Source organism: Prionailurus viverrinus, chromosome E1 (genome assembly GCF_022837055.1).
Source record: "Prionailurus viverrinus isolate Anna chromosome E1, UM_Priviv_1.0, whole genome shotgun sequence".
NCBI lineage: Eukaryota > Metazoa > Chordata > Mammalia > Carnivora > Felidae > Prionailurus > Prionailurus viverrinus.
In genome coordinates, this window is record NC_062574.1 from 18,961,579 (window position 1) to 19,105,757 (window position 144,179).

Sequence of the window (144,179 nt, forward strand, 5' to 3'; positions counted from 1 at the left end):
CTTCTGGCAAATGGGAGAAAGCAGCATCATTCTGATAAAATAGCATCGCTAGAATCCGACCCAACCACATCTTCCCTACCTTCCTTGGGTCACTCAGTCTGAAGCAGTATCATCCTATTATCTCAGTCTCCACAGATAAATGGAAAATTTAAGTCTGTTTCTACTTGACTTATATTCCGCAATCTTCCATTCACCCTGGCGCTGTGATTTTCACATAAAGAGGTAGTAAGCAATCCGGCCTTCTCAGAGAATGCATCTTCCAAAAATGCGATTTTTACTTGATCACATACGTTGGTTGGAGAGCAAATCATTTAATGTTGTGAAGAATAAGTAATGGTATCTTATCATTTTCAAATTATAAAGCAGACACATTCTGAAGCAAAAAATCACAACAGGTTTAAAGATAAGATGCTTCTGTGCTTTTTATAAGATAGGTGATTCTCAAGAAGCAACTTGGGCACATTTTCAACTGGCTTTCAAATTTATAACTTCCACCCTTCACAGAGCCAACTGGAAGAACTTTCAAATAATTTCTCGGTGCAAACAAGTCTTCGAGAGCACACGTGGCTAATAAAAGTTTTGCTTATTTCACCTCCTCAAAAGGCCCACGTCACTAGACTTTCCTTTGGCTACTTGAACGAGATAGACTTACTATGAGGCTGTTGGTTCCCCCTAAAAGACTATAGTTTTCTTTTGCTCAATAGTGATTTTCCCTTGTTCTACAGCTTTTCTATATTATTTTTTAAATTGTATGTACGCACGTTATGTACTCTCTACCCCCAAAGTGGGGTTTGAACTCATGACCCTGAGAGATCAAGAGTCTCCCGCTCCACCGACTGAGCCAGCTGGGCGCCCCAAGCTTTTCTGTGCTTTTAAAGAAAGCATTAATAATCACAGCAGTTCTCCCAGAACACATCAACATAAAAGCTGCTGCGTCCACGAGGCATGAACTGGCACAGGGATGGTACCTGTACTATTTATTCATCAGCCTCCTTGCTTCATTTGCTGTGGTGCCTCATCAGTCTCACGACGGAGACAGACAAAAGCACTGAACCTTCCCACACACAGAAGAAACATTTGTGAGAGTGTTTTTTTTTACAAGTCTTTAATTTAAAAAACTCAAAAATATATAATCAAGCATTTTACATAATGCATACATTCTTAATATCTGCAGGTACGATAAATAACAGAAGGCAAAAGCAGATATACTGTATTGCTTCTCTTTGGCAAATCACCAATATCACCCCTGCAGAAACATATGATACATGTAAAAAAAAAAACAAAAAACAAAAAACAAACAAAAAAGCAATACCATGGTCTTAAAATTGTCCCTTAGTATAAACAACAAAATATTTAGCAATAATACAGTAGATGGACTTTTCAAATGGACTAAAATTTATAATACTTTACACCACGGGGTTAAAGTAGCAAGCTGCTTTCCAAAGTTAAGGCCCACAACAATAATTATGGGGGCGGGGCCACGACAGGACACACACATCGTTTTCCTAGTTATAACCCTGGCTATGTCACATTCAAATTCTACCTCTTGGATAACGTTCCTAAGGAAAACAAAATCGTTTCCCTAGGGGTTTTACTTGTAGGTCGGAGGTCTGACCTCCACCCCCCAACCAAATTTGCATTTTTTAATGAGGAAATTCAGCTTTCTTCAGCCAATATTTACCATCTAACTCAGTGGCCCAGAATTTAAAAAAAAAAAAAAAAAAAAAAAAAAATCCTTCCACTTTACAGCTAAGATATACATTGTGGATCTACTGAAGCAATATATACATGTTGGAACTAAAAGTTAAAAAAGCAAAGGGTCCATTCAACACATAGCAGCTTATATCTAAATATATACATGTATGTATATGTTTTCACAGTTAAACTTAAAAAAAAAAATTTACATTTGATATGTTTGGAAATACTTCTCCTATAGTCTATAAATAATATTTTAATATGATCAAATGACCAAAATGCACTACAAGAATGTATCAAATTAAATAAATCTTCTAAACCTTGAAAAACAGATACTTGAAGTCAGTCAAGCTTGCGGTTTGTGTCACGTGTGCTCAGTCAGTCCCTAGCACCAGGAAGAGAGCCCTCTAAATGCGGTAGGAGAGAAACTCCAACACTTTGGAAGGAACTGGCAGCTCCTGGACTTCTTGGGTGGGCATCACTCTCCTGATTGACATACGACATAAATGTTGAAGGCTAGGGACTTGCCTTGGAGTGGCCCAAAAATACACACTTCCATCATGTGTCCTAAACAGAAACAAAAGAAATCATTAGCTCAGTCACACATGTACGTGTATTTAAACATCCTACAACTCCAACAACTATCATTCAAAGCTGTGTATGAGAGTCATAAGCTACACATTAAAACCTAACTTAAAAAAATTTGATGTTTTTGTTAATTTTTGACGGGGGGGGGGGGGGGAGGAGAGAATGAATGCAAGCAGGGTAGGGGCAGAAAGAAAGGGAAACATGGAACCTGAAGCAGGCTCGAACTCACGAACCATGAGATCATGACCTGAGCCGAAGTCAGAAGTCTTAACAGACTGAGCCACCCAGGTGCCCCCATGTTAAAACCTAATTAAGAAGACCTAACCAATGATCCTCTATGACAAAGTAACAGTAGTACAAAGAGCCCTTCTGGAAGATTTAATGACAATAAAATACTGGCTGCTTTGACCAAAAGCCACCTTAAATTGCCTCTTAAAGAGAAGAGAAAATTCTATTTACCCAGCAGCTAAAACACTGCCATCAGTAGAAAAGGCACAGCAAAGACCATTGCTCAAAGGTGCAACTTGAACTGGATAATCTTCATCAATTCTCCAGAACCTCACCATTCTAGAAAGGAAATAAATTGTACAGTGAGTAACAGGAAATTTAAAGTAAAAGCAACTTCTATAATTCAGATAAAAATGGCACTCTGTTCCAAGTCACAAAATACACACAACATGCACATATCACATCACTGCAGCAAGCAATTACTGTAACTTGTTTTATCAAATATTTTCTAGCCTATACCAATTGGTAATTTGGACCAACTGACACTTAAGAGACTATAATGCATGGCTACCTCTCCTTCCCGGTATTCAGATCGAAAATGGTCACAACCGGAATCTTTCTCTTTACACTCAATTAATATCTGATCCGTTATACTCTCTTTCCAAGGCATTAAAAAAAGCCTTTTCACATAGGTAGAGTGTGTCTACAAACAGCAGAGACCGGACATTCAAAACCTGAACAAACAGAAAAAGTGACTGCTGGCCAAAAAAAAAAAAAAAAAAAAAAAAAAAAACACAACCCAAAAAACTCTCCCTGTACATTTGCTAATGTTCTGGAAAGATGATAATGAGTCACTTTCTGAATTTCTGAAACTGCTTACTGCTGCATCCTTGCACACTGCATGATAAAAGCATGAGAAAACGGAATGGCTGTATCTAGTTTCTGCTTTGTACCAATCAGCAGTGCATCTTGCTCGTGTGCCATCTCATCTTGTAGTAGCCTCAACTGCAGTGGACACAAATGACCATTTTTACCATTTATTCCACTTTGAAAACGTCCTTGTGCTTCAACCTTTACAAGGTATTACTGAAAAAAAATCTCTGTGGGCTCATTAAAAATCTCCCCAGTTTGCTTACACTGGTTAACAAACAAGGCGCACAGGGAAGGCGTGCATTACCTTTAGTGAACCTGGATACGCTTCAGGGCAATATTCTTTTTTTCTTTTTTAATGTTTTATTTATTTTGAGAGAGAGAGAGAGAGAGAGAGAGAGAGAGAGAAGGGGGGATGGAGAAAGACAGAGAGAGAGACAGAATCCCAAACAGGCTCTATGCTGCCAGCACAGAGCCTGACGTGGGGCTTGATCTCATCAACTGAGAGATCAAGAACTGAGTTCAGGCCAATGTTCTTTAAGACAGACAACATCTCCCCAAGTCTTGTTTAGAGAAAGAGACATTAAAACCCACACTGCAGAAAGGCTTTTTTTTTTCTTTTAAGCTTTGAAAATGTTTTCATTAAGTAGAAAGATAAAAGGAAATCTTTAAAAGACAATAATAAATAGGTCAAATTGTAATTCACACACTTACTTATCATCAGCAAGGCTTGCAACATGCAGTCCATCATGACTAAAAGACACAGATCGTACCCATCGGTCATTTGCTCCTCCAGCAAATATTGGAGTAGGCGGGGGAAACAGGTGCCTGAGGTCAAATACATGTATTCAGTGGAAATGAGGGTCACTTCAAGAAGCAAAACTATCCAGGTACAGAGTACATCTGTCTTTGAATGTTTAAAGTGGCCTCAACGAACACAACTGAGGAGCCTGGGGAGAGCTGATAGATTCATATTAAATGAAAGGAACCTTAAAAGAATTACTAATCTCCTTTTTACAATGCGGTTTAAATCACTAAGATTAACTCCAACTTCAGTTTCAACTATTTTCCCTGACATGAAACTCTAAATATAATTACCACTTCTACAGAGTCATATGCTGCTGTTACATGACAATAACACGATCTGTATCAAGACAGCCAAATTTATTTTTAGAATTTGTATCTACAGCTTTGCATTATTCAAGGACTTAAATAATAGTGCAACTTAAAAAATTATGGCAAAATGCAATTTTAGGTTCAACATGCTAGTGATTCCAATCATTCACGTAAGTAACTTCTTAAAAGCTATACGGACAGCCAGAGATGAATTACAGACTACAATTGATGCATGCTGCACCCACCCAAATTCCATCAGAATGTCTCCAGTATGTGGATCCCAGATATATACTCGAGTATCATAAGATGCAGTAGCCAGCAATGCTCCATCAGGAGAAAAGTCACAAGCTACAACATCATGGTGATGTCCTTCTAGTTTCCGTATCATGGTATATTTATCCATATTCCAAAGGAAAACCTGCAATAAAAAGGCAAATGTTATAGCTTCCTTCAGACACACAGAGGACAAAATGGCACAACTTAAACTACAACTGCTACGCTTAATTAACATTACATTAAATTAAACATTATAAATTATGAATAATTAAAAGAATATGCTCAGTGTCATAGTCAGATTAAAATCAGTCTTTAAGTTAATTAAAGTAGACATGCAAATTCTATTTCAAATGTTTCTGTTAAATGTTAATTTAAAAATAAGCCTAAACGTAAAAAAGGCAATGCAATTTAACCTTAACCACAAAGTTATACTGAAATCCATTTATTCCAAAAACTAATTAACTAAAATATACAGAAGTAAATAGGGTTAAGTACTACAAACCCCCTTCTTTTTTTTTTTTCCAGAAACTACCAAATTTTTAAAAAATATACAGACAGAAAATGTAATGTTAACAAATTGTTACTCCATTGGCATCTCCCTTTGAGATAATCACTTGTTTACAATAGGCTTGGGTCACCAACGTGAGCCTAGGAAGAGAAACAGATACTGCAAGCAAAGAGAATTTTCACAGCCAAATGAAATTTCTTTGGCAAACAACAAGGATGTTAAACCACATTATGAAATGAAAAAACTAATTTATGAAAATATTACAATTAACAACATGTCTGTGAATCAAGATTTGCCAATCTTATTTTTCCCAAACCGACCACAATCATTAGACATTTAAACTATAAAATTAAATTACTTTAGTACAAGTTTACATATACTTTTCAATTGTATAAGACCAGAACTTAGACTGTGCAGAATAGTTCTGAATAGGATTCGAACGTTTACTTCAGTCTAGTTACATTAAATGCGAGCTTGGAGGTTTAGAACGATCCTAGTAAGACAATCTCTCCTCTTGGAGTAAAGCAATCCTTTTTGCTACTTTTTTTTCTGCACAGACACAATACATTACTTCCAGAGAAAAATAAATACGAATTTTAAGTTGGATCAAAGACTTAAGGTATCTCTAACATCGCAAAGAATTCCAAAAAAATAGCACAGAGAAACCATCTGAACGCCAATGACATTACATTAAATTGGTTTCACATGTCAGACTCCCAATTCCTTGAAACCGGAAGATCAATTTACTTGGAGGAGTCAGTGGGTTTCACTGCAGGGGAAATTACTTTAAAAAAGAAAAAAAGAAAGAAAGAAAAGCAGAAAGTGGACATCGACCAGCACCTGTGTACGTACAGTACACCTTGCAGCCGAATGCAAGGTTACTTCATCCTACGGTAAAGGTCGCCCCCAGCCCGGTAGCCAGAGATGCCACTCTTTCTGCCCAGCTAACACCATTGTGCGCCTGTGTGCGAGTGGTGCCAGCATAACCTCAATCACACCAATATTGCTGCCACCACCTGTGACAGGGAAAGCAAGAAGCATATGGAAAACACACAGCCTAAAATAGCAATGTCAATATCTAGCTTTGTTCTTCTTATGATTTTTAAAGAACTGAATACTTTTTTTCTAAACTTCCAACATTTGCAACTATCATTTTAACATACTTCTTTGGCTAAATAAAATGCATTTATAACCAGCCTCCCACCCCCCATTAACTCAGTGTATTGTGAATATCACATGTATTTGGACTTCAACAATTTTCATAAACATCTGAAGCTAAATAAGATCTCCTGCACTATACTAAGTCAGAGCTGGTAGACAACTAAAAGAGAGTTCATCAATAAGCATAACCCTCTCAAGTCACTTCATACTTAATCTGTCTACAGGTATGCTATGCAAGATAGACATGTCAATTCATCTATAATTCAATCTAGACATATACGAGTGCTATTTTTATTATTAGATTTTTAAGTTACTTTTTTTCAGTTAAATGTCCAGGACCAGCTGGGACTCAAAACTTTTTAAACGGCAAACTGGACAAAAAAATAGAACAACAGAGAAGAAAATAATTAGCGGGAATGTCTTAACATTTGGACTAGATCTCTTCTATATCGCATAAGCTTTCCTAGATCTTAGAAAAAAATAAATTTGACATATCCCTTACTTTAAGAATATTATCTTTAACTAAAAGCAATCCAATTTCTCACTCCACAATCAGTAACTATATTTAATTTCCCTCATGCAAATTTTCCCCATCATGAAATAAAACATTTAAGATATTCATGACACCGAGCAGACTTAATAGGTTACTTAGATTTAAAGTGATTATGCACACATTATAATCCAATTCACAATGAATGTCCAAGAACTTTGATACATACTGCTTTACTGGCTCCCACTGAACACAGCATAGACGAGTCAGGAGAGAATGCACAGCTATACACCCAGTTCTGATGGCCCCTCAATACTTTCATCATGTTTCCTGAACAAAAAGAAATACTGGTGTTAACCCCAGAGTTCACTTCCAAAGAGTAGCATTTCAAAAATGGCAGAATCACAGAATCGCAAGCTTCTACAGTGGCAGTGATTTATCTGTAACAGGGGTTGGACACTACATCAGTTGCCTGTCTTTGTCAAGTTCTAGTGGAACACAATCATGCCCATTTGTTTATGTTGTACTACAACAGCAGACGGAACTACAGCAGAGATGGCATGGTCCACAAGCCCAAGAGATTTACCATCTGGCCCTTTAGGAAAAAGTCTCCTGACCCTTCATCTACGAAGATAGAATTCTTTTAGTCTAAGCCCCTTATTCTACAAATGAAAGAACTGCAACACTTCAAGGCTGAGACTTGAGAAACACCTTCAAAATACCTTTCATCCTTCTTCCTTTTTGATAACTACGTTCCGCTCCAAAGCCCCTGTGCATTATACCTAAAGCACACAACTATGTCTACGTAGATTTTAACTCTTAATTTTACAAATACCAACTGAATGCCTACTGTATGTCAGCCACTGAGGATAGAGCTGTGAATAAGACAAAGTCCCTACTCTCTTGAGCTTACGGTTAGTTTACTGAGTCTATGTTCTTAAAACATATGCACACACTGAAAATGTATTGAGAAAGCAAGCAGTATTTAATATGCAAAACAAAATAAAAATTTAATTACTGTTACAACTGTTGAGAAATCTCTTCATCTCTCAACAGCTGAGCAGTCAGCAAATGATGAAATGCAGAGGAGGTCCGTCATGGTTTGGTAACATTAGCATATGATTTTTATCAGGCAATGGTTATTACCCATTAGCCGGAATGAGTCTCCAAACCTGAGGGTTTTGTCTCCTACTACATTTAAGTTGCAACACCTCTGAGCAAGACCTTGACCTCCAGCTTGAGGTTGGTAGAGCCCTAAAACATATTATTTAAGTATAAGGTGTTAGCCAAAATTGTAATCTCTTTCATTAGCAGCTAAAAAGGGGGAAGAAATGCTCATCTCTGGTCCTCTCAAATAAGACAGAACTCTCCAACTCTGTAAGCACTGCAACTGACAAAGTTTCAGAAAAACTTGAGTAGTTAACACTAACATACCTTTTATTATATTGGAGAGCAAGTCTTTTACTTTTGATAATTTGTTACTTAACCTATCCAACTTACTATTATGCTTATTAGCATTTAGGTATTACAGATTCCAGTGTATAAATCATATTTTAATCTATACTTGATTTGATTACTAAATTATGTATCTGTAATTTCAAAATCTACTTAAATTTTTGCTAAGCAAATGAAGGAAGTTAATAACCTTCCCTAAGATGAAAGAAATAAACCAACACAGACCAGTTCATACAAAATCCTAAAACTGACCCAGACTGTGTCCTCAAATCGTTGATACAGATCTGTGTGGTTAGTTTCTGAATAATATGTTGTTCAGAGTAACTGCTGGCTCCTATTCTGGATTACATTTATGGTTTTGCTTGATCTACACAGAGAAAGGGACCAAATGATTAGAGAAAAGGAAACTTTGATCATATGCCACTTTGAAAGTCGAATGCCCTAGATGATCACCACCTCTCAAGAAACTCATTATGTTTCACAGGCTGGAAAAAAGACATACCATCATCTTTCAGGTCCCACACTCTCAGAGTTTTGTCTCTTGAAGCTGATACAAGGATCAAGCTCCCATCTGGAGCAAAAGTTAAATCTCTGACCACTTCAGTATGATCTACCAAGTTAAGGAGGAGTTTTCCTAAATGCAATGGAAAAGGGGAAAAAGACAATGTTAGTAATTTTATCAGCTTCTGTTTTTTTAAAATAGGGCTCTTCACCATTAAAAAAAAAAAATCTAAAGTAGAAATCCTTGGCACCTCCTTAGTTTATCAAGTGTAAGGTGACTTATTAGCACTTTTACTATCACCTTTAAAGAGTCTCTATTTTTGTACTGTTTTAAAATGGATTATTTCCAGGAAAGCAAAGCCTAAATTTTTTAGGGAAGTTTAAAGGGAATTCCTGAAGTGTAAACAAGTTAATTTACTATCAGGAAAGCTTAATTATCATTTTTAATCTTTGTATAGTATGATTTTAAATATAAAGTCAAAATTTCCTTTTTCTTTTCCTTGGCTTTGGATTACTAACAGAATGTCAAGCTCCCCAGAAAATAAATGTTATCAAATAACCATCTAAATTTTCAAAGACAATCAGTGAAAAAATGTACTTGAAAGAGTTTTGTTTTCTATGAAAATCTATGTGCTTTCCTTAAGTTTTTTTTTCAAGAATCCAATCAAATTTACTGACTCATTATCCTCACTCAATATTGGCATCACTTGCTGTGTTCTACCGTATCGTTTTAATGCTCATTTAAAAAAAAACCTTCAAATTTTTGAGTGCATACTATCAGTCAGAAACTGTGTTAGTCAGTTAACAATACGTTCACTTTTAATTGCCCAAAGAATTTAACTTCTCAACCTATCTAGTTAAACTTCAGATAAAATGTCACTAAAACCTTCCAAAGGTTAGACAATGATTGTTGAAACCAGATTTGCCTTGAAAGCCTCCAAGCTATCACTGAAAAAGTATATAAGAAAACACCCTGCTATTTGAGTCATAAACTAAATTACTAGTTTATAAATGATAATTAACTAAATGTTCCTTAGACATGCCCTTTTCTGCTGTAATATTCTCTGAAGAGTGATCAAGCAGTGAGAACTCTATTTTCTTAAATTAAAACCACGAGCTGAAGATGATATTCAGGCCAATTATAAAGACACACTCATAGCATCAATACTTGCTTTTCAGTAAGTTAAAATCCTCAAATCACATCTTCTAGTGCCTAGAGATGCCCTGCATCAAAAAACAATCAGGTTTGCTTTTAAAACTATGGCTCTGTACCTGTATATACATCCCATATTTTGATACGCCCATTGTTTAATCCTGTGGCAAGGAGTAGCTGATCTTGTCCAAATCTGAATCGATGCCATTCTATATTGACACAACGACTCTGTTTTTCTGGAACTGAAGATCCAAAAGCAAGACTCCAGACTATGTCACCACAGTCTATAATATGTTCACGAGGCTTATTTTTCTGAGCACCATCACTGTTTTGTCTTGACAATCTCAAACTGCTTGAATTGGTGATATTCTTGGTGCCATGCAAGAGACTGAGGGGAAAAAAAGGTCAGACTGAAATCTAGTTATTATTTACTCTGAACTTCTATAGATACTAAATACTGATAAATGTTTGCTAAAATAACTTCAGCATTATTTGTCACAGTGACATTGAATAACAATAGACTCCTATAGATGAGAAGGGGGAAAGCTGCTATTAGTCACAAGGGTGTGACCAAATAAAATCAGATCAAAAGAAATTCTCAGTTGCTAAAAAAGACTAAATTCAACAATAATCAATTTATAATTTATTTGTTTCGAAATTTTCCTCAAAACCACTATGTCTATTAGGACTCCTTTAGCTAACCTAAAACGAGTATAAACAAGCAAAACACAAAACAAAAACCTGATAATTATAAAACTGACACCAGAAAATTACCTTAAAAATAACCCATAATAATCAGTCGTTTCCCATACTTTCTAGACCTAAAGCAATATGTAACTATGACACTAATGAATATAACTATGAAGGTCAAGTAGACACAAAAAGCAGGGAGAGATTAAATTTAGTATATGATACATCTTAGAAAAACTTTTAACAAAAATACTGAAACTCAAATAAATCCAAGCAGAGGAATTTTAAGTACATAAGAAGTAATTACATGATCAATTACATGTACCACTGTTATCTAATAAAATGTGAAATCTGAAAAGTGTCATATAGCAAAGGTCACCTGCCCTAGCACAACACAAGGTATACACTACCAAGGAACCATGATTCTGCTTTTTAATACACATATTCTACCCTGTATAAGGTCAGATAATTCTTCCTACAAATTTTCCAAAACATATATTCAGCTTATGATTAAGACACATTTATAATAGTCTACCAAGGAAAAACTTACGTTATCAATATCTTTTTATTACTCCACACACAGATAATAGTAAATCCTACCAAGAGATACAAAATACAAAAAAGGAAAGAGTCTTACAAGTTCTTAAGGCACTGGGACCACGGAACAAGCTTTACTGTACGATGTCCTTGTGACCAAGCAAAGTATGAACCATCTGGAGCAAAAGCAACAGTCCAATTTTCACGACCACATTTCTTGTCAAAAGGAGCCGCTGGAGCTAAAAGTTCACCTATAGTACGTGATCTCACTAAAAGAAAAAAACATATATATAGGATGTCACATATAACCAACAATGGAGACTGCCTCCATATTAATTTGAGACTCTCCATTCCGTGGAGCTTCTATGCAGACAAGGTATAAGGAGCTCTGCTTTCTACCATCTGAAGGGAGACCCTTGGTGTGAAGACCCGTTAATGATAACAACTACCTTCAAGTTTTGATAAAATGATTTTCCAACGTTTCCTCACCCAAAAGCTTTTTTAGAAAGCTTCAATAAAAAAACTGGTTAAGTGATAATAATATAATATATCGGAGCTAACAATTACTAAGTCCTGACTTTTGCATTGCCTTAGGTTTTCAGCAAATTGCTAACATTTAAAATACAACAGACTAGGGGTGCCTGGGTGGCTCAGTTGGTTGAGCATCTGACTCTTGATTTCGGCTCAGGTTGTGGGATTGAGCCCCACATTGGGCTCTACACTGAGCATGGAGCCTGCTTAGGATTCTGTTCTCTGTCTCTGTCTCCCTCTGTCCCTCTCCACTGCTATTGGGCACGCTCCTTTCTAAAATAACAAATAAAAATAAAAATAAAATGCAACAGACTAAACAAACTTACCCAAAAGTTTGTAGCTTTCAAAAATCACAAACCACTATAAAATACAGTATTACATCATTACTCAAAGGAAAGCTCTATTAAATGGTCTACTTAAATGTGAATATTCTTTTTTTTCAGGACCACATCACAAAGATCACACAAAAAACCTCCAGAACTAGAAGGGACTTAAAGGTTTAGTATAACCTCCCAACTAGTGCTTTAAAATGCTTTAAATTCGTGGGGCGCCTGGGTGGCTCAGTCGGTCGGACGTACGACTTCAGCTCATGTGATGATCTCACAGTTCATCAGTTTGGGCCTCACACTGGGCTCTGCGAGGAAAGCTCAGAGCCTGGAGCCTGCTTTAGATTTTGTGCCCCTCTCTCTCCCTCCTCCCCAACTTGTGCTTGAAAGAAAGAAAGAAAGAAAGAAAGAAAGAAAGAAAGAAAGACAGAAAGAAAGAAAGAAAGAAAAAAAAATGCATTACATTTGTGATTCTCAAATAGTGGTCCTCAAGCATATTACTAGTGGTCACAAACTGACCCCAAATTGGAATTAATTCTTTTGATTTTCAAGGACAAATTTCATATATTTTAAGTTTAGTTAAGAGTATTTCAATTTAGCATTCGGAACAAAAACTGGCATATTACCAGAGTACACAGAGAATTTTTGTTCTGCATTTAACAAGAAGCATGATCAACAAGCTCTTCCTGTTCATGTGTGCATGCAAATTTGGCCAGAATTTCCTCAATTTGAGGAAAAGAATCTTTATCAGTGTATCACCAATGCTCTCTTGGATTGGTCTTGATTTCAAATTTTGCTACTCTCCCTTTTTAGGTATAAATTACTACCAGTTTTGTTTCCCTATTTTGTGATTGGTTGTCTGGTCAACACAGTGTATTTTTATGTTTTTGGTTTAAACTTCCCAGCAACTAAACTACATATATCCTTATAAAGGGGTGCCTGGGCAGCTCAGTAAGGTGAGTGTCTAACTCTTGATTTCAGCTCAGGTCATGATCTCACAGTTTGTGGGATGGAGCAATAGCACAGAGCCTGCTTGGGATTCTCTCTCTTCCTCTCAAAATAAATACACTTAGAAAGCAAAGCAAAACAAAACAAAAAACCCTACTTCCACTTATTGCTAGAGCAGACTTACACATACAACCCCCTCAAATGTATTCATTCAGGTGTCACTTCACGTCTCAATGCGTGCTCTGCCAATAGCCAGTGGAGCACCGGGTATATGACAGGTAACCAGTAAATATTCATTGAATGAATATGAAAGCATATGTAGAAGTTACCATTCTTACTGATTTCAATGTTTCCTTGCCCAAGTCTTTGATACATTTACCCACGAACTATGGTTTAAAAAGTAAAACAAAACTGAGACCAAATTTTCTAAGATATTCATAAATATGAATGCCTAAAAAGGCTTATTCTATTTTTGTGCAGCCGACATTACCAAAAATTTCCCTTTTAATAACTCAAAAACCTTCCTCTTTGCTACTCATCCACTCAGTCCTGACTGTGACCTAAGAGAGTAAGTTTAATCCTCTCTCACATGATAGTCATATATTGAAGACAGCCATGACATCAGCAACTAAATCTTTTCACCAGGCTAAACTCCACAGGCCTTTCAATCATTCCTTAGATTACATGGTTTCAAGTCCATTTCCCACCTTCACCTTCATCACTTTTCTGGATAAACTGCAGTTAGTTATGGTCCTCATAAAAGTGGCACCCAGAACTAAACACTATACTTTAGGTGTGGTTGACTCAAAGCAGCAGAACCCCCATCTACCCCTGCCTCGATTGTATCAATACAGCATAAGGTGACATTAATTTCACAGGCAGTTATATGACTTTCTTAATACAAAATCCACAAACCAGTGACCCTCATATGCCTGCACGATGATTTTTCTTTTCTCTTTTCTTTTCTTTCTTCTTCTTCTTCTTTTTTTTTTTTTTTGAAACATACAAGTGATATTTGAAAGGGCTTGCTGCTGCTTATATTCCTCCAAGCCCACAGTCATACTTGGACATCTCACCACAGTAGTTCATTGTGCCTGGCCCCTGAATTTGCAACTGCTGCCTAAATCCTTTTTTATAACTTAGGTTTCTGTTTAATCATACCTATCTTTAAAAAAATCCATAAATTTTAGGAGGAAAAATGAAAGTTCACAAATAAGGGAAGAAAATTTTATTTACTTTTTTTATTTAAAAAATTTTTTTCTCTATTTTTGAGAGAGAGACAGAGTGCAAGCAGGGGAGGGGCAGAGAGAGAGAAGGAAATACAGAATCCAAAGCAGGCTCCAGGCTCTGAGCTGTCAGCACAGAACCCAATATGGGGCGAGAACGCGTGAACTGCGAGATCATGACCGACTAAGCCACACAAGTGCCCCAAGAAACAAGTTTTAAAATTCAACTGGGGAAAAAAAAATTCAACCCAAAAATCCAAACATTATCGTAAAGAGAAAAGTCCCTGGCTAAATTCGATGAGTATACTCGTGTTAACTCAAACAATAGAGGACTGGCCCTTGCATTCGACTTCAAAAACATCTGGTTAATTAGACTATACCTCACCACTCCTTTGGCAAGCATAAGCAAGACTAACTTTCCCACAAAAGACTCATTTCTTCTTGTCTATATTTTAAGATCACTCTATTTTTCTTTTACCTTGCTGACAATCACAAAACTCCTCTTGTATAAAGGCTGGAAATTAACAACTAAAAAACTGGTTCAAATAACAAAGACCATGAAGTGATAAGTGAATTTATTCTTAAATATTCAGAAATTCAAGAAATGGGGTCACTATTTTTTTTTTAAGTTTATTTATTTAGAGAGCTTGTGAATATGTGCATGTGCGCAAGCAAGAGACAGAGAGAGGGAGAACGAGGATCCCAAGCAGGCTGTGCGCTGTCTGGAGAAGCCCAATGCGGGGATTCGATCCCACCAATCCTGAGATCATGACCTGAGCCGAAATCTAGAATGAGATGCTCAACCGACTGAGCTACCCAGGCGCCCCTGGGGTCACTATTTTAAAACTGCCAAATAAATAGCTGCCATAATGTCACGAGTATTATATGAATAATTACCTTGGTGTTTCCTTGCTTGTTAACAGGCATATTAAATGATCTTTGCATCGAATGATTCAAGCACTGGTTTAAATATTATCAAGTAGCACAAGGTTGTAATGAAGTGCTTTAAAAAGTGTTTTTAGGTTAAATCTTTATTATCTGCATCTGTTTAATGTTAGTATCCTAAGAAATCCATGATTTAATGACTTTATATAAGGGAAAAGCTGCCTGTCCCGGGAATTCAGCCATAAAATACAAGACTACATTATCTGTACAGTAGTAGTAACACACTGACACTGAGTCACTGCTGAACCAAGCGAACCAGATTTAGCTCCTTCTTCACATTCCTCCCTGCAATTTCAAAACCAGAAAGGGAGGATCTGTGGTAGTGCCTTGTGAAAGAGGGCAGTAGCTCCAGGCACTCGCTCCCTGTCACATCGCACTTCTTTAATCACTCAAGGAATCTTGCCTCTACTTTCAGTACTTGAGAAACCAAAGAGCTATAATTAATACCCAAGAAAAAAGGGGAAAAGTTAAGTCCTTACTGATGGATACAGAGCTACATAGAGATAGGAGTGTTTGTATCCAAACGGTACTTCAAAAGAAAGAAACAAAGAAACAAAGAAACAAAGAAACAAAAACTGGGTTTTTAAAAAAAGCTTAAGAAAAGGCCAAAGTTCTTTTAGATATTTGGCACTTAGCTAGTAATAGTATATTATATCCAGGAAATAACACTGGGACCTAACTAAATATGCAAAAATTTTAAGTGAAAAGGCTGCTTAGTGGATGGTTCTTCTACCTTATGCACGAATGCTCAGAAGCTCTATCCATCCCTTAGGAGAGGACTGGAAAGTTTTCAATATAGTTCATCAAGATCAAGTAAAACACAGATAAATGAAAGATAAATCTGTGATATTATGGGGGGGGGGTGCAGCCCACTGGACTAAGAATAAGAACTTCTGAGTTCTCTGTTCCACTTCAGGACCTACTTAATAGACTTAAAGCACAGTTAAAATAAAAATGGGGCATGGATTTTGTTTCCTCTGTATATCTAAAATAGTTATTAAAACCAGAGTTAAAGTCCCCTCCTAACCTGCCATTCGACCTTATCTCTAAGAGAACAAAAGTCCAGAATTCTAAGATAGCAGTCTCTAGATGTAAAAATTCAACCCACACACAGGACAGAGGGGCCTTTTGGCTATTTCAGCTTCTCCCTTTCTCTAGAAATACCTCCTCCATCTATTTTAAGGCATCCATTTAGCCGAAGAACGGAGAAATGCAAAGGCTCTCTGCTAAGTAGCCACCTCCAATTTTCATCTACTTTATTTTTTATAATTTTTTTTACTTATTTTTTTTTAAGTAATCTACAGACCCAGCATGGGGGCTCCAACTCATGACCCCAAGATCAAGTCACATGCTCCACCCACTGAGCCAGCCAGGCGCCCCACCAATTTTCACTTCATTAACACTGTAAGTTCAGTTCAGTTCGGTTTGTTTGTTTGTTTTTTTAAATAAAAACTGGACATATTTAAGGCGTATAACGTGACCTGGTACGTTCAGTGTTTACTAGGCATATCGATCAATGCACAGCACCAACTCCCCCCGTTAGTTGTTCCATTTTACCCCGAGAGAGAATTTAAACGTGAGGTGCTTTGAACCGAGCCGCCACACAACCTTCAGTGTCTACTGCGCAGACTTCAGTGCAGCAGGGCTGGTCTCCAGCCCCGTTCTGAGACAGCCTTTGCAGGCTGCTCTTTGATCCAACAGCTTTTCCTCGCTCACTCCACCCAACCATTCAGCTCCTCCCTGCTCCTCGGTGTAGGAAAGATAATTGAGTCTCCTCCCCTGAACCCGCCGCCTTTCTTAACGCCAGGCCATTTTTTTTTTTTTTTTTTTAAACACTGCTTTTTCCAGGCTGATAGCACCTCTTCGGTCGCATTTCTCCTTTAAGTGTGGTTGATACACATGAGGACCCCTCCCCTTCCATTACAGCTCAGAACACACAAGTTTACTTTTCCCGTCGTAAATTTCGAGTCCCCGAGACTCGCCCAGCACTCGCCTATCCTATCCACTCGACGCCCCAGTCGTCCGGCCTAGAGACAGGTTGATGGCAGTGCGGAGACCTCCTTAGAGGAAACTGGGTCCCCAGGGGTGGGTGCCGCCCCCGGCCACACGGTCACTAGGGCCCTCGGCGCCCAGGTTTCCCTGGACCCTAAGTTCTGCCCACTGCCTCCCGCCGAGCCATCAACGCTGACCCCATTTACCCCTCGGCGACACCCACCAGCGGGGCCGCTTCCTTCCTCTTCGCTCCAGGGCTTGGCCCCGGCTCACCCGACTTCCCTCAGACTCCGAGACTGTTCCTCCTCTAGGGACTCCCAGCCTCTCCACAACCCCCGCGGGCTCACCAGCACCCCTCACCCCCCCCCCCTGTCCCATTCCTCACCGATCTCTTTCTCGTTGACCCTCGGGGGAAAGCTGGCCATCTATGGGGCACCGTCTGATTCCGGGGGCGCGATGCGGACGCAACGACAGAGAAGGGATCCGCGAACGTTGAGGGGCGTGACGCGGGTTCGGTCCCTCCCGGACCGGGGGACGGAGGGGAGGGGCGGGGGCGGTGGCGGCAGCCTCTGCCGACTGCCCCGGGAAAGCTCCGGAAGGCTTCGGACCAAACTACGGAGTCAAACACAGACAATAGACCCCGGTCCCTGCCTCAAGCCTACGGACCAAGACACTTCCTCCGACGCCGCCAACTGCAAACCAGACACTGGAGACAAAATGGCGGGCGGCGCGGGAGATAGCAGGGCGGCGCGGGCGGGGTCTCGTGACGTCGCCACCCGAGGTCCCACCCCCCGACGCTCGGGACGTGACGGCCTGGTCTCGGCGCCCCCCCCTGTTTCTGTGAGGAGCCACCAACCAGGACAGGAAGAGGGGAGAGGCTGAGGCGGAGCAGGGGCTGCATCCCCAACTTAGGTGAGGCTGGATTGCCGAGGAGGAATTGTGCGTCCGGCTGGGTCTCGTTCCATCCCCACCCCCAGCCCCGGGACCGGAGCATTGTCTGTGTATCTAAGTTGAAGTACCTTGGAAAAGGCAAGCGGAGAAGTTTATCATACACGTTAGCCCGCCGCTTAAAGACGGCATGGAATTGGCGCGCCTGGCTGGCTCAGACCATGTGACTGGATCTCAGGGCCGATCTCAGGGCTGTGAGTTCAAGCCCCACGTCGGGTGTGGACCCTATTTAAAAAAAAAAAAAAAAGTGGAATTTACACTGACTGAACCGAAAAGAACAAAAAAGACGTTTAAGGTTTTAACCCGCTTCGGCCACCTCCCGAGTCCCCACGTGTTTGATGCAAAAAAAAAAAAAACAAAAAACAAAAACGACGAGAATGAACATCATCGCTGCGCCCCAGCCTTGCGGGGGCCGTCGTCCCGACGCGGGCAGCGGGTGTTTGCCCCGGCCGAGGTCCCACCCCGCCCCGGGGTCTCCCTGCGCTGCCTTTGTGTTGGCGGGTCAGGCACCCCCGCGGCTTCACCGGGCGGGTGGTCGGCGCGGTCCCGGCCTCAGCGGAGACAGACCCCGCCCTGTCAGCTCACCCCGAGGTCTGGGCCTTCTGGAGGCTGCTAGCTATTCACACAGCAGGGCTGATGAAAGTGTCGGTCTGCCAGAGCCACGTTGGTTCCCGATCACAAATGACACAATCGCATTGTGCTGGGCCCTTCTCTGGACTCTCTCAACCTTGTTCCAACGGAGGACATCTAAGCCTGGGAATTTCAAATATGTGGCAGATACTGATGGGAGAGAGGAGCTGCCTTAGTCAAACTCTTTTGAGAAATGTCAAGTGACAACAAAAGGCAAGACTACTTTTTCTTTGCGTGACAATTCTTCCAACAGTGAAATGTTGAATAGCAGGTAAAAGAAAGCACCCCCCCCCACACACACTTTTCTTTTCGGTTAACCTGCTTATGGACGGCTTACCCTGTGCCAGGCACGGCGGGGGGGGGGGGGGGGGGGGCTCGTTGTTGAGTATTTAGAGTAGGACAAAAGAAAAAAATTATTAAAAAAATTTTTTTAATGTTTAGTTCTTTTTGAGAGAGAGAGAGAGAGTGCAAGTTGGGGAAGGGCAGAGAGAGAGAGGGAGATACAGAATCCAAAGCAGGCTCCAGGTTCTGAGCTGTCAACACAGAGCCCCATTGTGGGGCTTGGACCCATGAACTGTGAGATCATGACCTGAGCTGAAGTCAGATGCTCAACCCACTGAGCGTCCCAGGTGCCCCCAATGTAATTATACCTCTTAAGGGTGTGATTTTTCTACGTATTTGCTTAGGCTGACAGGGGGGTACTTGAGTATAAAAGATGGGGAGCAATAATTATTATGTTCTTTTGTTCAAAGAGAATAAATATAACCATGCAGATGTAAATCATTAGAATTTAGGAGTAGATTACACTATAAAATTTTGTGTCTTGCCTTTTTTTCTTTCCTATTCTAAATTATTTTCCTATATTGATAAACACACACACACACACACACACACACACACACACAACTTTGTACCACATCATTGTAGGTAAACATAACTTCATTTGGAGTGGACTTTTCCCCTTCCTCCCCCAGAATACATACTATTTAATAGCATGGAAAGGTGGGCTTCTTCCGTAATTAACTTTTCATTACTCATATGGACATTGTAGGTGTATTTCCCTCGATGTCATGAATATGTCCAGTTCACAATTGTGGACTGTTTTTAGAGAATACGTACTCATCCCAGGTTAGAGTAATTCAAATGGCTGCAGCTATGTATCTACACTGGTCTCCAAAGTTACAGACAAACTTCTTTTTTTTTTTTTTTTTAAACTTTTTTTCAACGTTTATTTATTTTTGGGACAGAGAGAGACAGAGCATGAACGGGGGAGGGGCAGAGAGAGAGGGAGACACAGAATCAGAAACAGGCTCCAGGCTCTGAGCCATCAGCCCAGAGCCTGACGCGGGGCTCGAACTCACAGACCGCGAGATCGTGACCTGGCTGAAGTCGGACGCTTAACCGACTGCGCCACCCAGGCGCCCCCAGACAAACTTCTTAAATCAGCTTTAAATTGGGGAGGATTCCTACAGGATCTTATTTCAGAACCTGTATCTTGGTGAGACTAGAAGTATCCCCTTCCTACAACTAAAAGGAAGCAGTATTTACTTAAAGCAACAACCAAACATGACTAAGAGTTAAAAACAAACAAACAAAAAAACACCCAAAAAACAGGGGCCCCTGGGTGGCCTAGTTGGTTAAGCTTCCAACTCTTGATTTCAGCTCAGGTCACGATCTCATGGTTCATGGGTTTGAGACCTGCGGCAGGCTCTGCATTGACAGCTCAGAATCTGTCTGGGGTTCTCTCTCTCCCTCTCTCTCTCTGCCTCCCTCCCCAACTCCCAGCTCTCACGTGCCTGCTGTCTCTCTCAAAATAAATAAATAAACTTAAAAAAAAAAAAAAAACCCAAGAACTGATAAATTGTACAACAGGGGTTTGAAGCTTACCACCACCACCAGGAAAGGAAAAAACCAAAAAACCAACATCAAAATGCCAAATATTTTATTGTTCCCTAGTGTGGTTAAATGTCAGAGATGAAAAAGATTACCATAGTTTTTTGACTCTGTAATGGTCATGACCAAAAAAAAAAAAAAAGTTAATAGCAGTTTGGAAAGCCTGCATTGTTGAAGCAATGGGAGAGTTGCTCATTTGCTTGTTTGTTTTTGCTTTTTGGGCCTCTCAACTATTACTCCAGGCTAAGCCTGAGAATTCATCCAAGTTTATTCGGTGCTTGGGTGCTAGGTAAGGAGTTTCAAATCATGGGATTTGTGGAGTTGAATCTGGGATTCTAGACGGAGAATGTGGAATTTGCTCCGGATTTAGCTAGACAAGCATAATTTATACAAATCAACATGTGCATCAATAAGCAGAATAGTAATAGATACATCTAAAAATGTGAAGCATGCTGGGAAAATGATCGGAGCCAGAGGAAAATCCTGCAGGCAACTGCTTTTGGCCGTGATAGTCTTGCTGGGGACAAAATGTCTAATGGCATTCCCAGTTTTACCTTATCTTAGTTTTCACTCTTCCTTCTGATTTCACAGTGTGGTATGAGCAGAATGTTAGCAGCGAGTTTTCAAAGATGTATAATTTGATCTTAGTTTACAACTGTACCCAGAATGGCTCAAAGGTGTGGGAAATGGTACAGCCATATAGATGTTTCCACACCTGTGAGCCAGAATGCTCCTGGCAGCTTATAGGAAACTATTGTATTATATCTCAAAGAGTAAGCAGGAGGCCCCTTCTCTGGTGTTCTGCAGAGTTCCCTACTCTTGTTGCTGAGCCAGCCCAGCTCCATCTGCTACTTTCTCTTCTTACCCCCAAACTCCGGGCACTTACACGCAGGCTGTGTCCTTTAGCTCAGTCCTCGACCTTCAGGCGAAATCTGTGTAAAATGGAATATTCCATGCCATGATGGAGATTTTCCTCCTATCAATCATTTTTCTCTTCCTCTGATAGAACTTTGCATTTTTCTTTTTCTTTTTTTTTTAATTTTTTTTTTCCAACGTTTATTTATTTTTGGGACAGAGAGAGACAGAGCATGAACGGGGGAGGGGCAGAGAGAGGGAGACACAGAATCGGAAACAGGCTCCAGGCTCCGAGCCATCAGCCCAGAGCCCGACGCAGGGCTCAAACTCATGGACCGCGAGATCGTGACCTGGCTGAAGTCGGACGCTTAACCGACTGCGCCACCCAGGCACCCCACATTTTTATTTTTCTAAGTGTTTCTGCCTGTGACCATTCCAGACATTAGGAGGGGAAGAAAAGTACCCGTCACCAATTGCACAAAATGCAAGGATTTCTCTTCCTTGTCCCCCTCTCTATTCTCTTGTTTCTTGTTGGGGAAATTCTTCCTGAGTCCTCCTATTTCCAGTTGCCTGGCTTTGGGGACAGCCAGATTTTTAGTCTGCTGTTTCTCCCGTCTGGTGGAGGGCAATGACATCAGTTGGAATTTGAGACTTTTTCCATGGACCCCAGAGAGTCCTGCGGAGAGCTCCCAGGCTGTCTCCACTGCAGCCTCTGGCCCCTGTCTGACGGTCTTGCCCTTGTGTGATGGATTTGAATGCAGGATCTTCCTACGGATGCCTTGACTTGCTGGTTAACAGGTCAGGGCTTTTTTAGGTCAAGGAACTTCTGGCTGATCTTCAACACACTGCCACGTCCCTGATTTTATTCTCTTCCACGTCGTTTTACTTTCTGAATTTGTTTTTTCCTTTCTGTGAAATGAAAACTCTTGATATAATGGAAATGTTTCATTTTCTTGACTTGGATTTATAGGTTCCTTAGGGCCATGACCTCTCTATATCTTAGAAATATTTTTAGGACTTGGCACATGGTTGATATTCAGTAAATGTTTGTTGAACGGAATGAAATTGTATCTTTCATCTACCTTCCTCATAGGGTGTTGGAGATTAATTTAGAAAGCAGGTGTTCCTGTGAATGTCTTTAGAAAAATGAAGGGAAATCCAATTAGAAAGTTTGCTAGTAGGAAAGTTCAAAGGTTGAGGTAATTTTAGATGGAAACCAATAAAAAAACCTATTGTGTGAATTTGCTTATTAGTTTTACATGAGATAATAAGTGTAATGAAGAGATTGCCCCCAATACGTAGTTAGGAATCTTTAAGACTGAGCATTTATTTTTTGTTTGTTTTGTTTTTGTTTTTTTAATATTTATTTATTTATTTATTTATTTATTTATTTATTTTGAGAGAGAGAGAGAAAGAGTACACACACATGTGAGCAGGGGAGACGCAGAGAAAGAGGGGGAGAGAGAGTCTCAAGCAGGCTCTGTGCTGTCAGTGCAGAGCCCAAAGTGGGACTCGACCCCACAAACTGAGCAATTATGACCTCAGCTGAAATCAAGAGTCAGACGATTAACTGACCTGAGCCACCCAGCTGCCCAAAGACTAAGCATTTAAACAAATTTTCAGGGGCACAGAATCATTTTCAGACTCCCAGCTTCGAGGTGTATTGGTGATGAAACCGATGTCCAATTGTACAAATGACTCTCTCACATTCGGACAACTAGGTGGTGGGAAAATGGGGATGAGACCCAGTTCTGCCCATAAGAACCCAGCTCTTCTTCCAGGCGCCTCGGTGACTCCGTTGGTTGAGTGGAGTCCGACTCCTGATTTCAGCTCAGGTCATGATCTCAGGGTTGTGAGATCAATCCTGGAGTTGGGCTCTGCATTGAGTGTGGAACCTGCTTGGGATTCTCTCTCTCCCTCTCCCTCTCCCTCTGCCCCTCCCCTGCTCTCGAGCACTCTCTCTCTTTCTCTCAAAAAATAAAAATAAGTAAACTTTAAAAAATCTAAAAGAGCCCAGCACTTTTTCTCTTGCACTGTAGCTCTTTTAGCAGGGTGTAGTTATTGGTATACATTCCATCTCCCCCAAAAGTTAATGGAAGACAGAGGTCCTATCTTTTTTTCATGTTGCTCTTTTTTTTTTTTTCAACGTTTATTTATTTATTTATTTATTTATTTATTTATTTATTTATTTATGGTTCAGAGCATGAACGGGGGAGGGGCAGAGAGAGAGGGAGACACAGAATCGGAAACAGGCTCCAGGCTCTGAGCCATCAGCCCAGAGCCCGACGCAGGGCTCGAACTCACGGACCGCGAGATCGTGACCTGGCTGAAGTCGGACGCTTAACCGACTGTGCCACCCAGGTGCCCCTCATCTTGCTCTTTATAGAAGATAAAAGGTATAACACCTGGCAAATGTGGCTCCCAAATGGTAGATGCTCCGTGAACTCCCTTCAAATTAAATTCTTACCTGGTGAAATGTGATTCTTCTTGGCCGCATGTTCATTCTTTATGTATCTTTATTTATCGTTAAATATTTGTTTATTGTCTGGTATGTACCGAATACCATGCTAATATTTAAATGAGAGTTAAAATGAAGATCTCCATTTAGATTTGAGTCTATATTAAAATGTTACTGTGAGGTGTTAAATATCTCAGAAAGGAAAGGAAGTGAATTCTCAGCTGGTCTATTTCCTTTTTATAGGTTCATTTGCATTTCATAGAATTTTAGTGCTAAAGGGAACTTAAGGTTACTTAAGATCATGTTGTCAGGAAGTGACAAAGGACTAGAATGAATGTCATCGTCTCCCTCAAAATCCAATATTTTTTCTGTGACAAAGAATTCCTTTCTTTCTTTTGCATTTTGGTGGGTTTTCTTGTTTGTTTTGTTTTGTTTTTTGAGAGACAGTGCAGGGAGGGGGAGAGGGAAAGAGAGAATCTTAAGTAGGCTCCACACCCAGCTAGGAATGCAACACAGGGCTTGAACTCACAACCTTGAGATCAAGACCTCAGCGGATATCAAGAGTCAGATGCTTAGTGCTCGCTTCAGCAGCACACACACTTCTCTACAGAGAAGATAGCAAAAAAAAAAAAAAAAAAAAAAAAAAAATCAGAAGCTTAAGCATTGAGCCACCCAGGCATCTCTCTGTCTTGCATTTTTGGAATAACATAAGCATTAGTTGCACTTATGAGTGTTAATAAAACGGAGATCCACATTTCTTCTGCATTAGATGTCAAAATGCCTGAAGGAGGGGTATGGAGTGAATAGAAAAGGAACACAGAGCAATGGATTCTTAGCCAAAAGAACTCAAAATGCTGTAATTATGCCCTGCAAATTAGAGGATACAAGGATCCTTAGAACCCGCTTAAGCAAGCCCTGCTAGTTTCCAGGTGAAGATGCTGAGGCCCAGAGAGGTTAAAGAGACTTCATCAAAGTCATACAGTAATGTGCTACCAGAGGTAGTACTAGAATCCTGATATCCTAATTCCCAATCCACAAGGCCAGTATTTCCTAAATTTCAGTCATTTGCAAACTACATTTCAACTTGTCTGAATCCACCTACCATCTGTATTAGTACTTAATATTTTTGTCAATTTATTCTTTATAATTAAAATTTTTCTTGGGGAGCCTGGGTGGCTCAGTCGTTAAGCAACTGACTTCCGCTCAGATCATGATCTTGCAGTTCATAGGTTGGAGCCCCGCATCAGGCTCTGTGCTGACAGCTCAGGGCCTGGAGCCTGCTTTGGATTCTGTGTCTCTTTCTCTCTGTCTGTCCATCCCCTGCTCATGCTCTGTCTCTCTCTCTCTCTCTCTCTCTCTCAAAAATAAATAACAAAACATTGAACAAATTTTGAAAAATTCTAATATGAACTATGTTTTCATACTCCAATTTGTTTTAAAAAGAACATTTGTTTATTGCCTAAACTTATAGTAATCTGGATGTCAAAGATCAATCTTTTCTTGAGGTAAAATTAAATATGCCTCATGGAGTTGTTCCTATGGAAATTGGATGGCCAAAGGAAGATTTGAGGATTGAGAACCAAAAACTAATTCAAATGCTTAATTGTTCTAAGTGACACTATCACAAGATCCAAATAAATATGGAAGAGGGAGGAAAAGCTTTAGTTAAATTGAAAAAAAAAAAAAAAAGATGAACAGACAGGTCAGAGATTTTGGATGGCTACAATGCGTCTTTCCTTCCCATGGTATGACCTCCTCCCTAGGAGGCATTGCATTTGGAATATTAATACTTGTTGGTCTGATATTCTGTCTGTATGTCATTTGTAGAAGTCATTCATATGCCAGAAAAATAAGAAAATTTTGCTAGCCCAGATGTTCCAAATACCCTCCCTTTATTTGGGACCTCTGGATCAACCTCTGAACCTGTCGTGACTGCCGTACTTGTGACATCGTCCCCTTTCAGCAGGAAGCAGTAAAGATCGGTCATTGTCCCGATTCCTAATGGCAATTAGGAGTCACGTGTTCAAAGAGGGGAATATGATAAGAAAAGATGGGATTCAGTAGGCAAAGAGGGAAAGGTTAGTACCTGAGATCTCTGGGTGGAAAAACACACACACATATTTTGGAACAATGCTGGGAGCCTCTGACCACAGCAAACCCCCTTGGGCGTAAGACTCCTCTTAAGAAACAAATGTCTGTGCCTTGTGCCCAAAATAACCTATAAATGAAAATGGAATCAACTTAGAAGAGGAGGGATTGTGAGAATTGAGATGATTCATTTTCAGAAACACCAAATAAAAGCTATGCTGCCTCATTAAAATAGGTTTACAACCTATTGGAAATATGTACCACCACCCCCCCCCCCCCCCCACACACACACCATGGAGTCCCAAACCCTTAGACACTTCACTTCCTGGTTCTTCTTCCCCTCTCCGTTTCATGGGCTTATCTTTCCTAGGCTTTGCAATGAGCATGTGCCAAAGAACTGAAGTCTCTGTGTCACCTCAAGGAAGGTACATTTGTACCATTCAGACTACTTTGGGGCCTTACATGGGTGTAGGTGACTTCTGGGTAAGGCTGTAACTTCTGTAGTACTCAGCCAATGAGGAATCAGGGGAGGGACCTACACGCCAGGAGATACATTGTCTGCTGTACCTGCCCTGAGTGTGCCTATCCATCAGACACCTGCTCTTGCAAGAACATTGATTAAAGCCTCACTTCACTGGGGGGGGAAAAAAAGAAAGAAATTTTATTTGCCATTATCATAAATGGAAAGCCAGTATTGTTTGCTATAATTAGAAGATAAACATAAATATTAAAACTTTGGAAATATTTCTAAATTCTGCTTAATAACTCCTCTTGCTGAAGGTGCAGAACCTGAGGTTTATTCTCTTTTTATTTTCATTTCATATTTTCATTTTTTTTGTTATGCTTATTTATTTTTGAGAGAGACAGAATGGAACAGGGGAGGGTCAGAGAGAGAGGGAGACACAGAATCGAAGCAGGCTCTGAGCTGTCGGCACAGAGACCGACATGGGGCTTGAACTCACAAACCACAAGATCATGACCTGAGCTGAAGTTGGATGCTGAACCGACTGAGCCACCCAGGCACCCCTTTTTTTTTCTTATTTTTTTAAAGTTTATTTATTTAGTTTGAAAGGGAGAGAGTATGGGTGGGGAAGGGGCAGGGAGAGAGGGAGAATCCCAAGCAGGCTCCGCACTATTGGTACACAGCCTGATACTTACTGGGCTCCATCCCACAAACTGAGATCATTACCTGAACTGAATCAAGGAGCCAGAAGCTTAGCCGACTGAGCCATCCAGGTACCCCTATTCTCTTTTTAAAGAGAGGAATAAGCAAGTGTTAACGACCCAAGATGAGAATTATGTCTTGATATAATCAGAGACAATTAAAAGGGAATGACTTCCTCTCTATATATTTTGTCATTTTATTCCCACCTGAAATCATTTTGTGTACCACTGGCAATTCATAGCCACATTTTAGGAAACACCGCTTTATTCCATAGTAGCATCTACTGAAAAATGTGTTTTGATTCTGCGCTTTCATCCCTGGGTAACATGGTATTTTATAAATGTTAACTGGCTCTTACCTAATCTATGTCTTAAGGGCACAGACTGTTATTTCTTCATCCCACGGAAGAATGTTCTGAGTTCCAAAGAGGTTTTGAGAATTATCCCAGCATAGGGATAAGTATGGCTGAGCCAGGGGCAGATAAGTTAGGAGCTTAAATTCCTAATAGGATTTGGCCACTTTCCTCCCTGTAATGTGATCTGGGAACGTAAGGGTTGTGCAACCCAGGTTTGCTCCAGCTGTCAGACAAAGGACTAAGAAAGTGGGGAGAAGGCTAACTTTCATCAAACTCTGGCCCTTGCCAGGTTAGCTCACTTAATCCTCCTGACAAATGCATCCCCATTTCACAGAGAAACAGTTTCAAAGGTGCTAAATAACTTGGCAAATTCACATACAATAGGAGGCAGAGCTAGGATTCAAACGTCTATCTCTGACGTCATGAGATTATAAATTTGGAGACCTGGGTTCTAGGCTGATTTCACCACCAAATTGAAGCATTATACTGATCGACAGATCAAAGGATCCTGAGTCATTATCATCTCTACTTCCTTTTGTCTGGTCATGGGCTTCCTTTAGATTTCTTGTCACCTCACACAGAGGCACAAGTAGATTCATGTAGTAGGCCTCTCACTCCATCTCTTCTTTGCACAAGTACCTGCGGAAGTACCATTTGGCTCTTACTTTGTATTGTATCGTATGGTTACATTATTTGAGCAATGGCAAAATTTGAGAAATTGGTTTAAAAACTGAAATTCCGGGGGTGCCTGGGTGGCTCAGTCCAAATCTTTTTTTATTAAAAAAATTTTTTTAATGTTTATTTATTTTTGAGAGAGAGAGAGAGTGTGCATGCTAGTGGGGGAGGGGCAGAGAGAGAGAGAGAGAGAGAGAGGAGACACAGAATCCAAAGCAGGCTCCAAGCTGTCAGCACACAGCCCGATGCAGGGCTTGAACTCACCAACCACAAGACCATGACCTGAACCGAAGTCAGATGGTTAAGCAACTGAGCTACCCAGGCGCCCCCGCCCTTGTGTATTTCTTAGGGCTTCTCATGTTCTTTTCAGCTGGGAGTGCCCTCAGCCCGGTAGAGGACACAGCCGCATTGCTCAGTTTTGCTCCCTCGGGGCAGCAGCTCCTTCAGCAGCCTGGTGCCTTAGAGAGCAGCGGCATTTTCATTTTGCATTTCAGCAGGTCATTCATAGACACTGCCTTGTTCAGCCCCCATCCTGCAGTTCTCACACTGTCCAAGCTGTGGTCTGCCACCTCCATGGCCACTGGGTCATATTTTTTAACGTATAAGTTTTGTAGAGCATCTGGGGAATACTTTCTAATACTTTTGTAGAGCATCTGGGGAATACTTTCTAATACTTTCTAAGGGGCTCTGTCTTTCAATTTTATTTATTGAAACATAGCTAAAAGCTAATGGACTCATATCACATGAGGAACCAGCGAGTTGACATATCCCTCTTAGTTCTCAATGGCTTGTCTGATCCAATCATTGATTTGGTTGAGATTTCTTTTTCTTTGTTTTTGGAAAGAGAGAGAGTGAGAGCATAGGGGAGGGATAGAAGGAGAGAAGGAGAGAGAATCTCAAGCAGGCTCCATGCCCAGCACGGAACCCGACACGGGGCTTGATCTCACAACCCTGGGATCATGAACTGAGCCAGAATTAAGAATTGGATGTTCAACTGACTGAGCCACCCAGGCACCTCTCAATCATTGATTTTGGATAATTCACCTATCATTCATTTCACCCCCAACACAACCTATGTACACACACATACACACACACCTAATCATTTTCCTTTCTTTTCTTTTCTTTTCTTTTCTTTCCTTTTTTTTTTTTTTTTTTTTTGGTCAGTAAACATAAAGATAGTGGGTAGTAAAATTGCATTTAAGATGCGGGGACTCTCCCTCATATCGATGTCTTATAATATTTTAAAACTGGTAATTAGTCTGCCGTTGGAGAGATTCCAGTTTTATTGATATGGAATTTGAAAGCACAAAAATTATTTTCAAGTTAAAAAATATTTTAATGTTTATTTTGAGAGAGAGAAAGAGAGAGAGATGACAGAGCAGGAGCAGGGGATGGGCAGAGAGAGAAAGAGACACAGAATCCAAAGCAGGCTCCAGGCTCTGAGCTGTCTGCACAGAGCCCGACGCAGGGCCGAATTCATGAGCCGGGAGATCATGACCTAAGCTGAAGTCAGACGCCCAACTGATTGAGCCACCCAGGCGCCTCCGAAAGCACAAAAATTATTTCCAAGCCACAGAGCAAGGAATAATGGAAGTCCTTGAGTCAGCAACAGAGACAACAGTCAAAGTCTCTCATTGTTTGCCAAGCTCTTGACTTGCTCTCTTGGAAAAAGTGATTCCAAACCAAAAGTGGTTTCAAACAAACAACTCTAAAAGGGAGTGAAAGCTCAAGATACTCAGCCACAGAAAGGAATGAGATCTTGCCGTCTGCAACCACATGGATGGACCTAGAAGGTGTTATGCAAAGTGAAATAAGTCAGACGGAGAAAGACAAATACTGTAGGATTTCACTTATATGTGGAACCTAAAAAATAAACAAATGTATAAACAAACAATCAAAAAGCAGAAACAGTCCCATAGACAGAGAACAAACTGATGGTTGCCAGAAGGGAGGGTGGATACAGACAAAATAGGTGAAGGGGCATGAGAGATACAGACTTCCACTTATGGAATGAATGTCAACGGGATGAAAGGTACAGCATAGGGAATACAGTCAGTGCCAACATAACAGTGTTGTATGGTGACAGGTGGTAGTTACACTTGTGGTGAGCATAGCATAACATGTAGATTTGTTGAATCACTATGTTGTATACCTGAAACTAATGTAACATTGCATGTCAGCTATACTTAAAAAAAGAAAAAAGGGGAAAAAAGCTCAAGGTAAGTGAGAAGGAATTAACAGAGTATAGATAATGGGGCAACTGGGTGACTCAGTCAGTTGGGCGCCCGACTTCAGCTCAGGTCATGATCTCACATTTCTTGGTTTCAAGTCCCGCATAGGGCTCTGGGCTGACAGCTCAGAGCCTGGAGCTTGCTTTGGATTCTGTGTCTCCCTCTCTCTCTGCCCTTCCCCTGCTCACACTCTTCTCTCTCTCTCAAAAACAAATAAACGTTAAGAGAGAGAGAGAGAGAGGGAGAGAGAGAGAGCCTCCTGGGTGGCTCAGTTGGTTGAGTATCCGACTTCGGCTCAGGTTGTGATCTCACAGTTTGTGGGTTCGAGCCCTGCATCAGGCTCTGTGCTGACAGCTCAAAGCCTGGAGCCTGCGTCAGATTCTGTGTCTCCCTCTCCCTCTGCCCCTCCACTGCTCACACTTTGTCTTTTTCAAAAATAAATATTTTTAAAAGTTAAAAAAAAGAGAGAGCGTATATAGTTTCATAGAGGAACTTGTCTTCAGGCCCAGACAATTTCCAACCCAGGGTTCTAAAAGAATCTACAAATGTGATCATAAAGCCAGGGTAGAGACTCCTTGAGACGTCAGGAATAACAGGTGTTAACTGAATTTGTAATTGGTTGAGGAATTGTGCCCAAAGGGATTGACAAATGGAATGAAACCAAACTAGAGGAAACACTCTATGAGAGATTCCTTGAGGAATTAGAAATCAGGAAGATGAATGAATAGTCATCAGTCAGAAGGAAGTGCCATCTGGAACGTACATCATTAGGTCTGGAGAAGTGGCAGAGGTGAGGGCAAAAGATCAGAACTTGAAGTCTGAGGGCTGCCTGGGTGGCTCAGTGGGTTGAGCATCCAACTTCAGCTCAGGTCATGATCTCACGGTGCAGGAGTTCGAGCCCCGCGTCGGGCTCTCTGCTGACAGCTCAGAGCCTGGAGCCTGCTTGGAATTCTGCGTCCCCTTCTCTTTCTACTTCTTCCCCCTCATGCTCTGTCTCTTTCTCTCTCTCTCTCTCTCAAAAATAAACATTAAAAAAAAAAAAAAGAACTTGAAGTCTAGAATTTGTCTCTCTTGCTGACAATCTGCATGACTTAGGGTACAGAGCTTTCTGTGGCGGTCTTAGAGGTGCTTTGTGAATACAAGAGAAGATGTCTGTGAAATGCATTGTGTCTCTAAAAGGCAAAACTGTGTATGAAGGTAGGGGTAGTATTATATTTCTCATTTATCTCTCAGACTTCACTGAATTCATTAGATAGTTGCGTAGCTGAAATTACCAAATGATTTAAGGAATAAACTACAAATTATGGAGCAACAGGCAGTTCTAGAGTGGGTATGAGTGAATTGGGAAGATAACACCTAACTATTTCATTGCTTTGTAATAGGACTAGCAACACTGCGGGAATATATAATTTGTTTTCCTTCTGCCAAAATAGAACCACTCCCCCAGAACTTTTCCTTAGGTCTTTCTTGTTGTTTTCCTCCAAACCTTATCTTTTTTTTTTCCTTTTTGAAACCTCTCATCCGTCTACTTCTTTGGGGCAGGGCATTGTTTAAGGACTAACTACCTAACACTCTCTCGCCGTAGCCTTGCTTAAGTGAGTCAAAATATTCTCAAATCATATTGCTGTATAGGAACTTGGAAGGAAAATAACAAATGCTCACAGAAAGTAGGGGATGTAGAAGAACTGGACAGATTTGAAATCCAGATAGCTGAGTCACAGAAAAGAAATGAATGAGGCTAACATACAAATCAAGCCATGTGAGGAATCAGTTTTCCTTAAGTGAAAATCATGGTTTATGGCCATTCTATACCAGTCCCAGAACCCAAGACTCCTCCAGTCTGTGAAACATAGCCCTGAAAGGAGCTGCTTCAATGTGTTCTCTTGTTTCAATAACTTCTTAGGTTTGGATTCATTCAGGATATTACATACAGATAAGAGAAGACAGATGTAAGGAGGAGAGAGAAGCCCAAGAATATGTTGCTAAGATTTTCTTTTTTGTTGCAAGTGGCCCTTACTGATGGTAGAGCTCATTTTCTTATCTCTTTAAATTGTACTGTTTCATATTCCTCCCCAAACTTGACCTTCCTTTCAACTTGCATTGGAGTCCCTCCAGAACAAAATTCTATTGTCCAACTCAAAGGATAACTTTTCCTATTTCCTTTCTTCTTGCCTGCCCTATCATACATAGGTGGTATGGGTTTTGCTTTTTATTAAAACTTTCTTGTACCTGATATTTATTTTTATCAAAACAGTCCATGCAACTAGTTTAGGGAGGCAAATAATGCTTAAAAAAAAAATAAGCTTATGCCAAAAGCAACAGCTTCTAGATGCCTCAGCAGGTTAAATTGAACTCTTCTGGCTTCTGACATTTATCTCCATATGTCTAAGAAGTATGTGTATAGTATCTCTTTTCATTTTGTCACTTGGCAATTTTTATAAGTTAGGCAATTGTGAATAGCTTAGAGATGTGAACAAGCTGTTCATCTGATCAAGTTTATTGTTCTTCAGAATTCAGGTATTGAGTTTGGTTAGCCTTCAAAGCACAACGTTGACATAACCAAACTATGATACATTATCCTGAATGGTAAAGTTTTTGGAAGAACAAACCCAAAGAAGATAAGGCATTTACCCAACTATAAAATCCATGTAATACAGTCAGGATTCAATCACAGATGCAGAACCCACTAGGAGGTGTGTGTTTGTGTGTGTGTGTGTGTGTGTGTGTGTGTGTGTGGTGTATATCATATCCTATATATCATATCTAATATTACACAGTTGTGGGAACTGTTTAAGCTGCCTCTGTAAGGCTACTGTCTTCATACCTAATCCTGGAGCTTGAAGACTTCAGAGAAGGCAGTCTGGAAGGGAAGATATGTGTAAAGTACAGAAAAGCAGCTATAAACTGGAACCTACAGCTATGATCTAGAACTTGGGAGGATAGACTTGAAACCATGTCAATTCTCACTGCCTCTTACCTTGATGGTATAGATCCTACAGGAGAGGCTGTCCTCCTTCATCATATATCTAGCCCGGGAGTTGGAAAAGCTGGAGAAGGATTTAGGGGAAGGTGGAGCAGTGGTAGGTCCCTTGCCAGTGAAGTAAGGCAATAGATAAGCAATGATATGAGCTACAAAATGGCTGCTGGTTCCCTTCCAAGCCCCACTTGTGCATAAGAATGTTGTGGCCCACCTTAGGCGGAAACATGCAGGGAGGGAATTCTGGGAAATGTAGTTCAGTGCACATTATAAAGCAACCACAGTGGGCTCCATATCAATTTGGCACATGTATATATACATTTTTTTTTCTTCTGCAAATAAACAGTTAAGGATTCAAGTGCCCATTCTGCCCCCTTAGCAAGAGAACAATAGAAAGCACCTAATGTTTCTGGGGCCATGTGCCCTTCAGGAAGAATTATTTGTAAGAGAAAAAAAGAATAATGGCATTTAATCCCTGGAAATTACCTAGAAGTCCATCATCAAGGATATTTGGCCAGCTCCTTTTTCTACTGCCCAAATATAACTGCTGGATAAACCAAGGTTTCTGAAATTGTGTTCCCCAGAAAGCAACAAAACATGGCAGAGCTAGGCTTTTAACTCAGAGCCCTTTCGTTTCCAATCATCTTATTTTAAAGAAAACAAACAAAAAGCTTACAAATGAGTCATCTCTGTAGTCTTGGCACTTACTTGAATTTTGTTTTTACCTTTCTTTAAAGTAGGTAGGCTCAAGTTTCTCTCTCATCATCGCAGTGGAATCTAAAAATTGCTTTTTATATTGTTCAACAAGCAAGAACAATGCAGGCTGTTCAGCAGAGGGTAAATTTTTAGTACTAAGGAAAGTGCTGTCATGGAGCCAAATATTTTAAGGTTTTTACGTGAGCAAACCATTTCCATTTAGTATAACTCTTTTTTCATGGAGAGTTATATAAAAGGTCAGACACTATCTAAATTTTAGCCATAAATTATAAAAAATTATAATTTTTCCCCTAAGCTATCCATAGATGAAATTGATCGTTCTTGCCACTGTAATGACATGGCATATAAGCAACCGACCTAAAACAAACAAAAGAAAACATAACACCCACAACAACTGTCTGTTTCTCCCCAGCCTTCTCCATGTGATAGTCATAAAAAGCTCCACTAAGAGAAAACTCTTCAGAAATAAATTATGCCTTTGTAAAACAGAACTTAGCTGAAGTTGATCACATCAAACAAAGAATAAGCAAAACTGTAACCTGTATAATGTTTATTTCGTTTTTGAGAGAAAGAGGGAGACAGTGAGTGGGGGAGGAGCAGAGAAGACAGGATCGGAAGCAGGCTTCAGGTTCTGAGCTGTCAGCACAGAGCCCAATGCGGGGCTTGAACTCACGAACTGTGAGACCACAACCTGAGCTGAAGTCGGCATTTAACCAACTGAGCCACCCAGGCACCACAAAGCTGTAAACTGTATAAAGGAAATCCATCTAACTTATAAAATGGTTCTCTCCCAGTCTGGTACTTTGTATGAAAACTGGATAACAAAGAATTATAGTAATTGTGTCACAAAGGCAGAGACAGATGTTTAAATTTCAGGAAGTTTTAAAAATAGATTTCCAGTGTTTATGCTGTTGACAAACAGGATCTCACCGATCCTTTCTCTGGCTCCTAAGATGTGCCCCCATTTTTCTTGCCTTCCCGGTTTGTTTGGGTTGTTTTAGTGGGGGTGGGGGTGTTCTGGCAGGGCTCAGCCACATGGCTCAGTTTCTCAGTGAGTTCATCTTCCTGTGTTAATGTATTACTCGATCATTCTATGTCAGTGAACTCTGCTTCTGCAGACCCTTATCTCTGAGTCTTTCTACTTTTTGTAATGAATACCATTAGGGATTCATCAGTCCTGGGGGGCAGGGACAGATTCCTCACACCGTTTCTCTAACTGTCCTGTGTAGGTTTTCTAGCCTCAGCAATACCTTCCTCTAGAACCGGTGTCTTCAGTGATGACTGTCTGGCTCAATCAATGGAGTGCATGACTCTTGATCTCAGGATTGTGAGTTCGAGCCCCATGTGGGGGTGTGGAGATTACTTAAAGAATAAAATCTTTAGGGGTACCTGGGTGGTTCAGTCGGTTAAGTGTCTGACTTTGGCTCAGGTCATGATCTCGCAGTGTATGGATTCTAGTTTGCGTCGGGCTCTGTGCTGACAGCTCAGAGCCTGGAGCCTGCTTTGGATTCTGCATCTTCCTCTCTCTCTGCCCCTCCCCTGCTCATGCTCTGTCCCTCTCTTTCTCTCAAAAATAAATAAACATTAAAAAAAATTTTTTTTTTTTAAATTTTTTTTTCAACGTTTATTTATTTTTGGGACAGAGAGAGACAGAGCATGAACGGGGGAGGGGCAGAGAGAGAGGGAGACACAGAATGGGCAACAGGCTCCAGGCTCTGAGCCATCAGCCCAGAGCCCGACGCGGGGCTCGAACTCACGGACCGCGAGATCATGACCTGGCTGAAGTCGGACGCTTAACCGACTGCGCCACCCAGGCGCCCCCAAAAAAAATTTTTTTTAAACAAAATAAAATCTTAAAACAAAAAAAGGAACCAGTGTCTTCGATTATCCATGTACTGTTCACCTTATGGAACATGAGGAACGTTAACTGCATACCGATACTGGACTCCTAGATTTAAAGAGCTCACCCTTCTGGGGCACCTGGGGGGTTCAGTCGGTTAAGTGTCTGACTCTTGATTTCGGCTCAGGTCATGATCTCAGGGTTGTGGTATCGAGACCCACATCCAGCTCTGTGCTGAGTGTAGATTCTCTTAAGATTCTCTCTCTCTGTCTCTCTCTTTCTCTTTCTGCACCCCCCCACTCTCTCTCTCATTCTCTCTCTCTCTCTCTCTCCCTCCCTTTGCCCCTCCACCACTCTCTCATTCTCTCTCTCTCTCTCTCAAAAAAAAAAAAAAAAGTAGTCCCATTTATTTGGGGATGGGAAGAGAAAAGAACAGCAGCAGGTGCTTATGGAAAACCTCCAAATTCTATGATAGCCAGAATTTCCATTCATCCCTACTTGGGGTGGGGGTGGCGGGGAGAGGGGAGGCAAAAGAGTAGCAAACACTTTTATGCATACGTTCCTGAGTTGTTTCATTGTACTCACCAAAACCAACTCTGTTTAAAATTCTTATCCAGGATGCCATGAACCAGCACATTGTTTTCTTTTTAATATGTGGTACCTGCTTGCTTTCACATACGTGGTGCGTCGTATGCCTGCTGTGTTTCATCATGACACAGGGACATGTTTCTCTTTAGACTTTCTAAGCTGACCTGTCTTTTCTTTTTTTAATTTTTTCTTTTAATGTTTATTTATTTTTGAGAGACAGAGCATTAGTGGGGGAGGAGCAGAGAGAGAGAGACACACACACAGAATCAGAAGCAGGCTCCAGGCTCTGAGCCGTCAGCACAGAGCCCGACGCGGGGCTCGAACTCACGAACCGTGAGATCATGACCTGAGCTGAAGTCGGACGCTTAACCGACTGAGCCACCCAGGCGCCCCTGACCTGTCTTCAAATGCAAGACGTGCTTCTTTAGAAGAGCATGCTGTGTAATTGCGTTTAAATATTTACACTGGCACCCTTAAAATGTGGTACTGTCTTTAGGGGCTTTGTTAACAGAGGCTTAGAAAAACAAGGCAAGATGATAATAGTTCTCACTCCCTAGCGTTGCTCACTCCCTTGCTCTGATGAATGAAAGTTTCAATGTATGCAGCAAGGAGTAGTCACCAAGGTGAGCAAGCCTGGGTGTCGATTTTCGTAAATTATTTGGCTTTAGACAGTTGGAGGAGGAGGCCACTTTTCCCAACTCCATTACTGCTTTACTCACCAACCAGCTGAGTCCCCAAGCCAAGAAACTGCTGGCTAGAGACTGCCTCTATTTGCTACAGTCTTCCCGGTGGACACTGTTAGCAGCTAGGAATGAAGGTTTGGTTTTTTTTTTTAATTTGTATTAAAAAATTGTTTCTTCAATGTTTATTTATTTTAGAGGGGGGGGGCGCGGAGCACGAGTGGGGGTGGGGCAGAGAGAGAGGGAGACACAGAGTCTGAAGCAGGCTCCAGGCTCTGAGCTGTCAGAGTCAGATGCGGGGCTCAAATTCCCAAATCCTGAGATCATGACCTGAGCCGAAGTCAGACACTTAACCAACTGAGGCAAAAAGTATCCCTGAGGTTATCCTTATCCTTACCAACTGCCTCAAGTAGTGGCTAAAGGATAAGGCTAAAGAAATTAAAAAAAGGATGAAGCCACTAATTTGACACCCTCTCCTGAAAATTTAACAGCCCAGCTTCCTCAGCTGACAGCAGTTTAACCAGCAAGAGGATATTACTTTACAAAGTTGTTTGTGTTAGACCAGTGGGAATAGAAGTATCAGGTGATGCCTCTGTAGTTCTTTCTGAATGAGGTAATTAGTATTTTTCTTTTTGTTTCTTTCATGGCTCTGGTGAATCCTCAACATGTAATCCCAAGAGGTAAAGCCAGATAGGGCTGAAAGAAATGCTTCTGGGGTGCTTGGGTGGCTCAGTTAGTTAGGCATCTGACTCTTGGTCTCAGCTCAGGTCTTGATCTCAGGGTGGTGAGTTCAAGCCCTGTGCTGGTTTCTACTTAAGAAAACAAAAGAAAAGTTGGCTAACATTAACAACTCAGGCAACAACAGATGTTGGCAAGGATGCGGAGAAAGATCTCTTTTGCACTGCTGGTGGGAATGCAAGCTGTTTCAGCCACTCTGGAAAACAGTATGGAGGTTCCTCAAAAAACTAAAAATAGAACTACCCTACGACCCAGCAGTTGCACTACTAGGCATTTATCCAAGGGATACAGGTGTGCTGTTTCGAAGGGACACATGCCCCCCCCCATGTTTATAGCAGCACTATCAACAATAGCCAAAGTATGGAAAGAGCCCAAATGTCCATCGATGGATGAATGGATAAAGAAGATGTGGTGCGTATATATATATATACACAATGGAGTATTACTCAGCAATCAAAAAGAATGAAATCTTGCCATTTCCAACAATGTGGATGGAACTGGAGGGTATTATGCTAAGTGAAATTAGTCAGAGAAAGACAAAAATCCTATGACTTCACTCATATGAGGACTTTAAGAGACAAAACAGATGAACATAAGGGAAGGGAAATAAAAATAATATAAAAACAGGGAGGGGGACAAAACAGAAGAGATTCATAAATATGGAGAACAAACTGAGGGTTACGGGAGGGGTTGTGGGAGGGGGGATGGGCTAAATGGGGAAGGGGCACTAAGGAATCTACTCCTGAAATCATTGTTGCACCATATGCTAACTAATTTGGATGTAAATTAAAAAAAATAAAAAATAAAACAAGTTTAAAAAAAAAAAGGAGAAAAAAAAAAGATAGCTTCTCCGTGATCTCAATCAGAGTATCAGGAATCTTCCTAGTCCAGTGGGATCTTTTCTGGGTGTTCAGTTGGCCCTTTCTCCGCTTTGTGGTTTGAGTTTCAGCAGAATTCAAAATGGCTAATGGTAAAGTGGAGGAGAACCCTAGAAGGGCCAACGCAAAGGTGGATGCCTGTTGTGGAAGGTTGGCTAGCAGTTTCCAGGCCATGATGTTCACCGGTATCTGAAATTCCCTGATGACCAGCCTTGGGTGTGCAGAAACAGCTTCTGTCAAGCCAACCAGGAGTGCCTCAGCACAGAGACTCTTGAAGGGGCTGGAAACACATATCAAAACACTTCAGCTGAAAAAATGTGCTGTGCACAGAGAGTCAGGATTCTCATCAAGGCCATAACTGCCCATGGTGGTGTAATTTGACACAGATCTCTAACTGGGAAGAACAACAGGAAAACTGTCCAAAATATGCTTTGATTTCTTGTTACCTCATGATCAAGATGGTTCTTTTACTTACGTGTCTGGTACCCAGCTGGGATGGCTGGAACAGCTCGGGGCTGGGCAGTAGCACCATCTCCTTTGGGGGCCTAGCTTGGGCTTCCTCACCACATGGCTGTCTCAGGGGAGTTAAGTTGCTTACAGGGTGGCTGACTTTCCCTGGAGGGTGCCTTGCAAGAGAGCCAGGTGGAAATGCAAAGCTTCTTATACCTGTCCTTGAAAGTTTCAGAATTTCACTTCTGCCAAATTCTATTGTTCAAGAAGTCAGGAAGGCCAGCCCAGATTTAAGGGGAGGGGGAATTCGACAATACCTCTTGAAGGGGGAGGTCATGCCATCTTTGAAAAACCCAATCTGCCATACCTCAGAACTCTAAAATTTTCTAAGAACTTTTTTCTTTTCTTTTCTTTTCTTTTCTCTTTTCTTTTCTTTTCTTTTCTTTTCTCTTTTCTTTTCTTTTCTTTTCTCTCCTTATTCTCTTCTCTTCCTCTTCCCTTCCCTTCCTTTCTTTTCTCTTTAAAAAAAATTTTTTTAATGTTTATTTATTTCTGAGACAGAGAAAGACAGAGCATGAGTAGGGGAGGGGCAGAGAGAGAGAGACACACAGAATCCAAAACAGGCTCCAGGCTCTGAGCTGTCAGCACAGAGCCCAACGGGGGGCTTGAACTCACAAACCATGAGATCGTGACCTGAGCTGAAGTCGGTCGCTCAACCGACTGAGCCACCCAGGCGCCCTTCCTTTCTCTTCTCTTAAGTGGAGCCCCAACTCAGGGCTTGAACTCAACAATAAGATCAAGAACTGAGTTGTGATCAAGAGTCAGATGCTTAACTGACTGAGCCACCTGTAACAACTTTCTAGTATTGGTAATTCTAGTGTGCTGTATTTTTGTAGGAAAAAAACCTAAATTTTGCTCTTGGTAAGTTTATTTGGCAAGTTGGAAATTTATTACTTTGCAAAGAACAAAATGTCTATATTTGAGTTTTAGCCATATTTAAGTGTTACAGTGATTTTGAAGAAGCTAGTGACTCCAAAGTAGTAGACTTTGATTAAGTTGACTTTTATTTTATTTGAAAGAGAGAGAGAGGGAGGGTGCAAGTGATCAAAGGACAGAGAGATTGGGAGAGAGAGAGAGAGAGAGAGAGAGAGAGAGAGAATCCTATGAGGGCAGAGAAGTGGGAGGGAGAGAGAGAAGCGGGGCTTGTGCCCACCTGATGTAGGACTAGAACTCACGACTGTGCTATCATAACCTGAGCTGAAGTCAGATACTTAACCAACTGAGCCACGTAGGTGCCCTGATTGAGTTGATTTTTAAAACAAAACAAACACCTTTTGGATTTTCAATGTGACATAGACATTATAGTAATAAATGCTTTTCTACAGATTATTTTTATTCAAGAGGATAAATTCAATGAATGTAATAGTCAACATTTTATAAAGAGATGAAAACAGGATAAGTACAGATAAAACAATACCCAGAAAATCCCCTTCTTCTTTTCCTTCCTCTTCCTCTTCTTCTTTCTCCTCCTCCCCCCCTCCTCCTCCTCGTCCTCCTCCACCTTCTTCTTGCTCTTTTTCTTCTTCTTCCTCCTCTTCTTCCTCGTCTCCTTCTTCCAGAAAATCCTAATCTAAGACTAATTAGACACAACTGCAAGGTCTTAATGATAAGACCCAATGAATTCAACCTCCATTGTTGAACTTGGAGGAATCAGCCCAAGAGAAACCTAAGTCATTACAGCCAACCTCCTTCACATCATCTTTTGGGATCCAGTCAGCAGAATGGGACTTGCATCTAGAAATAAACCCAGTCACCAGCACAGAAAAAGTCCATGAGTAGGGGTGGACCAGTGGGAAAGAGGGGAAGACCTGCATAAGAGCACAGATAAAGAAGGTTTAGTCTGGAGGATAGTCATCATATTAGCAGAATCTCCAAGGAAGCAGGCAATGCAAGACAGTAGGACTCCTGGGTGGGACGTAATAGGGGAGGCATCAAGGAGTCTCCAGATAGCACAGACACCATGAAGGCCCAAGATTCAGGGGCAATGCTCAGATTGCCAAGAGAGACTAGACTTGCAAAAGCAAAGGACGTCTAGTTACTTGAAACAAAACAAGATTAATGCCAGTTACATATCAGTCATGTTCTCTCCTGTCTAAGGTTATGACCAGTCGTGGGAGCAGAGGTGGAGCTGAAGTGGAAATCAGCTGATCAGATGTGAGGGTCCCAGGAGGCCTGTCCAGGACAGGAACTAAGCATGTTTGGCCAGAAACAACACAGTGACTCCCAGGTGAGTATGTCCCAGAATCACCTAACCGGGTTGTTTAAAAGTCATATTGTGGGCTCTACCCCTAGTGACCCGGGGTCAGCATAGTGGGGTGTGCACCTCAGGATTCTGCATCTTTACAACCCTCCCAAGTGACTCCTTCAGGCCACATTTTCAGAACGACAGGAAGCACAATCCTTTCCACTTAGTTGCAGGCTCAGAGATGACGAGGGCAACTGCTTGAAGGTTTTAGCTCACAGATGGAACTTCTAGAATTTGAGAGGACTTCAGAGGCCCTTCGACATAATGGGGCTTCGTGAATAATTCGTCAGAAATGACCTGAGCTGAAGTCAGATAACCTGGGCCCCTGGGTGGCTCAGTCAGTTGGGCCTCCGACTCTGGCTCAAGTCATGATCTCGAAGTTTATGAATTCAAGCCCCATGTCGGGCTCTGTGCTGACAGCTCAGAGCTGGGAGCCTGCTTCATATTCTGTGTCTCCTTCTCTGTCTGCCCCTCCCCCACTCACACTGTCTCTCTCTCTCTCTCTCTCTCTCTCTCTCTCTCTCTCTCTGAAAAATAAATAGCCATTTAAAAAAAGAAAAAAAAAACGACCTTATCTCACAAATTTTGCGTTTCCACATCTGCAGCAGGGCTATAACTGCCACATCAGAGGTTTGAAATGTAACTGGGAACATTTTGCATCATTTAAAAATGTGAAGCATTTGAGAAGTTTCCCAGCCTGATTTCAAAAGCCACACATTTGAAAATAAAAATGCTTTTTCCCCCTTAAACTAACTCTTGTTGATGGCAGAAAGTTAAAAATTTAGATAAGGAAAAATAATATTTTTAAACATCCGTAGTCCCACTACCCAGAGATAACCACAATTAACCTCCTAGTGTATATATTTCCAGCCTTTGCCTAGACAAATATACTCGTATATGGGCTTGTTTTTCTCCCCTTTGTTTTTTTTTTTTTAATTTTTTTTTAACGTTTATTTCTTTTTGAGACAGAGAGAGACAGAGCATGAACGGGGGAGGGTCAGAGAGAGAGGGAGACACAGAATCTGAAACAGGCTCCAGGCTCTGAGCTGTCAGCACAGAGCCCGACGTGGGGCTCAAACTCACGGACCGCGAGATCATGACCTGAGCCGAAGTCGGCCGCTCAACCAACTGAGCCACCCGGGCGCCCCTAATTTTTTAAATGTTTATTTAGTTTTGAGCGAGCGAGAGAGAGAGAGACAGAGAGAGAGAGAGAGAGAGCATGCACATGAGCGAGTGGGGGAGGGGCAGACAGATGGAGACACAGAATCGGAAGCAGGCTCCAGGTTCTGAGCTGTCAGCACAGAGCCCGACGAGGGGCTCGAACTCACAAACCGTGAGATCATGACCTGAACCGAAGTCAGATTCTCAGGATGCTCAGGATGCTCAACCAACTGAGCCACCCAGGTGCCCCTCCCATAAATGGGATGATACTGTACACGCCTCAGTAGTGGTGGTTGTTTTTAAAGACTTTGTTTTAGGACCAGGCTCTGATGTCATTCTCTGTGCCTCCTAGACCCTCTGGTATTCCATTTCTACTTCCCTCAGCATTTCGGCTTTGTTCTTTTTTTTTTTTTAAGCTTATTTATTGGGGTGCTTAGGTGGCTCAGTTGGTTAAATATCTGACTCTTGATTTTGACTCAGGTCATGATCTCAGGGTTTGTGGGATTGAGTCTAGGGTTGGGCTCTGTGCTGACAACATGGGGCCTGCTTAGGATCCTCTCTCTCTCTTTCTCTCTCTCTCCCCCTCTGTTCCTCTCCTGCTCATGTTTATGCTCTCTCCCTCTCTCAAAATAAATAAATAAACTTAAAATGTAAGCTTCTTCTTAAAAAAAAAAAAAAGAATTGCCAGAAGGAAGTGTAAGTGAAGAGGGAAACTCCACAGCCCGAGGAGCAAAAATGCAGACACGCAGGCTTAGCATCCAGTGGGAAATAGACATAAGAGGGAGTTCACTGATTTGTGCTTTCAGTGCATATTTATTGACCACCTCTTGTGGCCCTGAAACTTATTCTAGGTACTGGCAATATAGCAGCAAATCTCTGCTGTCATGAAGTTTTCATTGTACTGGACAGAGATAGGAAATAAACGCGTGAGAAAGAGACACACGGAGATTCTAGATGGTGACACATTTAATGAAAAAATAAAACACGGTGAGGTGATAGAAAGTGGCTTCAGCAGGGAGCAGGCCGCTTTAGACAGGTCACAAGAGGCTTAACGATAGAAGTAGGATTTGAGTCGATATAAGGAGGAGTCTAGGCAGCTGGACTAGCTTCCACAAAGGCTCTGGGGCAGGAGGGAGCTCAGGGTATTTGAGGAAGAGAAGGAAAGCCCATTGTGGATGGAGTGAAGCCAGCAAGGAGAGCTAAAGCAGGTGATATGGGAGAGCTCGGCAGGGGCCTGACCACACGGGGCTTATAGACCAGGGTGAGGGCTTCAGTTCCTGCTAGGGATGACAGGAAGACAGGAAGACATTGGAATATTAAGGGGAGGTTTCCATTTTTATTTTTACTTTCATTTTTTTTTTATTTGAGAGAGAGAGAGGGCGTGAGTGGGGGAGAGGGAAGGAGGGAGGGAGAGAGAGAGAGAGGGGGAGAGAGAGAGAGAATCTTAAGCAGGCTCCATGCTCAGTGTAGATCCCGCAACCCTGGGATCATGAACTGAGCCGAATTCGAGAGTCAGATGCTCAACTGCCTGAGCCACCCAGGCACCCTGGGAGGTTTCCATTTTTAAAAGTTCCTGCTGGTTATTATTGTGAACATGGAGTGTAGGAGGGCATGAACGGCAGCAGGGAGGCTGATAGGAGATCACAGCAGTAAGTAGAGAAGTAACATTTTGGGATATGTGTGACAGTAGGAGCTGAAAAAAATAAAGAACAAGTTGGACAAGCATTTAGATGTGTAGACTGTGGACAAAGCGAGGTCACGTGACACAGAGGCTCGTGAACCAGCTTAAAACAACCCCGGGCAGCCCACGAGGCTTGAGGTACCCGAGGGATCCTGTTGCCCTCAGTGCCCAGAGGCCCACATGCTGTAGGGGGGGAACCCCTGCACAATTTTCTGTCTCCATTCATGTCACCTGAGCATCCAAACAATGGGCCTATGCCCTGATGTTTCAGACTTCTTAGGGGCAACAGCTCTTTCAGTATCTTCTAGAAGTCCCTCTCTCCCCAGCGCTCAGATCAACACTGCACTAAGGGGGTGGCTCAGTCAGTTAAGCATCCGACTCTTGATTTCTGCTCAGGTCATGATTTCACGGTTCGTGGGTTCGAGCCCCACATCAGGCTCTGCACTGCCTGAGGAGCCTGCTTGGGATCCTCTCTCTCGCTTGCTCTCTACTCCTCCCCTCCCCTGCTCACTCTCTCTCTCTCTCAAAATAAATAAACTGGAAAAAAAAAAAAAAACTCTCCGCTTCCAATACCCTGTCCTCTGGTAGGGGAGATGTTTGTGCAACAACTTTTATACTAATGGAGTCCCAGGGACAGACTCCTCTAGGTCCCCTACTCGAGCCTCCTCGCACTCCATGGCCAAACTTGTCTAACTAGCCCAGTGCTGCACACAGGTTCCAGCCAAGACGGCTTCAGCAGTGTTATTTTAAACCTCCCTAATTAATCTTCTCTAACATGTTAAAATATTAAGATCCTATTAGCAAAATTGATTTTGATAATCTAAACTTGAAATAAATACTTGGCTAGCAATACCTCTAATCTGAGTTTGCTGGATTTTTGAACGTTTTCCTCTGATTAAAAAAAAAAAAAACAGGGAAACAAACCAAAGAGTTAGAAATAAGGCACGCTATTATAATTTCTAGACTAAATTTGAGTGCTAAACCGAGTGTCCAAATACCAGATGTCAGTCGTCGGAAATATTCTCTTTTCCCACCGAAATTCAGTCTTCCCAATGTCTGAGCCAGTACTAATAGAAGATAGAAGAACTGTGCATCAATAGTGTCAGATTATTCAGGATTAGATTATGAGGAATTAATGTACCTGCTTGTCCAGTCAAGGGTCCATGGGTCCCTAGAATCAAAGGCTTATCCCTGGAGAAAACCTGAGCGTTGGTTTGAAGAAGAGCAGAGACTGAGGCTGCTCCCCTCAGCTTTTTCTCTTTCTCAGCCCCACCGCTATGTGCGGGTGGTTCGTGTGGGGTGTGTGTGTGTGTGTGTATGGGTGTGTGTGGTGTGTGTGTATGTGGTATGTGGGGTGTGTGTGTGGTGTGGGTGTGTGTGGTATGTATCTTCAAAGAGGAATCTGATGGCCCAGCTCAGATTTTCAAGCCATATTTTCAAGCCACAAGTCATAGGTCACTGACCAGGCCAGGAATTAGTTGCCTTTGGACCTGAGGTCTATCTCTGACCGTGTGGGTTATGGCTAGGGAACTCAGGGTCATACGGTATACCACGTGATCATTCAGGAGCGGCTAGATCTGGGAGCAGGAGTCCCCCAGAAGAGGATAGATGGGCAGACATGCTAAAATACCCTTTAGTATATCCTCCCCATCTGGGACTCAGGGGTCCACTCATGACTGCTAGGTTAATGTGTTGCTACCCAAGTCTCCTTGGTAGCAATAAGACCCAGGACCCAGTCCCTTGGGGGCATCTAGCTGATCCTGAGTCGCCATTGTCCCACCACCAACTGAGCCAGCCAGGCACCCCTGAATAGAGTTTATCAAAAAAATAAACTAAATATAAAATCAAAATAATTACTTTTCATATGTTTTCAAAATAATTTTACTTCTAAAATACTTAACACCACCTATCACAATTAAAAGGCAATATAAATATATTTTTTTAAAGACTTTATTTTTAAGTAACCTCTATACCCAACATGGGGCTTGAACTTACAACCCTGAGATCCAGAGTCACATGCTCTACCCACTGAGCCAGCCAGGCACCCTGGCAATGTAAATCTAGTAAATGAATATCAAACGTTAAATGGAAATTACTTAAGTAAAGCCAAAATGTTTGTTTTTGAAAATTCAACGTAATTTTGTTAACTATTTTTATTTTTTAAAAAATCTATGCATTTCTAGAATAACACCACGTAGTGCCTTTGAAAAGAAGCGATATTACAGTTCACTCATATTCCGTATACAGGTGTAGTTGAAGAGTTGAATTGTTTAGTATTGCAAAATCCTTCCCAGTCAGCATGCACAACTGTTTTGAGTGCTGTGCTATTTTGTTAATTTGTGGGTACCTCCAGGACCACAAATTAAAACGCAAAGAAGATGTAAGAAAATGGAATTCAGGGGCACCTGGGTGGCTCAGCTGGTTAAGCGTCTGACTTCGGCTCAGGTCATGATCTCATGGTTTGTGAGTTTGAGCCCCACGTCGGGCTCTGTGCTGACCGCTCAGAGCCTGGAGCCTGCTTCAGGTTCGGTGTCTCCCTCTCTCACTGTTCCTCCCCTGCCTGTGCTCTGTCTCTCAAAAATAAATAAACATTTAAAGAGTTAAAAAAAAAAAAAAAGGAAAATGGAGTTCAGCACTCCTGAGAAATGATAGCTCAATAGGCAGAAATCTTTTATATTCACACTGAGTCGTAGGAGGGAGGATTTGACAAATTAACAAGCTTCGTATCTCTCTTACCTAAATATTCTCCCTGCCCACCAGGATGCATCGTCTTTAATGCCAGCCCCTGCCCAGCTCACAGGCTGCAAGACATTGTTCTCAGCCACCTTTTGTATTGAGAACAAAGGACGAACGCACAGGGCCTTAACCGGCATTGGTGGATGTTGAGAATTACAGATTGCTCTCTGCCATGCTGAGCACCAGATCCTGGGTGATCCAGGCACTGGTTATGTTCTTCAGGTGACTCATATTATCAGGGAAGTCTGGGGGAGGGGGGGGGGAGATAAGGAAGGGCAACAATATCGTAGATATTGTTAGAATTGTTGGAATTCCTACAACACAGTAGCTCAGACGACTGAAATTTGCAAAACTTATGGATGATTTTGCTAAAGAAATCATGCTTCAGGCTATTGTAAGATCACTTAATTGTTGTATGGACAGAACTGATTTCACGTATATTTTCAAGTTTCAGTGTTAGCTTTAGATTTTAAAAATATGCTTATTTAGTAACATATTGGTATTATCAAGCATGATGACATTTACTTATTAATGTTCTAGAGTATGGCAAAACAAAATATTCTTGTTTATGCATTGGGATGGGGGAAACATAAAGATCTTACAGAGACCCACGTAGACCAGCTATGCTGCTCATCCCAGGGTGACACATTTCTTTTAAAAAATTTTTTTAAAACATTTTTAAAATTTATTTTTTTAAAGGTTTTATTTCAATTCCAGTTATTTATTTACTGGGTGAGTGAGAGAGAGAGAGAGAGAGAGAGAGAGAGAGAATGTGGGAGGGGCAGAGAGAGAGGGTGAGAGAGAGAAATCCCAAGCAGGGTCCGTGCTCTCAGCGCAGAGCCCGATACGGGGCTCAAACTCACGAAGCATGAGATCATGACCTGAGCTGAAATCAAGAGTCGGATGTTCAACCAACTGAGCCACCCAGGCGCCCTGACATTTCTCTTCTGATGGTCTTTTTGCTAGAGGTAGTTGGATTTTTTGTTATCTGATATACATACACAGACACAGACACACACATGCACACACTCCCTCTCTCCCTTCCTCCCTCCCTCTACCCTCAGTTTTCCAAATTATGCAATAACAGGAAGCAGAAATGACCAGAACTCACAATTCCAACTTTTGCTTAGCAAATTTACAGAAGGAAGTAAGAAAACAGGTGGGACCAGTCAAGGAACTGAGGCACACGAAGGTTAAGTGACTGTATTGGAAAGGACCATCAAGGGAAATACGAAGAAATCTTTTCTAGATTAACCCCCAAACCACTGTGATGCCTGTGGCAGCGTGGAATTCTGGAACTCTTCTTATGACTTAGTCCATATGTGTAACCACATGTGCCACTCCATTGCGGACTCTGCCTGATGTGTGGTTCTTGGCTTACCAACGGAAACCTCATCTTATCTAGATCTCTCTAGCAACGCCACTTCATTTGCATTTACTGGGAGCAGTCGATTATTCCCCCTGGATTTTGGTTACGAAACAGATGGAACTTTTCAAAGCTCAGAACAGCCACTCGGCACAGGGCTGACCCAAGGTCAGTGTTCTGGTTGCTGTGCATCCTCTCTGAAAGGTGTCTGCTATTTCTTCCACTCCTTAGATTATTTTGCTTATTAGAGTCTGGCGTTCCCAGGGGGATCTGAGGGCGAGTGAGAACAAAAGCAAACAAGATGGCCTGAAAAACATTCCCTGTGCTTTTGACCTTCGAGGGACCTGCTAGGAAATGGAAAGCCTTTTGCTCTGCTTCCTGAGACAACTGTAGCAAAAGGAATTTTCAGCTGGGTATTATTTTTGGGAAGCGTTCAGATTTCTCTGAGCTGATTTTTTCCCCCCCTAACAGAACAGGAGTAAAGAAATCCAAAGATTATCTTAACAAAAATAGAGGCAATGTTACTCTGTCTGTCTCCCTGTGTGCTGAAGCAATTAGGTTAGGATAGTGTACTTATGTGAGTAGGCCCTTTCTCTAGACATGTTCAGAACTCAAAATGTTATGAAGATCTTTAATGCTATGATTTAAACCTAAAGACCTTTTCTGTAAGTTAGGAAAGAAAAAGAAGTAAGAAATGATTAGTACTTTTGGATAAGATAGCGACTCCGAATGCTAACATCGAATTCCACCCCACCTTGTGCCCCCAGTTCCTGAAAGAAGGGAATAAAACACAGTAATGAGCATCAATGCCACATTTCAGAAATGTTGAGGGGTGCCTGGGTGGCTCTGTCAGTTAAGGGGCCAACTTCAGCTCAGGTCATGATCTCACGGTTCGTGGGTTCAAGCCTCACATCAGGCTCTGTGCCGACAGTGTGGAGCCTGCTTGGGATTCTCTCTGTCTCTCTCCCCCCACCTCTCTCTTTTTTATAAATAAATAAATAAATAAATAAATAAATAAATAAATAAAGGAATGTTGAAGAATTTTTACTGGACTATAGCAAGTAGTCCATCTTGAAGGAAGAGGTCCAGGATATCCTGACGTGCCTTCTCCCCAGGAAGCAGAGTTCTAGAAGAATTATAGGAGATCCTGGATCCCACTAATATGTTCTTTTTTTTTAATGTTTATTTATTTTGAGAGGGATGGAGAGAGAGAGCGTGAGCAAGAAGGGGCAGAGAGAGAGGGGAGAGAGGGAGTCCCAAGCAGGCTCTGCACTGCCAGCACAGAACCCAACATAGGACTCAATCCCATGGAGTGTGAGATCGTGACCTGAGCCAAAACCAAGAGTCAGACACTTAACCAACTGAGCCACCCAGGCGCCGCCCCACCCCCACCCCTACCCTCCACTCACTTAGGAAGAACATAAATGAAAGGTGAAAATAGACCTGGGTAATCACTACATTTGGAATCTCTTTTACCTTTAAAAAACAGTTGTACAGGAGGCCCATAGTTACAAGTGAGTCCCCTATGGGGAAGGGGAACCCTTTCTGAGAATAGGTACAGCAATAAAGGAGGCTATACCAGGGACTTGGGGCCCCCCAGGCTAGTCTCATGGGCCTCAGAGAAAGCTGGCCCAGGTGCATCATCAAACACTTGGGGTCACAGTGTCTGCTCATGAGCTGATAACCCTGAGCCCTTCCTTTTTCCCTGAGGTTAAGGGTCAAAGAGGCCTTGAAATTAAGATAGGAGAAGAGCATCTTAGCATCTGGTAGACAGGAGGAGATGGTGACAGGATCCCAAGAGAGTCATCATTTACCTTGTTTCAGGGCCTAATAAGATGCTTGTCTCTCAATTTTCAAAGGTGGAAAGGCAGAAAAAAACCAACAACACAGGAACCATTAAAATATTCTGTGACATGAAGAGAAGGGAACATAGCTCCCGAGGAAAACCTCTCTGTGGAATAAGAGTTGGGGAGGAAAAGAGGCCCCTGGGTGTCTCAGTCGGTTAAGCGTCCGATTTCGGCTCAGGTCATGATCTCACAGTTCATGAATTCGAGCCCCGTGTGGGGCTCTGTAACAGCTCAGAGCCTGGAACCTGCTTCACATTCTGGGTCTCCCTCTCTCTCTGCCCCTCCCCTGCTCACACTATGTCTCTCTCTCTCTCAAAAATAAATAAACATTGAAAACAAAGTAAAATAAATAAATAAAACAAAACAAACAACAACACACACACAAAACCCTATTATATTAAGAACTAGAAGACTGCTTTTTTTAACTATCCCAAACTAGTATCTTCAAAAATGCTTAGAGTATTCCCACTAATATTAGGTCAAAACTATCACCATTACTACTTAACATTGGTCCTCAAATTCCAGTTATTGCAAAGCAAGAAAAAGAAGTAAAGCGGGACTATTAGAAAGGTGTTGAATTTATCATTTGCACATCACATGATCATTTACATAAAAAACAAGTAAAGAGGTCAGTTATAAGTATATAAAAATCAATAGCTTTGAAGGGCACTGGGGTGGCTCCGTCGGTTAAGCGTCCCAATCTTAATTTCACCTCAGGTCATGATCTCATGGTTTGTGGGATTGAGCCCCATATCAGGCTCCAGAGCCTGCTTGGGATTCTCTTTCTCCCTCTGTCTCTGCCCCTCCCCTCTTCTCAAGCACACGCATACTCTCTCTCAAAATAAATACACTTAAAAAAATTAACAGCTTCAAAATGTTAGTTTAAAAAACCCAGATTACGTAAAATGGGTGTTATATAAATGTATTATATTAATAATAGCAACAAAAACATAAACAGAAAATGTCAAACCTTTAATGAAAGAGTATGCCTTGGGGGGAGGACTGGATATTGTCAAGAGGCTGTTCGCCTTGAATACATTTATAAATTTAATATAATTCCAATCAGAGTGACAAGGGGATTTTTATTTCGGAACTTGACAAGATCTCTGGAAAAATAACCAAATAAAACACATTGACAGTCACCAAGAGCTGGGCTTGCGTGGCAGATCTTAAAATGTGTCCTAAAGCCTCAGTGACCCAGGCAGACTTGCCCGGGCAGCTCTGAAAGGTCAGACAGATTCTTGTGTGTGACACTCAACACACAAGTGCACACTAAGAAATCAACATGAGAAGGTGAAGGTGCTCATTTTTTAAATGAGCAGTTCACAGAAGAAAGATTGCAATTGGCCAATAAACAAATAGTTTTTGATGCAAAATAAAGCAGGATGTCATTGTTACCTACCTAACTGGAAAACAGGAAAGACTGTTGGTGAGGATGACTGTTGGGGAGATGAACCTTCCTGGACACTGCTGGGGAAGTGACCATGCCTGCCTGGCATCCCTGCCTCGTCTTCCTTTTTTTTAAGTGTATTTTATTTATTTTGAGAAAGAGAGAGAGAGAGCCCTTGAGTGAGTGGGGGGAGGGACAGAGAAGGGGAGAGAGAGAGAGAGAGAGAGAGAGAGAGAGAGAATGAATCCGAAGCAGGCTCTGCACTGTCAGCACAGGACCCAACTCAGGGCTCCATCTCATGACCTGTGAGACCATGACCTGAGTCGAAATAAAGAGTCTGATGCTTAGCTGACGGAGCCACCCAGGCGCCCCCCCCCCTCTTCTTTTGATAATGGTACTCTGATATTTCCATAAGGAACCACCAACTTTCTCCCATAGTCCACATGCTTTAGGTGGGGCTGATCTCACTCACCCCACCTCCACCCCAGGGATAAGCAAAAGACTCAGGTCAGTAAAGGACATAACTTTTGCTTTAAACATCAAGAAAGAAAGCTTCCTTTCCACTGTGGTTGCTAAGGTGGTGGATTGTAGTTCAAGTTTACCTGGAGACAGTACTGCTCAGAGACAGAGCAAGACAATGTCCAGGCAGCATAGTTTGAGCCCCTGGATCCAGTCATTCCTGAAACAAGATGTGCCTTCCTCACCCCCAAGGTCCTAGCCATGTGGGCCAATGCCTTCCTTTTGCTGTTGTTACTCAGTTAGGTTCCACTTAGCTTTTTGTCACTTGTAACACTCTAATACACCTATCGATCCCGCAATTCCCTTTCTAGGAAATGGGCTAGGGAAATAATCAGATGTATGTTCAAAGTTTAATGTCTAACAGTATTTTATCACAGAGTTACTTATAAAAGCAAAAAATTAGAAACAACAGGACATTGATCAAATAAATTATAGTATATCTACAAGATAAAAGACACAACAATTAAAAATAATGATTTAGGAAGTTAGTTAAGGAAGTATTTTTAGGATATGTGCAGTCAGTAATTCTTTTCTTTGTGCTTATATGTTCATCTCCATTTTTTCTTAATGAGCAAATATTTCTATAATTAGGAGGGTAGAAACAAAAGTATGTATTTTTTTATTTTATTTTTAATTTTTTAAAATTTACATCCAAGTTAGTTAGCATATAGTGCAACAATGATTTCAGGAGTAGATTCCTTAGTGCCCCTTACCCATTTAGCCCATCCCCTCTCCCACAACCCTTTCAGTAACCCTCAGTTTGTTCTCCATATTTATGAGTCTCTTCTGTTTTGTCCCCCTCCCTGTTTTTATATTATTTTTGTTTCCCTTCCCTTAGGTTCATCTGTTTTTTCTCTTAAAGTCCTCATGTGAGTGAAGTCATAGGATGTCTTTCTCTGACTGACTAATTTCACTTAGCATAATACCCTCCAGTTCCATCCACGTAGTTGCAAGTGGCAAGATTTCATTCTTTTTGATTGCTGAGTAATACTCCATTGTATATATACACCACATCTTCTTTATCCATTCATCCATCAATGGACATTTGGGCTCTTTCCATACTTTGGCTATTGTTGATGGTGCTGCTATAAACATGGGGGTGCATGTGTCCCTTCGAAACAGCACACCTGTATCCCTTGGATAAATGCCTAGTAGTGCAGTTGCTGGGTTGTAGGGTAGTTCTATTTTTAGTTTTTTGAGGAACCTCCATACTGTTTTCCATTGTGGCTGCACCAGCTTGCTTTCCCAAAAGTATGTATGTTTTTAAAAATCCATGATTAGAGAAAATTATACATACCACTGATTTATCCATCTTTTTTTTTTCCTGTCATCATATCTTTTACTTCTACTCAATCTCCCCTGGTGATTTTATGTTTTTAATTCTTAAAATTTATTTATTTTTTTAAATGTTTATTTTTGAGAGAGAGAGAGAGAGAGAGGGAGGGAGAGAAGAAGAGGCAGAGATAAGGAGACAGAGGATCTGAAGCAGGCTCCCCACTGTCAGCCCAGAGCTGAATGCGGGGTTCGAACTCACAAACCGTGAGATCATGACCTGAGCTGAAGTGAGACGCTTAACCAAATGAGCCACCCAGGCGCCCCTCCCTGGTGATTTTTTAACCCACCTTACCAGGTAATATCGTTCTGAAGAATGGGGACTGTTATTTCTATGTTCAATGCAGTTGCTAGCCCATTGTGGACATTTAACAAAATAACATGTAATTGTACCTGGCAAGTACTCCCTTCAGGAATTTTGTTGTGATATTAGGGTCAAAGTGGTGAAGCAAAACCCATCCAAGACATCCAAGAAAGCTCAGGCCTTCCACCTCCCTTACCTCTCTTACCGAACTTCCCCTTCCCAGTGAAATGTTTATCTCGACCCAACACACCTGATTTTGTTTGTGTATATTCAGCCCCAGAGATTGGGTGGATGTGGACTGATAATGAGGGCAAGGTGTCCTCTACTCTTATCATTTTATTTATTTTTATCTCTATGAAAATCGGATGCTATACAATCCTGCTTTTTATCAGCAGCAACCTCAGTTGTGTCCAGAGGTTGTTGTCATGAGCATCCATGCCCAGTAAAGCCTGGGGGTCTCTCTTAGCAAAAGAACACTCTGAACTAGTTTCCTACAACCGTGCTATCCTCTATGGTAGCCACAAGCCACATATGGTACTTAAATTTAAATTAAGTAGGGGGTGCCTGGTTAGCGCGGTCAGTTAAGCAGTGGGCTTGATTTCAGCTCAGGTCATGATCCCAGGATCGAACCCCGCTTCAGGTTCTGTACTGGGCATGAAGCCTGCTTAAGATTCTCTCTCTTTCTTTCTCTCTGCCCCTCTCCCCTGCTTGCACTCTCTCTTTCTCTTTTAAACAAATAAATGAATAAATAAATTTAAATTAAGTAAAATAAAATAAAAATAAAAATTCAATCCCTCAGTCACACTAGCCACACTACCAGGGCTCCATAGCCACACCTAGCTGGGGATTCCATATGAGATGACTTAGACACAAAACATTTTAAGCATCCCAGAAAAATCCTGTGACAGTGTTGGTCTAGAAAATCCCTTATGCTCTCCCACCTAATGGAATTTAAAACAAAGGAAACTAGTTCTTAGGATACCATGTTAGCCATGAGCAGAGATTGTAAATATCCCTCTTCCGGGCAGGACAAGAGGGACATTCCTTTGTGTTAAACTTTCTGTACTCAACTGACTTTGGAGGCTTAGGGATCTTTATCAGAATTTGTTTTAGAAGGAAGACAAGAATTAAAAAAAAATCTTCTAAGTCAGAGAGGATTTTTTTTTTTTTTTTTTGCTAAGATTCTTTGCTCTTTTCCATTTTAATCCAGTCTATTTGGGGATCCCAAAAGTTGATTTGATGGATTAGCTTTCTGGAACAACAAGGGTCACACTATTTTCTCAGGCCCTCTGCCTACTGGTTACTTCTCCAGAGTGTCAACAAGCTCTTTTCTTGTTTATTGGATATTGTTTTTAACCACTGACAAAGATCAACAATTTAATAGGACTGCTGATGAAAGTTGTAAACCTCTATGGAGAGCAATTTGGTCTCTCTATCAAAGTTACAAATGCACATGGCCTTTGACCCAGGAATTCCCCTTCATGAATTTATCCCACAGACATACTCATGCAGCAAAAATGACATCTGTGCCAGGTTATTCACTGCTGCACTATTTAGAAACTTTGGAACAACCTACATGCCCATGAATAGGGATCTGCTTAAATATGCTATGTCATTCATATAACAGAATACTGTGAACATACATACCATACAAAAGGGTGGAAAAGCTCTTTATGTGCTAGCTGGGAACCATTTCAAAGATCTATTGTTAGGTGAAGAATAACACGCCATTATTTGTGTTTTTGAAAAGGTATAGAGTAGAGGAAGGATGTACAGAATATTTACGTGTGTGGAGAAGAGTGCCAAAAGCACTTTGCCAAACCTGATAACTTTGACTGACTTCATGGTCTAGCAAGGCCCTGGGGCCTGAAGAATGACAGGATTTTAATGGGACATCCCCTCACAAATATGAGGTTCTGAAGGTCCACCCCTCTCCGAGAGAGGAGGGAAATGGGGAGCTGTAGGGGGTGAGGGGTGAGAAGGAAACTTTAAGGACATGTACTGAGGTACCATTTCAGTGTTGTATCATGTGGATCAATTGTCGATTAGAAAATATATTTAAAGGGGCGCGTGGGTGGCTCAGTTGGTTAAGCATCCAACTCTTGATTTTGACTCAGGTCATGATCTCATGATTGGTGAGATCGAGCCCTGAGTCAGGCTCTGTGCTGACAGCGTAGAGCCTGCTTGAGAATCTCTGTCTCTCTTTCTCTCTGCCCCTCCCCTGCATGCGCGTGCTCTCTCTCTCTCTCTCTTCCAAAAAATAAGTGAACTTAAAAAATTAGGAAATATAATTTAAAATAGAAAAACATTGAGTTTTCCAAAAGACTCCCTCACCTTAAACCTTTCTTTCACAGTGTTTGTTAACTGATAAATTGGGAGTTAGAGGAATGGCTTTCACGTCTGGTAACATGACAGACTGGGTAACCCTACTGAGTCTCCCTCTGAGCACGGCTAATTATGACAGATGAGATATGAGATGTGTCTTCTTGAATGTATCTGTGATCTGGGAAGAAAGTAAACAATCCCTGGACAAGGACCAGAGAAGAGTGCCAAAGGCACTTTGCCAGACCTGATAACTTTGACTGACTTCATGGCCTAGCAAGGCCCTGGGGCCTGCAGAATGTCAAGATTTTAATGGGACATCCCCTCACAAATCCGAGGTTCTGAAGGCCCACCCCTCAGGCAAGAGATAAATTTAAAATACCACTCCCCCCCCCCACACACACACAACAAATAAAATACAACAAAACAAAATAAAATAGGGGCGCCTGGGTGGCTCAGTCGGTTGAGTGTCCGACTTCGGCTCAGGTCATGATCTCACAGTCTGTGAGTTCGAGCCCTGCATCGGGCTCTGTGCTGATGGCTCAGAGCCTGGAGCCTGCTTCCGATTCTGTGTCTCCCTCTCTCTCTGCCCCTTCCCTGCTCATGCTCTGTCTCTCTCTGTCTCAAAAATAAATAAAAACATTAAGAAAAAAAAAATTTAAAAACAAAATAAAATAAAATACCACCCTCACCTCCAGCAGTCTACAAAGAAGGTAGCCTTTTTCTTTTTTAATGTTTATTTATTTGAGAGAGAGAGAGAGAGATACAATGCAGGTGAGGAGCAGAGAGAGGGGGGGAGACACAGTATCCAAAATGGGCTCTGCACTGACAGCAGCGAGCCCAACCTGGGGCTCCAACTCATGAACCATGAAATCATAACCTGAGCCGAAGTTGGATGCTCAACGGGCTGAGCCACCCAGGTGCCCCAAAAGTAGCCTATCTTAAATCTTGGCACGGAGAATGGGGGGAACTCCTTCTCTACCTCCATCCACAAGAAATCTTAAACCCAAGCTGGTTCCACACAGGCTGCAGCCTGAACTTCAGAACCTCAAGGTGAGGATGTACAGTGGTCCCTGGAAGATAATGTTCTCTAGTGCCTGACAGAATCAAGCACAGACCCTTTCTGGAAGAACCCACTTTTCTTTGGACTCAAAGAATTTCTACAGAAAAGGGAGATGAAGGGGCTCCTGGGTGGCTCAGTTGGTTAAGCGTCTGACTTCGGCTCAGATCATGAGCTCGCAGTTTGTGAGTCTGAGCCCTGAGTTGGGCTCTGTGTTGATGGCTCAGAACCTGGAGCCTGCTTCAGATTCTGTGTCTCCCTCTCTGTCTGCCCCTCCCCTGCTGGCACTCTGTCTCTCTGTCTCTCTGTCTCTCTCTCTCTCTCTCTCTCTCTCTCTCTCAAAAATAAATAAACATTAAAAAAAATTTTTTTTAACAAAAGGGAGATGAAAATTGAGAAGATTAGTAAACACTCAAGGAAACAAGGCATCACAAACAGGAGCTCACAGAACCCAAATGTAGAATCCGACTTGCAAAATCACCGGATATTGAAATGATCAGAGCTGGAACATTCGAGAATAAAAGAGAGACTTCAAATCTGAGTAAAGAGCGAAGGGTTTTAAAAAAGAACCAGGGTTGGGGTGCCTGGGTGGCTCAGTTGGTTGAGCATCAGACTTCGGCTCAGGTCATGATCTCGCGGTTGTGAGTTCAAGCCCCCATCAGGCTCTGTGCTGACAGCTCAGAGCCTAGAGCCTGCTTCAGATTCTGTGTCTCCCTCTCTTTCTCTCTGCTCCTCCCCAGCTCGCGTTCACACACACACTCTCTCTCTCTCTAAAAAACAAAACAAAACAAAAAACAAAAACAAAAAAACATGTAAAAAAGAATCAGGGAAGCCTGGGTGGCTCAGTTGGTTAAGTCTCCAACTTCGGCTCCGGTCATGTCATGGCTGGTGGGTTCGAGTTCCTGGTTGGGCTCTCTATTGTCAGCGCGGAGCCAGTTCAGCTCTTTGATCCTTTGTCTCCCTCTCTCTGCCCTTCCCCCCTTGTGTGCTCTGTCTCTCTCTCTCTCTCTAAGCATTAAAAAAATTTTTTTTTCAGAGAGAACCAAAGAGAGCTCATAAAAGTAAAATATATTTACTTTACGTATGCGTGAATTCCAATGGAAGTTTGTTCTCACACAGCCAATGAAGCATGTGCTTGCCCACCAGAGCTCTGCGTGTGGCAAACACTATAAGCTGCCCACCCAACAGAACCCAGCTTTACCTGGGCATCAGCGGATCTTAGCTTCCTTCCGGGGAGCCACGCCTCCTCTCCAGCCCCAGGGCCTGAATCTTGATTGGTCAAACTCTAAACCAATCCCGGTTGTCTGTTCTTTTTGCCGGTGATTGATGGGCAAAGGGTTGTGAAGCCATTCTAGGCGTTAAGATACGAGGGGGAGTCGGCTGGGGGCTTTGGGAAAAGAAAGTAGCCTTCTCTGCCTCTGTAAAGAGATAAATGGAGAAACACAGCGCTTTTCTAACTCTAGCCATTGCTGTCTGCAGTGTGAAGCACGGAGCTACAGCAGCCATCTTAGGACCGTGTGGGGAGCTGGCCTAGGACAAACCAGTACTCTGAAGGTAAGGTGGCAAGAACCTGAGCCCTTAGTGACTCAATTTTGTTGGTCAATTAACTAACTGGAATCATCTGACCTCCAGAATTCTTGCTATACGAGATGATTCCTTTCACAGTTGTGTACGCCGCCGTTTTGAGTTGGGCTTTCAGTGATTTGCATCAGGAGGCTTCTCGAGGGACAGCCCACACTCTCACACTGCGACACACACCTGGGGCAGCAGATCAAACCCAAACAAGAGGAGCAGGGACTAAATTCACAACCAGTTGGCCGCTCCCCTGGATCTTCTAGAAAAACTGTGGTTGGCCTCTCCCCAACTTCCAGAGGACAAGGGTCCAGGGGCAGTGGGATGTGGTCTGGCACTTAGGAACTGAAGAAGAGTATCTGCTTTGCACCGAGAGTTCAGCTTTTGACGTCATTCGTGTAGTTACTCATTACAAGTGTGTAGACACTAGGTGGGATGTAAGGACAAACAGTGCTGTAGAACAAACAGGGTGCATCTTCTGGGGCCCCTCCCTTCCACGCTCACCAATCCCCTTGTTGGTGCCAACCCCACCCCTCTCCACAGGTACCGGTCCCTCTTGCAGACTCTTTGACAGGAGGTAGAATTCTGTACCATCTGAGAGTTTGTGTGTGGGCTGGATCAGGCCCAGCGTGGACCTTGCGCACTAAAAAATCAGAGTGAGCTCTTAAACAGCACCCTCCTGCTTTGGGGTGAACTCTATTCCCTAGCCTATTCCACACCCACTCGGAACCTAAAGAAGGGCTGGAGTCAGACTGTCCTACAGAAATCTATTGATTCATTCCAAGAGGAGCTCACCATGCCCTATTTAAACCTCTGTGGTTTTTTTAAAGTTTTTATTTAAATACCAGTTAGTAAACCTACAGTGTAATATTAGTTTCAGACGTACAATATAGTGATTCAACACTTCTATACATTACTCAGTACTCGTCACAACAAGTGCACTCCTTAATCCCGCCACCAATTTCACCCATCCCCCCATCCACTTCCCTTCTGGTAACCATCAGTTTATAGTTAAGAGTTTGTTTCTCTATAGTTAAGAGTTTGTTTCTTGGTTTGCCTCTCTCTCTGTCCCCCTCTCTTTTTTCCCCCTTATTCATTTTAAACCTCTATGATGTTGCACATTCTATTTACTCTCCTTGCTCACCTGCCGAGCTCATACTCACTCTTCAAGGCCAGCTGAAATATCATTTCCTCCATGAAGCCACCATAATTCCCAGTCTCTCTTCACACCATTATCCGTCCTTGACAAAAGAGATCACCTCTTTCTCCACACTCCCAGCATGCTTTGGACACATCTTTGTTCACTTGGTATTGAAAATCATTTGCTTGTGTGTGTGTATTTCTCTCTCACACATTGCTACTCTAATATGAGTATACATATGACTGAGAAAACCGTAATTTCAAAAAGATTAAAATAAGCCCTTTATGGGGCGCCTGGGTGGTGCAGTTGGTTAAGCGTCCGACTTCAGCCAGGTCACGATCTCGCGGTCCGTGAGTTCGAGCCCTGCGTCAGGCTCTGGGCTGATGGCTCGGAGCCTGGAGCCTGTTTCCGATTCTGTGTCTCCCTCTCTCTCTGCCCCTCCCCCGTTCATGCTCTGTCTCTCTCTGTCCCAAAAATAAATAAAAAACGTTGAAAAAAAAATAAAAAAAAAATAAGCCCTTTATGAGGATATATAACAAACTTCTACAATCAACAATAAAAATAACAAATACCCAATTAAAAATGTGCAAAGGACCTAAATCAACATTTCTCCAAAGGAGATATAAAAATGGCCAATTGCACATGAAAATATGCTCAATTATCATTAGTCATCAGCAAAACCACAATGAAATGCCACTTCATACTCACGAGGATGGAAAAAACTGATAATAACAAGTGTTGGTGAAGATGTGGAAGAACTGGAACCCTCACAAACAGCTGGTGGGAATGTAAAACAGGGTAGCCACTTGGAAAACAGTCTGGCATTCCTCCAAAAGTTAAACATAGAGTTACCACATGAATCAGCAATTCCACTCCTAGATACATACCTACTAGAAAGGCAAACATGTCTACACAAAAACCTGTACATGAATCTTCATAGCATCATTACTCATAATAGCCAAAAAGTAGAAACAGCCCAAATGTCCATCGACTAATGAATGGATCAACAAAATGTAGTATATCCATATGATGGAATATTATTTGGCAATAAAAAGGAATGAAGTATTGATTCATGCCACACCATAGATGAACCTTGAAAACATTATGCTTGGGGCTCTTGGGTGGCTCAGTCAGTTGAGAATCCAACTCTTGATCTCAGCTCAGGTCATGATCTCATGGTTCATGGGTTTCAGCCCTGCATCAGGTTCTGTGTTGGCAGTGCAGAGCCTGCTTGGGATTCTGTCTCTCCCTCTCTCTGCCCCTCCCCCTCTCATGCTCTGTCTCTCGAAATAAATAAATAAAAACTTAAAAAAATAAAATAAACCCACCACATTATGCTTAATTGAAAGTGGCCGATCACATGAAACACTTATTGTAGGATTCCTTTTCTTTTCTTTCTTTTCTTTTCTTTTTGTTTCTTTTTGTTTCTTTTTTTTTTTTTTTTTTTGGTATAGGATTCCAAATATCCAGAATAGTAAATCCATAGAGACAGGAAGTACATTAGTAGTTGCCTAGGACTGAAGAGGTGGGGGTGGGAACAGGACGGGGAGTGCTAACAGGCATAGTGTTTCTTTTTTGGGTGATGAAATTGTCCTAAAATTGATTGTAATGATGTTTGCACAACTCTTAAATATTGTAAAAACCATTGAACTGTACACTTTAAATGGGCATATGGGCGTATGTGCATGGTAAGTGAATTATATAATATCAATAAGGCTGTTTTATATATCACATATATACGTTAAAAACAAAGCAAAAAAACCTCCAAACAGAGCCAGCCTCCAGCCTTCTTCCTGTTTCCACAGCAGAGGTTTCTCTCCTGTTTGCCTTTAATCCATTTTATCTTCCTGTTGACTAGAATCCACCCAGCCAGCAAACTCATGTTTGCTCTGCGGTAACATCCCGAGGATGCACCAGGCCCAGGGCCTGACACTTCTCAGCAGTGCTTGCCAACTAGGTCAGTGTTAGGGAAGGCAAACAGCCCAGGCTGGCCCCGTGGCTATTTCAGAACATGACAACATGAGGGCGTGAGAAGCAGCCAGAGAGAGCCCCTCCACAGGCTTCCCCTGGATAGGACACAGGAGGCCTTTACTTCTGGTTGAGACTGCTTACTGACCCAGGAGGTAAAGCTGGATACCGAGGCCTGGGACTGGAAATAAGAAAGCACTTCTAGAGGACAGGGACCGACTCTGGGGAGTCATGACAGTGGAAAGGAAGGGAACAGAGGCTGAGCAAGCACTGTGCCATGAAGACTCCTAGCTGCCTTACACACTGATCGCGTTCAATCTTCCCAATGATGCTGTGAGGTGTGAGGGAGGGATTCTCATTACTCCTGTTTTACAAATGATGGGACTTAAGTTCAAAGAGGTGAAGTAACTTGCCTAAAGTTGCATAGCTAGAAGTGCTCGAGCTGGATTCTACTCTTTAAAAAAAAAAAAAAAAAAAAGATTCATAATAGCCTAACTATCCCACAGTAGTGGACTGGTTAAATTCATTATGCTTCATTTATACAGTGGGACAGTATGCAGATACTAAAAGAATTAGGCATGCATTAAATACTTATATGGAATGATCACTGATGACTTTAAAAAAAATTTTTTTTAAGTTTATTTATTTATTTTGGGAGAGACCGAGAGAACGTGGCAAGTGGAATAGTCTTTCCTGACCCCTCAGCTTATGGAGATTGTATGGTTTTCCTTTTTTTTTTTTTTTTTTAAATTTTTTTTTTCAACGTTTATTTATTTTGGGGACAGAGAGAGACAGAGCATGAACGGGGGAGGGGCAGAGAGAGAGGGAGACACAGAATCGGAAACTGGCTCCAGGCTCCAAGCCATCAGCCCAGAGCCTGACGCGGGGCTCGAACTCACGGACCGAGAGATCGTGACCTGGCTGAAGTTGGACGCTTAACCGACTGCGCCACCCAGGCGCCCCTGGTTTTCCTTTTTAAAAAAAAATTTTTAACGTTTATTTTTGAGAGAGAGAGAGAGAGAGACAGAGCGCGCGCGTGCGCATGAGTGGGGGAGGGGCAGAGAGAGAGGGAGACACAGAATCCAAAGCAGGCTCCAGGGTCTGAGCTGTCAGCACAGAGTCTGACGTGGGGCTCCAACTCACTAACTGTGAGATCATGACCTGAGCTGAAGTCTGACCCTTAACTGACTGAGCCACCCAGGTGCCCCAATATATATTTTTTGAGGCGGGGGGACAGAGAGAGAGAGACAGGGAGACTCGGAATCTGAAGCAAGAACCAGGCTCCAAGGTGTCAGCACAGAGCCTGATGCAGGGCTGAAACCCATGACCGGTGAGATCATGACCTGAGCTGAAGCTGGAGGCTTAACTGACTGAGCCACCCAGGCGACCCAGTATGGTTTCCCTTTCTTGCTCCAGGTTGGTTCCTTTCTCCGTAGGAAAGCAGATTATGTCAGCAATAGTCCAGTGCCTGCCTGTCTGGCACTCAAAGATAGTAGGTGCTTAATATGAGTTAGCCTTCCTTCCTCCTCCTCCCCACTTAAATGATCTCTCAACAAAGGTAGGGAGAAATGAGGCTTCCCTTCCTCCCGGAACATATGTAGACTTCATTTCTCCTTGAGATTGCTCAATTTCCCTTCCTGTGTTTGCAATTTCTCCAAGTATGTGACTTGCATTTGGCAACTCTTACCCTATGGCAATGGGAACAGTGGAGTTATGCCTCACCTACCACGTTATCCTGCCACAAAGTCAAACTGCACTCATTGGCCAGACCCACCTGCCCCCTATCTCTGCTGAGAGCTCTTCTCACCCTAGCCAGCTCTGGGACCTGTCCTGTCTTCTCTGGGCCCCAGTCCCATTAGATGGAGGACATTTCTCTCTTTTTTTTCCCCCTCACCACCTAGCATTTGAACCCCTTTCTTATGTCTGGAGGACCCTTGACTTTATGGTCTTATTAGGAGGAGGCACCCACCTCTCACTAGAGAAATGGAAAATGCTACCCTAGAGTTACCCTTATTCTCCTCTTTGCAACTAAGGCCAGGGCATGTGGTCTAGGCTTACCAGACAGAGGGGCCTGCACCAGACTTTGGTGGGTAGCTGGTGGTAGGGGGGCAACCAAGGGACCCCAGAGCATGTCCACGGCAGGTCTGGATTCCCAGCACAGCCTGGGCAGCAGAACTAGTTAAGACACACACAAGGGAAGTTCCTCCGTTTGGGGCTGTGTCCCTGGCAGCTCTGATCCCAGTCCTTGAGTCTCCTGGGAGCACTCATCCCCTTTTTGAGACTTCTTCTCTTAATTTAGTCACTCAGTTTCTGTGGCTTGTAGCAAGGAACTCGGACGGTTTTACAGTGACAGAGTCTCTGACCTGTCCCTCTGAGCCTGACTTTCTCATCAGTCCTCACTTTAAGCAAGAGAAAGGGGACATGGAGGCACATGGCTGGTTCCATTGGTTGAGCGGGCAACTCGTGATCTCGGGGCTGTGGGTTCAAGCCCCATGTTGGGTGTAGAGATTACTTAAAAATAAAATCTTAAAAAAGAGAGACAGAGAGGGGCGCCTGGGCGGCTCAGTCAGTTAAGCGTCCGACTTCAGCTCAGGTCATGATCTCATGGTCTGTGAGTTCGAGCCCCGAGTCAGGCTCTGTGCTGACAGCTTAGAGCCTGGAGCCTGTTTCGGATTCTGTGTCTCCCTCTCTCTGACCCTCCCCCATTCATGCTCTGTCTCTCTCTGTCTCAAAAATAAATAAACGTTAAAAAAAATATAAAAAAAAAAAGAGAGAGAGAAAGGGGATGCAGAATGCATCTCAGGAAAGGTGTTCGTGTGCTCACACTGTCCTTTTGCAGCCCTCCACCCGGCGTTGTGTGAAATATACTTGACTCAGAGTAGCAACCCTGTGCGTTAGTCTTCATTTTGTCAAAGCCACCCCAGTGACCTGAGGCGCATGGGGGCGGGGCTCTCATTCCTTTGGCCTTTGCCTCTGAGCGTCAAGATGGCAGTTTCAGCCATTACAGCCATGCACGAAGAAGGAATGCGGCTGTCCAGCTTCGAGAGGGCTAAGGCTTTCCAGAAATCCCTGGTGGGCTGGTGCTTTTTCAACATTGGCCAGAACCATGCCCCAGAACCCCCAGCCGCAAGGGAGGTGAGATGCCATGTCTTCCACAGAGGAGGAAACCAAGGGAAGTCAAGGTTGGAAGGGCAATGGGTCCAACCTACCATGTCTGCACAGGTTCTGAGAAGGAAGCATGCAGCGCCGTAGGGGCGGAAGTGGACACATCTAACTCTATCAGGGGTGCTGGGGGTGATGGGAAAGTGCTTCCCAGGCTAAAGGCCCAGCTTAGCAGCGTTCTAGGCAGAGCCAACCACAGGAAGCGCAGGGCCCGTGCTCCGGAAATGAGGCCCCATCGGTCAGAAGGGGTCAGATGCTCACGAGTTCGGTCTTCCTCAGCTATTTGCTGAATCGTCTGGGGTGCTTTGGAAATAGATTTCAAGGCATTCTCAGATTTACCTAATCGGAACCTCCAGGTGATGCCTGTGAGTGTGAGACAGTTGGCTCCAGTCTCAACCAGGGGTTCTAGAAGCATAGGTGCCAAAGCTAAAGCTGCCCACAGGGGCCCCACCCTGACCACAGAAGCAGAACAGGAGTCTAGCAATTAGGGAGCTGCGTGCTGAGGGATGGTCCTGGGGGCACTGCTAACCCATCAGTTTCCTGGGGCCAGGAATGAAGGAGGACCAGTTCTGCATGGTAAAAACAAACCCTGGAGAAATAGCCACAGAGTCTTCTAGATTCTCTCTGGGTGTGACTGAGGCTGTACCTTCTCAGGCTTTTGGCTCTTCTCAAAGCCAGTCCAGCCAGGCCCGTGCCCTTCCCAGGGGACCAGAAGGAACTGGAGGAAAGATGAATCATCAGAACAGAAGGTCTCACTCTCCTAGTTGGTGCTCACCCGCCCCTCAGGGCTTCCGCTACTGCTCGGCCCCTACCTCTGCAAACCCTAACTCCCCACCTCCCCTACCATGGAGTTAGTCCAAGAAAGGTGCAGCTGTAAGTTGCTGGATTTGAGGGAGGGGAGGCAGGGAGAGGCACCCGTGGTGCTGGTATCTACCCTCTGCACTGGTTTAGAGCTAATGCAGGACAGCCTGCTCCCAGCATCACTGGTTTTGCAGGGCAAAGCTTCATTTCTCTCGAGTCGGACATATGTCCTAAATCAAATGGAGTGACCTGTAGGACTCCGGGCTGGCCCTGGCGTTGGTAGCTAGAGAAGACATAGAAAAAAACATTGCACCAATTTGTAATGTGTAGCACTGGCCCTCAAAATGTGAAGTTGGGGGGCACCTGGGTGGCTCAGTCAGTTAAGGGTCGGACTTCAGCTCAGGTCCTTGAGTTCCAGCCCTGCGTTGGGCTCTGTGCTGACAGCTCAGAGCCTAGAGCCTTCAGGTTCTGTGTCTCCCTCTCTCTCTGCCCCTCCCCAGCTCGCACTCTTTCTGTCTCTCTCTCAAAAATAAAATGTTAAAAAAAAATGTAAAAAGTTAATTAAATTAAATTAAAAATTTTAATTTAAATTAAAAATTAAAAAAAATAATTAAAAAAAATTTTAATAAAAAAATGTGAAGTTGGGTGCATTTGTCTTGGGTCATCTTCCCATCTCCCCTTTCATTTTGTCAACATTTATTTGAGGTTTATTTGAGGACCTGCCCTCTGCCAGAGGCTGTGCTAGTCTGTCCTACCTCCTGCCCCCAGGAACAGAAACTTCCAGTCTGGAATAGACAGAGACTATTCATCATCCCTGTGATGATCCCTGACAGAGCTCATCATCCCTGTGATGAGCAGGGAGGTCCTGAGGCAGGATGGCCAGAGGAACCTCAAGGCTGCCCGTGCAACTGGAATAGGGTGAGCAAAGCAGAGAATTCTATGTAAGAAAAGAGACCGAGAAGAAGTTTAAGAGTACCAGCTTTGCAGTCATGCATGCTTGGGACCCACTATTTCCTAGCTGTCTACATTTAGGCAAATGGCTTAATCTCCCTACTGCTCATTCTCCTTATCTATAAGATGGGAAAAAACAGTGCATTCACGGTGCTGTACATGCTTCCTTAAAAATAAGTGGCAGCTATTATTAGGGTTATTATAAACACCCAAATACATGTTCAATATTCAGTATTACCACTTTCCTGGAGAGGTTTTCCAACAACATATGCTAGATTTTGTTCTTTTTTTTTTTCTTTTTTTTTTTTATTGTGGAAAAATATACATAACATCAACTTTATCATCTCAACTGTTTCTAAGTGTGCAGCTCAGCGGCGGTGAGCACAGTCCCATGTTGTCGTGCAAACATCACCATGATTTATCTCCACGGCTTCTTACATCCTAGAAAACTGAGACTCTGTGTCCCTGACACTGTGACTCCAACATCCCCCTCCCCAGCCCCTGGCCACCACCCTTCTATTTTCTGTCTCTGTGAATTTGACTATTCTAAGTACATCAGATAAATGGAAGCAGGTGATATTTGTCTTCTTGTGACTGGCTTCTTTCACTTCGCACCGATGTCCTCTAGGTTGTGGCATATCCCTCCTTTTTAAGACCGAATAATGTGCCATGGTACGTATACGCCACATTTTTGTTTATCCATTTAACCAAAGATGGACCTGGGACTGTTCTACCTGTTGGCTGTTATGAATAGTGCTGCTAGGAACGTGGGTGAGCGAGGATCTGTTTGAGTTTCTGCTTTCGATTCTTTCAGGAACATCCCCACAAATGGGATTGCTGGATCATGTGGTAGTTCTATTTTTAATTTTTTGAGGAACCTTCATACTGTTTTCCACAAAGGATGCACCATTTTACATTCCCACCACAGTGCATAAGGGCTCCAATTTCTTCACATCCTCACCAACACTTGATCTTTTCTTTTTTCTTTTCTTTTGTTTTTACTTTTGTTTTTACTTTTGTTTTTTCTTTTCTTTTCTCTTTCCTTTCCTTTGCTCCCTCCCTCCCTTCTTCCTTCCTTCCTTCGTTTCTTCCTGCTTTGGTTGCTGTCCTGCTGGGTGTGATGTGTCTTTTTTTTGACATTTTTTGACATGTATAAAAACATTTTAAATTACATTGACATTTGGGGCACCTGGGTGGTTCAATTGGTTAAGCGTCGGACTTCAACTCAGGTCACGATCTCGCAGTTTGTGGGTTCAAGCCCCGCATCGGGCTCGCTGCTGTCAGCACAGAGCCTGCTTCAGATCCTCTGTAACCCCTCTCTCTGCCCTTCCTCTTCCCTCTCAAAAATAAAAATAAACATTCATGAATAAAATAAGTTAAAATAAATCAATTACATCAACAGCAACATGTCTCCTGTGCTGTTTGGAATATGTGGGCACGATATACCAACAACCACAAATTGTACTCACTGCTTCCCCCATTCCTCGAGGTGGGGGCTTGCTGTCATTATTCCAGAGCTCCGTTACAGGCACCATAAATAAGGGCGGAGGAGTAAAGAGCTTGGCTGGGTGTAGGCAAGGCCATCGCCAGAGTCCGAATTAGGATCCAGTCATTTTCAGGTGGAAGCAGAAAGTTTCTCTTTGAATCAACACTTCCTCCCACTTTCTTTTCATTTGAGTCAACAGAAACCCTAAGAGTTTAAACCCTTTCCAGGGAGTTTTGAGCATAAGGAAGCCATCTTGCTTTCAGTTTTTGGTTTTGAACACTGGGAGGTCCCTCAGCGACTGGCCTGGGTCCTCGGAATGGTCTCTGGAATGTGGGCAGATCGTCACAGGTCCTGCTTCTGCCCATCCCCGCTCACCCCCCTGTCCCTGCCAGCAGTAAGGCCATATCCACCCTGAAGGGTTCTGTTCAGTCACGCCCCTGTGCAGCCCTCCTCTGGCCTTGTCAGGAGCCCACCCCCTGGCCTGCCCCTGCTTGCTGCACACCTTATCAGATAAGCACAGCACAGCCTAGCTTCTTTCTTCTGCAGGACACACACGGGTCTCTCTGCTCTCCTGGGTCCCCATGCTAGTGGCTCTCCTCAACCTGGGTACAGGCCGTGCCTGGAGGAATTTGACAGAGCAGGGGCAAAAATAGTCATGGCAATCAGACAATAGAGTGCTGCATAAAAGAAAAGTTAAGTGCCACGTTAGATAAAAAATCAAGGCCTAGGGGCCATGGGTGGAATGCTGGGAGGGGCAGTTCACCACTGAGCAGGGAGTTGGAGACCCAGCAGGAGCCTTGGCTCTGCAGGTGAGGGTTGGGAGGAGGAGAAGGCCACGGACGATCCCCCAGCCCCCACCCCTGCTCCATAGGAAGGCAAGGTCTCTAACTGCTGCTGATGGCCTGGCCAGGGGTATCCAGCTGGGCATCCAACCGCCTCGGCTGCACCTGTGAGGTGTCCGAGATGGGGATGGTGGTGCCAGTCAGCAGGCCAGGTGGCCAGTCGAGGCCTTACAGTTAAAGCACATAACAGGGACTTCGAACCTAGTTTGAGATAGTCAAGAAAAGGGCGTGGTGATTTTCTTCCGGGTTTGTTTGCCCTCAGAACACGGACTCCTCCCAAATAACAAATGACAACAATCCTGTCACCTACTGATCGCTTGGCGTGAAGCAGGTGCTCGGCTAAATTCTTTGCATGTACGATCTCATTTCATCTTCACATCAGTCTTTTGAGGTTTTCTCACTGTCTTCATTTTATAGATAAAGAAATGGAAGAGTTTATCTGTAGGGAGGTTAAGTAACTTTGCCAAGGTTCAAACGCAGGTCTGTCGTACTCAGAGCTCAAGCCTTTAACCACCAGACTCTGTCTATACTATGTTTTATTTCAACAGCTGGGATGGGTTTGACCTTTCTTTCATTCTCAGCTCCTCCGACTCAATCCATAGTTAATTAATTAATTAATTAATTAATTAAAGGTTTCATGCCCCGTATGGAGCCCAGTGCAGAGCTTGAACTCGCCACCGTGAAATCAAGACCTGAGCTGAGATCAAGAGCTGGACGCTTAACCCACGAAGCCACCAAGGCGCCCCCAACTCATCCATATTTAAACCAGTCACCTAGGGGCGCCTGGGTGGCGCAGTCGGTTAAGCGTCCGACTTCAGCCAGGTCAGGATCTCGCGGTCCGGGAGTTCGAGCCCCACGTCAGGCTCTGGGCTGATGGCTCGGAGCCTGGAGCCAGTTTCCGATTCTGTGTCTCCCTCTCTCTCTGCCCCTCCCCCGTTCATGCTCTGTCTCTCTCTGTCCCAAAAATAAATAAACGTTGAAAAAAAAAATTTAAAAAATAAATAAATAAATAAACCAGTCACCTAGTTTCTGCCTTAAAAAACCATGCTCCTCGTATTTAAATATTTATTAGAAGCCTCTATCTCTGTGATGGCATATTTCCCAAATAATTTTTGCAATGAAACCAGAGAGAGAGAGAGAGAAATATTGGTTAAACCCACTGTACAAAAAGTTTTCAAATTTTAACTATCTGAATGATGGATGTGTAACCTCATTGTGATAATCATGTCACGTATACATATGTCAATTCATTAAGTTATATGTCTTAAACTTTCACACTAATATGTCAATTATATCTCAAGAAAGCTGGGGGGAAAAATCCCTAAAAACAGCAACAACAAAAGAATTTTGCTGAGGTGAATATCTTTCAAAATCAGAAGGTCATTAAAGAGAGAGTTTTGATGAAATGGAATTTACTGTTTACATATACTCTTAGTATAACACTGCCCCTATCCCTTGGTATCACCTTCTGTTAGGTAAGTTACCTTTGCTCACCAGGCATTAGCCAGCGGGGAAATGGTCTGCATTTGACAAGGAAGCCCAATGCAGACATTGCATCTCTGCTTTAATCTTTCAGGAAAAATGTCTGCTTTTATGCCTGGCCTCACTATAAAAATCAGGTAAGTAACATGGAGAATAGGGGCTACCAAGAAACTACTCACACAGGCTAACTGGGATTACTGGAGACCACGGAGCTTTTGGTGACTTCTTCTGACCTCTGCTGGACACACATGGAATTGCATGGCCCTCACGTCCTTCAAAACAACCGGCGGAATTAGCGTTTTAGAGTTGAAGTTTACAGAGTGTCTCATCTAAATCTCTCACATCACAGATGAAGTAACTAAGGCCCCACGGATTTCTGAAACTCATTCAAGGCCACTCAGTGACACAGTGGCACATTGAGGACCAGCACCTAGAAATGTTTTATCTCCCAATAAGACATGGATATGCATCCACTGATGAACTTCGCTGGGACAATGTCCTTTGGATTATCTGTAGAGAACCACCATTATTAAAATGGTAACCGCTGGGGCGCCTGGGTGGCTCAGTCAATTAAGCATCCAACTTCAGCTCAGGTCATGATCTCACGGTTTGTGAGTTCGAGCCCAGAGTCGGGCTCTGCGCTGACAGCTCAGAGCCTGGAGCTGCTTCAGATTCTGTGTCACCCTCTCTCTCTGCCCCTCCCCTGCTCATGCTCTGTCTCTCTCTCTCTCAAAAATAAATAATAAAAACATTAAAAAAAAAAAAGAAATGGTGACAGCTGACACAGGCAATGTGGTTGATAACCAAGAATAAAAACTGGGATTATTTGAACAAGGACATAATTATTTTTATGTCTCATATCCCATAATCTCATAATAATTATCGTCAGTCACTGTTAGATGATACATGTAGAGTAATAGCGAAGAGATTCAGAGAACTCATTTTCACAAAAGGCCTTTCTTTCTTAGTTGCAAATTCCTCTTCCTGGTTATGGTTTGTTAAAATTAGTTGGCATTTCCAGAGGCAATTTCAACTGACTATAGGAGAGAAGATGGCACACTGTTAACAGAATCGCTCCTTTTTCTTTTTTTAACTTTATTCATTTATTTTGAGAGAGAGAGGGGGGGGGAGAGAGAGAGAGAGAGAGAGAGAGAGAGAGAGAGAGAGACCCAGTGGGGGAGGGGCCAAGAGAGTGGGGGACAGAGGATCCAAAGTGGGCTCAGTGGTGACCAGAGAGCCTGATGCGGGGCTTCATCTCATTCGCCAGGAGATCATGACCTGAGCCTCTGGGGAGTGCAATCCTTTCCCATTAGATATTACAGCAGAAGTCACAGTGCAGGGAGTATTGAGAATGAGCTAAGGGGACAGGATTCTGGAGCTTTGAAACCCTTTGGCCAGAGCAGTGCTGATCAGTTTTAGGATTTCTTTGCTCCTGTAAGGAAGATTTTGTTTTTGCAAAGTTTTGAAAAAAATTTTTAACGTTTATTTATTTGAGAGAGAGAGACAGAGCACAAGCCGGGGAGGGACAGAGAGAGAGAGGGAGACACAGAATCTGAAGCAGGCTCCAGGCTCTGAGCTGTCAGCACAGAGCCCCACACGAAATGGGGGTCATGACCTGAACTGGGGGTCATGACCTGAGCCGAAGTCAGACACTTAACTGACTGAGCCACCCTGTTTTTGCAAAGTTTTTTGTGACTGAAAAATTATTTTCAGGACACAGGCGTAGTCTCATTCCCTAATTTTACATAGGAGGAAACCGAGGCTCATGGAGGTGCAATGACTTACCACTAAGAAGCAGAGTCAAAAACAAAACGCAGGGACTTGGAGTGGTCAGGGGTCTTGGTTGTTAGCTACAGAAGCCAGTTCCGGATAACTCAAGCAAAGGCTCACAGGATCTGTCAGAATGGATGGGAACCTGAGGGTCAGACTTCAAAATAGCAGGAACCAAGAGTGTCTGGAGGGCCAAGAAGCTGAACAGAGTTCCCAGAAAGTCCAGAAATTGTCTCATAATCAGAGAAACCTATTCAAAATACCAATCATTGCCTCTCCTGGGCTGCAACCCGTGTGCCAACCTTCCACTCTCAGTCTTGCGTCACTTGTTCAAGATTCAAAGTCCCAGGAAAGAGTACCTGGTTGGCTGAACTGAAGTCACACGCTCATATCCTGGCTGAACTGGAGTCAGGAGAGATGGGTCTGGCTCCATGAACTCCCAAATGAGCACATCACCATGATTACCCACCTACAACAGGGGAAAGGGATAACATCCCAAGAGAAAATTGGGATACTGTTTAGGGGGAATGGATGTGGGCAGCCCATGGGGTAACCACAGGGAGCTCGAAGGAAGATAGAGCAGGTCCTGACCACATGGTCAAATTGCCCCAAACAGAAAGAGACACAGCAGGGGAGAAGGGTCCTTGTTGATGTCTAACCTACCTTTGTTCTTCAGAGGGTAAGTTCTTTTTGGCTGTTACGTTCTTGGTACAGTTGGGAAGATCCCGGACACTGTTCTCTGTATACTCCACCAACTTATCACCAATTTGAAACTAGTTATTTGATAATCCTGTACCCATTGTTGAACAAAGGCTCTTTCAGAATAGTATTTCTTAAAATGAAGGCCCGGGTCCAAGGTTAGGATAAAGAACAGGCCAGATCTTTAAGGAAGTTATGATGGTGTATCAATCACGACAGAAACAGACCCATTAGGATGTGTATAGACGGAGGGATTTATTTTAAGGAATTGGCTCATGTGATTGCAGAGGCTGGCAAGTTCAAAACCTGCAGGGTAGGTGGCAGGCTGGAGCCCAACATGGTCTGATGGCAGAATTCCCTCTTCTCCCAGGGAACTCAGTCTTTTTTCTATTAAGATCTTCAGCTGATTGAATGAGGCCCACCCACATCATGGAGGGTAATCTGATGTACTCAGAGTCTGATGATTTGAATGCTAATCTCATCTAAAAAATAACAAACAAAACCTTTACAGAAACATCTGGAATAATGTTTAGCCCAATACTTGGTACCATGACCGAGCCAAGTTGACACATGAAATTAACAGACAGTTCTCAGAAAAAGAGCTGGGAAGGTTTAATGACTTTACAGCCAGCTATAGCCACAAATTGACCCCGGACAGCCACTTTTCTCTGAGCTTGTTTCCTCCTCTGTAAGCATTTGAGTTGGGTGGTGTCTAAGAGTTTGGGGGTAAAATAGCAAGGTGAGAATAAGCCTCAAATTGATACCCTCCCAGATTCTTACGAGAAATTTCCAACAGAGTTTAAACTGGTGAGGTGGGCACCTGGCTGGCTCAGTCGGTAGAGCATGTGACCCTTGATGTCAGGGTCATGAGTTCAAACCCCATGTTAATTAAAAAAAAATAAAATAAAATGGTGAGGACTTGCATCAGATTTGGAAGCCAGGTAGAGTGCACTCCCCATGGGTTTCCTACCTAGTATTTATTTCCTTCTTTCCACTTATTTCACTCAGGTTTCCATCTTCCCTCACATAGCCTGTGTACTTCTAAAAGAATTGACTTCATGCCCAGCACCAGATGTTGGCCTGCTTGGCCTCAGGGGATTTCCATCCCCTCTACCATTGATTGGTTCAGGAACTCAGTGTTAATTACACAACATTTCCCTGGACACAAATGGATTCACAAAAAAGTTAGTAACTAATTGGAACCAATACAGTGTAAGGAGAAGTCTGCTGGAAGCTTCTGAAAAAGTTCTATCTTCCTGCCTCAGAGATGCCTGCCAGAAGAAACCCTCTGTCTTCCTCTGGATATTGTCAGGAGAGGTTTAGAACTGTAGTGCTTGGGGTGCCTCCCTTGGCTCAGTCAGTAGAGTGTGTGACTCTTGATCTCGGGGTTGTGAGTTTGAGCCCCACGTTGGGTGTAGAGATTACTTGAAAGTAAAATCTTAAAAAAAAAAAAAAAAAAAAAGAATTGCGGTGGCCAACTGGCCACCAGAAGATGAATCCAGCTTAAGGGAAAGAGGAGCCCCAGAGAATCCCAAGAACCAAACAAAGTTGGAGACCTGGCTGTATCACATCTGAACACCTCCTAGCGATGGACTTTTCTAGTCACAGGAGCCGATAAATGTGCTCTTTATTTTTTAAGCAAGTTGAGTGGGGATTTGATTAGTCATAACAAACAGAAACCTGACAGACACACTATAAAAGCCACCATTGAAATGCTTCTGGAATTGGTGCTAGGCAAACTCTGACAGACTCCTTCTCCTCTCCTGATACGGAACAACAGCAGGAAGCCTGCACAGCAGGGCTTTCTCTCTGAGCAGACAGCTGCACCAGGCCGTGCGTGAGTCTAGTGGGCTTTCTCCCAAATCAGCAAACAGGGAGATATCTATACAAAGATGCTACAAATCAACAGAGCAGGGCCCTCCTGGAGAACCAAGAGGGATTCTCCGGTCTGAGGTAAATGTATGCAACCTCTTAGAAAGTGTATGAAGTGAATGCAATTTTTTAATCTGCTCAGCATCCCTCCCCCACCTCCTTCCTTTGATAATTGGCTTCATCCAATGGACACAGGTCTGGAAGTGAGACCCAGGCTTGACCCGGAAGTCTATCCCTGTAAAGATTCCCTGACACCAGAAGAGAGAAACTCTATTGCCTCTTTGGTTAGGGAGCTCAAAGGACACGAATTTGGTGTTGCTAGTGTTCATGTTTCGAACTGGGGGACAAAAATCCAACTGTAGTAGGAGAAAATGAAGCCAGAGAGATTAGAGAGGGAGAGAGAGAGAGAGAGAGAGAGAGAGAGAGAGAGAGAATGACCCAGCAGCATGAAGCCCTGATTCCAGTGTTCTCTCCGAGGTCCCTGGAGGCGTCCTACCTCCTGAGACTCCCTTCAGCCTGTCCTCTTCCCCAGCGTCTTTCCAATAGTCTCCTCCTCCCTCAGGCTGCTTCCAGCTGGGGGTCTGTTTCTTGCTTGTGAAAAAACTCTGCTGTTCCTCTCCAGCCAAATCGAAGGGAACATTGGCCGATACAGAGCAAGAAGTCACAAGGAAGGATCCATCCAAAATCAGGCAATATTTTCATGGAAAAGGCAACACTAATGCCAACTGGAGAGCTGCACAGAGAGAGAGCTGCTAGAACTTCCTGAAGAAGACAACCTTAAAAATTTCCCCCAGGGGCGCCTGGGTGGCTCAGTCGGTTGAGCGTCTGGCTTCGGCCCAGGTCACGATCTCACAGTTTGTGGGTTCGAGCCCCGCATCGGGCTCCGTGCTGACAGCTCAGGGCCTGGAGCCTGCTTGGAATTCTGGGTCTCCCTCTCTCTCTGCTCCTCCCCCGCTCATGCTCTCTCTCTCTCTCTCTCTCTCTCTCGTGCCTTCAAAAATAAATAAAAACATTTAAAAATTTTTTAAAAATATAAAAAAAAAGAATTTCCCCGACAAGGCACCTGGGTGGCTCAATCCGTTAAGTCTGAGACTCTTGGTTTCAGCTCAGGTCATGATCTCACAGTTTGTGAGTTTGAGCCCTGCTTGGGATTCTGTCTCCCTCTTTCTCTGCCCCTCCCCTACACTCTCTCTCTCTCCCTCTCTCTCTCTCTGTCTCTCAAAATAAATAAATAAATAATGTTTAAAAAAAAAAAAAAGAGGGGCACCTGGGTGACTCAGCCAGTTAAGCATCTGACTTCGGCTCAGGTCATGGTCTCGCGGTTTGTGAGTTCGAGCCCCACGTCGGGCTCTGTGCTGACACTACAGAGCCTGGAGCCCAGAGCCAGCTTTGAGTTCTGTGTCTCCCTCTCTCTCTCTCTCTCTCTGCCCCTCCCCTGCTCACACTCTGTCTCTGTCTCTCTCAAAAATAAATAAACATTAAAAAAAAGTAAAAAAGAATTTCCCCTAGAACTCAGAGGATAGATATGAAAGCTACACAATTAAGAGTGCTGTGGAGGACTTACCCAGGAGATCTGAGGTCGATGTACAGGCCAACAGCCCTTTCTTCAAAATGCTTGCAGTCAGATGTGCTTTAGAACTTAGAACTCAGAGCGTTTTACGGAGATGACTTGGTGTGTAAACCGGTAATACATGCCCCCCCCCTTCTGCCCCCAGTTTGGTCTATGTCAGCACTTTGTAATAAAAATATCATGTTTCTGCTGTAAAACATTCAGGGAAATACAGACAACAAATAGTTCTGCATTATGTGGGGTCAGGGTTTACTGCCAAATAAGTGTTGCCAGTTCATGAGAGAACTTTTGGTTTTCAGAGATGTTAGGATTTTGGAATTGTGACTCAAGGGACCTGAGAGCACAGAACTCATAAAATCGAAATCATCAGGGGTGCCTGGGTGGCTCAGTCGGTTAAATGTCCGACTCCAGCTCAGGTCACGATCTCTTGGTTTGTGGTTCAAGCCCTGTGTGGGGCTCTGTGCTGACAGCTCAGAGCCTGGAGCCTGCTTCTCATTCTGTGTCTCCCCTCCTCCACTTGCACTCTGTCTCTCTCTGTCTCTGTCTCTCTCTCTCTCTCTCTCTCTCAAAAATAAATAAACATTAAAAAATTAGAAAAAGAAAAAGAAAAAGAAAGCATCAAAGAATCAAGTTGGGGGGGCGAATAAAGAGCTGAAGATAGCAAAATTTTGAAGCTCAAATGTCATGGAGTGTCAGGTGAAATTAATTTAAACAAAACTTGGGGCACCTGTGTGGCTCAGTGGGTTGAGCATCCAACTCTTGATTTCAGCTCAGGTCATGATCCCAGGGTCTTGGGATCAAGGCCCACATCAGGCTCTGAAATGACTGTGGAGCCTGCTTGATATTCTCTCCCTGTCTCCCACTGCCCTACTCCCCCCTCCCCCATTGTGCTCTCACTCGCTCGCTCTCTCTAAAATAAAATTTAAAAAAATACAGAAAGTTCTTTTTCTTTTTATTTAAATTTTTTAAAATGTTTATTTATTTTTAAGAGAGAGAGAGAGGAGTGGGAGAGGGGCAGAGGGAAAGGGAGACACAGAATCTGAAGCAGGCTCCAGGCTCTGAGCTATCAGCACAGAGCCTGATGTGGGGCTCAAACTCACGAACCGTGAGATCATGACCTGAGCCAAAGTCGGACGTTTAACCGATTGGGCCACCCAGGTGCTCCTCTGCTTATTTTTTTAAATACAGAAAAATCTAGTAATTCCCTGCACTGATGTCCTAAGTCTCCATACCAAACTTTATGCCCTACACACAGTAAATGTAATTTTCTTCATGTATGTTATATGTATGTTTCTACATGTATGTTTCGTGTACGTTTTCTACATGTATGTTACATGTAAACATAGTGTTCACATATGAGGCCGCAAAGAACAGCCCAATCACTTCTAAGAGATAAGCTGACCAAGCTCACCCAGCTGGCAGGTAACAACAGAGGTGGGAATTCAACCTGGAGCTGCACCTCTCTACTTTTTCCAATATCTCAATATTCTCCAAGGACAGCAAGGGAATAGTCATTAACTTCCAAGTACTGATCACAGAGAGAAGTATTGTAATTTGGTGACAAAAAACAATTGGCTGAATGCCTGCAACAGTGTAAATATTCCATAAATGTTAGTTCAGTGAATAAACGAGCTAAAGAAAACATGAAACAAGGCTCACCAAGGAATTTTGTATTTTACACGAGATCTACTCAAAAGCCCTACTCTTTCTAGAACATGTCTGAGACACAGTTGGGGAAGGCCGCTGTTCCTTTACAATGCAAGTGATGTATCCAAGATGCTCTTAGGTACCATTAGAGGAGGCATTAAGACCAGGATGTACGTGGGACCGAATTGCAGTAAGACTTCCCTAGGGTGACAGGGATCAATGGGAGACAGGACCTAGAGAGTCCTAATGGTCTTCACTTACTCTTCCTCAAAACTTTTTAAGTTTCCCTCATGGTGACCCATCCCAGAGTAATGCACATTTAATTCAACTTCTAATGCAGGGAAATCAATAGCATTGTACCACAGACAGTTTATTACACATAATCTGAAGTTTAACACATAAATAAATAAGCAGTATACACAAACCATGGCACTTAAGAGTACAATTTGGGGGCTCCTCTTTTCCCACAAATCCAATTACTTCTTACATCTTATTAAATATTTCACATTAAAGAAGAATAAAAGAATTTAAAGATGTTTTTTAAAAATCTCGGCTGGAATCGCTTGGAAATTTTTCCTTTAAAATAAAAATTACGATGGCTTTGGCTTATTTTAAGCAATCTTTATGCCCAACGTGGAGCTTGAATTCACAACCAGGAGATCAAGTCACATGTGCTACTGACCGAGCCAGCCAGGCAGCCCTTGATGGCTTTTATTTTAATAATACTTTGTAAGTTGTTTTAACATACCTTACCTTATTTTGATCTTCCTCCTCATATCCTTGTGAGTTAGAGAGGACAAGAACACCCATTTAGCGGGTGAGTGAACTGAGGGATGAGAAGAGCCTTCCCATAAGAAATGGGAGTCCAATAGGCAGTCAAGGGTCATTTTAGGACCAAAAGGGACTTGGTTCTATTTGGATGGGACTGGTGGGGGTAGGAAGATGGAAGCGGTTTGACCCCGAATTGTGTCTACCACTGGAATTCGGACATGTCTAGACCTGGTAAGCTAGATTCACCAGAAGTTTATGTTTCTGTTGGTTGGTTTTGTAGGTGTTTGGAGACTTCAGGTGGAGTGAGCGAGTGAATTGCATCCCTTAAATCATGGCCTATCAGCATCATCGTCAAGGAACTACTCTTATTTTTTCCATTATATTCTTTCCTTTCATACCTTATCCCTAGTTCATATAAAAAAAAGTTCAAGATAAAGTTATTCTCTAGTTACCAGGGCGAGGTGGGGACCAACATTGTTTCTGAGGTACTGGTAATGTTTTGGTTTTTTATCTGTTATGATTATATAGAATTACTCACTTTGCAAAAATTCATTGTGCTATATATTTATGATTGGTGTGGTTTTCTGTGTGAATGTTACATTTCAATAAAATTTTACTTAAAAAAAATTCCTGCTGGGGGCGCCTGGGTGGCTCAGTATTGTTCCATCTAGAGACATCTTTGATACTATACGAGAGACATCTATTGGTTTTATGTTTTAAAAATAATAGCATCAATTTTAGGTGATTTCTTCAGAATGTTTCACATTTTGTCTTACTGAGAAAGCAATTTATGGTTTTAAAATTGCACAGGGAAAAGGATTGTCTTTTCGACAAACGGTGCTAGAACAATTAGACATCCATATCTCATAACATGTACAAAATTTAACTCAAATGTATCACAGACCTAAATGTAAAACCTAAAACACTAAAATTTCTAGAAGAAACACAGGAGAAACTATTTATGGCCTTGCATTAGGCAAAAATTTTTTAGTGACACCAAAACATTATGTATTAAAGGAGAAATTGATAAGTTGAGCTTCAGTAAAATTAAGAATTCAGTAAAATTAAGAATTTCAGTAAAATTAAGTAAAATCTTTATTTGAAAGACTTTGTCAAGAAATTAAAAACAGAAGCCAGAGACTGGGAGAAAATAGTTGCAAATCTTATATTTGATAAATGACTTGTTTCCAGAATATGTCCAGAAATTCCAAAACTCAGTAACAAGAAAATAAAGTCTTCTTAAAAAAATGGGCAAAATACTTGAACAGACACTAACACTGAAGAAGATATGTGAGTAGCCAATAAACACATAAAAAACACTCAATATCAGTGGCGCCTGGGTGGCTCAGTCGGGTAAGCATCCAACTTCGGCTCAGATCAGGATTCCATGGCTTGTGAGTTCGAGCCCTGCATCAGGCTCTGTGCTGATGGCTCAGAGCCTGAAGCCTGCTTTGGACTCTGTGTCTCATTCTCTCTCTGCCCCTCCCCTGCTTGTGTTCTGTCTCTCTATGTCTCTCAAAAATAAATAAAGGTAAAAAAAAATTTTTTTAAAGACAATATCCGTAGTCATTAGGGAAATGAAAATTAGAACCACAATTATATACCTCTACATACCTTTTAGAATAGCTAAAATGAAAAAGATTGATCATAATAAGCCTTGGTGAAGCAGTAGAACAACTGAAACTTTCATATGTTGGTGGGAAGGTAAAACGGTAAAACCACTTTAGAAAAGAGTTTGACAGTTTCTTTTTTTTATTTATTTTTTTATGTTTTATTTTTTATATTTGAGAGAGAGATAGAGAGGGAGCAGGGAGGGGCAGAGAGATGGAGACACAATCTGAAACAGGCTCCAGGCTCCAAGCTGTCAGCACAGAGCCTGACATGGGGCTTGAACTCACGAGCAGTGAGACCACGACCAGACCTGTGGTTTGACAGTTTCTTAAGGGTCACACATGCACTGACCATATGACCCAGTCATTCGGTTTCTAGGTATGTATCCAAGAGAAGTGAATATCCCATCAACAAGTGAAGGGATAAAAAAAAAAAAAAAAAATCAGAAACCCATACAATGGAATAGTACTCAGCAATAAAAAGAAATAAACTATTGATACATGTAACAGTGTGATTGGATCTTAACATTACAGAAAGATTACTGTGTGATTCTATTTATATAAAATTCTCAAAATGCAAATTCATCTGTAGTGATAAAAAGATTAGTAGTTGCCCTAGGGATTGGGACAAGGGTATAGAGAGGGATAAGAGAGAAGGATTATGAAAGAATACAAGGAGGGGTGCCTGGGTGGCTCAGCAGGCTAAGTGTCCATCTTTCGCTCAGGTCATGATCTCACGGTCTGTGAGTTCAAGCCCTGCATCAGGCTCTGTGCTGTCAGCTCAGAGCCTGGAGCCTGCTTCAGGTTCTGTGTCTCCCTGTCTCTCTGCCCCTCCCCCACTCATGCTCTGTTTGTCTCTCTCTCTCAAAAATAAATAAACATTAAAAAAAATTTAATTGGATGGAACAGGAGGGTATTATGCTAAGTGAAATTAGTCAGTCAGAGAAAGACAAAAATCCTACGACTTCACTCATATGAGGACTTTAAGAGACAAAACAGATGAACCTAAGGGAAGGGAAGCAAAAACAATATAAAAACAGGGAGGGGGACAAAACAGAAGAGACTCATAAATACGGAGAACAAACTGAGGGTTACTGGAGGGATTGGAGGAGGGGGGATGGGCTAAATGGGGAAGGGGCATTAAGGAATCTACTCCTGAAATCATTGTTGCACTATAGGCTAACTAATTTGGATGTAAATTTTAAAAAATGAAATTAAAAAAAAAAGAATACAAGGAAACTTTTGGTGATGATAGATATGTTTATTACCTTTTTGTGGTGGTGGTTTCACAGGTGTATACATATGTCAAAACTTATGAAATTGTGCACTCTAAAATGTACAGTCAATCGCGTATCAGTTATGGTTCAATAAAACAGTTTAGGGGTGCCAGAGTTGCTCAGTCAGTTAAGCGTCCAACTCTTGATTTTGGCTCAGGTCAGGATCTTACTGTTGTGAGTTCAAGCCCTGCATCGGGCTCTGCACTGACAGGGTGGGGCCAGCTTGGGAATCTCTCTCTCTGCCCTTCCCCCATTCAGTCTCTCTGTCTTTCTTAAAATAAATAAATAAACTTAAAAAATTGTTACAGTTTTCTTATTAATGTGTATTTATATCTGTAAGTTCCCATCCAATCATAGCTTTAGATGCCTTTAGACACAAAGTACTTTCATTTAGTTCTAAATATTTAAGAATTCCCCTTATGACTTTTCTTTTTATCTGAACAGTTATTTAGACATGTTTTAGTTTACAATCATACGTGACTTTCTAAAAAATTATTTATTTTTATTTAAGTAATCTCTATACCCAACATGCGGCTTGAACTCACGACACCAAGAGTCACATGTTCTCCAGACTGAGCCAGCCACTCCCAATCATATGGGATTTTTTAAGCTAACTTTTGGAATTGATTTTTACATTGCAGTTGGAGAAAGTCTGCATGATTTTATTTTTTTTTTATTTTTGAGAGAGAGAGAGAGAGAGAGAGAGCATGTACTAGTGGGGAGGGGTGGGGAAAGAGGGAGAGGGAGAGAGAGAATCTTAAACAGGGTCCACACCTGGTGCAGAGCCCCATGCAGGGCTCAATCCCACAACCCTGGGATCATGACCTGAGCTGAAATCAAGAGTTGGTCGCTTAACCCATTGAGGCACCCAGGCGCCCGAGGAAGTCTGCATGATTTTAGTTCTTTGAAACTCACCGAGGTTTTATTTATTTATTTTTTTAACGTTTATTTATTTTTGAGACAGAGAGAGACAGAGCATGAACGTGGGAGGAGCAGAGAGAGAGGGAGACACAGAATCTGAAACAGGCTCCAGGCTCTGAGCTGTCAGCACAGAGCCCGACGTGGGGCTCAAACTCACGGACCGCGAGATCATGACTTGAGCCGAAGTCGGCCACTTAACCGACTGAGCCACCCAGGCGCCCCAAAGAGGTTTTCTTTGTAGTCTAGTTCAGGGCCAATTTTGGTGATTGTTTTACATGTACTTTCAAAGAAAAGAATATGTAGATAGGGATAAATGAGCAATTATATCTGTACTTATTAGATCAGGCTTGTTATTCATATCTTCTTTATTTTTCCATAGTATTATTTTGCTTGTTTGAGATATAGTTCCTGAAAGGGGTGTTTTAATACCTAGAAACGTCAATGTATCTTTTTCTCCCCACAATTCCTCCCGCTGTTAATTTTTTTAGCATGGAGCTATAATGTTGGGTGCATGTTCATGTCCATGTTTTTTCTGCTCCTTTTATGGCTTCTCTTTGTCTCTTGGGATGCTTTTTCTATTTTGTCAGCTATTGAACTTGTTTCCCTGGCTTCCTTTTGGAAGCCCTGCTTGTCTAGTGCATTTTTCTCATCTCTGTTTCTTTCCATTTTTTAAATCCTTTTGCTTTAATTTCTTCTCTTACAGTAGGTATAATGTGAGATTCTTTTTAAAAAACTCCCAGTCTTTCACCATGAAGTATGATGTTAGCCGTGGGTTTTTCATATACAGCCTTTCTAAACCTAGTTTGTTGAAGGTTTTTTCTCACAAATGGAGGTCGTACTTTGTCAAATGTTTTTGTGCATCTGTTGAAATGATCATATGGTTTTTATCCCTCCTCTTGTTAATGTGATGTATCACACTGATTAATTTGTGAATACCGAACCCCCCTTGCATTCCTGGAATTGTTAAATGATTTTAAAAATCCAATTTGTGGGGTACCTGGGTGGCTTAGCTGATTAAGCATCTGACTCTCGATTTCGGCTCAGGTCACGATCTCACAGTTGGTGAGTCTCTGCACCGATGGCACGGAATTTGCTTGGGATTCTCTCTCTCTCCCTCTCTCTCTCTCTCTCTCTCTGCCCCTCCCCAGTTCACATATGTGTGTGCTCTCTCTCTCTCAAAACAAATAAACAAACAAAAAAATCCAATTTGAGAATCTTTCTATTGGTGAATTTAACCCATTTACATAAATTCTAATCACCAGCATATTAGGACTATCTACTATTTAATTTCATGTTTTCTATTTCATACTTTAAAAAAATAGTCTTTTAAATGTTTATTTATTTTGAGAGAGAGAGGAGAGAGAGAGAAAGAGAGAGAGAGAGAGAGAGAGAGAGAGAGAGAGAGAGAGGGAGAGGCAGAGAATTCCAAGAAGGGTAGGGCTCAATCTCACCATGAGATCATGACCTGAGCCAAAATCAAGATTCAGAGGCTTAACTGACTGAGCCCCCCAGGCACGCCTATTTCATAATTTAATCTTGTTTCTTTTTTTACTCTTTTCCACCTTTCATTGGCTAGAACAGATTTTCTTCTGTTGTTTGGAAAAGTGATACATTCTATTTTTATTTTTCTGGGGTTTATTCCTCACACGTGTTACGTATACCCATCTCCAGTTAACTTCTTAAAAGTATCAATATCTATTTGTTTTCTCCCAAAGAGACATGTGCCAGATGTGTTTCACTAGCTCTGGTCTTTTCTTTCTTTCTTTCTTTCTTTCTTTCTTTCTTTCTTTCTACCTTTGTTTATTTATTTTTTTTAAATTTTTTTTTTCAACGTTTATTTTTTTCTTTTTGGGACAGAGAGAGACAGAGCATGAACGGGGAAGGGGCAGAGAGAGAGGGAGACACAGAATCGGAAACAGGCTCTAGGCTCTGAGCCATCAGCCCAGAGCCTGACGCGGGGCTCGAACTCACAGACCGCGAAATTGTGACCTGGCTGAAGTCGGACGCTTAACCAACTGCGCCACCGTTTATTTATTTTTGAGAGAGAAAGAGAGAGCACAAGCAGGGGAGAAGCAGAGAGAGGGAGACATGAAGTTGAAGCAGGCTCTAACTAGCCTCTGAGCCATCAGTGCAGAGCCCGATGTGGGGCTTGAACTCGTGAACTGTGAGATCATGATCTGAACTCAAGTCAGACACTTAACTGCCCGAGCCACCCAGGAACTCTTTCTTTTCTGCTATTAGTATTGCGAGTTTGGGTTGTGGCTTATTATAATTTTTTTCTTTTTTTGTCATCATTTATTTACATAGCAAAGAAACTGGCTAACTTATTTCCATGCCATACATCTCAAAACATGCTCTGGCTTTATTTTTCTCCTTGCTGGAGACCTTCCTCCCACAAGGTCTTCAAAGCAGATGTTTCTGTGGGGAGTCTTCTGAGGGCCTCCTAGAGTACACGGCCCTGTCTTCAATTTGCTCCCACATTAAAAGATAGCTTAGCTGGATGTAAAATTCCAGGATCAAAATTCCTGTCTCTCAACACCTTGAAAACCTCTGTTTTGGGTTTTCGTGAGGATCCTATTGAAGATTCAGACATCAGCCTAATGGTTGTCCCATTAGAGATGATCTGCTTTTCTCTCTGGAGAACTTCTTGAAGACAAGCTCTCTGCTTTGTTCATAGCTTCATCTTTAATGCCCTGAGCAGTGCCTGGCCCAGTCCCGCAGTCAGCATTTTCTGATGAATGACTGTCATAGCATTCCGCCTCCGGGATTAGCACTGGTGGCAGCTGTGAGCTTACACTGCTGAGCAGGGTAGACAGGTGCAGTGTGATTTCAGAGGAAAGCCACACAGAAATCCAAACTAGTCTTCTTATGCTTATAATGACCTATTGACAGCATGGCCCCAGGGTTCAACTTAAGGGCAATATCATGTTCAAGAAGTAGAGAACGGGGGCGTGTGGGTGGCTCAGTTGGTTGGGCGGCCGACTTCGGCTCAGGTCACGATCTTGCAGTTTGTGGGCTCCAGCCCTGCACTGGGCTCTGTGCTGACAGCTCAGAGCCTGGAGCCTGCTTCGGATTCTGTGTCTCCCTCTCTCTCTGCCCTTCCCCCACTCGCACTTTGTCTCTCTCAAACATAAATAAAAACATTAAAAAAAAAAAAAGAAGAAGTAGAGGACACAACCAAGAATTAATTTAAAAGGAACTCTCTCTCCCTCCCTCCTCCATGGGGACCTCTCTTCCTTGCAACTCTTTGCCCTAGGGCTCTTTCCTGCTTATTGTTTGTATTTGACCAAAGTGGACAGTGAGTAGGGGCTGGTGATGTGCATGAGAGAGGCGAGAAAATAGTCTGGCAGCTAGAGAATCTGAGAGGACTTCTGTAAAAAGCCTCTTGTTAATAATTTATATTCCTGAAATTCTATCCTGGCATTAGGTGTCTCCTGAGTCTTTCCTTCTAACTGGACTACACATCCTTCCCAGTCTATTCAACCTCTACTCGCCTTTCAAGATAAGCTCAGACCTCCACAGGGCCTCAGATAACAATGAGGAACTCATGTATACATTATGCGTTATGAGTCCCCAATTGCTCGGTAATAAGAGTATGTTCCATTTAGCCCAGGTGATCATGTCATATTTGGAAGGAAAGCATGATCTGACCCCCAACCAGTGCTGGCAGTTTTTCAATCCCGCATAATAGAATCAAACTCCAGACCAATTAGATCAGAATCCCTGGAGTTCGGGCTCAGGCAACAGGAATTTGTAAAGGCTTCCAGAAGCTGATGTTTACGTACAGCCAGGATTGAACACCACTGCCCCAGCATCCCTGACCAGTGGATACCCAAGAGACAGCCCATGCACTGTAATCTGACCCAAAAAGTTAACGACTGGGTTTTTAGGCTTAAACCAAAGCTCAAAGCTTTTCCAGGTATGTGACCGTGGACAAGTACATTAATGTCTATGTGCTTTGGTTTCCTTGTCTCTTTAATGGGAATTTGAAAATATGCCATTCGATCTAATTGCGGAGGACGGTTAGACGTACACGGACGTGCGGATTTCCACTAAATAAACTTTAAAACGCTTAGGAAATTGCTTAAACAATTTACGATCTATATGCTAATAGACGTATTGTTTCTGTGATGGAAATTAACATTTTATTTCTTTATTTTTTAAAAAGTAATCTCTATGCCAAATGTGGGGCCCAAATTCATGACCCAAAGATCAAGAGTCAGTCACACGCTATACCACTGAGCCGGCCAGGCACCCCTTCTGTGATAAAAATTAAATTAATTTGTCCGGGTGCCTGGGTGGCTCAGTCAGTTAAGTGTCCGACTCTTGATTTCGGCTCAGAGCATGATCTCAGGGGCACGGGATCGAGCCCCTCATCGGGCTCGGCGATGAGCGTGGAGCCTGCTTACGATTCTCTCTCCCCTCCCCCCCCCGCCCCCGCTCCCCTCCTCGTGTGCTTTCTCTCTCTTTCAAAATAAACAAATAAATAAAAGCTAAGAAATTTTAAAAACCAGTGTGATTTGAAAGCCAAAATTAATTAACTGATTCATTGGAAATAATAAAAACGTTATCCTTTTAAGATGGTGGTGAGGCTTCCATGAGAGCTGGTAGTGACAGTCAGCAGGGTGCCTGGTGTTTTGCTAGTAGCCGGTGTGGTAGCCAGCCTCCAGGGGACCACAGTGATTATTACCACCTAGTATCCGTGCCTCTCTATAGTCTTCTCCCACATAGTTTTGGGTGTTGTTGTTGTTGTTGTTGTTGTTTTATGATTTTATATACAATTTTTTTTTGATGATTATTCATTTTTGACAAAGAGAGACAGAGCACAAGAGGGAATGGGGCGGAAGGAGAGGGACACACAGAATCGGAAGCAGGCTCCAGGCTCTGAGCTGTCAGCACCGAGCCCGACGCGGGGCTCGAACTCACAAACCGCGAGATCGTGACCTGAGCCGGGGTCGGTTGCTTAACTGACTGAGCCACCCAGGTGCCCCATTTATGGTTTTCTTTTCAAGTAATCTCTACACCCAACGTGGGGCTCAAACTTACAACCCCGAGATCAAGAGTCACATGTTCCACCGACTGAGCCAGCCAGGCTCCCCTCCACACAGTATAATAGAACTGACAGACTGTGACTTCTGAGGCTAGTTTGTAAAAGACATCGCAGCCTCCTCTTTGTTCTGTTTCTCAGATCACTTACTCTGGTGGAAACCAGCTACCATGTTGTGGGGTCATTCAAATACTCTATGGAGAGGCCCATGTTGGAGGACCGAGGCCTCTTGCCAACAGCCATGTGAGTGTGCCATCTTGAAGCAGATCTTTTAGCCCCAGTTAAGTCTTCAGATGAGTGGAGCCCCAGCTGGGATCTAGACTCACGAGAGACCCCAAGCCAGAACCATTCTAAACCAGTCTTGAATTCCCGGACCCACAAAAACTCTGTGCGATAATAAACATTTATTGCTGCTTAAGACTGCTAAGTTTTGAGGCGCCTGGGTGGCTCAGTTGGTTAAGCGTCTGTCTTCCGCTTGGGTCATGATCTCACGGTTTGTGAGTTCGAGCCCCGCATCGGGCTCTGTGAGTCTGGAGCCTGTTTGGATTCTGTGTCTCCATCTGTCTCTGCCCCTCCCCTACTCACTCGTGTGGGGGGGGGAGTGGGTGTGCGCGCGCGCTTGCTCTCTCTTTCTCTCTCTCTCTCACTCAAAAGTAAACAAACATTAAAAAAATTTTTTTTAAGTTAAAAAAAAGACTGCTAAGTTTTGGACTAACTTGCTATGCAGCAATACATGACTAAAAGACTCAGCAAAGCTATCATCATTATTATTATCAAGTACTTCCTAATTTTGTGCTGAAATCCACCTTCTTGTAATCTCCGCCCTTTTTTCCAGTTCCGTCTTTTCGAGCCACACAGAAAGAATATAATCTCTTCCTCCTGCCCTGTGTCAGTTTTCATGCCAACAATTTAAGTAATCAGACATTAGCCAAGGAACAGTCACTGTGCCAGGCACTAGGGTTGCAAAAATAAATAGAACGGGGACTCTGCTCAACCAATGTCGTTCCACGTGAGAGGTGCCGTGATGAAAGGACCTGACCCCCAGATGCAGAGGAAGGGGGTCCCTACGGAGGCATGGTTGGTTCTACTTAGAGAGGTGAGGGAAGGCTTCTCAGAGGCGGTGGCCGCAGAAGCCTGAGGGATGAATAGGAGTTCATCAGGCAGACAGGAGGAGAAGGCTTTCCAAGCAGAGGTTACAGGCAGTAGACCCCTCTCCGCATCCCTCCACCTAAGCCCTTTCCTCTCCAGGTCACTCATTTCTTCCTTGTGTGGGACTTGAGACACAGTTTTGAGTCCCTCCACTGCCCCACCCCCACCCCCACCCCCGCCCCCGGTCTTAGTAAGGCCACTCAGGACACACCCTTTCCCCTCACGATGGGGCATCCAGACACAGCCAAACCTCCTCCAGGGTGGTCTGACCAGCGTGGAGTAGAGTTAGCCATCACCTTTTTTTTTTTTTTTCTGGAAGCTCCAGTGTTTGCCCGAGGTTTTTTTTTTTTTTTTTTTTTTTTTTTTTGCACCCACATCCTTCAGCTGACTCACGCTGAGCCTCCAGGCGTCTGGGCTGCTAAATCATTTGTCACACGTGCTCCTGTTAAACCACATCTCCCCCAGCTTTGTGCGTTTGCCCTTGTTTTGTTTTTACAATGTTTCATGGGTGTTTTGCAGTTCGATCATCGCCATCTCCACAAACTGCTCAGCTCAGCTCCCGGTTGGCAGGGGCCACGCGGAGACGAGCTGTGCCACAAACAAAACCCACTTGAGCGCGCACACCGTGGAAACAGAAACCCTCTGTCATTCTAAGGCCATTGTGGTTAGGGGTGATTCAGATTCCCTGCGGCTCGGGCCAGCCTTCAAAGATCTCACCGGGGAGGAGTCTGTCTCGGATCTGAAGACGCCTTCTATGAAGCAAAGGCCCCGGCAGGCAGGCCGGCGCTGGGGAGGCTGCGATGCGGAGCGGGAGCTGAGCTCCACGGAAGGAAATTGGAAGGGGATGTTTGTCTGGTTCCCCATGGTTCCCACCTTCCCCTGGTCCGGGAGAATCGGGCCATTGTCTCAGCGGAACCCTTGGCTTGTTTATCTTCTTAGGCCCGGCTTGGTACAAGGTTTCACTTAGTTTTTCTTGCACCCAAAAAATGGCCACAGGAAGGGGCTGACCTGCTTTTGGCAAGCATCCAGCCCACGCTCTCCTTCTCCGTTTCTCTGCCTCTTTCCTCCATCACTGGCTTCTAACCGAAAATAAGAAGAGCAACCTTTTCCCTCTGGTCCCACCGAAGGTAGCGTTTAGCCATTCATTTCTTCAGCTGGTATTTAGTGAGTGCCACCTACGTGCCACACGTTGTTCTAGGTGCCACGGCCATCCTAATGTGGAAGACGGTCCCTGACTTGGAGAGATCGCGGTTCTGGGAGGCCTCTCAGCTGCGTTAGAGGCAGCACAAGAGGAGGTGGGAGCATATAGGAGGGGCATTTGACCCAGCTCTGGGTGGGTGGGGATTAGAAAAGTCTTGTAGGAGAGGAGACAATTAAGCATGTTGTACGTGCCAGGCACCGGGTTAGAAATCTTTACGTCTATATTATTTTATTTTAATCCTCACAACAGCGCTGAGAGGTAGCCACTGTAATTTTCCAACTTCACAAACGAGGAAAGGGAGATTTAGAAAGGTCAATTTACTCGTGGTTTTACTGAGAATACATGGCAGAAATGAGATTTTAGTCTCGGGTTTCTGTGGCTCTGGAACCCATTCTTTTACCCAGGGCTGCTGTGAATGGTTGTGCATGTGGTACACTGCACAACTTTAGTGATGGCCCTGCTCTGATTGATGCATTGTGCATGGGAAGGATAGCCAGGCAGAATAAGCCTCCTTTACAGAAATATGAGAAAACAACCTATATTCCGGAATCGGGCTCACACAACACAGCTGTGTCAGGGGCTAAGAAATTCCCCGAAGATGGGGAGTTCCTTTGTACACCCCGTGACTGCTGATGGAACTGACTGCTAATGTCTCTGGAGGGATCCTAGGGTTTTGTACTTGGTGCAGAGACCCAATTCTTCCTCTCATTGAGCTGTGGAACTCTCAGGGGGATGTGACCTGAATATGCATCATTCCCTTCTGAGCTGGTGACCATGCAAACGTTCCTGTACATGAGATGCAAGTGATCCCAGGTCTCCAAACTGCTCAGGGTCCTACAGATAATCAACCAGCTTCTTACGCTTGGGCACCAAAGAGAGCCCGATAAGCAAATCATTTCCATAGCCAAGCCACTCCTTTGTTGAAGTCATTACAGTAGCCACAAGCAGTCCAAGGATCTGGGCACATCCAAGGTGAATGTGCTGGGCTCTCTGAAAGCATCGGATTCCTCCAATGCTCACACTTTGGGAAGCAGGCATGATCATCACGCTCCAGTTTGCTGATGAGGAAACTGGGGTTCAGAGGTGTTGGGTGATTTACCTGGGCTTATATGTGGATCGAGCAGCTCTGATTCTCACCAAATCTTGCTGCTGCTACAGCCCGTAGGCTTCTAGCCTAACATCAGCCCTCAAAAGGTAGCCAGAAAAGGGCAGGAAACAACTTGGTTCCAAAACCGCTTGAGGGCTTTTATATGGTAGGGTCTCTCTCTACTTTTTTGTTTTTCACAGATTTTTCCAGAACTGGGGTTATCACTCTCAAAGCTCAGGAATCTCTTGTCGGTGGAGAGTCTGGTTTTAGACATGATGGCACCAGGGTCTTTTTTTAAAGAAAATCACTTGTTTACAAAAAATTTGGGGGACACCTGGGTGGCTCAGTCGGTTGAGCGTCCGACTTCAAGCTCAGGGTCATGATCTCACAGTTTGTGGGTTTGAGCCCCGCGATGGGCTCTCTGCTGTCAGCACAGAGTCCTCTTCGGATCTTCTGTACCCCCCCACCATTCTCTGCACCTCCCCCACTCGCTCGCTCTCTCTCAAAAATAAATAAACATTAAAAAAATTATTTTATTTGGGGCGCCTGGGTGGCGCAGTCGGTTAAGTGTCCGACTTCAGCCAGGTCACGATCTCGCAGTCCGGGAGTTCGAGCCCCGCGTCAGGCTCTGGGCTGATGGCTCAGAGCCTGGAGCCTGTTTCCGATTCTGTGTCTCCCTCTCTCTCTGCCCCTCCCCCGTTCGTGCTCTGTCTCTCTCTGTCCCAAAAATAAATAAACGTTGAACAAAAAAAAAAAAAATTAAAAAAAAAATTATTTTATTTAACTATAGTTGACACACAAGGGCCTTTTCTTTCTATGCAACAGTCTCGTACTGAAGGAGAGTAGAATGCATTATTAAATGTTTTCCTGGGATTGACATGCTCCCCCCTCCTCGCCCCGGGTCTTGTTTTTTAATTTTTTTTAACGTTTATTTATTTTTGAGAGAGACAGAGTATGAGTGGGGGAGGGGCAGAGAGAGAGGAAGACAGAGAATCCAAAGCAGGCTCTAGGCTCAGAACTGTCAGCACAGAGCTTGACGTGGGGCTCGAACTTGTGAACCACGAGATCATGACCTGAGCTGAAGTTGGATGCTCAAAAAACTGAGCCACCCAGGCACCCCCTGGGGTATTTTTGATAAAATAATTTCCTATTTCTCTGTTGTCCTTCACTGACCAAATTAAGGAGGAGAGGGGTGCCTGGGTGGCTCGGTCAGTTGAGCATCTGACTCTTGATTTTGGCTCAGGTCATGATCCCAGGGTCATGGGATTGAGCCCTGCGTCAGGCACCATGTGGAGCATGGACCCTGCTTGAGATTCTCTCTCTTTCTCCCTTTGCCCCCTCCTTCACTCTCTCTCTCTCTCGAAATAAAAACAAAATAAAATAAAAATTAATTAATTAATTAAGGGGGAGAGGGAAGTGGAACTCACAGGAAGGATGTGGGGCCAGTAAGAGAACATAAAAGCCACCATCCTAGGAGGGACGAAAACCAGGGAAGCTCTGGGGAAAGAAGTGGCAGGAGCTGAAGGTTAGTACTTCAGGACATTGCTGTCAGGAGAGGTCAGCCCCTGCTCCTTTCTGCCCTTGTTCCCGTGCCCAAGGGACAGAGTATGGTTAGCCCAGCATACCTGCTAAGGTTACCTGCTATGGCTTGGCACAGGGAGAAGAAATCATCATGCCTGCTAATCCCACCAAGCCTCAGGCAAAGAACAAGATCAAGGTGATGCTTCCTGGAGAAGGGGAATAGAAGCTGGGCTACCAGAAACCATTGCCGTCTGAGTGCCAGAATGTATCCATTAATAATTATTAATTATTATTTAATTATTATTAAATTTTATTTATTAAATTTATAAATTTTATTATTGTTTAATTATTAATAATTAATTATTATTATTAATTATTAGATTATTGTTACATAGTATTATTAATAATTATTAATGTATCCATTAATAATCTTTCTCCAGAAATGGAAGACTAAATAATTGGGAAGTCTTGGAGGTTTAAAAATTAACAACTTAGGGGCGCCTGGGTGGCTCAGTCAGCTAAGTGTCCAACTTTGGCTCAGGTCATGATCTCACGGTTCGTGAGTTCGAGCCCTGCGTCGGGCTCTGTGCTGACAGCTCAGAGCCTGGAGCCTGCTTTAGGTTCTGCGTCTCCCTCTCTCTGCCCCTTGCCTTGCTCACACCCTGTCCCTCTCTCTCAAAAATAGACATTGAAAAAAAGTCACTTCGGCCTCAAGAAAGAGACAAAGGAAGGAAAGAAACTTACTAAATGCAACGTAGTACCCTGAATGAGAAAAAGGACAGTAATGCGTGAATTGGTGAAATCTGAATAGAGTCTGCAGTTTAGTTAATATTCGTGTATCAGTGTCAATGTGTTGGTTTTGACACATATACCATGGTTATATCAGATTTTGGCATTAGGAGAAACTGGCAAATAATATATGGCAAATCTTTGCAACTTTTCTGTAAATCTAATAAAAAATTCAAAAAACCTTTTCAACAAAAATTAAATGATAAACTTTGTTATAAACAATATTTGGGGCCCTGGGGTGGCTCAGTCAAGCATCTGACTCATGGATTCAGCTCAGGTCATGATCTCGAAGTTCATGGGGTCAAGCCCCGCTTCCGGATCTGCGATGAGTCTGGAGTCTGCTTGGGATTCTCTCCCTCTCTCTCTCTGCCCCTCCCCCGCTTGTGCTTTCTCTCTCTCTGTAAAAATAAATAAATAAACTTTTAAAAAAACCAAAAACAACAATATTCAGTCGTGAGGGTTCCCAACACATAAGCTGATTTTATACAAGACACTCATTGTTTCATGAAATGAATAAGAAATGTATTACCTACTAGGAATCCCCCAGCTGGGTCATGTCCTCATCTGAGTGTCTAGCTCCTTCTGCAATGGGTGTGCAGTCAGTAGAATGGTCCCGCTCCCAATCCAATCTGCATATTGACTCAGAATCGATGAAATTAGAGATATCTACAGACGGAGCAATCAGACATCATGTGTCTCCTGAGATGGTGCAATAATACACAGTATACCGCGTCATGGAAGAAGACCTCTTGCCCCAAATGGTTAACCTGACTCTAGTTAAGCTTTTGGGTCCGATTTGGGGGGAATGTGGGAGGTGGAGGACACCATGAGGAAAGAAGCCAACCAGGCTTAGCTGGGAATCAGGAAAATCCCCAGCTGGCTGTGGGGGAGGGAAACGTCCTCAGTCTCTCCCTGTTTTGAGTCCGAGGCACATTGTTGCTTCTTCTGTATATTACGTTGTCATGTCCCATATTAGAATGCTTCTTCTTGGGGCGCCTGGGTGGCTCAGTCGGTTAAGCGTCCAACTTCGGCTCAGGTCATGATCTCGCAGTCTGCGAGTTCGAGCCCCGTGTCAGGCTCTGTGCTGACAGCTTGCTCAGAGCCTGGAGTCTGCTTCAGATTCTGTCTCCCTTTCTCTCTACCCCTCCCCCACTCACACTCTGTCTCTGTCTCTCTCAAAAATAAATAAGCATTAGGGGCGCCTGGGTGGCTCGGTCGGTTAAGCGTCCGACTTCAGCTCAGGTCATGATCTCACAGTTTGTGAGTTCAAGCCCCGCGTCGGGCTCTGTGCTGACAGCTTGGAGCCTGTTTCGGATTCTGTGTCTCCCTCTCTCTCTGCCCCTCCCCTGTTCATGCTCTGTCTCTCTCTGTCTCAAAAATAAATAAATGTTAAAAAAAAAAAATTAAAAAAAAAAAAAAGAACAAGGTTCTTTCTGCCTTCCTTTAAAATAAATAAATAAATAAATAAGCATTAAAAAAAAAAAAAAGAATGCTTCTCAGGGCTTTTAATTTTATCTGCAGAGAGTTTTGTCTGGCTGGCCGGCTGTGTGCTCCAGAAATGTTTAATGAAACAGTAGAAAAAGTCAAAGTCAGGAATAAGTAGCGGAGCGGAGGGCTGTCCTGTGTTAAGAGAGTTAAGAGCAGGGCCGGGGTCAGGGCAGGGTATGTGAGGCGCTTGCCTCGAGGGCAGAGTTTAAGAGGATGCCAAAAACCTCAGTAATCAAGGAAATATTCGAATGCGATATTTTAAAAAAACAAAAATTAGCGGAAAAAAAAAATCCATGATGCACAGAATATCAAAAGTTTAAATGAAAGTCCTGCACTGGCACAGCCCTGCATCCCTCACCCTAACCTAGCCCAATAAAACTTCATTTGCAAAAGCAGGCCACTGCCGACTTGATTTTTTGAAACTATTACGTTAAGACATTATGTTACTCGAATACTGAGTTTTCTGCTGCCATTTAACTGAGCTCACCTTAGCCCCAGCCCTGCCTAAGAGCACAGGACCTTTGATTGGATCCTGGTTCAGAAAAACTAGCATCCATCTATGACTTTTTGAGGATTAAACTGAAAAAAAAAATAGCATAAAATGATATTGGTAAATGTTGTTAATTTTTAGGTAATAAAATAACGGTGTTGTGGTTATGTAGAAGATGTCCTTATTTTTTGGAGGAGGCTTCAGCAAAACTATATATAATATAGATTAGACAAAATGTTAATAGTTGAATTCTGGTGGTGGGTACACGGTTATTCATGGTACTATTCTTGCAATTTTGTGTTGGAAAATTTTCACGGGAAGACGTTTTTGAAAAATCCCATACAAGCCAAGCTTTTATAATAACATAATAGATTGACGACCATCTAGAAGAGGCTGATTGCCACATATTGGGGAGTAGGGAACAAAGCAACTCACTTGCCCTGAGACTATCCCTATCTAGCTTTGAGGAACCCAAGGTGCTGTGGCTAGTCTGTGGTATCTTCTGACCTTGAGTGTCTTTATAAGTTTGGCCACGTGTGTCACAGAGAGCTGGGATAGCTGTCAGGTAGGTGTCTTATTATAGCCATTTTCAAGTTCTTCTGACTCCGTAAAAGATTTTGTATGGAAGAAAAGAGGGATGCCTGGGTGACTCAGTCGGTTAAGCGTCCGACTCTTGATTTCTGCTCAGGTCATGATCTCAATGGTTGTCAGATTGAGCCCCGAGTCTGGCTCTGCACTGAGCATGGAACCTGCTTGGGATTCTCTCTCCCTCTCCCTCTGCCCCTCTCTGGATGCCCCCCTGAGTGCTCTCTCATGAAAGGAAGGAAGGAAGGAAGAAAGAAGGAAAGAAAGAAGAAAGAAAGAAAAAGAAAGAAAGAAAGGAAGAAAGAAAAGAAGGAAGAAAGGAATAAAGAAAGAAGGAAAGGAAGGAAGGAAGGAAAGAAGAAGGAAAGAAAGAAAGAAAGAAAGAAAGAAAGGAAGAAAGGAAGAAAGAAAGAAAGAAAGAGAAAGAAAAAGAAAGAATCCAATGAGGATGTTGAGAACAGGCTTCGGAGCTGGGTAGCATACTTTTTCATCAAATAGGGCTGCTACTTGGCCCCTACTTCTATTTCTAAATCCATACAGGGAGGCCTCCAGCAACCATTGGGTTCCCTCTCCCTCCCCACCACCCCAGACCACTATAGCTTCAATTTGGAATCAAAACATTGAGCTCCTGCCGTCTCCACGCCCAGCTGGGCCCGCTGCACTCACATCACCCCTTTTGGTCTTCACACAAAGGTAGTGTAAACACAGATCTGGCAGGTGAGCGTCAGGAAAATCAGGTGTACTGAAATTCCATAGAGGCAGGAAGTGTCCATGCTTGCTATGTTGTGATGACAGTTCACCTAACAGTAATCAAAAGGCAACTCTTGAGGCGTCTGGTTGGCTCAGTCAGTAGAGCATGTGACTCTTGATCTCAGGGTTGTGAGTTCAAGCCCCATGTTGGGCATGGAGACTACTTAAGAAAAAAAAAAGGGGGGCGCCTGGGTGACGCAGTCAGTTAAGCGTCCAACTTCAGCCAGGTCACGATCTCGCGGTCCAGGAGTTCGAGCCCCGAGTCAGGCTCTGGGCTGATGGCTCAGAGCCTGGAGCCTGTTTCCGATTCTGTGTCTCCCTCTCTCTCTGCCCCTCCCCCGTTCATGCTCTGTCTCTCTCTGTCCCAAAAATAAATAAACGTTGGAAAAAAAAAAAAAAGACAGGGCACCTGGGTGGCTCAGTTGGTTGAGCTTCTGACTCTTGATTTCAGCTGAGGTCATGAAGTCACGTGAGCTTGAGCCCCGTGTTGGGCTCCACGCTAACAGTGTGTAGCCTGCTTGGGATTCTCTCTCTCTCTTTCTCTCTCTCTCTTTCTCTCTCTCTCTCTCTTTAAAAAAAAAAAGAAAATATCACCTAAAATCAAAGTGAGATTGAATCCCATGTAGAAACTATGCTAAATGGTAACTTGTGTCTGGGGTTTCTCTAATATCAGCATGGGGACTAAAATATAACATAAATTGTGATCCAGTCATTGTAACAGGCCTGAAGTAATTCACCCACAGTACAGAGGACCATCAGTGTTTGTGACTGCCTAGCATCTCTATTTAGGAGAACTTCCCACTGTGTGAGTCAAAGCAAGCCTCACCTCCCCCTAGGGAAATAGAAAGGTCTAGAGACTAACCTCTTCCCAAGCACACCCTTAGTTAGAACAAGGGCAAATGACTTTGGTTGGTCAGTCAAGATACTCTCATCCTGGATTTTAAATTGTAAGCAAATGAGGTAAGGATGAATGAAAAGTCAGAATCCATGTGTATTGAGAGGATGTGGTTGAAACATCCTGGTTGGCTTGCTCTTGCTAAGAGATCATCATCTGGTATTCTGCTCCAGAGCCCATGTCCCTATCTTAATTTTTGTTCTCCTGCTTCTTGTCAATTTTTTGTAGTGTTGTAATCTCTTTTCGGTTTACGATGACTGGAGTTGTTTTCTGATGCTCATGACCAAGAATTGACTGTGTACACATATTTGAAATGCAGTCCCAAGTCCAGTCCCAAATATTAAAGGGATACCAGGATGAGCACAGTGTGGGATGCATTGCACATGGTACATGAGAATACAGGTTGGGGCGCCTGAGTGGCTCAGTTGGTTAAGTGTCCAACTCTTGATTTCTGTTGAAATCAAGGTCATGATCCCAGGGTCATGACATCGAGCCCTGTGTCAGGCTCCACACTGACAGGGTGGAGCCTGCTTGGGATGCTTTTTCTCTTCTTTCTCTGTCCCTCACCCGGCTGTGTGCATGTGTGTACTCTCTTTCTCCCTCAAAATAAATAAACTTAAAAATAAACTTAAAAAAGAAGAAGAAGAAGAAGAAGAAAGTATGACCCAGCAATTGCATACTAGGCATTTATCCAAGGGATAATGGGGGGGGGACACATGCACCCCCATGTTTATAGCAGCACTATCAACAATAGCTAAAGTATGGAAAGAGCCCAAATGTCCATCAGTGGATGAATGGATAAAGAAGATGTGGTATACACACACACACACACACACACACACACACACACACACAGAATGGAGTATTACTCGGCAATCAAAAATAATGAAATCTTGCCATTTGCAACAATGTGGATGGAACTAGAGGGTATTATGCTAAGCGAAATTAGAGAAAGACAAATATATGACTTCACTCATATGAGGAATTTAAAGATACAAAACACATGAACATAAGGGAAGGGAAGCAAAAAATAATATAAAAACAGGGAGGGGGACAAAACATATTTCTCTTAAATATGGAGAACAAACAGAGGGTTACTGAGGGGTTGTGGGAGGGGGGATGGGCTAAATGGGTAAGGGGCATTAAGGATTCTACCCCTGAAATCACTGTTGCACTATATGCTGACTAACTTGGATGTAAATGTAAAAATAAATTAATAAATTAAAAAAAAAGAATACGGGTTAATGCAGTGAGACAGGTTTGTGTTCAAATTAACTCTCGGGGTGCCTGGGTGGCTCAGTCGGTTAAGCCTCCAAGTCTTGATTTTGGCTCATGTCATGATCTCACGGTGGTGAGATCAAGCCCCACGATGGGCTCTTTGCTGAGCGTGGTACCTGCTTAAGATTCTTTGTCTTCCTCTCTCTGCCCTTCTCCCACTAATGTGCTCATGTGCACGTACACAGTTTCTCTGTCTCAAGAAAAAAAAAAAGAATCTTGAGCCTACCACATATTAGCTGGGTCATCTTTCCGCATGTTCCTTATCTTCCCTGGCCATCATTTCCTCATCTATAGAATGAGGATGCTGCTCACAAGGTTGTTACGAGGATTAAATTAGATACTGGCTCAGCTCAGTGCCTGGTATGGAAAGGTTCATGATAAATGTTGGCCATGATGCTGATGCTAATGATTTTTTTTTTTAATTTTGATGATGATGATTCTTAACGTTAAGGAATTTTGTAGCCTTGTGGGAGTGGCTCATAGTTACCAGTTCTTCCCAAACGTCCATGGTAGAGATCAGGGCCAGTAACATCAAAACAAAAGGTAATTGTGTACATGGGGTCTAGAAAATGGGCAGCCAAAGAATACGTACATCTGTCAGTCATTTAACCAACAAGGTTCACAGATACTTATTCAGGTATTTGTTGAGCTCCTATTATGTGCCATGACTTTCCCTAAGCCTGGCTGCTGTAGTATCTAATGAAGGGGAAACAAAGCTCTACTCATTAAGAGAGCAAGATCTGGCCAGGAGCCTGGAAGAAGTAAATTTCTCTCAAAACCATCCTCTTTCTTTCTTCCTCAGATGGGCTTCTAAAGGCTAACTGGTTTACTTTTCCAAGGACTTTAAGACAAGGAAGTAGATACCCTGTAAGTGTGGTTACTATGAATCATTTCCCACACTCTGGGCTTCCGTGAAAAATAAAGTTTCTAAACTTACAAAGATGAAAACCAGATTCAAAAATGATATTTGACCCCACTGAGAAGCAGACAGCCTGTGAACCCACCCCATGCAGATACACGTTACAACTCAAATATTTTTTGAGCACATCCTTTGTGCCAGACATTGGGCTAGGTACAGGGAATGCAACCGTGAATCAAGTAGGATGATGCTTCCTTGGGGCTCCTGGCTGGCTCACTTAGTAGAGCCTGTGACTCTTGATCTCAGGGTTGTGAGTTCGAGCCTCATGTTGGGTGCAGAGATCACTTAAAAATAAAATGGGGCGCCTGGGTGGCGCAGTCGGTTAAGCGTCCGACTTCAGCCAGGTCACGATCTCGCGGTCCGTGAGTTCGAGCCCCGCGTCGGGCTCTGGGCTGACGGCTCAGAGCCTGGAGCCTGTTTCCGATTCTGTGTCTCCCTCTCTCTCTGCCCCTACCCCGTTCATGCTCTGTCTCTCTCTGTCCCAAAAATAAAATAAACGTTGAAAAAAAAAATTAAAAAAAAAATAGAAAAAAAATAGAAAAAATAAAATAAAATATTTAGGGGCACCTGGGTGGCTCAGTCGGTTGGGCATCCGACTTCGGCTCAGGTCATGATCTCACAGTTTGTGGGTTCAAGCCCCATGCCGGGCTCTGGGCTGACAGCTTGGAACCTGGAGCCTGCTTCAGATTCTGTATCTCCCTCTCTCTCTGCCCCTCCCCCACTTGTGTTCTGTGTCTCTCTCTCTCAAAAATAATAAATAAACATTAAAAAATTAAAAAATATAAAACCTTTAAAAAAAAAAAAGAATGGTGTTACTCTCTTGGTGCTTCCTCTATGGTGGGGAAGAGAGACAGTCACCAAAGAATTATATAAATAGTCATGCAATGACAAACTGTGATAAGTACCTGTAGGAAAGTTTTTAGAGTCTATGAGATCATGTAATGGGGGCACTGACTAAGTCTAAGGAGTTAGGGAAGGTTTTCATGAGTAAGACCACATTTGAGCTGTGATGCTAAGAATGAGTAGTGGTTGACTGCGTGAGGAAGGGAGGAAGGAGCAGGTCAGGCAGGGAAAAGAATGTAGATAGATAAAGGGCCAAAGGAGGGAGGGAGCAAGCCCTGGGTACCTACCTCTTAAGATGTTATGAGAAATGTACAAGATAATACCTGTCAATAAATATTGACTGATTGGCCACATAATATTAATAAAAACTGGCATTCATTTAAGCCCTTATAATGTTCTAGGAACTTCTACAATGTATTAACAAGGTTAATGGACACTAGCAGCTATAGCATGGGATTCCCAAACCTGTGGCTTAACCCAACAAAGATTCGTTACTCCCTCACCTCACACTGGATTGGGCAGCTGTCCTGCGCGGTCTCCACCAAGCAGTGACTCAGGGATCCAGGCTCCTTCTAGCTTGTAGCTCCATCAGCCCCCAGGGCCTCCTTGAAATTCTCCCTTAGATCTTTTCTATACAAGTGCCCAACTCGGAAAGAAAGGGTGTGGATGGTTGTATGAGACATTTGGGGGCTTGTAAGGGGTGCCCATCACATCTACCCTCACTCACCTGGCCGAATCCTATCATGGATTGTTCTACTCATGTTGAAATGTTGAATAAGCTGGCGGCGGGGTGTGGAGGGAGATACTTGCATCTTTCAAAGGGAGTTAAAAGAAGGTTGAGAAACTGCACAAGGGTAGGGAGTAATTTACAAGGGCGTGAATTTATTTGGGGGAAAAAATAAAGGAATAGGCATGCTTCCTTCCCCACCTCCTTCCCCCAAGCTGACCACATTTCACATTTTCTAAACCTGATGGAAATTTCCTCTCCAATCTAGACTTTGGCCTAGATAGGGAGTGAGAAGACCAGGAGTGAGGAATTGATTGGCAAAGAGAGGAGGTTCTTCAATGACAGAAAGTTGCTTAGAATGTAGGGGAGGAAAAGTCCTCAAAGACCAAATGGGGAGCTTTAGGCTGTGCCCGGATTTATGTTTAGGTGTTAGCAAGTGTTACTGGGAGGTTGGAGAGCCCAAATAAGCACCAGCAGATTCCAGAAGGGAGAGACAGGAGTGTGACATTACCCTGGACAAGGCTTGGAAGTTCCCAGTGGCGAGACTGGACAATGAATAACAAAAGCAGATGGGCTTATCGAGAGCTTCTGTTCACACAGACAGCAATACACATTTTACCTGCTTTTAATCATCACAAGATTCCTATGAAACGTGCACCACTGTTCATCCCATCTGCCGAAGGTCACACTGCTCGGAAGTGGCCAGGCTGGGATTTGAATGGTCCTTCCAGCCCCAGAGTCCAGGCTAGAGCAGGTGTGCCTGGCCTGCATGAAGGCTTAATTAAATGCTGATATTTATGCAGTGGAAACACACACACACGCGCACACACAGCACAGTCAATTACTTCTCTTAACAGTCTGGGTATTAAATACTTTTTCCTTTACCTCTGCTGGGCTCCCAGTTGGAGAGAGAACCTTCACATCCTTAAGGACAATCTGCTTGTCTCACCTGGATGGCGTTAGCAAGAACGCTAACTCCTGGAAAGCTCTTCTTCACAGTCAAGGTGAGCCAAGTGAAAAGTTGGTTCCATTTTCCCCAGAGAGTGACAGTTCATTTCATTCCAGCAATAAACTGGCTTCCAGGGAGAAAGGACTGTTTAAAGGTCTGTGTCAATTACACAGCGATTATGAAATTCACGATATGACTAATCCAGGGGCTGAACCTATCATTATCTGATATAATCCAAGAACATACAGTTTAACAGGCTTTTTGCTTCCCATTAAAGAGAAGTCGGTTTGTGTCTGTGCTATCCTACAGACGACTTTGCTCACTTCTTAGATCTCTTCTCTCCACGAAAGGGAGTAAACATTTACCAAACAGTTTCTGAAGTAAACTCAGTGTCCTGGAAGTTACATGGGCTATTTTTCATGGATGGCTCCGTTTGGGAATTCCTGTGTGTTGCCTGATACAATTTGAAGTACCACAAAGGCCTTTGACCTTGAAGACTTCCCTTTGGGGATCTGCATATTCTTTCCTGTACTTAGTGTCTATGATTAGATTACAGGCCATCATAACCAGCTCACAACTTCCTGAAGCATTCCTCATTTATTTATTTTTGGACATTGTATAATTTCTTTTCCCTTAAGAGTACTCTATAGACGGTAACTAAAACCTATTGGTAAGAAGCACCTACAAACATACCAGTTTCTAAAATCAGAAGGCAAAAAATTATTGCCCCAATTCCGTCACTGACATTGTTTTTGGAGAGAAGTCTGAAAAATCTCTGAAAGCTCTGACCCCTTTCGGCAAAAACCGTTTGTGGTTCCTGAGCGTTGAGGGCCATGTTCTGTGTCCTCTGTCCGTGTTTCCCTGCCCAAAGCTGATTGGTCCAAAGACTGGCACCTGTTTCCAAAGCTGTCCTCTACCCTCTAGAGGCAGCCATTTAAATGCCCTGATACGAAAGGGCACTTTGGCCCAAAAGGAGTGCGTTCTGCCGGGTGGTGCCTGGCTGATTCAGTTTGACTGCTAAAGATACTAAGGTAATCAGAAAAAAGAGGAGATAGAGACAGTCAATGTAAAGGTGGAAGTCTAGAGTCTGGAGCACAAGGCACCTGCTGTTGAGAGGCCAGCACAATAACCAGGTATCCGTGTTGTATCCCAAATGCCCATTGGTTTTCCTGATTTCCTCTTCTCTCATTTCTCCATGTAACCTGATAGTAAGCCCCCAGTGACTGAGGAAGTACCCCAGAACTCTGTGTCTCACCACCTGTGGTGGGCTGAATACGCTCCCCCCCAAGCCCCCACCCCAAGATGTCCATATCCTAATCCCCCAAAACTGTGAAGTCACTAAACTTGTGGCAGTTTGTTACAGCGGCAATAGAAAATTTACGCATCACTTGACTGACTAGGCCAGTGTGCTCCATCCTTTTTTTAAAATGCTTATTTATTTTTGAGAGCAAGATAGAGCACGCGAGAGTTACGGGTGGGCAGAGAGAGAGAGGGAGATGCAAAATCGAAGCAGGCTCTGTGCTGACAGCAGCAAGCCTGATGTGGGGCTTGAACCCACAGACCATGAGATCCTAACCTGGGCTGAAGCTGGGCACTTAATGGGCTGAGCCACCCAGGCGCCACTGTGTGCTCTCTTCTTGAGGAAGATGGGAAGTAAGTAACTTAAGCCCTTGACAGTCCTGCCTATTAGCTGAGTATTGAGAGAAGTTCCCTGATCTGTTCTGAAGAGGTCATTTCATTTTGCCGGGAGAATAGAAGGGGAAATAGAGAAAATTAGGTAATTAAATAAAAATGACAAGAGAATTGTCATCGGGGCCACAGTCACTCAGAGAACCTGCCATAAGAACGGTATTTATAGAGAGAAAGAATTTGACGTCACGATTAAAAACCAACAAGAACAAAGACAGAAGAGAACCAGGTAAAACGGCAACCCGTCTTCAGCCAGGCTGACACATTCACACAGTCATTTCTCATTAATTCAAAATCCGTCTGGAGCTAGGTCTCAATGCTCTTGTTAATTACTTCTTTCAAGGTATTTTCATCATTGTAATTGAGCACACCCCTGGGTGCCATCCTAGAAATGAGTACGTTAATGACCACATACAACACACTGAGCTAAGCGCTTACACACATTAACCGGCTTTCCAGCACACCTTTCAACTCTCCCATTATAATGTATAGAGAACGCTCTGCCAGGTAGGCTCACCTGTCATCCTCCATAAGGACCCAAATGACAATTCTCTTCTGTGTTTAATCAGTTGAATCAGTTTCTTCTGCCTGTTCCTCACAAAGGTCTTTCTGCTGCTGAAGAAAATGAAGCCTTTAGGAAAGAAAAAAAAAAACAAAAAACCCCACAAACCACACAGGTTTCCATTCATGTGGTATCTTTTAGGATGATTGCATTTGGAAGGCAAGCACAAGTTTCATACACATGCTGTTCTTTTTCCCCTTAGTGGCCTGATACACTTATAAAGAAATCTTTTTGACTGAGGTAATTAGGACCATTCTGATGGTTACAGTATCCATCATTTTGATAATTACTGTGTTGTCAGTTGCAGATAACAGAATTCGCTTAACTGGTTTGCACAGAACAGGATTAGAGCAGAGTATTAGGTAGTTTAGAGCTTTCCAGCAATGCCAGGGCAACAGGCAGTCAGGAGAATCCCAGGAGAATCCCAGGAGAATCCCCAGACTACCACACAGTCCGAATAATCCCAGGAGAAATACCCAATCAGAAGCAGGACTGTTGCCATGGAAACCCCATTGCTGTTACTCACCACCACTCACAAAACCTATGATGGTGGAGGCAGGACCCTGGCTCCTCTCCCAAAGCCTGTCCACCGTCATACTTGCAGAGATGGATCCAACCACAGGTAGCTGCTACTTCATTTGAATCATTCTCGTGGCTGGGGTACGTGTGCATCGGCCTGACGCGAGCTGGGTCGTATGCAGAACTCTAGCTCCCAGGGAGTCCAGGCCCTGTGAGTTTCAGATAGGGCTGGGGGGTGTGCCTGGGTGGCTCAGTCCATTGAGCCCCCGACCCTTGATTTTGATTTTGGCTCCGGTGACGGTCTCATGGTCATGGGATCGAGTTGGGCTCTGCTCTGACATCACAGAGCCTGCTTGGGATTCTCTCTCTCTCTCTCTCTCTCTCTCTCTCTGCCCCTCCCCAAACCCCTTCTCTTAAATAAATAAATAAATAAATAAGGGTTGGCATGGATGTTGTGTGGGGCAATCTGTGGAATCTGTCACAACGACTGGATCTACTTCAGGTAATTCGTGTGACAGAATGGTGGTAATCATGAGGGTCGTGATGAGAATAATAGCTAGCATTTTTGGAGCGTGCTATTCCGCTACGAGCACCGTGCTGAATATTTTATGTGCATTTACATGCACACTCCTCAAAGCAACACTCTGAGGTAGGTACTATTTATATCCTTGCATTGGAAGTGAAGGTGCTGACGCACAGAGTTAATTAACTTGCCCCAAGTCTTCTGGTTAAGTAGAGTCCGTCAAACTCAGGTCTGTCTGAAATCAAAGTCTGCACTTTCAGTTAGCTTACTGATGATGCTTTACCATTATCTTTTTAGTCCATCAGCTTGGCTAGCTAATCTGCATTTCCCAAGTTTCTAGAAGGCTTTTGCAAACACAGGGACTCTGATACCAGTGTAACTGGAAAAAAAAAAAAGTTGAAATTCTGAACGTAAGATGCAAAGGAAGGGGTACACCCAACGCACTCTGGGTTATATCACTTTCGTGTCAGATCTAAGGTGACTGGCCAGTGATAGGAGACGCACCAAACGGAAAGAGTGAGCTGAAAGAATTTACCTCTGAAGAGGGTGGAAAAAGCATTAGATTTCTATATCAGGTACAGCCTATGTAGGTTACTTTATCTGAGGCAGTGGGGGGTGGGGAGTGCGGACGAGGGGAACTTAAAAAGACTACCCTTGACTCTGGGCAAAACTTAAATGATTTTCTTCTCTTCCTTGATTACGATTGCCAGAGCCAGCCAGACAGGACAGGACATGTAGTCGCACAAGGGTCCTGCTGCGTTTTGACCTTGAGGCTGAGGACCAAGTGCAATTAACATTCCAAGGTGTGAAGGGTTTCCCCACCACAGGAGCCCCGCAGCATCTTGCTGTGATTACGGAGGCTGAACTGTGGCTTTCTTAATATAAAGTGTACACATTAAAGATACACAGAAAACATCTTCAAAGTTGTAAGTCCAAACATTGCATAGAGTGTGGGACTATTGAATTATAGAATGGGGGGGGGGGGTAGTTTCTTTTTCTTTTTCTTTTTTTTAATGTTTTCTTTCTTGAAATGTTTATTTATTTTTGAGAGACAGAGACAGAGCACAAGGAGGCGAGGGGCAGAGAGAGAGGGAGACATGGAATCTGAAGCAGGCTCCGGGCTCCGAGCTGTCAGCACAGAGCCTGATGAGGGGCTGGAACCCACAAACCATGAGATCATGACCTGAGCCAAAGTAGGATGCTTATCTGACTGAGCCACCCAGGCACGCCTCTTTTTTTTTTTTTTTAAATGTTTATTTTTTGAGAGAGAGAGGGAGTGTGTGCACATGCAAAAAGGGGAGGGGCAGAGGGAGGGAGAGAACCCCAAGCAGGTTGCTCACTGTCAGCTCTGAGCCCGACCCAGGGCTCAAGCTCACAAAGGGTTTGATCATGACCTGAGCTGAAACCAAGAGTAGGTTTCTTAACCAACTGAGCCACACAGGCACCCCTGGGGGATAGTGTCAAAGGGCATGGAATTCAGTGTGTTCCTTTTGTTTCTAAGTTCAAAAACCAAAAACCAAAACCCCCAAACTAAGACTCAAACCAACTCCACTACAGTCATGCTTTAATCCCATTCGAAACTGTGTCATCCTGTTGTATTGAGGCCCACAGGGAATAGGGCCCAGCAAACCCCTGGACCTCCTGGTATCTGGAGGAGACACGTTTGCTGCCCTGAACTGCCTTCCTTAAAGCGAAGGCATTTTCTCTTTTGCACACAGAACGGTATCTTCCAAAGTGGAGAGTGGAAATCGCTAGCGGCAGGGTGTACGTCAATGGACTTTAAAGGGCATATAAACAAATATTTTTTATTTTCATACTTATTAGTTTAAGCATATACTAAGAAAAATATATAACAGCAAATGTGAGATTCATGGATACTGCTTATAACAAGGCTGGGAGTTGTTTTAAGAGGAGGGAGTCACTGCAAGGAGCTACATTGACGAATCAATCAATCAATCAATCAATAAATCTGGCTGGCAAAACCAAAAGTTGTTCAGGTTGTCCTACAGTGATGGCGTGTGGGACACTGTCAAAGGGAACAATGGGGCTGGATTCAGCTGGGGAGACCTTGAACAAGTCGCTTCTCCCTGGCCAACTTCAGACTGTAAATAAGAGGAGATGTTGGACAGTGGAGGGGTGTCCTTATTCTAGGAGCCAAGCCTCCCATGGTGTATCAGGGGCTGGCTCAGGAAGGAGGGTGAGGCCAGCAGTCCAGGCTCCTGCTCTCCCCGACTCCCTACTCCACTTTCAGCCCGAGCAACTTTCATTGGTATTCCATATCAGGCTTTTAATAGAAAAATAGGAGGCACTGAGGGAAAAAAAGAAGGCAGATTATAAAATCTGGGGGCACCTGGGTGGCTCAGTTAGTTAAGCGTCCGACTTCGGCTCAGGGCATGATCTTGCGGTTTATGGGTTCGAGTCCCACGTCGGGCTCTGTGCTGACAGCTCAGAGACTGGAGCCTGCTTCGGATTCCGTGTCTCCCTGTCTCTCTGCCTCTCCTTGCTCGAGCTCTGTCTCCTCTCTCTCAAAAATAAATAAACATTAAAAAAAATTGCAAAATTTCTCTGGGCAGCTTTTGAAACACAGCTGGCCTGTTCAACCATCCCAAACGTTTTTCTAAAGGGGTATACAAAATCACCTGGAAATAAATATTTATTGTAGGGTCGGCTGGGTGGCTCAGTCGGTCAAGCGGCTGGCTCTTGGTTGCAGCTCAGGTCATGATCTTCTGGTTCATGGGTTCGAGCCCCACACTGGGCTCTGCACTGATAGTGTGGAACCTGCTTGGGATTCTCTCTCTCTCCCTCTGTCTCTGTTCCTCCCCCACTCTCTCTCTCTAAAAATAAATAAATAAACTTAAAAATATTTATTGTGGCTTATATATTAATATCAGGTCACATTTACAATAAGTAGATTCTGAATAGAGCTATGTTGTGTACACATTTTAAAATGCTTTGAAGCCCTTTGAGCGTATACTGACGTTACAGAGCATAATTTTACATTTTACATATATTTTAAAAGATAGAAAAGTTTATAGTTGCTGTATCTATTCGTCTGATGCATTGCTGGTCATGTCAAAAATGCATTAGCTTCACAGTCCTGAGTCAAGAGCATAATTTCTAATTACTACACTATGTGAGAAAATATTATCTTACAAAATAAAATGCACAAGCTTTATGGTTGGAGAGTCTGGGTTCAAATCTTGGTATTAACTTACTACTATTACCCTTTTCCTCTCTAAATCTCGCTCTCCTGACCTACAAGATAGAGAAAATAATAATAAAGTGACAGGTTATTGCCAGGCTGTCTGTAAACTACTCAGTCTGGTACCTGGTAGCACATCATAAGTGAGATGATGATATTGATGGGGATGAAATGTCTTGCTTTCTATTTTCCCTTCTCTTTTTTAACTCTTTCCCATCCATATGACTCACACTTCTCCTCTCTGATCATTTATTTCATTATTCACTTTTTTAGAATTTTTATCATAATCACTTTATGTAATGATGGAGTGTTTGATAATTTATTTTTTTAGGTGTTTGTTTATTTTAATGTTTTGTTTTTATGTTTGAGAGAGAGACAGTGTGAGAGCAGGGGAGGGGCAGAGAGAGACAGAATCTGAAGCAAGCTCCAGGCTCTGAGCTATAAGCACAGAGCCCGACAGGGGGCTCAAACCCACGAGCTGTGAGATCATGACCTGAGCCCAAGTCAGACCCTTAGTCAACTGAGCCACCCAGGAACCGCAATGATTATTTATTTTTGAGACAGAGAGAGAGAGAGAGCGAGCAGGGGAGGTGCAGAGAGAGACGGGAAGAGAGGATCTGAAGCAGGCTCTGCACTGAGAGCAGAGAGCCCGACACTCAACCAACTGAACCACCCAGACACCCCTTTGATAATTTATTTAACAAGTTAATGATACAAAATTTCATGTCCTCTACACTTAGTCACATGTCCATGTGACTGTGACAGGCAAGTAAAATGAGGGGGGTAAAGTAAACATTGAGACTGACTTTCCCAAGAAATTTACCTCAGTTCAATGATTGAACTCCTCTTATATGTCCAGTGCTGTGCTGGGGAACCATATGCCCTGATTTTAATAAGTTTTATTACTCTAAATTACTTTCTGACTTTACTTACTTTACATACTTCAAAATAGTCCCCATTTTTAGTTCTAAAATATAGCTACCCTACCTATGAGAACTTTGCTCTGCTTAGAAACACATGAGGATCATGAACTTGTTCTTACCACTTTGGGACTCTGTTACGTAGAAGTGAAGTCTTCCTCTATGGGAACCTTAAAAATAAGCCATCTACCTTGGAATGGCTACCTCAGCATTTAGCACAGTGTGTTATTAACGTTTCACGATAAAGGGTTTCGTTCCTTAATGCTGTGTTAGGGTAATATTGTTACACTGGTTCTTTTTCTTCCTCCTGGTGGTGTTTGTCGTACTTCCCAGAGCCTCTGATAAGCTGATATGCACTGTAATTTCCTAAAAGGAAGATGCAGTCACGTTGGCCAAACTTAACCACAGCACGTTTTCCTGAGGAGTATCTCTTGAATGAGAGAGTTCAGTGGAACATACTCCAAGATACGACGACCTGCTTTTATCCTGGGACTAACATGCTGGCAGTTGTCGGGTCTCCCTGTTTCGTTACCTAGACAGTAGCATTTCCCACCAGTGTGGCTTCGTGCTGGTCAAGATGATTTTTACAAACCTAAAGGTTCTCCTCACAAGGAAACACCGTGTGTTTGTAACTAAATGACAGATGAGTGGTAACTAAGCCTACTGCGGTCATTATGTTGCAATATATACAGGTCCAGTGTTTATGCGGTATACCTGAAACTTACACAGAGCTCTGTGTTCGGTCCATCTCAGTAAAACTGGAGGAAAGGTGATTTGAAAAACATTTTTGGCAGAAGCCCAAAGAATCCCTGCTAGATGCCTTAAGCATCAAAGAGAAAAACTGACATGTGGTGAGGATTATAGACGGAAGTAACTCTTCTTGGGAGACGTTACTTCTCTCCTAGCCCATGAGGACCAATTAATAACAATGAGGACTCTTTTCGCTTACCAGGCACTGTGCTATGCACTTCACCTAAATGAACTCAATTACTTCCATAGCGTAGGTGTAGATGTTATGAGTCCCATTTTTCAATAAAGAAAGAGCGTTAGAGAAAGTTAAGTAACTCGTTGGACGTGACCAGCAATTATCCGGAAGTTCTGGATTCAATTTGAAATCTCTGGCACTTAAAACCCATGGCCTTAAACAATAAAAAGAATGAGGGGGAAACACGACTATTTATAAGTGGACGTTTGGATACCCATCTACCCCTGTAGGGCTCTAGCTGCCAGGAGTTTAAGTCAGGCCAGAGCCCCCAAGGTGTGTGACCCAAAGTGACCACATTAATTTCTCATACCTTAGGACAGTGATAAGACGCTGACACTTATGGGGTGTTTCCCGGGCGCCAGGTGCTGCTATGATCTTCACAAGCATCATTTCACTTAAATTTCCAAGTCCCAAACTGTGAGGCCTATGTATAATGACCCCATTTTACAGATGAGCATAGGTGCAGAGAAGCTAATTTGCTTGCCCATTGCCACACAGCTAGGAAACAGCAGACCTGGCCTTCAAACCCAGGTCTGCTCTGTGTTCAAGACACACGCTTAACCCACTTTCCTGTGCTGTTACCCCACCAGGTACTATATAAGACAAATTGAATAGTCTTGATTCAATATGTCCTTAAAAATCTACCATATCAGGGCACCTGGGTGACTCAGTCAGTTGAACGTCCAGCTCTTGATTTCAGCTCAGGTCATGATCTCATGGGTTCGTGGGACTGAGCCCTGTATCAGGCTCTCACAGCCCAGAGGCTGCTTGGGATTCTGTCTCTGCCCCTCCCCTGCTCATGTTCTCTCTTTCAAAATAAATAAATACACTTTAAAAAAAAATTCTATCATAGCTCTGAATTAAAGCTGGAAGAACACTGAAAAATTAGTCCTCTTTTCAGATATCTCTGAGCTGTGAACATTTGATTTTTTTTTTTTCCCCTAGGCAGCACTTAAATCTCAGTCCTATTTTGGGGCGCCTGGGTGGCGCAGTCGGTTAAGCGTCCGACTTCAGCCAGGTCACGATCTCGCGGTCCTTGAGTTCGAGCCCCGCGTCAGGCTCTGGGCTGATGGCTCGGAGCCTGGAGCCTGTTTCCGATTCTGTGTCTCCCTCTCTCTCTGCCCCTCCCCCGTTCATGCTCTGTCTCTCTCTGTCCCAAAAACAAATAAACGTTGAAAAAAAATTAAAAAAAAAAAATCTCAGTCCTATTTAGCGGGATTCCACTTTTGGGAGAGCTCGATAGGAGCCCCCTGGCATGTTTAGGAAGCTAGAAAAGGCCCAACTTTTCCTTTCCTGCCTCCTGGCTCAACCAATGGGATGTTCCAGCTGAGAACAGTGATCTTGGAGGGAATGATGATACAAAGACACAGGAACCTTTAGGGAGCACTTACAACAGTGCCTGTGGAGCGGACTGTCCCGTGGCTGTGGCCATGAGTAATGTTCCTGTGTCATGTCTTTGGCTAGGTTTCCTGCTGACTCATGTCCATTGGTTCTTTCCTGTTTTCTGGGGCCAGTCGCCCAACTTACCCACCTATTCTGTGACCCACCAATATCCTGCCAGTGCCCTCCCTTTCTGTTTAGGTAAACTGTACATGGCTCCTGATGTGTACAACCAAGAACGTGACATGTACACAATGATTCATACATTTGGAATTATATAGTTGGAGCCGAGGACGACTTTTGTCTTAGACTTCTACATCTGATAAAAAGGATCTTCTTTTCTGAGGTCCAAGGTTAAGGACATAGGTGTGGCTCTGTACTTGGGTAACAACCACCTTTTGTACTTTGGGGCTGTGAGTAGTGGGTTCCAGTTTCTCAGCCAGGCCTCCAGGGCTTTGACCAGAATGGCCCCATGCGTGGCTCTGTTTCCTACTCTCCTAGACTGGGCCTGTACTGCAGCTGACCTGGCCCTCTGGCTGGTCTGTAGCCTTGTTTTTCATTTTCTGACCCAAATACTCACCTGCCTTCCAGAGGTCAGCCTTTTATCTTCCTTCCTTCCTTCCTTTCTTTCTTTCTTTCTGTCTTTCTGTCTTTCTGTCTTTCTTTCTTTCTTCTTTCACACATAGGGATAAATGGAAAGCTTGGTGTTAATGCATCTTGAGTTGTCCACTTATGAGCCCTTCTTCTAGTCACAGCCTTGTTCCCCACTGTTCCCAGCTCTGCTGAGGACCACAGTTTGCTCCATGGTCTGCTAACTCCAATGCCAGGCCTGCTTAAGTCCCCTCGATACGAGAAGAGTCCAGTCCTTCCTTCACAGGCCACTGGGGAGCCGGGAAGGGGCCCGTGTCTCCTTCTGTTTTGCCACTACCGGTGCAGATGGTGCAGATAGAAACAGTTCCCGGCCTGTTGGGGCAATTGGAAAAGGAATCGAAATTTCTCAGAGAAAAGGTTAAAGCTCTTGGGGAATTTGATTGTCTCAGAGTCACGAGGGAAAGGAGCGCAGGGTTAGGACTTCAAAGGGTGAGGGTGGAGGGTTCTCCTGAGGTCCAGCCCTGACTGTTCCACTCTCTCAAGCATCTTCTACTGTAAGACTCTTGGGAACCTTCTTCACTTCACTGGGAACCACTGGGAAGGACCTACTCCATCCCTGTCTCCAGACAATCCCTCAGTCCCACGTGGGAATCTCAGCAGGACTACCAACCTTGCTTGGATAGCTACTGTCCTACGCAGCTGACGGAGGCAGGAAGAGATGGGGGTGAGGGGTGGGGGTACAGCTCTGGTTCAGAATACCTTTCTGCTATTCCCTTCGAGGTGAGCCGCATCAGACAGCGTCACTAACTCTGGAATTTGCTAGATCAGATGCAAGAATATTCCTCAAGTAGTGCTTAATTAAGGAGAAACTTCCTTCCTTATCACGGTGCTTCCCTTTTCCCTGGAAGTCCCTAAATCCCATTATAATGGAAAACAGGGTTTGTCCCTTTCTCATTTTGCCTATCAGAGCAATGTTTTTTACCTTAAAAAACAAAAACAAAACAAAAACCAGTTTAAAAAAATTGAAGTACAGGGGCGCCTGGGGGGCTCAATCGGTTAAGCGGCCGACTTCGGCTCAGGTCAGGATCTCACGGTCCGTGAGTTCGAGCCCCGCGTCAGGCTCTGTGCTGACAGCTCAGAGCCTGGAGCCTGTTTCGGATTCTGTGTTTCCCTCTCTCTGACCCTCCCCTGTTCATGCTCTGTCTCTCCCTGTCTCAAAAATAAATAAAACGTTAAAAAAAAATTAAAAAAAAAATTGAAGTACAATTAACATTGTGTTAATACATAACTAACATAACATATAACATATCATGTTATGTTAGTTTCAGATGTACAGTATAATGATTCAATAATTCTATTCATTTCTCAGTGCCCATCAAGGAAAGTGTGCACTCTAAATCCCGTTTCTTTTTTATCCCCTCACCCACCGCCCCCTCTGGCAGCTACCAGTTTGTTATCTGTAATTAAGAGTCTGGTTTTTTGTTTCTCTTTTTTCTTTGTTCATTCGTTTTGTTTCTTAAAAAAAAATTTTTTTTTTGATGTTTACTTATTTTTGAGAGAGAGAGAGAGAGAGAGAGAGAGAGCGTGAACAGGGGAGGAGCAGAGAGAGAATGAGACACAGAATCTGAAGCAGGCTCCAGGCTCTGAACTGTAAGCACAGAGCCTGACGCGGGGCTCGAACTCACGGACTGCGAGATCGTGACCTGAGCCGAAGTCGTACACTTAACCGACTGAGTCACCCTGGTGCCCCCATTCATTCTGTTTCTTCAATTCCACATCTGAGTGAAATCATACGGTGTTTGTCTTTCTCTGAGTGACTTATTTCACTTAGCATTATACCCTTCAGCTCCATCCATGTCGTTGCAAATGGCAAGATTTCATTCTTTTTTATGGCCAAGTGTATTCCATTGTATACATACGCCACGTCTTTATCCATTCATCTATCGATGGACACTTGGGCTGCTTCCATAGTTTAGCTATTGTAAATAATGCTGCAAGAATCACAGGGGCACACGTATCTTTTTGAATTAGTGATTTTCTATTCGTTGGGTAAATACCCAGTAGTGGAATTACTGGATCATACGATATTTCTATTTTTAATTTTTCGAGGACCACCCATACTGTTTTCCACAGTGGCTGCCCCAGTTTGCATTCCCATCAACAGTGCACGAGGGTTCCTTTTCCCCCACATCGTCACCAACATTTATTTTTTGTCTTTATTTTCGCCGTGCTGACAGGTGTAAAGTGATGTCTCATGGCTTCAATTTGCATTTCCCTGATGATGAGAGATGTTGAGCATCTTTTCATGCGTCTGTTGTCTTCTTTGGGAAGATGTTGATTCAGGTCCTCTGCCCACTTTTTAATTTGATTGCCTTTTTGGTGTTGAGTTGTGTAAGTTCTTTACATATTTTGGATACTAATCCCTTATAGGATATATCATTTGCAAATATCTTCTCCCATTCAGTAGGCTGCCTTTTTGTTTTGTTGATGCTTTCCTTCACTGTGCAGAAGCCAATAGTCTAAGTTTGCTCTGGTTTCCCTTACCTAAGGAGACATATCTAGAAAAATGTTTCTACAGTCAATGTCAAAGAGATTATAGCCTATGTTTTCTTCTAGGAGTTTTATGTCTTCAGATCTTTGATCCATTTTAAGTTCATTTTTGTGTATGGTATAAGAAAGTGATCCGGGGCGCCTGGGTGGCTCAGTCGGTTAAGCGTCCGACTTCAGCTCAGGTCACGATCTCACGGTCCGTGAGTTCGAGCCCCACGTCGGGCTCTGGGCTGACAGCTCAGAGCCTGGAGCCTGCTTCCGATTCTGTGTCTCCCTCTCTCTCTGCCCCTCCCCCGTTCATGCTCTGTCTCTCTCTGTCTCAAAAATAAATAAATGTTAAAAAAAAATTAAAAAAAAAAAAAGAAAGTGATCCAATTTCATTCTTTTGCATGGAGCTGTCGAGTTTTCCCAATACAATTTGTTGAATAAACTGTTTTTTCTCCATTGTATATTCTTGACTCCTTTCTCATACATGAATTGACAGTATAAGCATGGGTTTATTTCTAGACTTTTTATTTTGTTCTTTTGATCTATGTGTCTATTTTCATGCCAGTACCATACTGTTTTGGTTACTACAACGTTTGTAGCATATCTTGACATTTGGGATTGTGATATCTCCAGCTTTGTCCTTTTTCAAGATTCCTTTGGCTATTTGAGGTCTTTTATGATTGCATACAAATTTTAGGATTATTTGTTCTAGTTCTGTGAAAAAATTTGTTGGTATTTTGACAGGAATTGCGTTAAATCTGTAGATTACTTTGCGTTGTATGGTCATTTTAACAATATTGGTTCTTCCAATCCATGAGTGTGGAATATCTTTCTATTAAAAAAAATTTTTTTTTTATGTTTATTTCTTTTTGAGAGAGAGAGAGAAAATGAGTGGGCCAGGAGCAGAGAGAGGGTGACAGAGAATCCAAAGCAGACTCCGTGCTGTCAGTACAAAGCCCGACGTGGGGCTCAAACCCACGAACTGTGAAATCACGACCTGAGCTGAAGTCAGATACTCAACCAACTGAGCCACCCAGGTGTCCCTCTTTCCATTTATTTGTGTCATCTTCAATTTCTTTCATTAATGTTTTCTAGTTTTCAGAGTACGGGTCTTTTACTTCTTTGGTTAAGTTTATCCCTAGGTATTTTATTCTTTTTGGTGCAATTGTAAATGAGATTTTTTCCCCCTCTTTCTGCTACTTCAGTATTAGTGTATAGAAATGCAACAGATTTATATATATTGATTTTGTACCCTGTGACTTTACTGAAATCGTTTGTCAGTTCTAGTAGTTTTTAGCAGACCCTTTAGGGGGTTCTATATAGAGAGATATAATTCAAGTATGATACAATTCACCCATGTAAAGTATACAATTCAATGGTTTTCAGTGTGTTCACAGAGTTGTGCATCCATTACAATACATTTCAGAACATTTCATCACCTAAAAATGAGACCCCACAGCCATTAGCAGTCATTCCTCATTTCTTTCCAACCCCCTCAGCCTTAAGCAGCCCCTAATTTACTTCATATCTCTATGGATTTGCCTTTATGGGCATTTAATATGAGTGGAATCACAATATGTGGCATTTTGTGACCGACTTCGTTCGCTTAGCATAATGTTTTCAAGGTTCAGCCACGTTGTAGCCCTATGGTGGTGCATCATTCCTTTCTTTATGACTGAATAATATTCTCTTGTGTGGCTACACCACGGTTTATTTATCCATTCATCAGCTTATGGATCTTTGAGTTGTTTCTTTTTGCCTAGTACGAATAATGCTGCCATGAGCACTTGTGTATAAATCTCGTGCGCGCATGCTTTTTCAGTTTCTCTCGGCTGTATACCTCGGTGTGGAATTGCGCACTCCTGTGATAGCTCTATGTTTAATCTTCTGAAAACCTGCCAAGATATTTTCCACAGTGGCTGCACTATCCTGCACTCCCACCAGCAGTGTATAGGGCTTTCAACTTCTCCACATCCTTGCCAACATTTTTATTGTGTTGTGCAGAACTATCTTTTGTATTATCGTAGTCATCCTGATAGGTATAAAGTGATACTTCATTGTGGTTTTGATTTTCATTTCTCTGATGGCTTAAAAGATGGTGAGCGGTTCTTCTAGTGCCTAGCAGGCATTTGTGTATCTTCTTTGAGAAATGCCTATTCGGATTCTTTGCCCGTTAAAAACTTTTTAAAAACATTTATTTATAAGTAAGTAATCTCTACACCCAACATGGGGCTCGAACTCAGGACCTCGAGATCAAGAGTCACATGATCTCGCTGTTCCCTCGTTCGAGCCCCACATCAGGCTCTGTGCTGACTCTCGGAGCCTGGAGGCTGTTTCAGAATCTGTGTCTCCCTCTCTGTCTTTCTGCCCCTCTCCCACTCATGCTCTGTCTCTGTCTCTGTCTCTGTCTCTCTTTCAAAAATAAATAAACACTAAAAATTACTATAAAATATTAATATTTTACATTTTATGATTTATTAAATCCATTGGTAATATTGCTAGCATTAGACATTTTAGCAAGAACAAAAAGTAATATAGTTTAAATAAAATTAGGAATAGCTTGGAATGTGCCTAGAATTTTTTTTAATTTTTTTTAATGTTTATTTATTATTGAGAGACAGAGAGACACAGAGCATGAGCAGGGGAAGGGCCGAGAGATGGAGAGACACAGAATCTGAAGCAGGCTCCAGACTCTGAGCTGTCAGCACAGAGCCCGACGCGGGGCTCGAACTCACAAACCACGAGATCATGACCTGAGCCGAAGTTGGACGCCTAACTGACTGAACCGCCCAGGTGCCCCTGTGCCTCGAATTTTTAAGTAAATAAATAAATCTGTACTGGGTATGGGTGCTTCAAAGTTTTTACTGAATGTTCTTCCAAAAAGGTTTGGGTACCACTGGTCTAAACTATTACATTATAATGAAAAATTACGTTGTGAATTGCCGATAAGGAGCTATCATATAGAGCATTTCTCAAACTCGTCTGGCCGTGAAATGTTTGGAGACATGAGTGTTCCAAAGAATCTTTGGACAATGCTGGATGATGGTTGAGAGGGTGGACCCAGAGGCAGAGTTGAATTTGACCACCAGCCTCATCATGTACTAGCTAGATGACCTGAACATATTACTAAATCTTTTTGAGCCTCTGTTTCCTTACCTGTAATATGGGGCTATAATACCCACCTCATGTGTTTGAATGAACTTTAAAAATGATATTGCATATACGTGCATAGCATATGGCCTGACATCTGTGAGTATTTTTTGAAAAGAAGCTTTTCGTATTCTGTCACCCGTGATAGTTAGAGACTTAGTTTTATCTTTCGTAACTATACTTCTTCAGCGCAAGGGTTGGATCTTCTATTACAAGCCCTGTGTAACACTTAGCTGCAAGAGACATTCATGAATGAATGAAGAAAGAAATAATAGAAGCAGAATTCTCTGAATCTCAAGTCTGGTGGACAACGTGTATCACTGAAGACAGAGGGGAAAACATTTCTTCCTCAGCTGCTTATAACTCACCTTTTAATGACTAAAAGAATGAGTCCTCATTCTCGGTGTTTGTTACCAAGGCAGTTGATAACAATTAGCCAGTAATAAATTGTTTCCAGCTGCTTTCCTTTGATTAATCATGGAAACAAATTTATTACAGTTCCCCTGTGGCGTGGTATGGCTAGGAGCTAGAAACTTAGCATACCTGAGATGAAGACAAGCTGCCCATGAGTGCATTTTCAAAAAAAAATTTTTTTAAGTGTATTGATTTATTTTAGTAATCTCTATACCCAACATGGGACTTGAACTTGTGACCCCAAGATCAAGAGTTGCATGCTCTTCCAAACTGAGCCAGCCAGGTACCCCATTGTGAGTGCTTTTTTAAAAAATTTTTTTAAAAAATGTTTATTTATTTTTGAGAGAGAGAAAGACAGAGCATGAGTGGGGGAGGGTCAGAGAGAGAAGGAGACACAGAATCCGAAGCAGGCTCCCGGCTCCCAGCTGTCAGCACAGAGCCCGACACAGGGCTCAAACTCACAAACCACGAGATCATGACCGGAGCTGAAGTCAGGTGTTTAACTGACTGAGCCACCTAGGTGCCCCCTGTCATGAATGCTTTAGAGGTCAGGGGTGTGAGGTGAGGCCAAGGCAAGGTCAGCCATGAGATGATACAGTAGGCTTCCTCCACCCTCATTTTATTCAGGTATAATTGACAAATCTATAACATATTTTAAATGTACAATGTGTGATAATTATATATATACATATGTATATATATAGTGAAATGATTACTATAGTCAGGTTGATTAACACATCTATCACCTCACAGTTATTTATTTTTTTTTCTTTTCTGGTGAGAATGCTTAAGATCTACTCTTTTGGCAAATGTCAAGTATATAATACAAGATTATTACGTAGGGGCACCACACTGTACATTAGAGCCCCAGAACTGATTCATCCTAAAACAGAGTTTATACCCTTTGACCGACGTCTCTCCACATTCCCCATTCCTCAGCCCTGGCAACCACCATCTATCTATTCTCTGTTCCTATGAGTTCAAATTGTTTTTAGTTTTATTATTTACTTCACGTATAAGTGATACCATGGAGTATTTGTCTTTTTCTGTCTGGCTCAAAGTGGGCTGAGACAAATTATTTCAGGCCCAGATAAAAAGTGTGAAGACAGGGGCACCCGGATGGCTCAGTTGGTTAAGCATCCCATTCTTGATTTCCAATCAGGTCATGATCTCATGGTTTATGAGATTGAGCCCCCTATTAGGCTCTGAGCTGACAGCATGGAGCCTGCTTGGGATTCTCTCTCTGTCTCTCTCTCTGCCTCTCCCCAGCTCCCATGCATACATACTCTCTCAAAATAAATAAATAAACTTACAAAAAAAAAAAAAAAGAAAAGCAAATGACAAAAGCTTCAACAATGCCAGCTGAGTAACCCCCCACCCCTCTTAAATCAGGAAAACAAGAGGGTTTTTTTTGAAACTCCATCCAGTATTTCCGCCTATATCTCATTGGCAGAATTGGGTCAACTGGCCATCTTCAGTAGAAAGAGTCTGGGAAGGTAAGGATTTTTGTTTATTTTTAAATGGTCACATTGTTCCCTTAGAACAAAATTGGAGGAGAAAGGAAAGAATGATGGTAATCTGTGCTGTATCTCTCTCCACCAAAGTGCTTCTCGAATTTTCTCTAATACGTGCAAACTCCCCTCTCTTTCCATTGCTGTTCTTTTTTTTTTTCTTTCAGGAGTCAGACTGAATCCTTTCTTTCTTTTTTTTATGTTTATTTATGTATTTTAAGAGACAGCGAAGGCCAGTGGGGGAGAGACAGAGAGAGAGAGACAGAGAATCCCAAGCAGGCTCCATGCTCAGCTCTGAGCCCGACTTGAGGCTTGATCTCATGACCATGAGATCATGACCTGAGCTGAAATCAAGAATCCAATGCTCTACTGACTGAGCCACCCAGGTGCCCCAGACTGAATCTTTTCTATTCCATCTTTTTGGCTCTTCCTCTCCCCACCTGGGAAATACCTACTGGATGCCAGGAGCCTATCCAAGCCCCTTGTAAGTATTATTTTGTTTAACTCTCGGGACAGCCCACGAAGCAGGTACTTTTACTATCGTCCCACTTAATAGATATGGATAATGAAGCTTACAGTGGGGAATTAACTTGCCAAGGTCACTAGCTAGGAAGGGGTGGAGCTGTCATTTGAACCCAGATGTCCTAGGTGGAAACTGACTCTGAGCTGGAAAGTTGGGCCCAAGTTCATTGGGAAGCGCTTTCAAGGATTAACACCTGGGCAGGGAGCAAGAACTCAGGCTCGGCCAGAAGGAAAAGTCAAACTAAGACATAGTTGCAACAAAAGACTTGAGTCAATCCCACGAGGACCTTTGGAGCTGAGAAGGCCCTTCAGAGTAATCCCATCTTGAGGCATAAAGGCCAGGTCTTTAGACCCCTGCAGAAGGGGGCATCCCCTAGGACTGGAAGTGGGCTCTCTTGGGGAACAGGTGTGGTCTTAGGTGAGGTGGTTCTCTCCAAACTGATGGCAGTTTTTGCAGAGGGTCTCAGACAGCCATCAGCTATTAACACGCCCAGCAGCAGGGGTGAGGGTGGGATATGAGAGGTCGAGGCCTGAAGAGGACACCACGGTATCCACTCGTGTCCACTTGGACTTGGACTGTTCAGATCCACAATAGTGGGGAAAGTTCTTACAAGATTCTGGTTGTCTCTTTCCCTGAGGAAATGCACATGATTAAGGTTAGTAGAATGAATTATAGCCCTCAATTGATCATCTCCCTTCTCTACGCTTTCTCAATTCCCCTCACCCTAAGCTGGCATTTCTGCTACTCTCAATGGCTTTTGTGGTAGGGTGACCCAAACCCATACATCCCTGAGAGGGCCTGACCCCCTCATCACCATGCCCTTTTCAGATGTGGCTGCTGCACTTATTTATTTATTTATTGTTTATTTATTGGGGGGCAGAGAGAGAGAGAGAGAGTGGGAGAGAGGGAGAATCCCAAGCAGGTTCCAAGGTCAGTGTGGACCCCAACCCGGTGCTCGATCTCATGACCTCAAGATCACAACCTGAGCTGATACCAAGAGCTGGACGCCAACCCTGCATCTGGCTGTGTGCTGACAGCACAGAGCCTACTTGGGATTCTCTCTCTCCCTAGCTCCTTCTTCCCCTCCCCCCCCCACTTGCTTTCTCTCTGTCTCAAAAATGAATAAATACACATTAAAAAAAATTCAATAATAAGAAAAAAGAATTAGGCACTCAACTGACTGAGCCACCCAGGTGCCACTTGTCCATTTACTATCCTGCTTGCACAAGGGAGAACCAAGAGATGCCCCTATGGATCCCCAAATATATTCTTCTCTGCTACCCATTATGTAATAGCTCTACCTGTTCCTGACGATCAGGGTCAATTATCCCTCATGAGATGATGACCCCCTTTCCTTGCCTGCTAGCGTCTTAGTACGAGCAACCCAAAGCGACTGGGAGGTGGCCATAGCTTCAAGTGTAGTGGGACGATCGCGGTGTTCCTGGTGGAAGTGTTCCTCCTTTGGGAACTAGGACTTCTAGACCTGCAGAGCCCAGAATTGTGGGGATGGGAAACACAAAATTCCCCTAGGGGGTCACTGGGGATATTGTCGACCGGGGCCACTCCTTCCATCTCTCAGCTCCCAGACCCATGAATTCTACCTGTTGGGGGACACAGTGCCCCATATTCGTCATTGACTAGGGTGTGTTTTTTGTCCTGAAGGATGTTGGTCCATCCTCTCTAAGCTGGGCCTCAGTTGTGCCTTAAATGGCTATTATATCATCCCATTGGGCGAGCAGTTTCTGGCATGGTATGTTATAGGACCAATAGATTTCATGGTCATGTACCCACTGCATACCTCTTTCACTTTAAGGAGGTTTATTGGTCCAATGCTATGTTATATAGCATCTTGTGTCAGTGGATCAAACCCTCTGTAGGTCCTTAGACAGTGGTGCTGGTTAAAACAACAAAATTCTGTGAGTAGAAAATGCAAACCCATACCCAGAATGTTTCTATTCCAGTCTGGATGAATTACTGTTCCTTTGAGGCGAGAAGATGTCATTTTTGCCATCAACAGGCTGGTTGGTGTCCTGAGGGATGGTGCCATATTAGGGATTTAGTTTTGGTCTCTGTTGCTGGTAGGTTGGGCACTTGGTGGCACCAGTGACTAGACAGGCCTTAGTAAGTAGGGGCCCATGATGTTGGGCTCATGCACAGTCTCTACCCTTGCCATGGGGCCCCTCTGGACATGCATTCTTGTCTCTGCACTCTCCTAGGGGATACAAATTTTGAAAAATTTAGAATCTTGCTAGATCACAGGGAGGCGGGGGGGTGGGGAGATTCAGAAGCTTCCACTTGGCCTTCTCCACTATGACAGCTCTTACCCCATAGGCCAAGGAACAAATGTGAGGCTTCTGCCAACCACCAAGTATGGCTTTTCTAATTATACATTTAGGGAGGACCAGAGGACTCATTTGTCTATATTCTTGCTGGGAACACAGTCTTCTTCAGTCATCAGGTTCTGGGTCTGAAAACTGGCGAGGGACTGTGGCTTTTTATTGGGGCAGGTTCCCTCAGCAACCTCGTCATCCATCCTTGGGTTTTTAAATTTTTTTTTTTAACATTTATTTATTTTTGAGACAGAGAGAGACAGAGCATGAACGGGGGAGGGGCAGAGAGAGAGGGAGACACAGAATCGGAAACAGGCTCCAGGCTCTGAGCCATCAGCCCAGAGCCCGACATGGGGCTCGAACTCACCGACCGCGAGATCGTGACCTGAGCTGAAGTTGGATGCCCAACCGACTGAGCCACCCAGGTGCCCCTGGGTTTTTAAAAGGTGTACACATTGAACCTTGAGGGATGCCTAGGCTGGTTTCCTCTTGGTACATGGTGTTCTGTTAACTACCTCCGTAACTCTCTGTGGGTCATGTCCCCTAGGCTGCCCCTCTAATTGTGCCACTCAATGATGCTGCTTAATCTTGCTTCTGTTGGTTAAGCGTGCCGCCTGGTCTCTATTTCTTCAAGATCCCATCAAGCCTACTGCTATCAGGGAGCCTAGCTCTGTGACAATATGGTCTTCCATTAGCCCTGGTCTTGAGGAGAGCCACCACTGAGCTGCTCAGTGATGCTGATGTCCCTTTCACTAGCACACTCCTTACTGCTTGTAATAAAGGGCAGACCATAGTCAGCTGGTGGGATGTACAGGGTATGTCCACTCTAGCGTGCCTGCGTCTCTGAGTTTTTGCTCCCTTCTTCTATTCCTGCTATGATGGCTCTGGCCTTTCTGTTTTACCTAGTGTGGGCCTTTGCTTTCCCTAAGCTTCCTGGAAACCTCCTGGTGACCTGTTTGCACTGTCTCCCAGGGACCTTGCTAGGATGTAAATACTGCAGTACAGGGACATACTCACTACGTTCTCCTGCCCCTTCCTTTCTCCCCCCACCTCCCCCCAGTTTAATACCCTGGGGAGCCAATCCCATCATAGGCTCCTGGCTTCTGCAGGTATATACATGTTGGGTAGCCTTCTAGATCCTTCAGGATATAGTTCCTCTCCTCCTCTGGCAGGTCCCAGAGTCTGCACAGTGGGGTTATTTTGTGACTTGATTTCAGTTATGGTCTGGTAGATAGGAGGAGAGGTGCAGGTAGATCCTAAGGAGGATGTGTGTTGCCTTGTAAGGTAGATACTTTTTCATTCTCAAGTGGTGGTGGTGAGGGGGTGCTTCTGAAGAGTGGGGCACTTCTACAAACCCAGAGTGTGCAGGGTGATGTGGGGTTTGAAGGTTTTTAAGTGCATCAACCCACATGCCCCAAAGTGTCAGGATCCCACTTCTTTCTAACCATGCCGCTGACCTTGACCTAGAAGACTTTCCAGGGCTGAGAATTCAACCTGTTTGGAGTTCTACTATTCTTTTTTTTTTTTTTAGTTTATTTATTTTGAGAGAGAGACAGAGAGAGTGAGCAGGGGAGGGGCAGAGAGGGAGAGAGAGAATCCCAAGCAGGCTCTGCACTGCCAGCGTGAAATCCCATGCGAGGCTTGAACTCACAAACAGTGAGATCATGACCTGAGCTGAAATCAAGAGTTGGGCATTTAACCGACTGAGCCCCCCGGGCACCCCAGAGTTCTACTGTTCTTAGACTTAATTTGTGGGCCTGATCTTCAAGATTTTCTGCACCCCCCCACCCCCACTCCTCATTTATGTGTTGCTAAGGAGGCACTCTAGCCTTAGCCTTTAATTGGGGATTAACCACTCGCAACTTTTCATTGTCTTACTCCAACAATAGTTGTTCAATCTTACTGTTCTTAAATTTCTATTTTCCCCATATTAAAAAAAAAAAAGTGCCTGATAGATTACATCTACCCGTGCGTTCTTGCACTGGTATTATATCCCATCCATCCTATTCTATCCCATCCCATCCCCACTGCTGACAGTTTTAACAGTTGCAGAGCTACGGCATGCCAGGGCCTATCAAGGCCTTCACCTGGGGCCTTGCTGCCAGCTGGCCAGTGGATGATTCAGCTCCCCTGGCTCAGACCACACTCATGGGACTAATTGGTTTAGTTTGGATCCTCTGGAAAACCAACTCAGAAATGGAGATTTGCAAGCAGGAAATTTATTGGGTAATACCCTTGGGATCAACATTGCAAAGAACTAAAAGAGTAGGCCTGAGCAGAAAGAGAACTTGAACTAAATAAAGGCAGTCACAAGCAAAGGCCTCACCTGACCCCCTGGGAGCTGATCACTTATGAGGGCTCTTGAGTGCTTCGGGGTGGTCCCACCCCAAGGCCTGTATCTTCCAGCCACTTGTGCAGTTTCTCCTGGAGCTGGTGTGACCAGAGTGAGGTAGCTCTCTTGCTAAGGGCAATTTCTGGAAAGGGATTCAGTTGAGAGCTGGCCACTAATGCTTCCAGCAGCTGGGGAAATTGGTGGCTCAGCTGTGAGGTGCCCAGCACTCCTTGGGATCCTAGAACAGGGGTGGGGGGGGAGTGTGTGGAGGGGTGGGAGATGGGTAGAATGTAGGGAATGCTCCTGGAACGAGACCCCTGAAGACAAAATTGGCAGAGACTGCCGTGTGACCAAAACAGAACAACTGAGAGTGCTGGATTTATTTTATTTGGATTGATTTTATTATTTTTTATTTGAGTAGAGTTGACAAGAGTGATGCATTTAAACCTATACCAAGTGCCAGTAGTCCTCTCGAACACTCTTGTGTTGGACCATGCAGAACTGGGATGTTAGGGCACAGTCTAATTCGCTTCTACTATGAAGCCATATCCTTCCTAGCTCAGAGCCAGTCAAGCTGGTGCTCAAAATTCAGACAGCAGATGTAGTTTGTTTGGCTGCACAAGGTTTTAAAAAATGTGAAAAGGCTGCCACTATGTAAAAATTGGAAGAGTGTATATGTAAACTCAGATTTCCAGCTTCTATTGATCAAGGGGAAGATCGAGCAACCCTGGGTCAGTATTCTTGCATGGCGGCAGTAATTGAGTGACGGCTGCCCCTTTAACTGGGGGGATGTGCCCCTTAGTTCACCACAGTATGTATGCGTTACCTGTTTTGGCATTTTTGTGTAGAATCCCTGCTGTGGTATGCACTACCTGACATGGTGCATGGTCTATACAATAGGTGTTTGGGCGCTTAATATTGATTCAGCAGAATGGAATGAATTTAATTGGAGAGGAAGTCGGAGTGAAGCCTAGTGTTAACACTCCAAGTGTTATGAGAAGCTTGGCAGCCAGTGGGGGCAACAGGACAGGAAGTGCAGATTAGGATGAATTAGTGAATTAATGCTGGCTGGAGCCTGAGAAAAGCAAGAGCAGAGGGCCAAGGACTGAGGTTTGAGTGTTTTTTGCCTAGAGTTAGGGAGGAATGGGGAATCTGGGGAAGCACAGGAAAGAGAAGCACAAAGGGACCTCAGGAATGGAATGCTCCTGGAGCCAAGGGAGCCGAGGGTTTAGATATTTGCATCCAGGCTAGGGAAGGTGAAGGGAATAGGCAAAGAGCCATGGCAACAAGAAAGTAATTGGGAACTCTCAGAGGAAGCATGAGAAAAGGAGAGGAAGATTGCAGGTCTGGAAGTTTAGCAGTGAAGTACAGGCATTGGGATACTCTCTGGAGATACGAGTGAGAGCTTTTTGGGGGGTTTTAGTTGGGAAGGGCACAGATGGACATTCATTTAACATCCTTTTCTTTAACATTGTCACCATCATTTCTGACATCATCTAAAAGACATTAGTTGGTATTCATATGGCATCCTTAGAGAATGGACAACAGAGCCACCTAGACCCTTTCCTCTCATTCTAGTGGGGTGAAGTATTAATTTAATATGTGTTTTAGACAATCACCAGCCAGCAAAGGTTGGAAACTTCTCTCATGGATATCTCTGTGCATGGGATACTGGCTTAGAGAATTTTTTTTTTTGTAGTAAATGTAAAATACTAGTTTTGCTCTGCCTTATCACCTGATTAGTTATCATATCATGCGGCCTAAGTGGCTGATTAGTGTGTGCTCAGAATGTGGAAACTCATTTTAAGATTATCCTAAGTAAAGTGTATTGAGGAAGATAATCTCAAAAATAGCTCATTCCAAAATTCATGTCCGATATAGGCAGATCATTGTTTTGGATGTAATCCTCTCCCTGGAAAACCAATTTCACACGAAATCATTTTAACTGTGGTATTAAGGGTATAGGGAACCCCATTGTTTCTGGACAAACACAGTCTGTCTCTCCTGTCTTTGGAGTCAAACCACCTGGGTTTGCATGCTGACTCTGTCACCTACCAACTCTGAGACTTCAGGCAAATCTGTTAGATGAGGGTAATACCTATTGGAAAGGTTCATTGAAAGATTTAAATGAGATGATGAATGTTGAATCAATAATGTATGGAAGCCCTTAGAGGATTTTTGAGGATTGAGGAAGGCAACTTGAATCTGTATCAACCGTGCAAAAGTTTTATTAACTTGGATGCCTATCTGTTCAGCAGAGGAAGTCCGGACTGCATTCCGGAGTCTGAGCACTTTGACCGCCATCGCGTCTAGGAACTGGGATTTAACACAGACAGTTAAAAAAAAAAAAAAAATTGTATCTGTCTTGGCCTTATTTCCCCCGTTTCTCAGCAGTTTATACTAGCTAGCTACGAAGGACCTGGAAACCGGAGATTGTGTACTTTGTTTTTTTTTGTGAGAGCTTAAGGCAGAGAGGGACCCTCGCACAGCCCCCCAGATCAGCCGCAGAGATCTGCGCCCTGGGAGAAACGCTAGCTCCGCGGCCCCCTAACTTCCAACCCGGGGAGCAATCCAAACCCTGAGGCCGGCGGGGGAGGGGGAGCCTCTTGTGGCGGTGGGGATGCGAGCGGATGCTCCCGGGTCGGCACGGACCGTCGCCGGCCGAACCCAGAGCCAGAGTCTAGGTGAGCCCGGCGGCGAAGAGGGACGCGCGCCTCCGGGCCCGGAGGAGTTAGGTGACGTCACCTCCAGGAGGACTCGCTTTTTCATTAATGAAACCGGCCGGCACGGGCGCATGCGCGGCAGGCCGCCTTCCCTCTCGCTTCCCCCTCCCCTTTCCCAGCCGCGCTCTCAATCTCAAGCTCGCTCGCTCTCCCTCTCCCCGGGCCGTGGAAAGGATCCCACTTCCGGTGGGGTGTCATGGCGGCGTCTCGGACTGTGATGGCTGAGGGGAGACGGCGCTAGTGGGGAGAGCGACCAAGAGGCCCCCTCCCCTCCCCGGGTCCCCCTCCCCCGCCCCCCTTCCCCCTGCCTCCTCGCCAACGCCCCCTTCCCCTGTCCCCCTCCCGGCTCGGCGCAGGCCCCCCATCCCCACCCCCGTGGGAACGTTCGGAGCCCGCACTCCTCGGACCCTCTCCTCGCCTCTGCCTTCACCTCGGCCCCCGCTCCCCGCCCTCTTCCCGGCCCTGGGCGCCGGCCGGCCCGTCCCTCCGCCGCCCCCCGGCCGCGGGGAGGACATGGCCGCGCACAGGCCGGTGGAATGGGTCCAGGCCGTGGTCAGCCGCTTCGACGAGCAGGTAACGGGCCCTCGGCGGGCGGGAGGTGGGAGCGAAGTGGGGGTGGGGGCGGAGTGGGTGAGGGGAGGAAGGAGCAGCCGCCTCCCCCGCGGCTGCCTCGGGCTCTGGAGGAGAGGAAGGGGGGAACTAGAGGGGGTGGCCTAGGGGGGAGGTGCGGGGAAGGAGGGGACGGCTGGTGGCTCGGGCTCCCCTTCCCTCCTAAGTCGGGGGGTGGGGCCTCTTCCCTGACCACCCCTCGGACCCTCCATCCTCTTTATCCCAGCCCTTCCGCTTGCTAATAAGGATGAGTGACCCGGGGGCGCTTGCAGGGGCTCTCCATCTGGATTTAATCATTTCCCCCTCCCTTACTTTTGTTTGTTTGTTTGTTTGTTTGAACGGCGGTGGGTAACGTTTAGGGGTTTCCTCTTCCCTCAGTGGACCTCCGAACTGGGGGTGAGTCCCTGGAGGAACCCCCAGGCCTGTCTTGTGTACCCCCAATGGGAGAACGATAACATCCCGCCCCTCCCCCAGTTTCTTCAGCTTCCTCTCTTGGACGGGGAAGAGTAGAAGCAGGGAAAGCACAGGTTTTCTTACTTTCTGCTCCCTGGTCTCAGCCTGCCCTGCGAGCTCCAAGTGCACACTCAATGCACATCTTTTTGGTACCCCACTTGGGCGTCCCCCCATATCCTGATGAGACAAGAGTGTCATTTACATGTTGTAGTAGAAACCATGGTGCTCGTTCCCTTCTGCTTCTGAAATATTTTTCCCTTTTTTTTTTTTTCTTCCTTGAGAATTGCAGTTTCACCCTTTATTTTGCCAGCGGTCTGAGAATGTGAATAGGGCTTTCTTGAGTGAGAAGCTTGGGGAGTAAGGGGAGCAGGGTGCCAGGAAAAGTGGGAAACCGCGTCTGAGCCCCTGACAACGGAGAGCAGGGACAGCTGGGATGTGGTCCTGGAGCCGATAATTCTGCTGGTGTTGTGTTGTTGTTTTTAACTCTCACCTCTTGGTTCACAAGAGAACTTTCATTGAGAATATTTGGGGTGGAAAAATAAAAGTTTCATAGCTTGGGGAGGTGCCTTTTTATTCCTTGAGCTGCACACGCTGGATCCTGAGGCTGATCAGAATGAAGGCACACGGAGCCTTTTGTCAGTGGGAATTAGTTTAACTTTGTGTTGCTGCGGTTAGTTGGGGATAGTTTAAAGGGATGCTTTTTTTGCAGCTGCAGTTCTGCCCTGGGCTTCCTGTGATGAGGGACATGTTAAGGTTGAATCAATCTATTTTGTTGACTGGATACAATCATAAAAGTGATTATGGGAGCTGAATGGAGGGGCAGGAGAGGGCTACACTTTTACTGGATCCACAAAGGTTTCCTTACAGGACTCCCAGTGTTGCTGACCTACCCGAAAGATGTTTGGGATAGGCAGCAGGATTGAGAAGGAAGTTGAAACTACCTAGGTAGAATAGAATTACAAAGCTGTCAGGGGCTTGTAGCGTGTTGTTTCACCCATCCCTCTTCTGCTTCCAGACCCAAAAGCTTGTAAACCAACTGTACTACTGATCTATCTGAGGAAGTAAAATGTTACTGCGTACATTGCATTGTGTTATTGATAGAGCATTCGATTTAAAACTTGATAGAAGAGACTTTATGTAATCTTGAAAAAGGATTTTAAAGGCACATGGAAGAACCCCAAGTCTAAACCTTGGGGACAGCATAATATGGATGCAGGAATTTGAAGTGTTCACACTACCATTGTTCTCCAATTTTTTTATTAGTTTTTCCCCCCAATTTTTAAACTTTATTTCTTCACTTCTTACCTGTTGATCCCTAGGCTTATCTGCCACCTACAAAAAAAATATAGTTTTCTAAATTTATTAAATTTTTTTTTCAACGTTTATTTATTTTTGGGACAGAGAGAGACAGAGCATGAACGGGGGAGGGGCAGAGAGAGAGGGAGACACAGAATCGGAAACAGGCTCCAGGCTCCGAGCCATCAGCCCAGAGCCCGACGCGGGGCTCGAACTCACGGACCGCGAGATCGTGACCTGGCTGAAGTCGGACGCTTAACCGACTGCGCCACCCAGGCGCCCCTATAGTTTTCTAAATTTAAAAGAACGATTCTTATTATATTCCCAGTAACACAAGTAAATATTTCCTTCTTTTTGTCTCCAGTGTTAAAAGACCTTAGGCTTTGTTGTTTGCGTTGTTATGAATATTGTGGAATCAAACTCGCCACCATCTGTTAAAAATTAAGGATGTAAGAGTTTTAAACGGAAGCATTTTTAATGTATTCCTTATGTTGTAATTAAGAGAAAGATACATAGGGCAAATTATTCCTCACATTCTTCTCTTAGGTTAAAGACCACTGACTTTGCCATACAGAAGTCTAAGGCTTTTCAATGTTTAACATAAGGTACTTACATACCTTAATTTACTATAGTAGTAAGAAACGTTTAATTCAAATTAGAGATTACCTTGAGGTTGGAAAGTGAGAAAACCGAGGCACAGAGATATTAAATGACTTTCCAAGGTCACGTAGCAGACCTAATAACAAGAGCCTCAGTACGAAACGTATTGAATGCTGAACAGTCAGGGATACTTTTTCTGAAAAGTATCTCATAGGATTTGTTTTAATAACCCCTTAAGTATAGTTAAGGGAGAAGAGTTCACATTTTTATTGAGGGGAGAAAAAGCCCCACGTGTAGGGAGAGGTATTTGTATAATTAGTCTCAGCTATTTCTAAAAGTTTTAAATTTGGGGTATATTGTCTGTACTTTGTTTCAGCGGGTCCAGAGGGATACAGGCTGCTCTTTATTACAGCTAAGACATGTGTATGTTGAGCCCGAGAGCGTATGCAAGTCTAAAGGTAGCAACTCTGTTTATGACTGAATTGATGGTTTGGTTGGACTTCTAATATTTGTGGTGATGTAAGCAGAAATGCATTACTAGCCACTGCCGATAACGTTTTGTACTCTGATGGGTATTGCTTGGCAACTTGATGCGGTAGACCCAGTTAAGAGAAGTGGCAGTGTTCCATCTTGACATTTTGAGCTTAAGCCCTTATTTCCAAGTGGGTAAAATGAAATTGCTGTAACCTGCTAGTATTGCACCTAAACCTAATATTTATGGCCTAAGTTGAATGAATCTTACCAATTTTAAAAGTAATTATGTCCTTGGTTAGGGAAATGGCAGTTGCAAAGGTGGATGGCCAGAAAGCGGAGTGAATGTACCAGTTATTTATTTTTGTAAAGAATGATGAGTTTAAAAAAAAAAAATAATGTTTGTTTATTTGCTGAGAGAGTGGGAGACAGAGCGTGACTGGGGGAGGGAGAGAGAGAGGGAGACACAGAACCCAAAGCAGGCTCCAGGCTCTGAACTGTCGGCACAGAGCCTGACATGGGGCTCAAACTCACAGACTGTGAGATCATGACCTGAGCTGAGGTCGGACACTTAACTGACTAAGCCACCCAAGCGCCCCTGAGGTTTCTTTTTAAATGTTTATTCATTTTGAGAGAGACAGAGCGCATGCGCACGGCATGCACGCGTGCGCGCGCCCTTGCAAACACAAGGAGGTGGGGGAGAGGGAGGGAGAATCCCAAGTAGACTCCACGCTGTCAGTGTGGAGCCAGACTAGGGCTCTGTCTCACAAACCTTGAGATCATGACCTGAGCTGAAATTAAAAGCCCTACGCTTAACTGACTGAGCCATCCAGGCGCAGCTGAATCAATGTTATCAGTTACATCTTCTGCTTTTCCTTAACCTGCCTTTATGGTGCTGAATAGTACGTTTCTAAATTGATACTGGTATATTTTAGGCGTGTAGCTCTAAATTGTGGCTTATTAGGTTACTATTAATGAATTAGAGAAAACTTTGTCACATGCCCCACCTAGCTCTCTGTGCCCCTCTGGTTCTGTAGGACTTTGTTTCTGAAGCGGCATAGAAGAAAACTGTGCTTATTTGAATTTTTTTTTTTTTTAACAAATTGAAAAAAAGGTATCCCCAAATGATTTGTTGTAAATATGTTCATTTAAGCACTCATGTATTCCATATCTGGTCAAGTAAAAACCGTATATGCCCCCTCACCCCCCATATTTAAGAGCATATTAGAGAATAAACTCTGATTTTTGATTTGAAACAATGGCATATCAGTTACTGTAAATTGGATGCTAATTGGAATGTGCTTTGAATATGTCGTGTGAAACTCATGCAATATAAAATGATTGACAAATGTCTTTGAAGTTATACACCACATGTTAATTGGCTAAGTAGATTTGTAAAACTTTGAAGCTGTTTTGGATTAAAAAAAAATCTCGTGGCTTTGTTTCTTAAAGCGTGGTCTGCCATTTTTATAAGGCCTTAAAGGTAGTTGAAAGTGAGTACTCTTTTGGTGAGGGGTATTTTGTGGTGAGGAAAAAATGCTTATTCTTTATTCTGGAATTCCTATTTAAAAAAAATTTCTTCCAACTGATCCTTAATCAGTTCTCTATGCTCCCTCACTACCCTTACCTTATTTAGCATCCGATTTAATTTTTGTGTGAGTGCCTTCCTTTTCACCTTCAAACTTACTAAGATTTCTTTTCTCAAGCATTTACTTGGTCCTGTAGCTTTCTCTCAGTGGATCAATTTTTTTTCTTCTTTTTGTTGCCAGATACCTGCTGCCTCTACTGTTTATCCACTCATTTCCTTTATAGCTGAAAACTAGCTTCTGCCTCTGCTTTCCTTCTGGATTGCTGCTTTCTTGAAAATGATTCCTTCTGGCAAAACATAGTGGTTTTTGCTCAATGGTAGCGCCGCTGTGGTGTTCTATTACCCCTGGAAACCAGTCTACTGGAATTCATAAGACACAGTACTGTCTTGTATGTCTGTATGTTTGCAGATCCTTATATACTGATGTGCTCATCAATCCTTGAACAGATTTGCTTTCCCTGTCAAACTATGCTGCCTGTCACTGAACTGGGATTCCTAAATGGGGTCTGAGTTTTGTTCTGCTATTTACTTTCTCTGTCCTTATGCTAGCCATTAGATGTCTGTGGATCCTAGATTCTCCTCATCTGTCAGAAAAGAATCAACTAGAGAATCTCTAAGGTTCTCTATCTAGTTTAGATATTAGATGATTTTAATATTTTAACAGCATTTCCCTGTTGCCTTCACAGTCCATTGGGAGCTGACTCCACTTGATTTACCCGACTATTTCTCATTATGCCTCAGCATGCACCTGTGTCCCAGACAGGTTGGCTCAGTCTCTTCTGTATATATCATGCTTATTCCTGTCTCTCAGCCTTTGTTGATGCCAGCCCCTGCCTGCATGCTTTCATTCCTCCTTTGTGCTTTTAAAATTCCTGTCCATCCCTCCCTGTGCAGCTCAAGCTTCATTTTTCCCATTAAGTTTTTTTTTTGGATGAAACTCACTGCAGTCTCACTTCTTGGTGTACTTGTCACCTGGGGTTTCTCCCCTCAGGAGGGTTGGTTGAACACAGCTTAGTATTTGCTCTTCTCTTTTTGTCAAATAGAGTGTAAACTTTCTAAAAAGCAAGACGCCTCAGTTAGCATCCTCATATAGTCACCCCAGTGCCCAGCATGGTTGTGAGCATATAGCACATCATTGGTGGAATGTTTTTTTAATATGATTCCTGGTTGAAAGGTAGACTGGTTAAAAGTAGTGATGACTTTGGCTTTGTTTTAAATGTAAATAACCAAATTTATAATGTAGTGTTTATAAATAGCCTAGGTCTTATAAGTTAAATGATATTTTACCTATGAATAGGTTTGTTTTTTTTTTTGAAGAGAGCTTTAAGGAGGAACTGACACGTATTTATATTTCCTCCCAGAGAGAGAACATGTTTTTTGAATCAAATTGCTTTAGATTTGATTAACTACCTTTGTGATCTTGGATTTGTCACTTTTAGTGGTAAGTCAGAAGGAAACTTTTTTGCAGTAGTCTGATAGGAAAATGATTGCAAAGAACTTTGAAAAATCTAGAAGTAATTCAATGTAGGATTTACACATGTTCTTTACAGCCTATTGACTATTGTGTTTTCACTAAATAAGGGAGATTGACTGGTCTCTGGATATTCCCCCCAAATGTACCTTGGCTGATATATATATACCTTACTTTAGCATTCATTAACAAATAGTTACGGTACTGAGAGCATCTTTATGTATCATGGATCTCTGTAATTGATCTGTTTTCTTGCTTTATCATCTAATTTATAGCAAATGTATTATATGGCTTCTCAAGTTTAGCATGTTTAATATAAAAGTGTTACAAGGTGTTGTGTGAATTGGGCCAGCAATATTGTTTCATTTGATCTTAAAATAGTCCTACACTTTATTTTATTTGACATTTTGAACAGTAGGAAATTAGGTTCTTAAATCTGCTTCCTCTTCTTTTATTTCATTATTATTATTTTTTCATGTGTTTAGCATGGAGACTTTTGTCCTTGAAGGAAAGGTTAGTGATATATTACAATACTGTAGTGCCTTATTTTTAAATCTTTTTTCTTTGGATTGCTCGGGCTGCTATGGGGCGTTTTTGTTTTCATCTTCAAATTTGGTGTTTTGGGGTTCTATATAGACTCTTTATTGTTGCATTTTAACAACATGCTTTTAAGGGTGAGCAGTGTATTAATTAAGAACATGTGTTTTGCAGATGTGTTCCTTCAGCCTCAGTCTGTTCTTCATTGGGAGTTACGTGTGTGTATAAGACAAGGGACAGGAGGTATAAGAAGGCTCGTTTGTAAAAAAAAGGGAGTTTAGGGAGGAGAATATTCCGTAGAAGAAGTAGAAGGAGAGGTTTGTGGTCAGCTTAAACTGTTAAAAGGCTTAGAATCAATACTGAAGTAGAATATGGGCATCTTAAGGTCTTTCTCTGCAGAGGATTGATTTGTATTTATAAAAGCATTGGCTTATTTGTAGGACATCTTTTAGAATAGCCCATTTTCTTGTGGGTGGAGAGGGAAAGATGAGACAAAGTTTGTTTTGACCTTGAAGAATAGAAAAGTTAAGGTGTTTTACTTTGTAGTGACTGTGAATTTAAGATTTCAGCAATCTGTAAAATTCTGTATCATACTGTGTGCCAGGGCCTTCAGTAAACCGAGCACTCTGAGAGGTCGTACTGAAGAAAATTTTAACATTCTAGAATATGAATAACTGGAATTGGTAGCGCCCTCATTAAAAAAAATATTTCTTTGAGAGAGCATGAATGGGGAGGGGCGGAGAGAGAGGAGAGCAGGAATCCCAAGCAGGCTCCACACTGTCAGTGCAGAGCCTGATTTGGAGCTCAGTCTCATGAACCGTGAGATCACGATCTGAACGGAAATCACTTAATTGACTGAGCCACCCAGGTGTCCTGGTAGTGTCCTTATTAAAGTCTCTCCAGGGGCCTGCAGTAGACCACCTATTTGACCACCTCAGATATCAAATGCCAGTGATACATAGTTACAGTCTTCAGTTCTCTGACAGTGGCTTTTGAACCATTGACTTTCTCATCAAAAGAGCTTCTGTTGAGATAAGAAAGCCCCAAGCTAAAATGGAATCCCATTCTGTTATAATGAAGAATTGAAATTATCCTCTAAACGTACATATACTTTTTACTAGAAACGGCACTGATTACTTTGGAGTAGCAATAACTTGAGGTGCAAAGTTCCAGATTACATATTTTCTTTAAACCACAGATTGGCACTCTTTTGGTTTGGCTTAAGGTTGCCACTACAGTCTACAAGCTGTTGCGTGTTCCTCTTCGTATTTTATAGCTTTGAGTTTTTTACCCTATTGAATTTCACAGAACTTAACTTTTCCTGATGAAATCCTTTGCCCCTTCATTTCACATCCCCCAAACAGGGTGATGTATCTAGTGCAAGAGGCATGGAGTTAATTGAGTAAATAGCAAGAGTTTTAGACATTGACTTTAAAAGGTTTTTACCTAACTTACTTATTTTGAGAGAGAATGAGAGAGAGAGTGCACACGCTTTATTTTTTTAAGTTTACTTATTTTGAGAGTGAGAGTGCGAGCGCATGCACGCAGGGAGGGGGAGGGGCTGAGAGGAGAGACAGAATCCCAAGCAGGCTCTGCACCAGCAGCACGGAGCCTGATGTGGGGCTCTAACAAACCATGAGATGGTGACCTGAGCAGAGATCAAGAGTCAGGTGCTTAACCATCTGCGCCACCTCGGCGCCCCCTAACGTATGTTTTTAAGAGAGTGTGAAAATGGGAGGCGGGTGGGGCAGAGGAAGAGGGAGAGAGAGAACTTAAGCAGACTCTGTGCCCAGCACGGAGCCCTACGCCAGGCTTGATCTTACGACTGTGAGATCATGACCTGAGCCTAAATCAAGAGTCAGGTGCTTAACCGACTGAGCCACCCAGGCGCCGCTTACCTAACTTATTTTTAATCATAGTTTTATACCCAGATAGTGACTTTGTGGGTAATTACTGCTCATAGCAATCTCAGGTGACCCTTTTCAGTTTAATTGTTGACGACTTTCCTTGGGTAGTCTCCATAGTAATTTGGGCATGAGAAAATGTACCATCTCAAATTTGTGATGGCACTACACTGTGGAGTGAGAAAAAGAGCTTTTGAGTGTAGCTTTCAAGATAACCTTGGACAAGTCACTTAACATCTCTGAACTTCAGTTTTCTGTTTTTATCATACAATGGGGATTATACCTTCCCTGCTCACATCATGGGCTTGTTTAGTATCTTAGGTGTGAATCTTTCACATGAAAGGAAACTATAAACAGTCATAAAAATGTGTTACTGTGATTATCATACTATGTGGTATTTTTCTATCCCTTCTTTATGCTTTGTTATTATTATAGTTTCATATTATTATTACCCTGCATGAGGAAAAATAAAACTAGAGGTGCAGAGCAATTGTTCACAATCATATGACATGTAATTAATTGAATTTAAACTAGAGTGTGGGTGTTAATCCTTAGAGCAGTAACTTTTCAATAAATAGAGCTTTACAAAAAAGGTCTAAATTTTTTGAACAGATAGCACAAATATGTAAAATGAGGAATGTATTCTTGCTTCTTCCAAGTTGAGTTATTAGAGTTTACCTTTTATGTTCATATGAGAGTAAGTGGAAACCTTCTAACTCACCTGGTCATATGTTAGAAATAGATAAAAATAGACATACATTTTAAACATTATATCCTTGATTTCATTATTTATCATTCTTCTTTTCACCTTACCAGAACTTCTTTGGCTGGTAGGAGAAGTTGTAACATTGTTCCCCTTTTATTTAGTTTTATAGCATTGCATCATACTCACTGAAGATTTTTAGATGAGGAGAGATGAATTCTGAAGGTGAGAGAATAGAATTTGCTAGAATACCAACAGGAACGTACAGATTATGTATTTACTTCATTTTTTTTTTTAATCTTACCATTTGTCCACTTTTGTAAAGTTGTTTTTCAAACTTGAAGAACATTGCATTTAGGATTTGATTAAATTTGAGGCAACTCTAAACTTCAGTAGCATTTGAGTGCTTTATTCTATTGGATTCCTGGGTATTTCTGTCTGTCTTTCTTTCTTTCTTTCTTTCTTTCTTTCTTTCTTTCTATATCTACTTTTTCAGCACCCCCCCCCCCCCCCCCCCCCCCCAACTATCTTGTCTTTTGGAATATCTCTTCAACCTCTGTCAGCTCAGGGCTGGGAAAGTGTTTTGCTTTTATACTCCAGGCAGGTCTTCCTTTTGGGTAATGGACTGAAAGGGGGGGGGGGGGGCGGGGGAGCATTTGTGTTTCCTGTTAATGTTTGTTCTTGGCCTCTGATAACTGAAGTTGCAAGTAGAGAATGGAAGAGGTAGTAGGTTTTGTTTTGGTCAAATGTTGGCAACAAAGATCAGTGAAGACCTGTGCTTTGGTTTCTACCCTGCCTCAACTGCCTTTGTGATATGTAAATCTAAATTCCAAGTTGTTTCATTATCTGTAAAACAGGAGAAATAGGATCTGACACTCTAAAACTTTTATAATTCTTAAAATGGATTGCTTTTTGTTTCTTTTTTTTTCTTTAGAGCCAGCCTTCTAAAAAAAATAATTCCAGTCACTAACAGATTAGTCACAGATCCTTAGTTAGAAGGAATCTGAGATTATTATTATTAATATTATTATTTTTTTAAATTTTATTTTTTCAAATTTACATCCAAATTAGTATATAGTGCAGCAATGATTTCAGGAGTAGATTCCTTAGTGCCCCTTACCCATTTAGCCCATCTCCCCTCCCACACCCCCTCCAGTAACTCTGTTTGTTCTCCATATTTATGAGTCTCTTTTGTTTTGTCCCGCTCCCTGTTTTTATATTATTTTTGTTTCCCTTCTCTTATGTTCATATGTTTTGTCTCTTAAAGTCCTCGTATGAATGAAGTCATATGATTTTTGTCTTTCTCTGACTAGTTTCATTTAGCATAATACCCTCCAGTTCCATCCACACAGTTGCAAATGGCAAGATTTCATTCTTTTTGATTGCTGAGTAATATTCCATTATATGGATGGACATTTGGGCTCTTTCCATACTTTGGCTATTGTCGATAGTGCTGCTATAAACATTGGGGTGCATGTGTCCCTTTGAAACAGCACACCTGTATCCCGTGGATAAATGCCTAGTAGTGCAATTGCTGGGTTGTAGGGTAGTTCTATTTTTAGTTTTTTGAGGAACCTCCATACTGTTTTCCAGAGTGGCTGCACCAGCTTGCCTTCCCAAGGAATCTGAGATTATTTAAATCCACTTCTGCAATAGCCTTGTCAGATGATTGTCCAACCTCTATTTGGATATTTATTAAAAAAAAAAATACAGTAGTAATTCGTGTTCATTGTAGAAATGCAGCAAATCACAAAAGAATGAATAAAAGTCTAAAATGCCACACTTCAGAAAGAACCGCAGTTAAAATTTTGGTACATAATTGAGTCTGCCGATTCTGAAATTAGAATGCTTGGGTTTGCATTCTTGGGCTCTGCTTTGCTACTGCTTCCTAGCTCTTGCCCAAGTTACTTAACTTCTTCAAGCTTCAGTTTCTTCACTTGTAACAAAGAGTCAATGAAAATACCTAATCCACAGAAGGTGGTTGTGAGGTTTAAATTAGGAAATAATGTGTCAAGCATGTGGCAGTTTCTTGCACTTGGAAGGAACTCAGTAAATGTTTGCTACTGTTACTATTGTTAGGTTGTTTGAATTGAATGAGATACATTGTTTTATAATCTCTTTTAACATACGGGCATACTGTGAACATTTGCCCATTTGATTGCATTTTCTTTTATGTTTGTAAAAATTAAGGTATTCTCGGGGCATCTGGGTGGCTCAGTCAGTTGGGTGTCCAACTTCGCTCAGGTCATGATCTTGCAGTTCAGGGGTTCGAGCCCTGCATCGGGCTCTGTGCTGACAGCTCAGAGCCTGGCGCCTGCTTCCAATTCTGTGTCTCCCTCTCTTTGCCCCTTCCCCCTCCCGTGCTCACATCTCTGTCTCTCTCTCTCTCAAAAAAAAAAAAAAAAAAAAAAAAAAAAAAAATTAAGGTACTGTATGTAATTTTATTTTTTTCTTAATATTTAAAGAAATTTGAATTTTCTACATTGAACATGTTTATAATCAGTAACAAAGTGAGTACATATTTTATAAAATATAGGACTTCCAATTAAATGTGAATTTCAAATAAACATGAGTAATTCTTTTTAGTATAAGTATATTCCATCAACATTTGGCAAAGACTTATACTAAATGTTTATCCATTATATTTATGTGAAATTCACATTTTTAAATGTTTATTTTTGAAAGAGGGAGAGAGAGAGTGTGAGCAAGAGAGGGGCGCGTGCGCGCGCGCACACACACACACACACACACACACACACACACACACATCTGAATTAGGCTCCAGGCTCTGAGTTGTTCTACAGGGCTCGAACTCAAAAACGGTGAGATCATGACCTGAGCCGAAGTTGGATGCTTAACTGACTGAGCCACCCAGGCGCTCCTGAAATTCACATTCAGCTGCACATCTTATTTGCTAAACCTGGCAACTCTAATCTAAGTGACTTTAATATCAAGGTGGATCACCTATCCAACATCTTAATCTCCAACCCTCCTTGATCTTAATTCTAGTGACGGTGACCATAACAGAGATAGGGTCTCCAAATTCAGCTGAGTCCTTAATACTGTCCTGTATTGCTAAGTATCCTTAAACTGCACCCATTCTCATTTACTCCCACAGTAATTCTTATCTTCTCTATAATCTCAGTCTCTGATTCTGCTACCTGAATTTAAGGTCTCTGTTTTCTTCTATCTCCTATGGTACCTCATTCCATTACTTCCCTTTATTATATTCTTCAACTTCTCTCATTAAAGAACAAGCCATTAGATGAAATATTGGCTCAGAGCCTTGAAAAGAGAGTTTAAACATTTTAGTATGTGTGGCATACAAGACCCTACAAGATTCACAATCCACTTCAGGCTTCACTTTCTCTGACAGGCTTCCCCGGACTGCCCAGTCTGAATTAAGAGCTCTGCTTACATGCTCCCACTGTACTCTACGCATCTACCATAATATTTGCCATAATTTTCTTACTGTCCTTCTCCCTTATCAGACTTTAGACACCTTGAGACCACGAGTTATGTCTTGTCTTTATTACCTCAGCGTTTACCACAATGTGCACGCAAGTGGAGGAGGGGGCAGAGAGAGAGACAATCCCAAGCAGGCCCCAAGCTGTCAGTGCAGAACTGGACGTGGGGCTCGATGACTGAGCCGAAATCCAGAGCCGGATGCTCAGCTGACTGAGCACCCAGGCACCCCTTCACTGACTGACTGACTGACTGATTTATTTAAACATTTTTTAATGTTTATTTTTGAGAGAGAGAGAGAGACAGGCAGCGTGTGAGCGGGGAGGGGCAGAGAGAGAGGGAGACACAGAATCCAAAGCAGGCTCCAGGCACCGAGCCATCAGCACAGAGTCCGACGCAGGGCTTGAACCCACGAACTGTGAGATCATGACCTGAGTGAAAGTCAGATACTTAACCAACTGAGCCACCCAGGTGCCCCTTGATTTATTTATTTTGTAACTGGAAGTATGTCAATCCCCTTTACCTACTTTGCTCATCCCCCCACCCCTCTCCTCTCTGGCAATTACCAGTTTGTTCTTGGTTTCTGTTTTGTTTGTTCATTTGTTTGTTTGTTTTTAGATTCTACATACAAGTGAAATCATCTGGTATTTGTCTTTCTCAGTCTGACTTATTTTACTTAGCGTAATACCCTTTAGGTCCATCCACGTTGCATAAATGGTTCAGTGGTGGTCAGTACTCAGGCATGCCATTTTTCATCCGTTTTCTCAGTATTTTTGTATATGAGAGTGTTACATGAGATTTTTAAAAAAGTAAATGGGGGGCGCCTGGGTGGCTCAGCCAGTTGAGCGTCTGGCTTCGGCTCAGGTCATGATCTCGCAGTTTGTGAGTTTGAGCCCCACATCAGGCTCTGTGCTGACAGGTCAGAGCCTGGAGCCTATTTCAAATTCTGTGTCTCCCTCTCTTCTGCTCCTCCCTCGCTCATGCTCTGTCTCGCTCTCTCCTTCGAAATAAATAAAAACATTAAAAAAAATAATAATAATTAAAAAAAAAAAAGTAAATGGCTTAAGAAAGGCTGAGCATCAGGTACACTATGTTTTTGCTACTCATCTGATTACCAGCGTAGTAAGCCTATTAAAGAATATTCATTGGCATAACCTCTAATGTTTGGAAGGGAGCGTGGACTGTGACGGGGACACATGGCTGCTTCCCCTGTTCCACAGGGCTCTGTGTGAATGAGAAATGTGAGATGAGATAATATATGTCAAGGTACTTTGTAAACTCACTTTATACAGGTAAAATTTCATTGTTATCAATGATCCTTCCTTCTGTAAGAGCTTAAAAGTCATCTGCATAATAATCAGTCTTCGAATCATCTGGTTGTTGACATTAGATTCAGTCCAGAGGCCTGAAATCACATTTTCACCTTTACCCACCCCTGTGTTTTGACAATTGAGGCAACATTTTCTCATTCCCAGTCTGGCACCTTTCTATTTTTCATGAGTTCTCAAAGTTCACTGACAGTGTTTCCCTTTTCGCGTTTCTAAATTTTCTTGTGTGATCTTGGATTCGGTCATGTAGACTTGAATTCAGATAAAACAGGTGGGTGGGGTCTTTATGCTTTAAGAGTTCTGATGGCTCTCAACAATGCTCTTTTTCAAATGTGAAAATCATTTCAAATCATTTTGTTTTCTGGTAGAACAATTAGAAGTAAAATGGAATGGCTGTGCTTTTTCTCCTTTTGGTATTATACTGTGTACTCTAACTAGTGGTTCTTCATCTTAATATATATTTAAAAATTTTTTTTTAAACATTTATTTATTTTTGAGACAGAGAGGGACAGAGCATGAACGGGGGAGGGTCAGAGAGAGGGAGACACAGAATCTGAAACAGGCTCCAGGCTCTGAGCTGTCAGCACAGAGCCCGACGCGGGGCTCAAACTCACGGACCACGAGATCGTGACCTGAGCCGAAGTCGGTTGCTCAACCGACTGAGCCACCCAGGTGCCCCTCTTAATATATTTTTAAAAGCCATCAAATGTTTTAACGTTTTTCTCTTTAAAATATTTAGTGACTGAACTTGTAACTTTTTATACTCTTCTCTCAATTTGTCAATCAGATGTAGCGTGTGTTCTTTCTTAAATGTCCTCTTGATATTGAACTCTGGGAGAGGGGAGAGGAGAGACAACTGGTACAGACACATTAGTTTATGTGGAAATGCCAGCATTATCAGATCACTTAAGACTCATGTTAAAAGTGTAGATTTCCTGGCCCCACTGAACATCTGAGTTCTAGAGGTATGGACAATGGGTTGCAGTTAAAAAGATCTCCATTTTGATGTCAAAGCTGGGTTTGGTGACATCTGATGTCACAGCTGGGTTTATGAATCCCTGCTGTATGATATGTGGGGAGACTTCCATGCATGGGTGGTGTTTAGTAAGTAGGTCATAGTATAGTCCTCGATGGCAACACAAGTAGGAAAAAACTGGGTGAACTTTGAAAACCA

At 43.1% G+C, this 144,179-nt stretch overlaps 2 protein-coding genes and 1 long non-coding RNA gene across 14 annotated transcripts in view; 2 read left to right on the plus strand and 1 right to left on the minus strand.

The window, feature by feature from the left end:
* Nucleotides 1-1,600: 1,600 nt before the first annotated feature.
* WSB1 (WD repeat and SOCS box containing 1) lies at nucleotides 1,601-18,331 on the minus strand. Of its 3 annotated transcripts, none has more exons than XM_047832811.1 (9): nucleotides 18,256-18,331; nucleotides 11,369-11,537; nucleotides 10,161-10,429; nucleotides 8,890-9,021; nucleotides 7,162-7,262; nucleotides 4,743-4,915; nucleotides 4,096-4,209; nucleotides 2,743-2,850; nucleotides 1,601-2,262 (listed from the first exon to the last, which is right to left on the minus strand). In XM_047832811.1, the coding sequence occupies exons 1-9, from the start codon at nucleotides 18,314-18,316 to the stop codon at nucleotides 2,103-2,105; spliced, it is 1,287 nt and encodes a 428-aa protein (XP_047688767.1). In that variant the 5' UTR covers nucleotides 18,317-18,331; the 3' UTR covers nucleotides 1,601-2,102. The 3 variants fall into 3 exon arrangements, with proteins under 3 accessions (XP_047688767.1, XP_047688765.1, XP_047688766.1); XM_047832809.1 differs by lacking the exon at nucleotides 18,256-18,331 and adding an exon at nucleotides 17,622-17,926; XM_047832810.1 differs by lacking the exons at nucleotides 1,601-2,262; nucleotides 2,743-2,850; nucleotides 4,096-4,209; nucleotides 4,743-4,915; nucleotides 18,256-18,331 and adding exons at nucleotides 5,296-6,297; nucleotides 17,622-17,929.
* A 125-nt stretch (nucleotides 18,332-18,456) lies between these two features.
* On the plus strand, nucleotides 18,457-71,309 carry LOC125151577 (uncharacterized). Its single transcript, XR_007146869.1, has 4 exons — nucleotides 18,457-19,085; nucleotides 41,563-41,692; nucleotides 58,908-58,982; nucleotides 70,928-71,309. It is a non-coding gene; the product is annotated as an uncharacterized LOC125151577 (long non-coding RNA).
* A 57,442-nt stretch (nucleotides 71,310-128,751) lies between these two features.
* The window catches only part of NF1 (neurofibromin 1), a 248,199-nt gene continuing 232,771 nt past the window's right edge, over nucleotides 128,752-144,179 (plus strand). For all 10 annotated transcript variants that reach the window (XM_047831817.1, XM_047831807.1, XM_047831810.1 and 7 more), the window contains exon 1: nucleotides 128,752-129,153. In XM_047831817.1, coding sequence (XP_047687773.1) covers nucleotides 129,094-129,153 — 60 coding nt within the window. In that variant the 5' untranslated portion in view covers nucleotides 128,752-129,093. The remainder of the gene's footprint in view (nucleotides 129,154-144,179) is intronic.

Bases quoted from the DNA above. Each gene is read 5' to 3' on its own strand.
- WSB1 (XM_047832811.1), bottom strand. From the start codon at position 18,316: ATGCCGTCTTTAAGCGGCGGGCTAACGTGTATGATAAACTTCTCCGCT. The intron at 10,430-11,368 runs GTAAGACTCTTT...TTTTCCCCTCAG, and splicing joins TCCCAGTGCCTTAAGAACTT to TCTCTTGCATGGCACCAAGA. The intron at 4,916-7,161 runs GTATGTATCAAA...TTTTTATTGCAG, and splicing joins CAGTGGGAGCCAGTAAAGCA to GTTTTCCTTTGGAATATGGA.